At 54.1% G+C, this 142557-nt stretch overlaps 1 protein-coding gene across 1 annotated transcript; it reads left to right on the top strand.

Moving 5' to 3' along the window:
- Nucleotides 1-31184: 31184 nt before the first annotated feature.
- WNT7A (Wnt family member 7A) lies at nt 31185-97681 on the top strand. The gene is made up of 4 exons (XM_043443451.1): nt 31185-31552; nt 36784-37010; nt 53645-53916; nt 95382-97681. The coding sequence occupies exons 1-4, from the start codon at nt 31482-31484 to the stop codon at nt 95859-95861; spliced, it is 1050 nt and encodes a 349-aa protein (XP_043299386.1). The 5' UTR covers nt 31185-31481; the 3' UTR covers nt 95862-97681.
- The last annotated feature ends 44876 nt before the right edge of the window (nt 97682-142557 follow it).

The raw sequence follows: 142557 nt of genomic DNA, 5'->3' as shown, positions 1-142557 counted from the left end.
CCGACACAGGGATAGAACCCGGGTCTCCCGCATCGCAGGCAGACTCTTTACCATCTGTAGGTACATAGTAATTTTTTTCCTGAGCATTTTAATTTTCTTTTTTAACTTCTTTGAATGGGCAGAAACTGGTCTTTTTTTCTGGTTCCCTTCCTAATGAATTTAATTGAAAAAGAAAAGCTGAGAGTCACTCAGGATCCAATTGTGTGGAATTTTTGCTTTTACAAACTGTGTCACTGAATTTTGAGGTACTTCTACTGCCAGAAAATGTACTGACAGCTCCACACTGGACGATAACAATATAGTTCTCAGTTGTTGCTCCAGAAGAATCAGAAGCTGGGTTTCTCAGTGCCTCGGTCACAGAATGCAAAGGGTTCCCAGATCTTTTCAGAATGTGTATTCCATCTCAGAAAGGGCCATTAACATACAGGGGATGGGTCTTTACATCACACTTTGGGGCTAATTTAGGAAATCGTGGAAAATGAAAAGAAATTGGCTCCAAAGGGTTTCTGCTGCCTTCACCTATGGCCATAGGGATCCTTTAAATCTTATTTAATCTGAAACTAGGCTTCCCTGGTGGTTCAGCTGGTAAAGAATTCGCCTGCAATGCGGGAGACCCAAGTTTGATCCTTGGATTGGGAAGATCTCCTGGAGAAGGAAACAACTACTCACTCCATATTCTTGCCTGAAGAATTCCATGGACAGAGGAGCCTGATGGACTACAGTTCATGGGGTCACAAAAGTCAGACACAACTTAGCAACTAACCCAGTATGAAATTGATAGAATAGGAATCATGGAATAAAAGGACAATAACACCCAGAAACCATGTGCCCTCCTGAGAATCAACCCCAGGAAGAGGGTGCCCATCAGACGTTGTGGGGACAGCACACACAAAGCCACCGTGAACTCATGTGAGGCTTCCCCCGGAGAGTGACATTACAAAGTCTGGAGTGAGATAACACTAATTTGATCTCAGGATGAAAATGAGAGAACTTGGTACTGTGACCTTTCGCCCCTCCATGCAGATGTGGCAAGGGAATGGGTGGAAAAGTTTTGAGCTCAAATCTTCCCAGCTTGTTATTTTCCAAGAGAGAATCAAGTCAAGGGACAAGTAAAACATTCCACTGGGGACACGATGGTTCTGTTGTCCCCAGCCAGATCTTGTCACATTTCTACAGACACTAAAATTACAGGCCTGCAGAGAGATGAGGTAATGACATCCTTGCCTTAAAACTGTGCGGGTCCTTCTCACATACACAGATCACCCCACACGCATCTGGGTAAGTGCCTCTTTATTCCACACACTTAGAATCGGTGCGTGGGTAGGATCTAGACAGGGCATGGAAGGAGGAAATCAGGTCTACAGGGAGGCTTTTTGGTAGCCTCAGATTAGGCATCCAGCTAGCCATCTACCACAGCTCAGAGGACTGCTTTGTCTACAAGGCAATATGAACATTCTAAATATACTTATTATTTAATTTGATGACTCATAAAAATTACTTGATTCTCAAATGAGTAGTCAATTAATTTTAGGTACCCATTCAATTTTTCTGAATAAAATTACTTTCACTTATTAACTGTATCAGTTCTCAAGTTACATATGATTATATTATCTACTCATTTTAGGCTGAAATTTTACTAATTCATATTTATACTCATCATGAAAGGGTAAATTTTAGCTCTGGTTTTTAATTAAACATACTCAGTTTAATTCTCTTCTAGAAGCAACTAAAACTATTATATTTATTGTGTCTTCTGTAGTTGGTATTTTTAAAATTTAAATTTTTAAAATTTAGATTCCTTATGAGGAAAGTAGGTTCTTTGTTCAAAAAATTGTTTCGTAAAGAGACTTTAACCATGCATAACTATAAAATATTTACAGTATTTTTTCATGAAAACTTTTTTTGTCTTGGTTTTAATACCACAAATGTCAATGGTGTCAGCACTTAAACCTATGTTTTAGCAGCTAGAAAACTTCAAATCACGAACAGTGAAAGTGAGGCTGCAATTATGTTAAAAATTAAGAAGATAAAGTGATGATGATGATAGAGATTTCCTATGCTCATCTAAGGATATTATCTCCCAGAAATTTGTGAGGAGAAAGACTATTTGGATCCATTTGTTTATCTTTAATCCATATATTATTTCATATTCATTAAAAGATTTCCATTGGTAATGGATATGCCAGAACAAATTTCATTAGGAAGAAAATTATAACCCTTATCTCTATGCTTGGGTTTTACATTTTCTTTTTCTTTCCTTTGTGATTTTTCAATTGAGGCATAATTGACACACATTATATTAGTAATTTATATTTGTATATGTTGTAAAATGATCACCACAGTAAGTCTAGTTAACATGCATCACTGTAAATATTTACAGAAATATTTTTTTACCTGTGGTGGGAACTACATTTTACTTTTCAAACTGTTATCTTATCATGCATTTATAATAAACAGATAAATGTGAACCAATCTCCCTTCTACTAAATCTCCTTCCCTACTAAAATACCAAGATTGTGATGATAAGTGAAAGTGAAAGCAGTTTAGCAAGAAAGACTTTCTGCTCTTATTTTGCCATTGGTTGATTAGGGAAACCAAGTCTTACACAGGACTCTTTGTATTCCTGAGGTTTGACAACTTAATATTTGTGACACGTAGTGCCTCTGGAGTTTTAATGTTCCTTTAATTGGAAAAATAATTACTCTTCTCATAATAGATAAAAAATATTTACACTATAAATACTGTGGTTCAAGTGAACACTTGAGATTGCACTTCACAATCCTTTCACTTAGGAAAATCAATAGATCATTCTCACCCATGTTTTCTGAGAAATAGCTGCCATCCATCAACTCACATACTCCCCAGGTTTTTCTTCCTCATTCTGGGGTTTATAAATGTCACAGATGCTCTGCACACCGCACTGACGTCTAGCTGATGATTGGGCTTTCCTGAGAGTGCTAACTGGTTCTCTACAGTTCTCTTTGCAATTTTCCAGCAACAATTGGAATATTCTCAAGGTAGAGAATATACCCAATATGCCCGCAGCCCCAAACCCACTAGAATGGTACGTGATCAACTGCATCTTATAAATGCCTTTGGACCATTTTAGCTTGATTTGTGGATGACAAATGTAATAAGAAAGATGAAGCTGACCTATAAAATAATGATAAACCAAAATATACACGCTCTTTCACATGTCTCAGGCAAATTCCTAAGTGCTGACATTAAACATATTATTTACACACCATCTCCACCCTAATAAGTGTGCATTATGATGATCCTGTTGCAGATGAAAAAGTGCATGTCCTTTCTTCTCTTCTTTTAACCTGTGTCTATGAAATATTCAAATCCTCCAGGATGTTTTCTAACAAAAACACTATGTTAGCACAGAAATGGCTACATATCTTCATAATGCAGCCAGTCCTCTGTATGTGTGGGTTTCATATCCACAGATTCAACCAACCAGGGTGGCAAATACTTTTTGTAACTCCAGAAAATTCCAAAAAGCAACACTTGAATTTGCCACATGCTGGCAACTAGTTACATAGCATTTACATTGTTTTAAGTATTATAAGTAACCTAGAGATAATTTGGGGCTTCCCTGGTAGCTCAACTGGTAAAGAATTTGCCTGGCATGCAGGAGACTCCAGTTCAATACCTGGGTCGGCAAGATCCCCAGGGTAAGGGACAGGCTACCCACTCCAGTATTCATGAGCTTCCCTGGTGGCTCAGCTGGTAAAAAATCTGCCTGCAACATGGGATACCTGGGTTTGATCCCTGGGTCAGGAAGATGCCCTGGAGAAGGGAATAACAATGCACTCCAGTGCTCTTGCCTGGAGAGTCCCACGGACGCTGGAGCCTGGTGGAGAACAGTCCACAGAGTCGCAAAGAGCTGGACACGACTGAGTGACTAAGCACAGCGCAGCACGTCCAGAGCAAGTAAACATCAGAGAGCTTCTTGCTAAGTACCTGTGAAAATATTACAGCCCTATACTCTTGATTTACAGGTAACAGATCTGTGAAAATGTCTAAAGCCATTTTATGATGCTATGTACCTCATATTTATAAGGCTTGACTTAAATACTTACATCGCACAGATAAAATATCCCTGTAGGCTATCACCAAATTCTTGAGTATAAACTGTATGCTTGGTCCTCCTGACTAGCGAGATAGCACTGCTTGCTTGAAGGACACCTGCATGCTTGAACTCCTGTATTGAAGCCCTATGAAAGAAACCTCCTTCAGGGTGGGATAAACACCAGATTTCTAATTAAAATCTGCAAAGAAAACAATCCAGAATCTATTTAAACTGTTATATTTTACTCACCCTGGTACCACAAGTCAAAGGATGGAGAGAAAAGAAATCTGTTCCTACTAATGACTGACAACTCAAAGAGTCATAAAGTAGTGTTTTCAGGCTAGATAATGAAATATATGTAGGATGTGAAGTTATCTTTGAGGATTCCAAGAAAAGAGCAACACTCCATCAGGGCCTTATGAACAGATATTTTTTAAATGGTCCACATTTTGGTAGTGATTCCCCCTCTCCCCTGAGGCAGGAGCAGAGCTTAGGAGTTATTAAGAGAACCGTGCCAACTCTCCCAAGTCACATGTATGAGGAACTACATAATACTAAAAACAGTATCTAACATTTCTATAGAGACTCTTACACACCACACACTCTTCCCCACTTGGCATGCTTCATCTGTTTATTCCCATAGTATCTCTAGCATAGAGGTAATGTGGTTTGCCATGTTCTACACAAGAGATAAATAATCGAGGCTCAGACGTAAAGTGGCTGCTTGGAGTCACACTTGTGCTCAGTGTCCAATCATACATTTTATTTCAAGCTGCCTCTTCAGGGACCATGCCTCTCAACATTTAGTCTTTGTATATTTGGTCTGACAATCAATAAACTAGAGGAAAGATAGAACCGAGATAAAACAACTCTGTGCATGGTGATCTAGTTGACACCCTTTCTTTAAGAGGACCTGATGTCCACCTGTAGGCATTTCTCCTCACTCTAATTCAACAAAAATGATAGAGCTCTTTTTATATATGTAGCATTATATCACGTTTCTGCAGATAAAAGGCAAACCATTTTTTACTATAGAGGAAATCTCAGGTACTATGCAAGTACAGCAATGAGATACACAAGCCGTGAAGCCTGGGAAGTAGTGAGACTAGAGAAATATTGGGGATGGTATTTGGGCAGAGGGTAAGTAACGCAGTCTTGTGCACTGAATAGTGGTAAAGTATAAATTGGGATCGACCCACCTACTTATTTTTAATATTCATTCATTTATGTAGCTGCACCTGGTCTTGGTTATGGCATGCAAACTCTTAATTATGGCATGTGGGGTCTAGTTCCCTGACCAGGGATGGAACCTGGGCCCTCTGCACTGGGCGCTCAGAGTCTCAGCCAGTGGACCACCAGGGGAGTCCAACCCACCTATTCAGATGGGGGCAAGAGTGCCAGCTGAGGTTGTTGATACTGCTCATATTTGTGAAAAAGAATTTTTCTTGAGTTTCTCCACAGGTATTGACTACATGCGTATTTTCCTCCACAAAGATGAATAAAAATAGACTTTCCAGTTTCATTGACATAAGAAATGCCTTTTTCTCTGAAGTTGCCATTGGGATCTTGGCCAACACCATCCTTCTTCTCTTCCATGCCCACAACTTCCTTCTTGAGCACAGACCCAAGTCCACTGACCTGACCATTGGTCACTTGGCCCTAATCCACATAGTCATGCTACTAACCGTGGCAGTTATGGCTACGGACACCTTTGGGTCTCAGAAAACTTGGGATGACATCAAATGTAAATTGGTTGTCTACCTGTACAGTTTGATGAGGGGCCTCTCCATTTGTACCACCTGCCTGCTGAGTGTCCTCCAGGCCATCACCCTCAGCCCCAGAAACTCCTGTTTGGCAAAGTTCAAACTTCAATCATCCCATCACAACCTGTATTGCATTCTCTTCCTGTGGGTCTTCAACATGTTCATTAGTGGTTACTTCTTAGTGTCCACTGTTGCCACCCCCAATATGACCTCAGCCCATCTTCTACATGTCACTGAATCCTGCTCACTTCGCCCCATGATTCACTTCCTTAGGTACGCGCAGTTTGTACTGAGGACCTTACAAGACGTCTGCTTGTTGGGGCTCATGGCCCTCTCAAGTGGATACATGGTGACTCTCCTGTACAGGCATAAGAGGCAGACCCAGCATCTTCACAGCACCAAGCTTTCTCCAAAAGCCTCCCCCGAGGAAAGGGCCACCCAGACCATTCTGTTGCTCATGAGTTTCTTTGTGGTCATGTACTTTTTGGACATAACTGTCTCTTGGTTCTCAAGAATGTTGTGGAATATCGACTCTGTGCGTATGTGTGTCCAGATGCTTGTGGGAAATGGCTATGCCAGCATCAGTCCTTTGGTGCTAATCGGTACTGAAAAACGAATAATTGAGGTCTTAAAATACATACGGGTGAAATGACATTAAATATGTAATTATTCTGCAATGAAAGTGAAAGTTGCTAGGTCATGTCCAACTCTTTGCGACCCCATGGACTGTAGCCCACCAGACTCCTCTGTCCATGGGATTCTCCAGACAAGAATACTGGAGTGGGTAGCCATTTCCTTCTCCAGAGGATCTTCCCAACCAAGGGATCGGACATGGATCTCCTACATTGAAGGCAAATTCTTTACCATTGGTGCCACCCGGGAAGCCCATTCTGCAATGAATGAACCATTTAAAGGATGATTTAAGGTACTGACTTCAAAATTATTTTTTTTAATGCACCACATCCTCTTTATTTTTATTTATTTATTTTTGGAGGCTAGTTACTTTACAATATTGCATTGGTTTTGCCATACATTGACATGAGTCTGCCACAGGTGTGCATGTGTCCCCATCCCCTCCCTCTGGGTCATCCCAGTGCACCAGCCCCGAGCACCCTGTCTCATGCGTTGAACCTGGACTGGCGATTCGTTTCACATGTGATAAAATACATGTTTCAGTGCCATTCTCCCCAACCATCCCACCCTCGCCCTCTCTTAGAGTCCAAAAGACTGTTCTATACATCTTGTCTCTTTTGCTATTTCACATACAGGGTTATCGTTACCATCTTTCTAAATTCCATATATATGCGTTAGTATACTCTATTGGTGTTTTTCTTTCCGGCTTACTTCACTCTGTATAATAGGCTCCAGTTTCATCCACCTCATTAGAACTGATTCAAATGTATTCTTTTTAATGGCCGAGTAATATTCCATTGTGTATATGTACCACAGCTTTCTTATCCATTCGTCTGCTGATGGGCATCTAGGTTGCTTCCATGTCCTGGCTATTATAAATAGTGCTGCGGTGAACATTGGGGTGCACGTGTCTCTTTCAGATCTGGGTTCCTCAGTGTGCATGCCCAGCAGTGGGATTGCTAGGTCATATGGCAGTTCTATTTCCAGTTTTTTAAGGAATCTCCACACTGTTCTCCATAGTGGCTGTACTAGTTTGCATTCCCACCAGCAGTGTAAGAGGGTTCCCTTTTCTCCACACCCTCTCCAGCATTTATTGCTTGTCGACTTTTGGATAGCAGCCATTCTGACTGGCATGAAATGTACCTCATTGTGGTTTTGATTTGCATTTCTCTAATAATGAGTGATGTCGAGCATCTTTTCTTATGTTTGTTAGCCATCTGTATGTCTTCTTTGGAGAAATGTCTGTTTAGTTCTTTGGCCCATTTTTTGATTGGGTCATTTATTTTTCTGGAATTGAGCTGCAGGAGTTGCTTGTATATTTTTGAGATTAATTCTTTGTCAGTTGCTTCATTTGCTATTATTTTCTCCCATTCCGAAGGCTGTCTTTTCACCTTGCTTATAGTCTCCTTTGTTGTGCAAAAGCTTTTAAGTTTAATTAGGTCCCATTTTTTTATTTTTGCTTTTATTTCCAATATTCTGGGAGGTGGGTCATAGAGGATCCTGCTGTGATTTATGTCAGAGAGTGTTTTGCCTATGTTTTTCTCTAGGAGTTTTATAGTTTCTGGCCTTATGTTTAGATCTTAAATCCATTTTGAGTTTATTTTTGTGTATGGTGTTAGAAAGTGTTCTTGTTTTATTTTTTTACAAGTCGTTGACCAGTTTTCCCAGCACCACTTGTTAAAGAGATTGTCTTTTCTCCATTGTATATTCTTGCCTCCTGACTTCAAAATTATTAACCACAGTGTACAGTCTGTGCTCTCTGGGTTAATTGAAATATGTGGACTTAGGCTTTGTCTGTTTAGTGTCTTCACTTTGATACATGTAGCTCACACATACATGGCAGGTCATTTAACAACATATCTATTTGAGATAATTCATGAGTTTCATTCAAATCCCAGTCTTAAGAACTAAACCCCTTACCCAGTAACAAACTGTAAAGTGATAGAAAGGATATCAATGACTGTCTGGGAATGCATGAGGGGAAGAAGAAAAGCAGAGTAAGATTTTAAAATGGCATGAAGAAAATTTGGGGGATTGTGACAGTTGTTTTACATGTCTAATACACATTGAAAAGAATCCACTGGTATGCTTCAAATTCGTACAGTTTACTATATATCAGATAAATCAAACAAGGTGTTAAAAAACAAAGTTAAAGAAGAACAAAGACCAAAGAGAGGAAAGAAGTCATAAAGATCAGGCAGAAATAGAGCCAGAAAAAAAAAAAGGGCAGGGGCGGGGGGAGGAAAGATTAATGAAACCAAAAGCATTTTTTTCTTAAAGATAAACAAAATTGGTAAGCTTTTCAGTTCAGTACAGTCGCTCAGTCACGTCTGACTCTTTGTGACCCCACAGACTGCAGCACACCAGGCCTCCCTGTCCATCACCAACTCCCGGAGCTTGCTCAAACTCAAGTTCATTGAGTCGGTGATGCCATCCAACCATCTCATCCTCTGTTGTCCCCTTCTCCTCCTGCCTTCAATCTTTTGCAGCATCAGGGTCTTTTCTAATGAGTCAGTTCTTCACATCAGGTCACCAAATATTGGAGTGTCAGCTTCAGCATCAGTCCTTCCAATGAATAATCAGGACTGATTTCCTTTAGGATAGACTAGTTGGATCTCCTTGCAGTCCAAGGGACTCTCAAGAGTCTTCTCCAACACTACAGCATCAATTCTTTGGTACTCAGCTTTCTTTATAGTCAGACTCTCACATCCATACATGACTACTGGAGAAACCATAGCTTTGACTAGATGGACCTTTGTTGGCAAAGTAATGTCTCTGCATTTTTTTTTTTTTTTTTTTTTTTTTAGTGGAGTGCAGTTTATTACGCCGGCGGGCCCAAGGCAGAGTCTCCTCTTTGCCAAGGACCCCGACCAGCATTTGTGAAAATCTTTTATACCCCATGTGTCCAAACCCACTACCCCAATTCCCTTGAGACTTACATAAACAAAGGAAGGGTAAATACAACTACAATAACCCCATCATTCACGTGTTATGTGTTCAAACAGTCAATAATCAATATGTCTAGGTTGGTCATAGCCCTTCTTCCAAAGAGCAAGCATCTGTAAATTGCATGGCTGCAGTCACCATCTGCAGTGATTTTGGAGCCCAAAAAAATAAAGTCTTTCACTGTTTCCATTGTCTCTCCATCTATTTGCCATGGAATGATGAGACCGGATGCCATGATCTTTGTTTTTTGAATGTTGAGTTTTAAGCCAGCTTTTTCACTCTCCTCTTTCACTTTCATCAAGAGGCTCTTTAGTTCCTCTTCACTTTCTGCCAAAGGGTGATGTCATCTGCGTGTCTGAGGTTATTGGTATTTCTCCCAGCAATCTTGATTCCAGCTTGTGCTTCATTCAGCCCAGCATTTTGCATGATGTACTCTGTGTATAAGTTAAACAAGCAGGGTGACATTATACAGCCTTGACGTTCTCCTTTCCCGATTTGGAACCAGTCTGTTGTTCCATGTCCAGTTCTAACTGTTGCTTCTTGGCCTGCATATAGATTTCTCATGAGGCAGGTAAGGTGGTCTGGTATTCCTATCTCTTTAAGAATTTTCCACAGTTTGTTGTGATCTACACAGTCAAAGGCTTTGGCATAATCAATAAAGCAGAAGTAGATGTTTTGCTGGAACTCTCTTGCTTTTTCTATGATCCAACAGATGTTGGCAATTTGATCTCTGGTTCCTCTGTCTTTCCTAAATCCAGCTTGAACATCTGGAAGTTCACGGTTCACATTCTGTTGAAGCCTGGCTTGGAGAATTTTGAGCATTAGTTTACTAGCATATGATATGAGTGCAATTGTGCGGTAGTCTGAACATTCTTTGGCATTGCCATTCTTTGGGATCGGTAAGCTTTTAGGCACCCCCACTTAAAAAAAAGAGGGAGGACCCAAATAAATGGAATAATACATGATAAAGGAAAAGTTATAACTAATATCACAGAAACACAAAGAGTCATAAGAGAACTCTCTAAACAGTCATATGATAATAAATTGGACAACCAAAAAGAAATAGATTCCTAGAAATGGATAATCTTCCAACACTGAATCAGGACAAATAGACAATCTGAAAAGACTGATTACTATTGTATAGTAATTATAGTAATCGAAAAACTCCTAACAGTGTCTGAGACCAGGACGCTTCACAGGGAACTTCCACCAAACTTTTAATGAGGAGCTACTACCTATTCTTTTCAAATGATTCAAAACTATTTGGGAGGAGGGAACACTCCCAAGTTCATTCTATGAGGCCACCATTATTACCTTGTTACCAAAATCAGACAAAGGGATTACAAAAAAAGAAAATTATAGACCAATATCTCTGATAAATATAGATGTAAAAATCCTCAACAAAATATTAGCAAACCAAATTCAACATTACATTTAAAAAAAAAATCATGCACCATGATCAAGGAGGATTATTTTCCCAGGGATGTAAGGACGGTTCGATATTCCAGAAATCAATCAATGTAGGACACCACATTAACAAAAGGACAGGAAAAAAATCACACAATCATCTCAATAGATGCAGAAAAATCATTAGACAAAATTCAACATCCATTCATAATAAACTCTCCTATCAAACTGGGTATAGAGGGAACAAACCTCAATAAAATAAAGGTTATGACAAACCCGTAGTTAGCATACTCAATGGTTAAAAGCTGAAATCTTTTTCTCTAAAATTAGAAACAAGACAAGGATGCCCACACCTGCCACTTGTATTCAACATAGTATTAGAAGTCCTAGCAACAGCAATCAGACAAGAAATAAAAAGCACTCAGATTAGAAGGGAAGAAGTAAAGAAGCCACTGTTTTCTGATGACATGATACTATCTAGAGAACATACTAGAGTTTCCATCAAAAAACTATTAGAACTAACGAATGAATTGGTAAAGTTGCAGGATACAAGATTAACATACAGAAACATGTTATTTTTCTATACACAATAATGAACTATAGGAAGAGAAAGCAAGAAAACAATGCTGTTTAAAATTACATCAAAAAAATAATAAAATACCTAGGAATAAACTTAACCGAGGAGGTGAAAAACCTGTACTTTGGCAACTGTAAAACACGATGAAGGAAACTGAAGATGATACAAAGAAGTGGAAAGATATTCTGTCTTAACAAATTGGAAGAAATAATATTGTTAAAATGTTCATACTACCCAAAATAATCTACAGATTTAATACCATTCTTATCAAAATACTCATGATATTTTTTGCAGAATTAAAACAAGTAAGCCTTTAGGATTTTAATGTATACTGAACCACAAAAGACCCTGAATAGCAAAGCAAACTTGGGGGGAAAAAGAAAGCTGGAGATATGCTCCCTAACTTCAGACTATACTACAAAGCTATAGTAATCAAAACTGCCTGGTACAGGGACAAAAACAGACATACAGACCATAGACAGCTCAGAAATAAACCATACACCTATAGTCAATTAGTCTAGGACAAGGAGGCAAGAATACTCAATGGAGAAAAGACAGTTTCTTCAATAAATGGTGCTGGGGAAACTGGACAGCTACATGTAAAAGAATGAAATTTGAAAATTTTCTCACACCATATACAAAAGTAAATTCAAAATTGATTATAGACTTAAATCACAAAAGACCTGAAATCACAAAACTTCTAGAAGAAAACACAAGCAGCATACTCTTTGATATTGGTCTTAGCAAAAAAAAAAAAAAAAATGTGTATGTCTCCTCAGGTAAGGGAAACTAAAGCAAAAGTAAACAAACAGGGCTATAAACTAAAAATATTCTGTGCAGAAACCAAAAGACAACTTATTGAATAGGAGAAAATATTTGCCAATGCCATATCAGATAAAAGGTTAATATCCAAAATATACAACGAACTCATACAACTCAACATCAAAAAATAAGCAACCCAGTTAAAAAATGGGCAGAGGAACTGAATAGACATTTTCCCAAAGAAGACATACAGATGGCCAACAGGCACAATGAAAGATGCTCAACATCCTCATTGTCAGGCAAAGGCAAATCAAAACCGGAAGATATCATCTCACACCTGGCTATTGTCAAAAACACAAAAAATAACAAGTGTAGGTGACGGTGTGCAGAAAAGGGAACCCTCATGGTGGGAACGTAAATTGTTGCAGCCACTGTGGAAAACAGTATGGAGGTTCCTCAAAAAACTAAAAAGACAACTGCCATAAGACCCAACAATTCCACTCCAAGGTATTTATCCAAAAAATACACAAATACTAAGTAGAAAAGATATATGCACTTTATGTTCACTGCAGCATTATTTTTAGAATAACTAAGATATGGAAGTAACCTAAGTGTCCATGTGGTTTATATATACACAATAGCGTTTTACTCAGCCGTAAAAAAAGAATGAAATCTTGCCATTTACAGGGCATGGTTGTACCAAGACGGTATAGGTGAAATAAATCAGGCAGAGAAAATCAAATACTGTATGATTTTAGTTATATGTGGAACCTAAAAAACAAAACAGATGAACAAACCTAACAAAACAGAAACAGAATCATAGACATGGGAACAAACAGGTGCTTGCCAGAGGGGAACAGGTGGGGGGAAAGAGAGAAATAAGTGAGGGAAATAAGAGGTACAAGCTTGCAGTTACAAAATAAATGAGTCATAGGGATGAAATGTACAGTGTAGAGATTATAGTCAATAATTACATAATATCCTGGTATGTTGACAGATGGTAACTAGATTATTGTGGTGATCATTTTGAAATGTATAGAAATATTAAGTCATTGTGTTGTGCATCTGGAACTAACATAGTGCTGCAGGCCAACTGTACTTCAAAACTGAACAAACTCATGAAACAAGAGATGAGATCTGTGGTTACCAGAGGTGAACGGGAGGAGAGGAAGTGTGAATGGGGTGAAGGTACTTAAAAGGTATAAAATTTCAATTATAAGATAGGTAAGTACTTGAGATGTAATGTACAACATGATAATATAATTAATGCTGCTGTATGTTACATAGGAAAGTTGTTCAGAGAGTAAGAAGAGTTCCCATCACAAGGGAAACATTTTTTCAATTTCTTTAACTTTGTACTGTATGAAATGATGGATGTTCACTAAACTTACTGTGGTCATCATTTCATGATGTATGTAACTGAAATCATTTGCTGTATACCTTAAATTTTTACAGTGCTGTGTGTCAATTATATCACAATAAAACTTGAAGAAAAGAAAGGATGTTGGAAAACTTCCAAAATGTAAAGAGTAAACATAATAAATAACTTACTCTTACTATATTTCTAAAAATAAATAGACGATCATCATAAAACTACCCAAATGTGAGTACAAACATGGAATTTCATCAAACTTCAAACAGGAAAAATTAAAAGAAAACCATCCCTGGGCAGATCATGATTAAACTAAAGATAAAAAATACTTATTGGGAAACAATGATTCAAATGACCATAGACTTCTCCTCAGCAATAACAGACATCAAAAGACAGTGGAAGGTATTTTTAAGAGCCACAAGGGAAAAAAAGAAGACGAGAAACCCGGTTTTATACCCAGAAACAATGTATTTCAGGAAAAACAGTAAAATCAATTAATTAAAATACAACTGAGAGGATTTGCCAACCAATCAGCTCCCGGAGGAATGCTGAAGAGCTTCAGGCCGAAGGGAAACATGGTACCTCAGAAACTAAAAGAGAGCACACAAGTGGTAAACACCTGGGTGCCTAGGAAAGACTACTTTTATCTCTTCTCAGATTTTCATTCTGAGAACAGTTTAAAGCAAAATGTGTAACACGGACTAGTGGGAGTTTCACTATATGTAATAGATGTAACAGCAATGGTGCTATGATAAACCTACAGGGTATTGAGGTTCTGAGAAATTACATGAAGTGCTACTATGTTAATTCTAAACTGATTGGAAAAATTAAATATGTATATTGTAATACCCTGGGCTACAGCAAATAAAAATGTTCAAAGACATATTGCCAAAATGTCATTTGTTATCAGAATATTAATATTATTCAAATAGGGACTTCCCCGGCGATCCAGTGGTTAAGACTCTGTGCTTTCAACGCAGGGGGCAGAGGTTTGGTTCCTGGTCAGGGAACTAAAACGCCACATGCACATGGGGCAGCCAAAAAATTTAAAATTAAAAGCATATATTATTCAAATAATTCAAAAGAAAGCAAAGGGAGAGAAAAATAAACAGAGGAGAAAAATAGAAAACACATAAAAAATGATAGATCCCAAAATGTTAAAATCTAAAGCATCCAAATAAATGCAAAGATGGAGAATGATTTTTGGAAGTCCATATTATCTGCATTCTAAGATAGGAACACTTTAATACAGAGTGAGACAGACAGCACACATATAGAGTGAGCAGGAGAAGTTTCTTTTTAATGTCAAGTAAAATAAACATAGGGTCATTGCATTTCCTTTTTAAAAACTGGGATAAAATACACAAAGCAAAAAATGTAACATGTTCACCGTGTTTAAATGTATAGTATAGAGGAATTACAGAGAAGGCAATGGCACCCCACTCCAGTACTCTTGCCTGGAAAATCCCATGGACGGAGGAGCCTGGTAGGCTGCAGTCCATGGGGTCGCTAAGAGTCAGACACCACTGAGCGACTTCACTTTGATTTTTCACTTTCATGCATTGGAGAGGGAAATGGCAACCCACTCCAGTATTCTTGCCTGGAGAATCCCAGGGATGGGGGAGCCTGGTGGGCTGCCGTCTGTGGGGTCGCACAGAGTCGGACACGACGGAAGTGACTTAGCAGCAGCAGCAGCAGCAGCAGCAGCACAGAGGCATTAAGAACAGACACACTGCTCTGCAAGCATACACACCACCCATCTAAAGAACTCTTTGCACTTTGAGTAACTGAAGCTCTGTCCCCATTAAACACAACTTCCCATCCACTTCCCCAACCCCTGGCACCCACCATCCTATCCGTGCTTTCTATCTCTATGACACTCACTACTCTAGGTCCTCACGTAAGTGGAATCATTCAGTATTTGTCCTTTTGTGTCTGGCTTATGTCACTCAGCACAATGTCCTCAAGGCTCATACTCACTGTAGAAGGAATCAGAATTTCCCTCCGACTTTCAGAGGCCCCTCCTCCTGTTTGCTCTTTGTCAGAACAACATGGTTTCTGTTATCATTTCACAAGAGAAAAGAAATGGGAAACTCACCCTCATGCAGTGTGCATCTCCAAAGCACTCCCTCCATAACTGGCCCACTTTTGTTTACTTTTCAGAGTTCTTCAGAGTTGTCTTTTATACTTTGTCCAAAGATTTTCTCTGCAATTAGCAAGAGCAATGGGTTTCACCATAGCACAATTGAAAGTTTTCCACCACATTTTCACTTCAGTTTTTTAACTTTTCATTTAATTTCTAGAATTATCATATGGATCTGGTAGTGATGAAAGTTTTCCTTTATGTTAGTTGTGACTTCAGATTAACAAATGTATGTGATAAAGAATATATATTCTCTAGTTGTTAGTCCTCCAGAGCAAGAAAGAAGCAAATAACAATTCAATCATAAAACATTCTCCAGAGGAAGATGAACTATATATGAGGGAAAAAAACTAAATTTTCAGTACACTGAAAAATCAAATATCTATTGAAATTAATGAGGAAAGAACAATGAATCTCTAAAAGTACATATCCTGTAATGATCACGTATGTAACATAAGCATAAAAAACATTAAAGAAGTAAGTAAGGGAATTAAAAAACATGAGCAGAGGTCAAAAGACTTTAAAAATACATAAAAATAAGTAAGGTTCCTATTTCTTCTCTCTCATGGGTCTTTTCTCACCCATGAATTGGCCTGGAAGTGGTAATAGGAACCATATCCATCTGGCCGGAGGATACAGAAAAGATGCTTTTGAGGGCCAGAGAGTGTGGGAGGGAATTCCAGAGGGGAGAACCTACAGAGGGGTCCTAATTCCGTGTGTGTGCCTGCAGGTGTCTCAGCCTAATCCCGAACATACACAGCTTACAGCCACAACAAGAGCTAGTGGATCCAACACACAGAAGCTGAACTAGGCACACAGGTTGAACCACACCAGGCTAATTGCCTTCTACAGCAAAACATCTCAAGAGGGACAGAACAGGACTGAAAACATAATACAACATTCAAAATGTCTAAATATAATTTAAAGCTATTCACTATACAAAGAATCAGGATAATGTGACCAATTTTAAGGGATAAACATGATCAATGGATGCCAAACCTTCACCATACAGATGCTGAAAATGTTAGACATTTGTTATATCAGAAGATCAGACTTCAAAAATGGATTTAATGAAAAGCACAAAATTACAGAAAGAAGTCAAATTCATATTTCAGCACTATTTCAGATTTTTGGTAGAATGAGAAAGACTTCATTTTGTGAATTAGGGCTCAAATTCAATGCTTTTTCTCTATATACATAAGGAAACATTATGGAATTGCCATGTAGATGAGCAACTCTATGACTCACTTATGACCCACATCTCAACATCTCTGAATCATGTTGGATCTTATAATCATTGAACTGACACAGCTTAAATGGGAATTTTTTTTAAAAAGTCTTGTTGATACATAAAATCATGTTACTTCTTAAAATATGTAGCAATTCTAGTTTGATAATATGCAGTACATGACCCTCATAAAAATACATCTTTTTAAATTTGCTATTTAAAAGTGAAGTAAGATACTGAAAGTTATAATTTCCAGTTATAACTGAAACATATAACTGAAGTTATATCCTATTATATTCCTACTCCATTAGAATATATGGAATTTTTACTCTGTTACCTGAATTATTTAACATGGAAAAAATTATAAACTTTATCCTGAAGGCTCATGGTCTTATAAGTTTTTATATTTAGTTTGGTATCAAACAATATCAACTTTTGAATATGTTTATATGAGTTTCACATTTTCCCCAAATTAATAAAATAATTAGGTTTGTACACAACAGACATTTAGTGATGCACAAAGAGGTTTCATTTCCAGATGATTTTCCCAGACTGGTTTTTCCACCTACATGTATCTCACCTATTTTTTATTCACATGCATGAGTTCTTGCATGGTAAGGAACTTAGGTGCTTGCACACATTCTGATGACTTTAGTACATTAGTAAGGGTAGTGTGGCTTCCCAGGTGGCTCAAGTGGTAAAAAATGCAGCCATTATGGAAAACAGTAAGGAGGTTCCTCAAAAAATTAAAATAGAACTACCATATGATCCAGCAATTCCACTTCTGGGTATTCACTCCAAGAAAACAAAAACACTAATTTGAAAAGATATCTGTACCTCCATGTCCACTGCTACATTATTTACAATAGCCAAGATATGGGGGGAAACCATGTATCCATCTATAGAAGAATAGATTTTAAAAATGTGATATATATATGAAATATATATAATGAAATATTATCCAGTCATAATAAGGAATGAAATCTTGTCTTTGTGACATAGATGGACCTTGATGGCATTATGCTAAGTAAAATAAGTCAGACAGAGAAGGACTGTACAAATACTATGTAGTTTCACTTATTATGTGGAATCTAAGAAAAAAAAAAAAAAAACGAAAGAAACAAAAAAAACCCCAACACCTCAGCTCTCTATAGAGAACAGACGTGATTACCAGAAGTGAGGGTTGGGGGGCAAAATGGGTTAAGGGGATCAAAGGGCATAAACTTCCAGTTATAAAATAAATAAGTCCTAGGGATATAATGTAGACCATGGTGACTACAGTTAACAATGCTATATTGCAATCTGACTGCTGTTAAGAGAGTAAATCTTAAAAGTCCTTATCACAAGAAAACAAAGCATTTGTAACTATGTATGGTAACAGATGTTACCTAAACTTATTTTGCAATATATACTGATAACAGATCATTATGTTGTTCACCTGAAAGTAATATAATGTTATATGCCAACTTTACCTCAGTATAAACATAAAAATATATTACTAAGTATGAAATCTTTGAGGTAAATGAGCTCCACTTTCCAGCTAAGGTTTTGTTGACATTATACTCTTGGGATTTCTGTCCAGTGTGCATTCTCTGTGGTTAATGAGGCATCTGAAAGCTTTTAAACATTGATTACATTCAGAAGATTTATATACATTATGAATTTTTCTTATTGAATAAGAGAGAAGTTATTTTGAAAAGTTTTCCCCCATTAATTGCAGTCATAGATGACTTTGCTCCAGGATGAATTCTCTGATTCCTAAAGAGGATCATTTAGAGTTGAAGACTTTCCTACCCTGTCTGCACCCAACAGAGTTCTTACAACTGCTGAAAAAGAGTTGAGCTATAGCTGAAGGATTTCCCACATTTACTACATTCGTAGAGTTTAATGGATTGAATGGTGTCTCCTTCAAATTTAGAGGTTTTATAATTGGTTAAACAGTAACCTCCAAAATTCACCCAGAACTTCAGAAGGTTACCCTGTTTGGAAATGAAGTCTTTGAAGATATAACTATTTAAGATAAAGTTGTACTACACCAGGGTGGGTCCTAACTCCACTGACTGGTTTCCTTATAACAAGCGAGAGGACACACAGACACATAAGGAAGAACAGCACCAAGGAAGGATGCTGAAGGTTACCGGTGATTCGGAAGGCTGGGAAAGAGGCGTGGGACAGACCCCTCAGAGTCTTCACGAGGAACTAACCTGAACTACACCTGTTTTTCAGCTTCAGGTTTATTGGCTGAGCTGTGAGAGAATAAACTAATATGTGTTCAAGCCTGGGTGTGCATGCATGCTACGTCCATTCATTCGTGTCTGACTCATTATGACTTCATGGACTGTAGCCCTCCAGGCTCCTCTGTCCATGCGATTCTCCAAGCAAGAATACTGGAGTAGGTTGCCATTTCCTCCTCCAGGGGATCTTCCAGACCCAGGAATCGAACCCGCATCTCTTAAGTCTTCTGCATTGGCAGGCAGGTTCTTTACCACCAGCGCCACCTGGGAAGCCCATTTATGTTCATATCTGGAAAATTAATTAGATACATAAAATTCATTGAGAGGTGTGCTAAAAAGATACAAGCTGCTAATAAAACAAGTTTTAAGTTGTCTTTCTAAAAAGCCCAACATGTTCAGCGGGCGCTAGAGAAAGCCTTGCGCACCGTTCTGGCGCCATCTCGTGTCAACACCGAGTCGACCACTTCTAAATATTTTAAACGAGGGCGGGGGGGGGCGGGGGGGGGGCGGCGGGAAGCAAAGAGCAGAGGGATGTAGCCAAGCGTTCCTGAAAATCCGGGGAGGGAAAGGAGATGCGCCTGGAAACGCAGACTGGGCCAGCTCTGAGGGAGGCCTTAATCTCATTGGCGCTGAAGGGCTCTTAGCACCTGTGACACGATCAAATGTGTGTTTTAGAACAAACCATCCTAGGAATACAGGCAGGGGCTGTGAGAAGGGATCAGATGGCCACGTGGACAGCTGGTCCAAGCTGTGCTTCTGCCTGAATTTTGGGGCCAGATCACAGGAATAGCTGCCTCCTACCAGAATACAAGCAGGGTTATATGTTCTGGGCTATATGTTCACGTCTATGCGCGCCCCCCACCCCGCCCCCAGCTTAAACAGTGCCTGGCACATAACACTTTTTATTAGGAATTAAAAGGGGTGACATCTTACCACATAAAGACCACAGGATAATACTGCCGAAGTCCTTACCCCAAGCATCTCCTAAGTCCCTTTCTGAACATTCCGAGAGGCGGGCGTGTCCCCCCATCTCACAGGTGACAACCAGGCTCAGTGAGGTCGCCCCTCGCCTGGGCCAAGGCCGTCCTCCGACTCCGGACTCCTTCACCGCCCGGAGCCCAAGAAGCGCCTCCCGCCTCAGGTCCAAACGCCGGCGCAGCCCAGGCTCGGCTGGGGTCGTCTGTCCGTCCCTCCCCCGCTCCGGACCGGGGACACATCCGCCAGACGACGAGGCGGGTACGCGCTTCTCCGAACAACCTGGCGGGCAATTTCAGCCCAGGAGACCTGTCCCCCGGAACCCCCCCCAGGCTAACCGGGCCCGAGGGCCCCAACCCAGAGAGGTGACACCCAGTCCCAGCAGACAGGGCACAAGGTCTCCACCATCCACAGCCGGGATGGTGCAACCGGGAAATCGAAGCCGCCACAGGAAAAGACTCCTCTGACGTTACCTCACGGACCTGGCAAACGAAGCGCCCCGCTTCCCCTGTTTAGACTGAAAAGGCGGTGTCTAGACGCGAAGGACCACAAGACTTCCAAAGCAGCTTCACTCCTACCAAGTCCCGCCACCGCCTCCACTAGGCAGGACCCGCTCAGTCACCCTGCGGTCACCCGCTCCGCTCCCGGGGACTAGCTCGGCCCCGCTCGGCTCTACCCGACAGCTCTGTCCACCTGCTCGGCTCCGCTCGACTCTCCTCAGCCCCGCTCGGCTCCGCTCGGCCCCGCTCGGCTCCGCTCGGCCGCGCTCGGCTCTACCCGACAGGCTCTGTCCGCCTGCTCCGCTCCTCTCGGCTCTCCTCAGCCCCGCCCGGCCCCGCTCGGCCCCGCCCGGCCCCGCTCGGCCCCGCTCGGCCCCGCTCGGCCCCGCTCGGCCCCGCTCGGCCCCGCTCGGCTCCGCTCGGCCCCGCTCGGCTCTACCCGACGGGCTCTGTCCACCTGCTCGGCTCCGCTCGACTCTCCTCAGCCCCGCTCGGCTCCGCTCGGCCGCGCTCGGCTCTACCCGACAGGCTCTGTCCGCCTGCTCCGCTCCACTCGGCTCTCCTCAGCCCCGCCCGGCCCCGCTCGGCCCGCTCGGCCCCGCTCGGCCCGCTCGGCCCCCTCGGCTCCGCTCGGCCCCGCTCGGCTCTACCCGACGGGCTCTGTCCACCTGCTCGGCTCCGCTCGGCTCTCCTCAGCCCCGCTCGGCTCCGCTCGGCCGCGCTCGGCTCTACCCGACAGGCTCTGTCCGCCTGCTCCGCTCCACTCGGCTCTCCTCAGCCCCGCCCGGCCCCGCTCGGCTCCGCTCGGCTCTACCCGACGGGCTCTGTCCACCTGCTCGGCTCCGCTCGGCTCTCCTCAGCCCCGCTCGGCCCCGCTCGGCCCCGCTCGGCTCTACCCGACGGGCTCTGTCCGCCTTCTCCGCTCCGCTCGGCTCTCCCCAGCCCCGTTCGGCTCCGTTCGGCTCCGCTCGGCTCCGCTCGGCCCACCTGCTCTGCCGCTATCGACCCGTGGAACAATCTGGATTCGCGCGCTTCCTTGGCTGGGCGCTACGGTCCTTGCCGGGTTCGGCTCGGCCCTATTCGGCCCCCCTTCGGCTTGTGTCCCGCACAGCCGTCTCCACCCGCAACCTCGTCGACTTCTCCGGTCACCCAAGGAGTCCCCTGCCCCTGCCCACCCGTCAGCGGCGGGGCCGCTCTGAGGGAGCCGCTCGTACACCACCCCGCAGGGGTCCTCCCGGCGTTCCCGCGTCGCACAGGCCACGCGGGCTGAGGGGCAGCCCCTAGGTTTCGGACCGTCGCGGCCTCGGCTCGCGTCCAGGCCCCCACATCGCAACCGGGGGACCTTGGGACCGACCCCTCCCCGCCGAGTCTCGGTCTCTGCCTCTGCGGACTGGAGCTGCTGATAACCCCGTGGTCCCGGGGCTCGCGGCGTGGCTGAGGAGCCGGGGAGCGCGTGTCGCTCTGTGAGCAAGACCGAGGGTGGACGCGGGGGAGAGCCAGGGACAGGACAGCCAGAGCCCGGGCCCTGAGTGCGGAGACGTGCACGGAGACCCGGCCCGCTGCCTGTCCGTCCAGAGCTGTGTGTCTTCCAGCAAGCCGCCCAGTTTCCTCTCAGTAAAGGACCAGTTCCTTTACAAGCAAGAACTCTCTGTGGGCGCCCCTGCCCGGGACCTGGAAGAATGAGGTTGCACAGGTGTCCCATTGCACGTCCTTCAGAAGGTTGGGTTGAGGGAAGGATAGTCCGTGGCCTCCACTGAGATCGATCCACAGACCTTTCCTAGCCTGGAACTCAAAAGCTGGGGAGGCAGGGCAACAGGTGGGTACTTGAATTGCAAGCTGCAGAAACTGGATTTAGGAATTTAAATGAAAACAATTGTTTGAAAGGATATACTGAAAGGTTGGGGAATTAAGGGAGGCCTGAAGGAAAAAAAAAAAAACCACAGTAGAAGTCAGTAAAACAGGAGCTGGGCTGCCCCAGGTGGCCTCAGTACCCAAGACCTCTGAACAGTCACCCCGGACTCTGAGCTGTCACTACCTGGACTGTGTCAAGACTAGACGATCTGATTAATGGGACATTCGTGTCAGGAAATTCTTCACATTGGAGTCGGTTTTGGAGGATGAATAGAAGTTTGCCAAAGGGAGAAGAATGGGGCTTCCATATAGGAGGAGCAGGGACAGGACACGCTATGACAGGGCAGGGATCTGGGGGCCACACTATGCCGGGTCCTTTCCTGGTCATCTTATTCAGTGCTCACAAACCCTACCAACTAAGTGCTGTTAGTTTGGGGGGGAAATGATTTTATCTTCTTCATAAAATTGCTAAATGCCTTTCTAAAGAATTCAAGCTAGATAGCAAAATGCTGCAAAAATTGGGGGGTGGGGCTAGGGATAATCATAGCAAATTCTAGTACCCCAAATGTCCAAGATTAATATTAGCAACATCATCACAGTTATCTTTGTAGGCCTATATATGGCAGGAGGCAAGAAGGAGAAAAGACTGGAGGGAGATTGAATGGAAGGGAGGGAGGGCAAAAGGAATCAAAGAATTCTGTGAAGGGGGATCACACTATTTGCTAAATTTTAAAATAAATATATGAAGCTTATTATACTTGAATTTAACAAAATAAAAAGAATTTAAATGAAATAAAAGCAGTTTCTAATTTGATTTATTGTTTGCTACCATGACAGATATTTCCTACAAGACTCCCCCTCTCCCAAGATTATGAAGAACATTGAGAAGTTGGGGGTCATTGTTTCTCTTTAAGTTACACGTTTTGCTCTTGGCTCAATTTTTCCCTACTATGAAAGTGAAGTTGCTCAGTAGTGTACAGCTCTTTGTGATCCCATTGACTGTACTCTACCAGGCTCCTCCGTCCATGGCATTGTCCAGGCAAAAGTACTGGAGTGGGTTGCCATTTACTTCTCCAGGGGATCTTCCCAAACCCAGGGATTGAACTCAGTTCTCTTGCATTGCAGGCAGATGCTTTACCCTCTGAGCCACCAGGGAAGCCCTTTGCCCTACTATGGAGGAAGGAAGGTAAGTTCCTCACACTTTCTTCATGCCCACACCCAACATTCTGCTGTTGGGCTATTGTTCTCATAATGCCAAGGTCTTCAATATTACATTTACTCTGCCACCTCCCTTCCCTTGGATATTTAGTGCTAGTTCTGGGTTTATTTGGGAGCATTACTCACCTATGGCCCTATTACCTTGACTTTTCTCCCTCTGAGTTCCATATTTAGTTTTATCTCTTGATGGGCATAGCCTCAACTGATGAATGTGAACCTCAAGCTTTGTTCAAAGACACGTTGCCTATGGCAGATCAGTGGAGGAGTCAAGATTCTGAGTTAGATTTTCCTGACTCCAAAGACTACCCAGGAAACAGGAGCTTTTGGTACGAGGTTGGCATCTGGGGAAGGGGAGAGTCACTCTCCTTGAACCTTCTGGGGAGGTCGGAGGGGGCTGTCAAGACACACGGCTAATTCTGCCCCAGGGCTCAGTTTCAGGGCTGGGCAGATGCCCTGTGGTGCCTCTAATCCAGGCCCAGAGGTCTGAGGAGGGAATGAGTGACACAGGCTGCTAGTCTTGTCCTAGGTTTACCTGGAGGCTGAGAGCTGTGGACAGAAAGTAGGACAATGAGGAAGTTCAAAGCATTTCCTTTGCTATTGTAGAAACAAAAATTCCCAACCAGGGGTTTAAACAATGACAAGTTTCTTTCACTTGGGGGAAAATAATAAAGCCCAGAGTTGGGCAGCCTGAGCTGCAATGGCAGCTCGACCATATCCCCCGATCCTTCTTGTTTCCAGTCTGCCGTCCTTCTCAAGATGGTGGCCAGAGGTCAGCAAAGAAGAGGGAACCCAAGGAACTAGGAGCCCGAAGACTTGCTCCTGAGTCTCCCTGGCCAGAACGGAGTTCTGCGGATGATGCCGGGAAATGCAGTTTTTTAAGTCAAAAGACGGAAGCTTCATCTTCAATGGTAACTTGTGTTTCTTCATCACTTTTTAATCTATAGTCACAACAGCCTCATCATTCACTCACAGATGTTTGAAGTGTCAGCTGTGGGTCAGGCACAGACTTGTTGGATTTTTAGTGGTGACTAGATAAGGGTCCATCCTCACAGGATCACTTGAGTGCTCCCTAAGTGCCAAGCAGCTGGTAGCAATCACTCCCTTTAATTCCCCTACCAGCACTGGGAAGTGAGTACTATTTTCCCATCTGATGGACAAGTCAACGGAGGCTCTGAGAGGCTAATGATCTATTCAAGGTGCTGTCATTATATAACAGAGCCAAAATTCAAACCCATGTTGGTCTGCTTTAAAGCTTTGGCTATTCACCATTTTTCCCATCCTTCACTGTGCTCAGTGCCTGGGACCTACCCTTCAGAAATGCTGACTTACTGGTTGGAGGTAGAACCTGGGCATCTGTGTACTTGTATTACCTTCTTTAGTCTCACAGCAACTGGAGATGGTATTTTCTATTTAAAATTGGGGAAGTTAAGATCCAGAGAGGTAGACTCTCTTGCCCAAAGTCATAGAGCAAGTTCTCAGTGGAGCTGGGAGGTGTGTGCTCATCTCCTGACCTTCTCCAAAGAGCTGTCCTTGGCTCCAGAAAAAGATCGCTTCCACAAACTTGGGGGGAAGCTTCCACAGTGGCCAGGCCCTCTGTCCCAGCCAGGCCGGAAGCCTCCCTGGAGATGTGTGTCCGAGGGGTAGGGCACCACGTGGCAGCCGGGTGATAAAGGGCCGGGCTGGGCCAGGATGTGCGGCGGAAGCCCAGCCCGTTGAAGGCAGAGGCGCGGCTGGACCAGGGTGGGGGCCGGACATAGGAATGCACATTTTCCCCAGCACAACACGCTGTGGGTTTCCTCCGCCCCAACTGAGCCCTGCCTGATATGTCAGGCCCAAAATGGGTCCGCAGCCAGGGACTGGAGGACTGGCCGGCGGGCAGGGGCCCACGGCCAGGCCCCGGAGGAAGTCACATGGCGGGGGGGTCACAGGCCTGACCCAGGAATGGTGGAGGGAGGGAGATATTTCAGGCCCGAGAGGAAGGACCCAGCCCACGAGATGAATCACCAGGGACAGATTATCCTGAGGAAGACCTTGGGGGCAGAGTTGTGATAAGCACCTTCCTCCCAAGGTGACCAGAAGCTCACGTGAGCTGCCAGCAGTCCATGAGGTCTGTGTGGCTGGAGCACTCAGAGGTGTGTAAGAATAGCTCCAGGTGCTTTCCAGAAGGGGCTTCTCAGGGACCTTACGGCAGAAGGATGAGCACCTATGGCAGGAAGAGGAGAGAATAGCCTTGGGGACGAGTCGCCCGTTCAAGGTCACGGGGGCAGAAATGCTCTGAAGGGGGACTTGGCCTCTTCATCTGTTGCCACCACCCCCTCCTGCTCCTGGTGCTCTGGCCTGGACGTGAAGCCTTGCCAATAAAACCACTGGCTGCAGACTCCTCACGTCAAACCAGGCGTCAGGTCTCACACGTGCCTCTGGAAGATGCACTAGACTTGCCCAAACTGCGCAGCGTACAGACGGGAAGGATGGAGTCCAAAGAGGATTCCGGTACCACCAAGCTCCAAGCTCCCCATCGCCTCCCACATGCTATAGTTAGTGTACAATGGCCTTGTAATGACTTTAACCGCAAGGTCAGTGGAAAATCCCATGTGAGGATCCACCTATGGGCTCACAAACCATGAGAGTCCTCGGAAGCAAACGTGGAGAGTGTTTCTTGAGCTTGAGAAGGCTGTCTATGTGCTCCTCCTCTGCACCAAATGTCCATTTGACCAATTTTTGTTACAGGCATACCTCACTGTAGTGTGGCTCAAAGATTTTTTTTTTAATTTGAATTTTTTACAAATTGAAGGTTTGTGGCAACCCTGTGTTCAGTAAATCTATCAACGTCTATTTTCCAATGGCATTTGCTTGCTTTGGGTCTCTGTGCCATATTCTGGTAATTCTCAAAATATTTCAACTTTTTCAACATTATTATATTTGTTAAGGTGATCTCTGATGGGTGGGCATTACGTTACTGTTGGAAAAAGGCCACAGCTCACTGAAGGGTCAGATGATGGTGAGCATTTTTAGCAACAGAGTATTTTTAAAGTGTGTACTTTTTTTGGACATAAAGCTATTTCACATGTAACAGACTACCGTACAGTACAGTATAAACATAGCTTTATATGCACTGGGAAACCAAAAAATTCTTGTGACTTGCTTTATTGAGATATTTGCATTACTGTCTGGATCATTGGTGGTCTGGAACCAAACCCACGATAACTCAGAGGTCTGCCTGTATTACATTGTTTAGTATATACTATCATAAAACTAAGTATAGGCTCTTCTAAAGTCAGCAAGTTACAGATTAAATATAGTCAATGGCAGTCAACACAGAGGTAAACTCAAGCAGCGCAGTCAGCGGAGGGTGGCCTTCACTCAGAAAGCTGTCATCCCCAATCATCCAAGATCCGTGGATGTTCTAGTCACATTGCACTGAAATAAGACAATTTTAAAATCCTCACTCTTGGACCCTTGAGCTTGTCTCTGGAAAACTAAGGGTCTTCAGAAGTTCCTTTGGGGGAGATGCAGACATAGGGCAGCCCTGTCTGAGCTGGAGGCATCAAGGCCCAAAACAGTGGAGACCTGCTCTTCCCACACCTGAATCGAAGTGAGCTGCCTCCTGGTAAAAGCTCTGGGCACAGTGGCCACCACTCAGCCAGGACAGGTCCAAAGGGGGATGGGCTCTGCGTGAGGCCTGGGCTCCAATGAAGCCAGACTTGGCTGGTACCTTGGGAGCTGGTTATAATCAGAAGCGATGCCCACCTCCACCAGGAAATCCAGGAGAGGACCTGGGCACTAGTTTTTGGTTTTGTTTTTTTTTCTTTTTGTAACCAAGTCATTCTGTTGCACCTGGAAGTTTGAAAAACACTGATCTAGATGACCTTTAAGATTCCTGAAGATCCTAAAGGGCTGGATCCCAATATACAATATTATCACTGAAATCATCTTCATCAGCATCAAACAGCTATCACATGCTGAGTGCATGATACCTACCAGATGCTCTGCTAAATGCTCACATACATGACTGCATATATTTTGTGAGGGGGCGTTATCATCCTCACCCCAGTTTACAGAGGAGGTGACAGGCAGTGACTCCCTCGGAGCCACGCAAAGTAGTGAGCAAGGAGAACGTCACTCTCCTGGCTCCCACATGAGCGCCCTGCCCCACACCCCACGGCTCTGCGCTCCTTGTGCTGGAAAGGGCCCAACTTCCCCCACAGGCTGCCCCAGGCAGCAGGTCACTGGGAGCCTGGCTCTTGGGAATCTCCACGCCCTCCAAATACTTTAGTGATGAAAGCTAATACTTTAGTGATGAAAGCTTCACCTCTGGTTTGCGTTGCTGACATTTTTCTCGTAAGCACAAATGAAGAGAGAGACCGTCTTACACACAATGTCCTTTCCTGCTTAGCGGTGTCACCGAGTGGCATCTGTGGCCAGCCCCATTGATTTAACATCCCAAACGTGTCCACGGCCCTTATGGTGCTCCAGGCTACCTTCTGAGCACTTTATGTGAGCGTCTCAAACCTCACGATGCTCGGAGGTAGAACCTGTAACCACCCCCGGTTTACAGACGCACCAAGGAAAGATGTGAAGACCTGCCCCAAGGTCACAGAGACAAATGTGGAGCCAGGCTTTGACCCCCTCTAAGAGCCCACACTTAAGAGTTGATCTGGCAACCACCCCACCAGGTGTTTTAGGACGGATTACTGCAAGCCTTGGGAACCAAGCAGCCTCTCTCGGACTCCAGCAGGGGGCGCCAAAGCCCCCAGCCCCGCTCCAGGCCTGCCGGAGGTGGCTCAAGAGAGGGTCTCTAAATGCCAAATGCCCTCACCTCCCTTACAGGGTCTGACCCTGCAAGCTTCTTGCTCCTTCCCGGCTCTCTCAGTGACTTCCAAGTCGCTCCTGCTGCTCCCGCCCTAGCTCGTCCTTTCCATCATACTCAGCCTCTCTTTGGGGGCTTCCTCTGTGGCTCAGACGGTAAAGAATCTGCCTACAACGCAGGAGATCCGAGTTCAATCCCTGGGTCGGGACCCTGGAGCAGGGAATGGCAACCCACTCTAGTGTTCTTGCCTGGAGAATCCCATGGACAGAGGAGCCTGTGAAGGCTACAGTCCACCAGATGGCAAAGAGTCGGACTAACACTTTCACTTTCACACTTTCAGCCTCTCTGCCTCCCAAGGCAGCGTCCCATCCCTGCCTTGGCTTAACCGACTGCTGGCTGCGGAGACCTCAGTCACCCTTGGAAGCCCACACCCTCTCTCCTGGCACACACGTTCACTTGTCTGATCAGTGGCCTACAGGCACATCAAACTTGGTACCTCCAAGACCAAGTTCACGGGCCTCAGACCAGCTTCTCCTGCCAGGCTCTGGGTTGTCCTCATCAACCACCCTGCCTCCCAGGGCAGAAGCCCGTCCTGGGGCCTCTTCACCCCGTATCCCCTGCCTTCAGACTGTCTGCATCCACTGGTCTCCTTGAGCCTTGTCCAACCTGAGACCTCTCTCCCCCCAGTAACCTCCCACCTCATGTCCTGCCTCCCTCTATTGGTCCCATAACAGCCGCCACCTGCCTTCTGAAGCACAAATCGGAGGCTGTCACACCCCTGCTTCTCTTTCGGAGAAGGCCCATACTTAATTCACTTTCCTTGTTGTTCAGTCGCTGAGCTGTTCTGACTCTTTGAAACCCCACGGACTGCAGCAGACCAGGCTTCCCTGTCCCTCACCATCTCCCGGAGCTTGTACCCTGAATTTATCCCCAGACCCCATCTTGGGCCTCATCTCTGCAGCCCTCCCCACCCCATCCCCTCCAACACTCCATTCATATTAGCAAGAAGAACACCAATCTCATAGTATCGTAAGAGGACTAAATGAGTTAATATGCTGACGTTCTTGATGTCAGCACCTGGCATGCAGTACGTGCTACCTATGTAATGATTAAACTGGTCCTCAGACTACTTGCCTCTGGAGGGCAGGCACTGAATTATTTATTTGATCCACCTGCCCCAAGGTCCTGGTTGTGAACCAGTCCCTGGTTCTGAATGTCCCCTAACATTTGTGACCTGAGTGTGTCTTTGGTCTAAGAATGATGGTGCGTGTAGAGAAGAAAGAGCATGTTTGAGTGATCTTCTGGAGGCAGGCTGCTCAGGGCTGAGAGAAACACAGGAGGAGGATGGCTGCTCGTCTGCCAACGGAGCTCGATGGGGTCCACACGCCATCTCCCCCCTCCTGCCTCGCTGACCTTCCTTCTCTGGGGCACAGCCCTCATCTCCTCCTGGGGCTCCAGCCCACTGGAGAGCCTCTGTCCTGCCTTCCTGCTTCCTGCCCTGCTGGACCCTCTTCTCCCTGCCCTTCAGGTCTCACGTCTAAAATCAACCCTCCAGCCCTAGGGCTGTCTCTCCCCATCCCTCTGTCTTATCATCTGCACCTGCCACTCTGACGTCTTCAATTATGCCACTTGTTTACTTCGGGTCTGCCTCCCCCACCGTCTCGGAGAGAAGGATGCTGTACTTATTCCTTAAAATATCCGCGGAGCCCAGCCTGGGGCGTGGCACAGACACCTGTGCAACGGGAATGGACGCTAGAATAGGGGTTTTCATTGACCTTGTGTGATTTAGAAAAGCCATTCAGAAGTAATAGCCCTGGGGAGCCGGGAGCTGTTCACTAGAGTCACGCACGCCTTGTTTGCAATCTGGCTCGGCCACTCCTCCAGCTGGTGTCTTTGGGAAAACACCTTAGCTGCCCTGAGCTTCGGTCTCTTCCGTTGCAGTCTGAGTCCCAGAGTCCCTAGCTGACTGTATCACGGGAAGGGGTCAGCCCCTCTAGTAAGCTCGGACGCTGTCCCCGCGAGCGAGCCAGGCCGATCTGCACTGCCCGGCAGGTGTCGCCGCGAGCGCGCGCTGAGCCGCCGGCTGCGCCCGGAGCCCTCGGGCGGCTCGAGCGCCCCGCGTCTGGGTTGCGAGCGGGGCGTCCAGGCCTCCGCCCGACTCCGACTGTCCTCCAGGAGCGGGATCCGAGCGGAGGCTGTCTCACCTGGGTACCCACCTGCCTCCCCGCCTCGAATAGACTGGGGTGAGGATGAATACGCTGAGCCAAGTCATCCTCCTCCGCCACTAGCCCTGCGAAAGGGGGCGCCCTCCCCCGAAGCTGTGGAGGGGGGATTGGGGTGAGCTCCCCACGACCCCCCCAGCTCCGAGCACTCGGCGGGACGGGGATGCGGGCCCGGGAGCGAGCGAGGGTTCTAGGCCGAGCCCCGATTTCCCCCCCCAAACCCGAGAGCCGTCCCTGCGCGTCCGTTCGCCCCGGAGTTGGCTAGTTGGCGCCGGAGGGGCGGCTCGTGCGGACTCCGGTTGCCCTCCACAAGGCTGGGCGCCCGGGAGCCGGGAGGGGGCGCCGCGGGAGCGCGTGGGGCAAGCGTGAGCGCGCTCGGAGCAGGCGGCCCTGTCCCGCGGGCGCGGGGGCGCGGGGCGGGCGCTCCGGGGAGGCGGGCGGGGAGGGGGCGGGGGACGGTGGGAGGGGCGGGGGCGGGCGGCTGCAGCGCCCCCGCACGCCCCGCGCCTCGCACACTCGCCCCGGCCGCTCGCGCGCAGCCCGGCGTCGCCCCGCGCCGCGCTCGCTCCTCCCTCCTCCCCGGGGCTCGGTGGCTCCCGCGCTCCCGGCGAGGCTCCGGCGCCGAGCGCGCGGACGGGCGCACGACAGACGGCCTCGGGAAGCCTCGGCCCGCTCCTCCAGGGCGGGCTATGTGGATTGCCCCGCCAGGGCCGGCCCGCGGGATCAGCCCGGCCCGGCCCGCGGCCCCGGCGGCCAGCGGGGACTATGAACCGGAAAGCGCGGCGCTGCCTGGGCCACCTCTTTCTCAGCCTGGGCATGGTCTACCTCCGGATCGGGTAAGGGCCGCTCGCACCCCCTGCGCGCGCGTCCCGGCAAAGTTGGCGTGTCCGGGGAGGGGTTGAGCCGCCCGCAAGCCGCCGCCGGCCGCCAACTTCCTTGGCTCCGCAGAGAGGCCGAGGGGGTGAAGTGCGGGAGCGGTGGGCGCACAAAGGGCCCCCGCAGGCGCGAGCCCCAGGGGCGCGCACAGCTCCAGAGACACGGGCAGGGGGACCGGCCGTCCTGGGAATGCCCGAGGGAGGAAGCCCCCCACCTCAAGCCAAGGACAACCGGCAGGGACTATCCAGCGCGGGGAACTCTGAAGAGGGTCCCCCGCTGCAAAGGGTCAGCGCCTCCCAGGGACGCTCAGACCAGGGCATGGGACCGCCAGCCAGGACCACAGCCGCTCCCAGGGAGCTCAGCCCCCAGAGCCCGAGAGAAAGTGTCCAGAGAGGGGCGGGCACAGCCGCTCCTAGTGCAGGGCAGTCCCCGGGTGGCAGGCGGGGCGGGTCTGCGAGCAAGGAACAGGTACCCGGAGGGAGGGACGTTCGCTGGGCCAAAGCACAGAAGCCTGGGCACCACGCGTTTCCAGGGACCCTCAGGCCCCCGGGCCGAGGGGACAGCGCCAGCCACCCGAGCAGACGCACACAAGGGTAGAGCTGGAGATGGCTCGAGACGCCCAGGGACGCAAGCTCGCGAGCCAGCGCCGGCGAGCGGCGGGACAGCCCGCCCCCTAACGCTGGGCACCCGCGGCGGCCGGCGCGTCCGCCGAGCGGCCCTCCCCGCCTCACCCCGGCGTTTCTAGGAGGTGGGCCGGGGGCGGCGCTCGGGCTGGAAGGTGGGAGGGGGCGGCGGGACGCGTCTTGGAGCTGCGTTTGCAGGGCCAGTCACCCTTTGTACTTCGGAGATAGCGCGCGTGAAGCGTGGGGGCGGGGGCTCCAGGGATGGATGGGGGTTCCGACGCGCCGGGGCCACCTTGGCAGGTTTCGCACGAACGGCGCCCCCAGCTCCGCTTGGGGAGGGGGCGAACTGCAGGGTCTGCGGCGGGGTGTGTGAGTGTGTGTGTGTGTGAGTGTGAGTGTGATGGATCCTTTGTGTTTTGTCACTCGCTTCCCCCGCCTCCCCGCCCCGGCGGCTCCGGCGTTCTCGCAAGTTGACCGGCCGAGGCGGCCAGCAGGTGCGCAAGAAGCGGACCAGGCGGCTGCCAGCCGTGACCGCGGGCCGGGAGGCGGCTGCGGGGCTCGCGCGCTGCCTGCCTGCGGCTGTTTTAAGTGTTATTGATTTCGCCCGCGTCTGGGTGGCTTTGCTTTTCTTTTTTTTTCCCCCTGCTTTAATCTTCATCTTGGCCCGCGCCCCGCGCGCATCCAGGAAGCCGGTGGGGCTGATTGGCGCTGGCCGCGTGCGGCTTTATCTCCTTTTTTAATTAGAAACGGGGCGGAGGGACCCGGGAGGGGAGAGAGAAAGGGAAAACAACAGAAAATAACCTCCCCTGGCCGCCCCACCCGCCCGACCTCCCGCCGCCGGCGCCGAGACCTCAGCGTCCCCGCAGGGATCTAGCTGCCCGGAGGGACAGAGGGAGGGAGCCCTGGAGCCACGGAGGGCGCCCGCCTTCCGTCCCGCGGCCGCCCTTTGGGGTGGGGGCAGAGGGCCAGGTCACGCGGGGAGTGGCAGGGTGGTTTGGGGCCAGGCCCTCCTGCTCTCTGCACCTCGGCTTATCAACATCTGTAAAATGGGCAAGAAGGGAGAAGTTTCATGGCCCTCGCGACAGGCCCTCCTGTTCGATGGATGGCAAGGCACCTGTGTATTCTTATTTGGATAGTTCCTCTGACTCAGGCCCAAGCCTTTTGGAACAATCAGACCCAATAACTACTACAGCGGCTCATTTACTGAGTACTCACCGTGTGCGGGACACCTTTGGAGCACTTCCCGTGTTTAATTTTTCAGCCACCCTTTGAGATGAGGTCTAGTTAATACCCTCATTTTAGCAATGGGGAAACCGAAGCCCAGAGAGGAGATGTAACTTGCCCAAGGTCACACAGTCTAGGTGATGGAAGCTTCGGTAGCACCCTAGGCCTGAACGCTTAGCTTTGAGACTATTTGTGCCTGTGATTTTTTTTTTTGCCCGAATATGTAATTTCACTCTCTGCCGGTGGAGGGGGTTTCCTGGTGGTCAGCTAGGTGTTCAGAGGTTTCTCCCGTCTTGTGGCCAGAGCATCTCCGCTTGACTTAATCTTTTTATGCTGCCTCTTCCTCCAATAGTGCAAACCTTCTAGCTCTGTGTTTTAGTGGCTGAGACGAATGACTGAGAGCACTTGCCGGTTTCCGGGTCTCACCGTCTGTGAGCCTCAGCTGTCAGCTGCAGAGTGGACATGTGAGATGAACGTGACAGGCCCTGTCCAGGAGGGCTGTTCAGAAAGACCTCGTCGTCTGGTGTGTGTGGCGGCACGGCCGCGCTGCCTTTGCGTGTTGTAGGCGTCCTGCAAAGCTCACGGATGCGTCCAAGGCATAGCTGGGGGTGCCTCTGCGTGGCAGGCACGCAGCCTGAGTGACGTTTCTGAGGCTCACGATTGGTATGGAAAGTTAGGAGGGATGGAGTGGGGAGGCAGGTTCCCTTAGGTGGGATGGTCAGGGAGGGGACCCTCGTGGTCACATGCACGTGAAGCTCAGGGGGCGAGAGCTTCCCGGGAGAGGGACCAGCGAGGATCAAGGACCCGAGGCGGGAGGAGGAGGGCTGGTGTGTGACAGGGGTGGCGGCAAAGAGGGCAAGGGTGGTCTGTTATGCGCTTGTAGAGCGGCGGGGGCCCCTCCCCTTGGCGAATCCCAATCCCAGAACGACTTCCCACAGCCAAGGCTGGGCAGGAAGGATGAGGCGCTTAGCTCTGCGGGGGCACTGACCTTGGCCGTGTCAACCAGAGCTTGATACTATAACCCGAGTGAGATCTTCTTGTTCAGAGGCTGCTTGATGGCCTTTCAAGGATTACACACAACGGGAGCTCCAGAGAAGCGGGCCATCTTTGTGTAAGCAGAGGGCTGGCTCCACGCTCAGGGCTGCCGTTGGAGCCTCTCTGGGGTTACCTTGACGCTAGGAAGCGGCCCCATGCTCAGGCCAGACGCCCGTGGCTCACGGTTGCCCGTCTTTCCTTGCGCCCTTGCCCGAGCCCTCTGGCAACGCTGGGCCACCCCGCACCTCTGCCACCAAGGCCAAGCCACCGCCACCTCTGGCCTGCCCACGCTCCCTGCCCTCGTCCTGGAGTCCCGCAGTGCTCTCCTGCCCGGGGGTGGAGGTGGGCGTACCCTGCCAGTGACCGGCTTCCAGCCCTCCCGTGTCCCGCGATGCACGGATAACATTCCCACTGCCAGCCGTCCCCTCTCTCCAGGCTTTCCCCTTCCCTGAGCCCTGGTTCCCAGCTGGCTTCCGTGACTTCTTTCTGTTCCTTGGCGATCCCAAGCTTGTCCCCATCCTGGGACTTTGCATCTTCTTTTCCACCCCGGCCTGGAATACTCTGCCACAGACCCTCCCACGGCTGTCTCCCAACCCTTCAGGGCTCCGCGGCACTGTCACCTCCTCAGGGAGGCCCTCCTTGACCACTCCAGCTGAAGCCGCCCCTCCCCTCCCCTCCCCTCCGCTACTTGCTGTCACAGCGTCTTCACTTATTTTCTCAGTAGCATGCATCACTGAATGGCCTGTTGTGTTCATCTGGTGCGTGCGTTGTGGCCTTTGGTGGCCCCTTGAGGATAGGGCCTTGCCCGTCCAAGCCTGGTGCCCTGATAGGTGTCTGGTATGGACCTGTGCAGCGAGTGAGTGGGCAAGACAGGAACCTCCCTGCCCTGGTCGTGAGCATGCTCTAGGCCACTCGTGCCTGGAGTGGGATCCACATACTCCATGGGCCTGCAGGAAGGAAAGACTGCAACTTTTATTAACACTTGCTTTTTATTTTTTTCTCTTTTTCCTATTTTTCTTTTTTTCCCATTAAAAAAATTCTTTTCTGTTTTTTTTCTTATTTGTTTCTTTTTTGTTTTCTCTTTAGAGTTGCTTTTTAAAGATGTGTTTATAATGAAACGCATACATCCACAATACATATATAACACATCTAAATGTTTTATTTCATTAATGAATATCTGTGTACCCGCTGCCCTATTAGAGGCAACTGCTTTGTGAAACTGAGGGGTTACCTTTGCAGTTTCATCACACAGTTCAGTTCAGTTGCTCAGTCATGTCCAACTCTTTGCGACCCCATGAACCGCAGCACGCCAGGCCTCCCTGTCCATCACCAACTCCCAGAGTTTACTCAAACTCATGTCCATCGAGTCAGTGATGCCATCCAGCCATCTCATCCTCTGTCATCCCCTTCTCCTCCTGCCCCCAATCCCTCCCAGCATCAGGGTCTTTTCTAATAAGAGTCAGCTCTTCGTATCAGGTGGCCAAAGTACTGGAGTTTCAGCTTCAGCATCAGTCCTTCCAATGAACACCCAGGACTGATCTTTAGGATGGACTGGTTGGATCTCCTTGCAGTCCAAGGGACTCTCAAGAGTCTCCTTCAACACCACAGTTCAAAAGCATCAATTCTTCAGTGCTCAGCCTTCTTTATAGTTCAACTCTCACATCCATACATGACCACTGGAAAAACCATAGTCTTGACTAGATGGACCTTTGTTGGCAAAGTAATGTCTCTGCTTTTTAATATGCTGTCTACGTTGGTCATAACTTTCCTTCCAAGGAGCAAGCATCTTTTAATTTCATGGCTGCATTCACCATCTGCAGTGATTTTGGAGCCCAGAAAAATAGCCACTTTTTCCCCATCTATTTGCCATGAAGAAATGGGACCGGAGGCCATGATCTTAGTTTTCTGAATGTTGAGCATTAAGCCAACTTTTTCACTCCATCACACAGAGATGATCCCTAAATGATTATCAGTTCCATTTTGCATGATTCTAAACTTCGTCTCGATCAAATCTTCCCAAAGATGCAAAGGCAACTGGCTGAGTTGGTGTGGCAGTATGTTTGTGACCAGTGTCATCTTTCTTTGTGTCTAAAAAGGAAATTATGCCTAATAATGAATATACACAAGTGCTGATGGGGATGATAAATATGCGAACGTGGGCTGGGTGTGCAGTGTCAGAAGCTGAGAGACCCGTGATGGGAGCGGTGGGGAGGAGGCAGGGCTGGACACCCAGGCAGGGTCTGCAGGCTGTGCCCCGCCCCTCCACCTTGCCGGCCTAACGCTCCGTCTCTCTGTGTCCCCTGCTCCAGCGGCTTCTCCTCGGTGGTAGCTCTGGGCGCAAGCATCATCTGTAACAAGATCCCAGGCCTGGCTCCCAGACAGCGGGCGATCTGCCAGAGCCGGCCCGACGCCATCATCGTCATAGGAGAAGGCTCGCAAATGGGCCTGGACGAGTGTCAGTTTCAATTCCGCAATGGCCGCTGGAACTGCTCGGCGCTGGGGGAGCGCACCGTCTTCGGCAAGGAGCTCAAAGTGGGTATGTGCTACCCGGGCGCCCCGAGCAGGGTCTGACAGGCCGTGGGGAGACCAGAAGGCCTCGGGACTGCTCCGGGACCCCCTTCCCCTGCCTCAGGGTGGAACGCCCCAGCTATGAGATCCCACAGGTGCGGCATTCAGGTCCGGTGATGGGGGGGCGGTCAGCTCTCTGGTTTGAATCCACGCCACCATCTGTTCATGGCAGAGCTGCAGACCAGGGGCCCACAGGCGAACTGGCTGATTCAGCACTGATACTGGTCTGCAAGTTGACGCCCAAATTTTAAAGTTATCCATTTCACCTAAAAACGTGAACTTGTGGCTGCTTTTGCAAAACTCGGAAGAGCTACTGATAGCTTCTACCTGTGTCCACTGAGCTAATGACGGGCTGCAGCTGAGAACGCAGCACCCTGTCGATGGAGCCTGGGCAGCCCAGTCACTGCCGCAGGGCCCGTCCCTACGCATGTCCACCCGCTGCCCTGATACAAGCTGCCTGGCCTCTGTGGGCATTCGGATCTCCAGCCCCTGTCTTATGGGACTGGTGCCTTGTGCAGTTAAACACACACAGACACGCGTACAGTGCCGGGCCACACATCCGGTCTCCACGGCGATAGTGAGGGAAGCCTGGTGGAAAGGGCATTGGAGTGATGGTGGCTGGGAGGCCCGCGCTGGGTGGGGAAGGCCATTGTGTGTCTTCTTGCTGTGTGCATCTGGACCTGGGGGGCCGGGAACCCTGCAAGCCCACTGCTGAGCCGAGAAGCGGGACGCTTCTCTGGAAGTGAGGTCAGCTTGGGGTCCCTGGGCTGCATTGGTTCACCCCAGCCCGCTTGACTGCTCCAGGGACACCCCTGGGTTCTCCACCTCCTGCGGCCCTGACAGCAGCAAATCGAGTTCATGTCGGAAGGATCCAACCAGCTCTGCCCACTGCTCCGTGTCCTCACCCCAACCTATGGGAGCACCTCAGGGCTCCCCAGGCACCCCCAGCCCCCCACCTGCCCCCGGCCACCCTGAAAACCTCCCGCGGGCAGGACTGTCCCTTGTAAATGGAAACCGGACTCTGTCGTCTCTGGCTTAACCTCCTGGGGAGGCTCTCCCGGCCTCAGGAGGAAATCCCACCTGCTTGTTGGTCTCCCGCAGCCCCTGGTCCTCGTCTGTCCCCACCTTCTCATCCTTCCACCCGCCCAGCCTCACCCTGCTCCCCGAGCACGCGACTCCAAGGTACCACGCATCCCTTGCCCCTTGTCTCCTCTCCCGCCGTCTTCTGAGCCCTCGCTCGTGGCCCCTCGTGCTTTTCTCGCCTTCTCCTGTCCAAGCCCCTACCCCCTGTTTCTGGGACCCAGGCCTGGGCTCTGGCATTTTAGCTGGATCTTTGTTAACAAGTGAGGTGTTACGTATGGGGAAACTGAGGCTCAGGGGGACTTGCCCAAGGTCAGCAACAGTGAGTGGCATGGTCCTGGGGCTGGGCTGATCCCGGTCTCACTGGCAGTCTTGGAATAGCTAGCCCGTTGGTGGCATTGTGCTAGTGCCAGGCATGGTGCAATAGTGGGGCTCCAGCGTAGGGAGCCCCAGGACGAAGGAGGCCCTGCTGGCCAGCAGCTCCCCAGCTGCCTAGAGCTGTGGAATTGAGGGGTCTGTTGCAGGCTGAGGCGGGGGGCGGGGGATGCCACCAGTCTGCACGTCTCCTTTATACTACCAGTATATTCCCAGCAGGAGCGGAGGCCTGGGGCAAGGAGCATTCCTGCAGAGGAGGCTCCAGTAGGAGAGGTGGCCTCGGGGGTGGCTCCAGGAAAACCCCTGGGATTGCAGTTGTAGAGGACAGGCCTGCGAGCGACCTAGGGCTCACTCTGATCGAATCTGGGGCCTGGCTCGGGAGCGTCTGTCCATCCCGAACCATCACAGGGACCATGGGCAACAGGGCTGATGTTGTGCGGGCCTGGGAGCCGCACGCCGACCATCTTCCAGGGAGCGGGGCGGCTCGGGCGGCCGTGCGAGGGCCGCAGGCTGGGCAGCTTCCACGCACAGTCCTGGGGATGGGGTCTGCGATCGGGGCCCCGGCAGGCTGTTTCCTCCGGGGCCCCAGGGCTTGGTGTGTAGATGGTCACTGTCTTCCTGCGTGCCCACTCGGTCTTTGCAGGTGCCCCGATGTCTCTGCCCTAATCTCTCCTAAGGACACCGGTTGGGAGACACAGGTTGGGAGACGGCTCAGCCTAGTGGCCTCATTGTAACTTAACCCCCTCTTTACAGGCCATGCTTCTAAATACAGACATGTTCTGAGGTCCTGGGGGTTCAGGCTGAGCATATGACATTTGGGGGACACAGCTGAGCCCTTAACAAGCAACCAGACAGCAGGATGGTCTGCACTTTAGGGGAAAGCATACGAGGAATGCCGGGTGCTCAGAGGTGAGACTCCAGGTGGAAAGAGCAGCCTGGACAGTGGAGATGGCCTTGCTCTGGGTCCTGAAGGGTGGGAGGGATCTCATTGGCCAGCGAATGGGATCCCAGGTGGAGGGAACCGCGGGGAAAAGACATGGGCGTGTGATTGCTCAGGGGAGGGGCAGCGGGGGTCTGCGGCCTCAGGAGGCAGGGGTCAGGAGCCTCAGGTGAGACCACAGGCCAGCCATCAAGGGCCTTACACACCAGGCATTCTATGACCCCTCATCAGGTTTATCAACAGTGTGGCCTCGGGGGACCCAGGAAGGCATTCAGCCCCCACTCCAGGCCTTTCCTCTGCTTAAATAAAGCGATGACCTCCCCCTCGAATCCACCAAGATGACGAGGAGAGCACGTTCAGTTTATACCCCCTGTGAGCATTTCTCAGGCGACTTCTGTCTCCGCCTCCCAAGTCACACTTTGTCTCTCCTGAATCTTGATGTCTGATTTATCCTACTGATAGATTCCCCGGAAGCACATTGTTTTGAGTTGTGTTTAATTTTACAGAGGAAAGGCATCACATAGTATGCGGTCTTTCGGAATTTACTTTTTTTTTTCTCCATTGCCACTAACAAAGCTCGTATGTGTCGTTCCTTGTAGCTATTTTTTTAAAAACATATTTTTTATTTGGCTGCGTCGGGTCTTAGTTGCGGCACGTGGGGTTTGTGTGTGGCATCGGGATCTCTCGTTGCCGTATGTGACCTTCTGCTTGTTGTGGGCGGGCTGCAGAGTGCTAGGGCTCAGTAGCTGTGGTGTGCAGGCTTGGCTGCTCCATGGCATGTGGGATCTTAGATCCCCCCACCAGGGTTTGAACCTGCGTCCCCTGCATTGCAAGGCGGATTCTTAACCGCTGGGCCGCCGGGGAGGTCCCCTTGTGGCCATGGTTGATTCGTGTCAGCCGTGGTGAACAGACCCCAGCTGTGCGCCCACACACCGGCCGAGGGGTGTCTGGGTTGTTACTAACAGGGCCCCTGCAGGCCTCCCTGTGCGCATGTCCCGGGGCCCCCGTGTGTCTCTGGCGTCTATAGTGAGCCGCGGGATTGCTGGTGGCAGCGGGCGAGGACAGACCTGCTTTCCCCAGTGACTGCGCACGTGCTGCTCCCCCAGCCCGCAGCGTTGACCTGCGGCCTCTCCAGCACCAGGGATCGCCCAGAGGTCTTCCTTGTTGCCTGCGGGGCGATGTGAAATGCTTTCTCACCGTCATCCTGATTTGCATGTCCTTGAAGTCACCGGGTTGCAATCTCTTCCTGCATTTGCTGCCTGAGCAGATTCAGTCTTGGGTGAGTTGCCCACTCATTCCTGTCACCCGTTTTCCATCAGGTTGCACGCGGTCGTGTCGTGTCGCGGGTAGGGGGTGAGGGCTGCATCCCAGTTCCTGGGCAGGACCCCGAGGAGGGTGGGCCGCCTGGGGCCTCACCCCCGCCTTTCACCTTCTCACTGAGCATTGACGGGGGGCGGGCAGAGTCCAGGCAGCCCTTCCTCACCCATCACCTCACTGGCTTCTCACACCTGCGTCCCACTCAGCCCCAGGTGGAGGCTGACCATGTCACGTGGCGGCTTTGTGGCAAGACTGAGACGGGCGGCGCGTCTCCCGTAGCTGCAGAGGTTCTTGTTTGTGTGGTCCTAACAGACTGTAGGACTCTCGAGGCCGCCGAGGATCCAAGGCTGGTTGTGCCAGTGGGCTGTGGGGTGTCCAAGCGAGTGCTGGTGTCCACGTCCCGCGGCCCCCCTCGCCAGGGGGCAGGCAGCAGCACTTCCTGGACGTAAGGCCCTGGCGCTCGGAGGGTCTGGGCCATCGGGGGTGTCCCTTCACCCTCCCAGGAGGCCCCCGTGCCTCTCTGCTATGAAGACAAACTCAAGGAACTGGGGGCGCTCTGGAGTTTATTCCTGGTTAACCCAGGACAAGAAGATGTGGAATAGACAGGGGAGAGGCTGTCGCTCCCGTTTCTAACCTGAGCTTGTCATTTTGATTCTACGAAGCACATTGCCCAGTCTGTCCACTTCTTCCCACCTCCACCATCACCTCCTGGTTTGAATCTCCATCTTCAGAGCACTGTCATCCAACTCCATCAGCCCCTAATACACTGCCACCCACCCCCAACCACACAGCCCCCCGCAAAGCCTCTCCTCTAGGTTGCTTGGACCACGGCGTCTCCCTTTGTAAAACTCTTCCTGTTGCTCTGAGAACAAGATGCTGACCCTCCCCTGGTGCTTTGCTGACCTCTGTGACCTGCATCCTGACCCTGTCTCCCCCACGACCCTCACGCGTGACAAGTCCTTCCCACCTCGAAGCCTTTGCCCCGGCTGGTCCCCAAGCTGGACGCCCTCTGCTCCTTCCACCCTCGGCTCGCGTGCCCGCCACTCACCAGGACCTGCTGTGTAGTGTAGACTGCCGTCCCTAGTTGCCCCTGCCTTCCGTGGTTTTCTTTGCATCACTTGCTATTCCAGGGCAACTCAGTGGAGGTGGGGGCCCCCCGGGGTACCGGCGCAGACCCCTGCCCCAGTTCCTTCTGGAACAGGGGTCAGAGCAGAAGGGCGACAGGGCCAAGCTGCTGAGTGGTGGTGGGGACCTTGCATAGCCCAGCGTTGTGCAGGCCTCCACCCAGATGCCACCTCCTCCAGGAGGCCTTCTTTGACCACCTGGCCGTGACAGCCTCCCCCGCAGGTCACTCCGTGCTGTTGTCTTGACAGCACTTACCACTTTCAGAAGTGACTGTGTGCTTTGGGAAGGCTGCGTGTGTCTGACATCAGTCCCCGGCCGTGTGGAAGTCCATGGACCATGGACCTGTCAACCATCTTCTCTGTGTGACCCCAGGGCCTGGCACCCAGTAGGTGCTCGGGAAACACTTGGAGACATGCTTGCTTCCCAGGCAGACCCGCTCCACTCCACCCTCCACATCCAGCCGCTCTGAGCCCTCGAGGGTCTTGCTCGTCTTCAGGCCCCAGGTCTGGGTGCACCGCACACGGGGGACGTACCCTGTCCTCTTGGAGCGAATGCTTTCCGTTTCTGAGCCGAAACGCAGCCCTGATGGTTCAGTCCTGCCTGTGGTCGTTCTGACCTGTCTCAGCCCAGCTTTCTGTTAGCTCTGTCCCCACGTCTGCACTGCTTCAGGTGGAAGGAGTGTTGTCTAGGTCCCTGCCTCGGGGAGGCCGCCCCCCACCACGGCGAGACTCAGGAGGACCTGTTACTCCGTTTCTTCTGGAGAACATAGGTCTCCAGCCCTCCCCACCCCCACCCGCCGCTCGGGGGTCAAAAGGAAGGCCCCCTGGATGATCAGTTTGGGAACTCAGCATGCTGTACTCCCTGCATTTAGAGGCTCTGAGAAGTCCTGCAGACAGGAGAGCACCCTGAGCAGGCTTCCCTGGGGGTCCCCTCTCCCCAGACCTTGGGCTCACTGACAGTCTGCTGGAACCGCTCTTCCAAGGCACCCACCCCAGGGAACAGTGCTCTGGGGACCCTCACGGATGGGCCATGCTCATCCCAGGGCTTTCGGACTAACCAGGAGTCCACCGGAACTGTATTCACCCGCCCCCACGTCCAGCATCCTTCCCCGAGGGCACAGCAGGGTGTGTCTGATATGGACGTGGACGGTGAGATCCATTCCATCCAGCGCCGTTCTCCAAAGTCCCTTAAATCAGCCACAACATTCAGAATACCTGGTTCTCTATACAAGGACAGGAAAACATTCCTGTGCGCGTGTAACACATGTACCCCAGATAGAATGAAGATTCGCTGTATGCAGAGTATTCACACAGTATTTTTTTCAAGATTCCACATATAAGTGAGATCATATAGTGTTTGTCTTTCTCTGCCCTTGTGGTCTGTCCAGGATGTTGCAGATGGCAGGATTTTCTTCTTTTTTTGTGGCTGAATGATATTCTGCTGTATGCATACACATGTGTGTGTATATATATATTTATATATGTATATGTGTGGGCTTCCTTGGTGGCTCAGATAGTAAGGAATCTGCCTGCAGTGCAGGAGACTTGGGTTCGATCCCTGGGTTGGAAGATCCCATAAAGAAGAGAACGGCAACCCACTCCAGTATTGTCTCCTGAATTCCATGGACAGAGGAGCCTGGTGGGCTAGGTCCATGGGGTCACAAAAGAGTCAGACATGACTAAGTGACTAACACCTTCACTTCTTTTCATGTACACACACACACACACACACACCCCTATATGTATGTATGTATTACTTTTTTATTCGTCTGTCAATAGATTCTCAGGGTATTTGCATGTTTTGGCTATTGTAAATAATGCTGTGATGAACTTGAGGGTGCAAATATTTTTGAGTTAGCACTTGCATTTTCTTTGGCTGCATACCCAGAAGTACAATTGCTATATGCTGGTTCTATTTTTAATTTTTTAGAAGCATATTTATCTCTTTATTTGGCCGTGCCTGGTCTTGGTTGCGGCATGATGCAGGGTCTCTAGTTGTGGCGTGTGAACGCTTAGTTGTGTCACATGGATCTGGTTCCCTGACCAGGGATGGAACCCAGGTCCTCTGTCTTGGGAGCACTGTGTCTTAGCCGCTGGACCACCAGGAAGTCCCTATTTTTAGTTTTCCGAGGACTCTCCACACTCTTTTTCCATAGCGGCTGCACCAGGCTACCGTCCCACCCGTACAGTATGTTAACCTTACTTCTGCTTTAGGTGCATTTGGTTGAATTCATGTGAGTTAAGTGCTCGTGGGTCTCCCCCGCCTTCGTGTCCACCCACTCATTCATTCATTGGCCCCACAGATATTTACTGGAATCTTGTGTGTGATAAGCGGCTGATGAACTGGCCACCGGGCCTGCCCTCCGGGTGCCCACCGTCTGCTGGGAACAGACAGCGAAGTCGGGGCTGAACTGTGCCCTGGGAGTCTGCTAGAAGAGGGCTGGGCACCAGGCGGATGGCACTGGGCTGCTGCATGGAAGGCTGCCCGCTGGGTCACCTAAAATGGGCCTCCGCAACCCGGGAGAGGAAGGGCGTGATGGGGAGGGGCAGTCACAGGAGGCCTGCAGGTGTGACCCTGGCCAGAGTGGAGCGGGTGGGGGGCGGGCAGAGTGACCTGGGCACCGGCTGGATGCTGGGGGGCGGGCGGGGGACAGAAAGGGGCTGGAGACAGGGGTGGGGAAGGATTCTTCCCACAGGGTCTGCCAGGGGATGGGGGTGGGGAGAGCTCTCCGAAGCCCCTCTCTCTCCCCTGCGTCCGGGGAAGAGACAGGATGTGGGAATGATCAGATTCTTAGCACATATAGAAATCTGCTAGAGTCCAGCATTATCATCAACAGAGAAACGGTGATTTCCTGACATGCGCTCCTGGGGACGGCTGCATTCTTTTTCAAATACTCACGACCTCCTGTTTGGTACGCCCCTGCGGAATTTTTCCAGGGAAGGGCACTGGTGACCTAGGACTCAGGCGCTGGGGGCCACCCTCCTCTGCCTACCAGCCGGGCAACGTGGATGCGTTTCTGGGCTTCTGCTCCCGACCCGCTTCACTGCGTCTCCTCCCGAGTGATCTAGAGCAGCTTGCCCCTCTCCCCCGGGTGACCTGCTGGGCCCAGGGTCCCAGTCTGGAAATGCGCATGCCTTGCACAATGGCTCCGTCTTGTCTTTCCCCCCATCTGGGCGGGTGGATGGAGCCCATGTCTGGTGAGCGGATGACCGCTTGGAGGGGTGATTTGAAGGCCTTTCCAGAGTGACACAGAAGCAAGGGGTGGGCCAGCTCCACTTTCTCTCTGCCATTTCTTAACAATACGCCATCTTGCGGGAGCAAAAGACCTATTCTTTCCCTATTCTTGTTTAGAACGCAGCTAACAAAGGACTTTTTGTCTCGTGTGCATTTTTTTTTTTTTTTGCAAGCCTCAGTTCATCCTGGGTTTTAGCTCTCCTGACACTATTCTTTGAGATGACTCTTTTGTTAAAATGTTCTCTTGCCAGCTTTCCTCTGGTCGACAGACACACTCACACTCTCGCACGCCTTTACACGCATGTTCATTCATTCACCTGCCGAGGCGTCGCAGATGAGTAATCTGGGTCCTCTCTGTTGAACTCATCTTTGAATTCAACCCAGAATAAGGATGGTGAAGGTGCCGAGCCAAAGCCATGGAGGGGATGTCAGGAAGGCCCCTCAGAGGGGACCCCGAGCTGCGCCTTGAGGGAGATGGTAACCACTAACCCTCCTAGGAAGAGCCACTGCTTACCCACCCCTTCCAGGCATGCTCTTGGCTTGGTGGCTGGTGCCTTGGCTTGTTTCATCTTCCTAACACCCTTAGGAGCCAGGTGCTTTATTATTCCCATTTCACAGAGGAGGAAACTGAGGCCTTGAGAGGTCAGACAACTCACCCCAGGCCCCACCCCTGGGAAGTGGAGCTGGGATGTCAACCCAGCTGGATCGGCACTCCTCTGCCCCAGACCCTGCTCTGAGACCACTGGGCGACAAGGCCTGTCACCAGCTCGGTGGGAGAGGAAGGGTATTTGCAGGCTGAAGGCAGAAAGGCTTGGAGGAAGGAAGGAATGCCGTGAGCATTTCTTTTTTTTTTGTAAATGTATTTACAGTTAAATCACAGGAAAATACAGTACGCGTGTGTGTGTTAACTGCTCTGTCGTATCCGACTCTGTGCGACCCCATAGCCCGCCAGGCTCCTCTATCCATGGGATTCTCCAGGCAAGAATACTGGAGTGGGTTGTCAATTCCTTCTCCAGGGGATCTTCCCGACCCAGGAATTCCTACAATGCAGGTAGATTCTTTACCATCTGAGCCAGTATCAATCAATCGTATGGCTATTTTGAATTAGATTCTGATATACCTATGGGCCAAATTACTGCAGTGAACAAGTATTAAAAAAAAAAAAAAAAACCAACTCAGGTGTTTGAATAATCTTCTGCAGGTTTGTTGTTGACCCTTGATGAGCGGCAGCAGTGCTCTCCAGCCTTGCTCACTGGGAGGAGATGCTTGGTTGCAGTGGAGGCAGCAGAGAAGGGCAGCGGCCAGGGGCCAGAGATCAGCTCTGAGGGCCCGTCCCGTCAGCCGGGTTCAGCCAAGACACGTGTCCCTGAAGCCCCCACTCTTCCATTCATCCAGAGGCCCCCCAGTTCCTCGGCTCGGAGACAGCCAGGTGTGGCCTTCTGAGCCCACAGAGGGCTGTGAGTGCCATGCCACGGGCTGGCAGAGGCCACCTTTTTCCATCTGTTTTTCCAAATCATCATATATTTCGGCCGGTGTCCCTGCAGATTGCTCACTCTCTGACCCATCGGCTTTAAATAGCAAAAGAGAAAAAAAAAAAATACAGTGCACTTTGTGGTTTCCAGTAAGATACCGTAAATACACCCAGATAATATTCCGGTGCAAACCATTTGCAGCGGCTGCACAGGGCGGTGGAATGGAATCTTTCGGGCAGGCTTGGACACCAGTTCATTTCCTCTGTCCCCGCCGGGATCATTACGGAGCTGGAATGCAGGGAGGGCGTCAGCTGGGCTCCCCGGGTTCATCTCCCTGATAACTCCAGTCTTTACGAAGAAACTCCCAGGGAACTGGGCCTCTCTGAACAGAGAGTTTTCGTTTCATCTTCAGGGCAGCTGGGTCGTGTCCTCTGGGCGGTTCCCACTTCCCAGGTGGGGAGGCTGAGGCTGGGGAGCTGGAGTCCCTGCTTAGGGTCACCCCACTGAGTAGGGAGCAGCTAGGAGGGACGAAGACGCTCCATCATGGCCAAGTTTGGAGCTGAGGCCACCTGGGCTTCTGGCTGGAAAATTACCTGGAGATGCAGGTGGCCTAGTGGAGGAGCCAGAGGCGGAGGTGAGGGCGGGATTCCTGCTCGTAGCCAGGAGACCCTGGCTCTAACCCTCAGGTCTCGCTGAGTCACTGGTGACCTGGGCAAGTCTCCCAGCCTCTGTGAAGCTCTGGGTCCAGGAGGAACCCTGGGCTTTATGTCTGTGGCACGGGGTACTTTTCTCTGGTTCTGAAGACAGACAGCCCTCTGCCCAGGCCGGGCGGTGGGGCTGGCAGGACCTCCTCCCCTGCCTGCTCCCACCGCTGCCCATGCCAGGGCAGGGCCACCTGACCCTGGTGGCCGGGAGCCCTCTCTCCCTGGGCAGAAGCCCTGCCCCAGAGCTCCCTGCCCCTGTCACCTTCCTGTCCTGCACTTTGCAGGGTCCTGGCCTGCCACTGAGTGATGCGATCTTGCTGTCTGTCCCCCAGAAGGCAAGGCCAGGCCTGGATCCCTCCTCTCAGGGTCCTCAGCCACTGCATAGTGACGCCCACCCAGGAGGTGCTGAGGAAATAGCTGTGGAGTGAAGGAGCAGGGCCCTTGGCTTGGTTGGGGGCAGAGGAGAGGCAGGGCAGATGGAGGCTCTTCCTCTGCTCAGGGACCAGAGGGAGAGGGGGTGGTCGAGGTGAGAGGGGGCCGAGTCTGCCCCTGGTGGGGATGGTCAGCGATGGCCAAGCCCACTGGCCCCACGAGGAAGAATCTGGAAGGAGCCTGGCTGGGGGCCGGTAGGACTGGAGTGGGTGTCCTGACCTTAAGGCAGGAGAGAGGGTCAGACTCTGGGGCCAGGCTGACCAGGTTTGGGTCCTCGTCAGAGCACACCACCTCTCTGGGCCTCAGTGTTCACATCTGTAAAATGGACATAACAACACTGCACACCTCATGCAGTTCTTGCCAGAATGAGGCGAGTTGATCTGTATTGAGTGTTTAGGAAAGAGCCTGGTGGACAGTTAGCATTTCATGACTTTGCTTTTCTTCTTATGAAGTGGGTGCCATTGGGTCACCACCCCATCCTGTTTCTGCAGCAGTAAAGCAGACCCCCAAGGACCCCTCACAGACGTCCAGTGAGACACACCTACGCAGCTTCGGGAAACCGCCCCACCGGAGGGCCTTCCCCAGGCTCAGAGAGGGGTGATCCTGGGAGTACGCACGTGGTTGGGGTCGGGGGAGTCCTTCGAGGCTGTCTGTGACCTCCAGGTTGGCATCCTGGCTGCCCCTGGGCAAGTCCGCTCCCCGAGCCCCAGTTACCCACAGACACAATAAGGAACTGCTGTTCGCCTGGGGTGGGCGGAGGGCGTGTGGGCAGGAGGCATTTAAGGTGGCCTCTTACGTAGAGAGTCTGAGGTTTTAAGATTTGGGGATCCTTGTCTACCTTCTTTCTGCCGTCAACCCTGTTCTCAGCATCCTGTCCCGTTTGAATGGGTCTTGTCAGTGACTTATTGATGTTTTAACCGATAACCACTGAATGGCAGAAATAAAGGCATTTTGATCGGGGTCGATGCCTTATGCCAAAGGAATCTCTCTCAACCGTGGGCTTTCCCACGCGGTGAGGAGCCAGAAAGGGAGGTGGGGGCCGGGGCTGGGGGAGGACCCTGCTGACCGGCCGGGGCCCGGAATCGCAGTCCAGGCTGGTTTGCTTCTCAGAGCCTCGGTCTCCTCCTCCTCGGTAACGTTGTGAAGAATGGTGGCCGCCCGCAGGGCCGTTGGGGAACAGCCTCAAGTGTGGGTCTGGAGCAGAGCAGGTGCTTCACCAAGGTCCCTTTCCTTCTAGCCTCTCCCTGCATCCTCAAAAGCCCCCAAACCCCAGGCCTCGGGCAGACTCTGTTCCGATGCCCTGAGTGGGGCGATGGGGAGGTTGTGCCAAACAGGTGCGGCCCATCCCTGCTCTGCATCTGCCGGGTCAGAGCTTCTCTGGACCCCGGTCAACTGGGTTCCCCACCCACAGCTGAGCAGAGCTGTTCCCCAAAGCGCCAAGCCGGTAAAAAGCACTAAATGAAGCTTCCTCAGCTTTTGGCCACTGTTGGGAGCCTGCCTTCATTCATTCATTGAACAGATAACATACTGAGCACCCATTCCACGGCAGCCCCTCGGGATACGACACGGCGCTGCCTTGCAGGGGGTGACACTCAGAGACAGCAGGAGTGGTCGGTGCAGTGTGAGCAACAGCCAGCAGACAAATCTAACACGGCAGGAGGGCGATGGAGAATGCCAAGGCGGGGAAGTTTCTCTCCCTTCCTCCCGGGAGGCCTGGGATTCCATCTGTTACAATTATCATAATACTCACCCCCGCTTATTCACACGCTGGCCACGGGCCAGGTGGGTGAGACTCACAGATAACGGACAGAGAGGTTCAGAGAGGCTCAGTGACTTGCCCAGGGTCACCCAGCTTCTGGCAGGGTGGAGTTGCTCGTTCATTCATCCCTCCCTCACACGCTGTCATGGGGGCTGTCAACAGTGGGAGCCAGACAGGCAGGTAACCCTGAGCCTGGCCGGGCAGCCGGATGCTGGGTCATTCCCACACACTGGCCTCCACATGGGGCAGCCGTGTCCTTCAGCCCCGGTGGTCCAGTGGCTAAGACTCTGCCTTCCCAGTGCAGGAGGCCCAGGTTCTATCCCTGGTCGGAGAACTAAGAGCCCACAGCAACTAAGAGCTCACAAGACACAGGTAAAGTTTCCGCGTGCTTCAGCTGAAGCCCAGCACAGTCCAATACGTATATTCTTTTAAGAAAGATCTTTAATAACAGTCACAGTGGCAGTGTCAACTGTTTCCGGAACAGTCACCCCATGCCGGGCGCAGTGAGTCAGCCCTGCGCCAGCCCATGACTCATAGATGCTGTTACACCCATTTCAGAGAGGGAGCAATAGAGGCCTCGACAGGTTGCAGGCTTGACAGGAGTTACATGCCAGCCCCCTGCCCAGGGCAGCTTCCCTGGTGGTCAGTGAGGAGGGGGAAGTACGGGGACTGGGCAGTCCTAGCCTCACACTGGTGGGCAAGGTCTAGGTCAAGGTCAATGGCAGGAATCAGCAGTGGCCCTTCCACATCTGGACTTGAGCAGCCAGTACCTGGGTCCTGAGAGCTTGGAAGCTAAGAGTAATGGTCCCTTTGTTTCCTGGGGGCCATGGGTGCAGAGGTGAGGCCCAGCTTGGGGGCGGGGAGTGGGGGGAAGGCCATGGCCCGTGATAGACTTCACCTTGGTCAGAGTGTGACCTTGAACTCAGGGGAGCTGTGTGTGTGCAGGGGTAGTTGCCCTTCTCCCACCCATCTGGGATATGCTGGGGGGATCCCGGTGGGAACGGAAGCCATCCGCATCGCTGCTGCGTTTGGGTAGGTGTCCTCCCTGAGCTTCTGGGTTGCCACGTGTTGCAGAGGAGCCTCAGAGGCCCGGGGACCCCGAGTGGGAGAGCCCTGCCCCCAGTCCCCGGCCCCGCCCACTGAGTGGGAGAGCCCCGCCCACGGAGTGGGACAACCCCGCCCCCCGTCTCCGGCCCCGCCCACTGAGTGGGACAACCCCGCCCCCTGTCCCCGCCCCCGCCCACTGAGTGGTACAGCCCCGCCCCCTGTCCCCAGCCCCGCCCCACCCCAGGGAGGAACCTGGGGGGCAGGGCAAGTCTCAAGCGGCAGGCCAGCACCCCCCCCAACCCGCCCCCTCAATTTGCTGCTCTGCTCTGGGGCTGATAAAGGAGACACAGTGTCCGTTCACCTGCCGAGGCCGCCAGCCGGGTCTCTGCCCTTTGCGGTCATTGGATCACTGGGGACAGGTCCCGGTCTGCACAGCTCAGCGCTGCCACCCCACCAGTTGAGTGGCCTGAGCAAGCCAGACTTTTCTCTCGGCCCCGGTTTCTTCAACAACTGAAGACTCCTCCTCCTTACCTCACAGCTTTCTCCTAAGGGACTGTGAACTACTATCATCAGTAGGAATTGTAATCAATCTGATACCCGGGGTCACTTTCTCACGCGGGGCTTCCCTGGTGTCTCAGATGGTAAAGGGTCGGCCTGCAATGCAGGAGAGCTGGGTTTGATCCCTGGGTTGGGACGATCCCCTGGAGAAGGAAATGGCAACCCACTGCAGTATTCTTGCCTGGAGAATCCCATGGACAGAGGAGTCTGGCGGGCTACAGTCCATGGGGTCGCAAAGAGTCAAATGCAACTAACACACTCCTTCTCACGCCAGGCTCTTTGCTAAATTCTTTGTTAATTCTAGCAAGTCCGCTCAACCTCCCTGACAAAGTGGGTGGTCCTTCTCCTGTTTTGTAGCTGAGGCACTGGAGCACAGAGCAGTTAGGTGACCCGGCTGAGGTCACACAGCTCGAAAGTGGCGGAACGGGGCTTTCCTCCCCGTCTTACTCTCTGTGTTTCCTCCACCTGGTGATTCTCTGCTGTCTGTGCGGCTCTGACCTCACTGTTGTCTGTCTGCTCCCATGTGCTGTTTCCTTCTGGGTCTGATGCTTGGTAGTGTGAGCTGGAGCTTGAGCCTCAGGATGAGGAGGAGCTTGTTCGCATTGCGGGCACTCCGTGGCCAAGCTGGGGTTTGGACTCGGGCGTTCGGGCTCTGAGCCCCTGTGTGAGCAGGGCTGTCGTGGAATGCCAGGGTCCGGCCATGGCACGGTGAAGCAGTGGGTCTGGCAGGTGGACAGGCCTGCGTATCTTCAGGGTTGGGGAAGCGGGGGCCGGCGGGGGAAGGTGGCTGGAGGGCAGGGTGCTCATGTCCTGGCAGCCTGGGTGGGGGGCATGAGAAAAGGTCTCCCAGAGTCAGGTGACAGTGACCTGGAGCTTGAAGCATCTTGGGGGTCGCTGCTTCCTCCACCTCCCCGGCCCCTGCTTCAGCCACCATCATCCCCACCCCGGTTCCTAAAATGCTTCTCTGCTCCGAGGGCCTCTTCCTCCAGGGGGCTCCCCTGACCCCCACCCACCCTGGCTCTGAGCGCCTACACCACACGGGGGCCTGGGTTCCTCTTCTTCCCGGGCAGTTGGTGCTGCTCTCAGATCCAGAGGGGCCGGGAGGCTGGGTCCCCAGCCCGAGTGCTCCCCCACTGGGTTCTGTCTCCTGCCCCCAGCCACGCAGGACCCTCGTGCCCCGCTGACCACCCCAGTGCCCTCCTGCTGGGCCCACGTACCTCCTTCCACGGGGCCTCCAGCTGCCCTCCCGGCCAGGCCCCGTCTCCACGTAGCTGGGAAAGCATGTGGGGAAGTGGCCCCTCAGCGCTGGGTCTCGGCCTCCCCCCTGTAAGGTGGGGACCCCGTCACAGTGCCTTCCTTGTGGGGACCCCAGGGAATAAGAGGTCAGAGTTTAGACCAGTGTCTGATGGTGGAGCACACCTGCTCCGAGATTGATTCAAGCCTGTGAAAGTGAACGGAGAGTGAGGACTTGATGCCACTGTGAGTGGGGTCCCCAGGACCCCGCTTCCCGAGGCCGGCCTGTCCTCCCGTCCCTGCGGGTGGTCCCTCTCCACTACCCCAGCCCTGATGGCCACGTCAGACAGAGGCTGAGGACTCAGGTCCTAGCCTTGTCTGCACGTGCTCACAGTCTCGTGGGCCGGACCTCTGGACCACAGGTGACCCGGGCGCAGCGGGAGCAAGACTCAGGAGCGCTGCGGGCAGGTGGGTGCCCAGAGCTGCAGACAGACGCTAATCTCTCTCTTTCTCTCTCTTTTTTGAATCCTTAGATTACTTACTTATTGACTGAAGAGTTGCTTTTATTATATTTGGTAGAGTTCTACTTAGATATTATTGTTCAAAAAATAACAATAAAATATGTATTAAAGTGTAAGTATAAATTTGCACACCACGTTTTACAGAAGGTCCTTTCATCAGTTACCTGAAGGCTCCGTGTGGCGTCGAGTCCTCACTCTCCATTCACTTTCACAGGCTTGAATCAATCTCGTAGCAGGTGTTTTCCACCACCAGACACTGGTAATAAACCCTGATCTCTTATTCCCTGGGGTCGTCACGAGAAAGGCACTGTGGCTGGGTCCCCACTTTACGGTGGGGAGGCCGAGACCCAGGGAAGGGGTGGCGGCGGCTGAAAGTAACCGAGCAGAGACTGATGTTCTGGGGTTTCGGCCCAAGCCTGTGGCTCCAGAGCCTCTGCGCACTGCGGGTGCTCAAAGTGCTGCCTGACGGTCACCAGGTCCTCTGTGTGTGTGCATGCGTGTGCGTGAGTGCACGCCGTGCACGCAGCCACGTCAGCGTGGAGAGTGGGTGGTAATCGGTATGGTGGGGGTCCCTCCTCTAATGTCACAGGGGCCAGGCAAGCAGGTGCCCCCCTCCTCCGCTGCCCCCGCCCGCTCCCGAGGGCGTTCAGTGACTGGGGATTGAATGGGGGTGCACGTGACGGGGGGCCCTGGGGGCGAGTGCCAGGCGCTGTGTCGGTCTTGGCGGACCCCAGCAGAGCTCAGCCTCCCTCCTCGCCCCGGACGCCCAGACCCGAGCCCAGTGTTTCCGCTCTTGTCCCCGCAGGGAGCCGGGAGGCCGCCTTCACCTACGCCATCATCGCCGCGGGCGTGGCCCACGCCATCACGGCGGCCTGCACCCAGGGCAACCTGAGCGACTGCGGCTGCGACAAGGAGAAGCAGGGCCAGTACCACCGGGACGAGGGCTGGAAGTGGGGCGGCTGCTCTGCCGACATCCGCTACGGCATCGGCTTCGCCAAGGTCTTTGTGGATGCCCGGGAGATCAAGCAGAATGCCCGGACTCTCATGAACTTACACAATAACGAGGCAGGCCGAAAGGTAGGCAGCCGGGGAGGGGAGCCGGGCGGCTCTGGCTTCTTCGTTAACGTCTGGGGCTGGGGGTCGGGCGGTGGGCCGCGGGGCTCTGCCCTCAGCCTCGTTCAGCTGGAGTCCACGGCTGATCTGCTGCCGGTCGGGGGTTCTGTGTGGTATGACGCTTATCAGTGAACGGCAAGGCTGAGTAATTGTGTCCCTGTTAGAACACTGTAACTCAGCAAGATGGGACGAGGGGCGGATGTGAACTCTCATCCTGGGATCCACAAAATCAGCTGTAAAAACAGATTGTGGGGTGGGGGCGGTTCGGGAGTCAAGGTGAGTTCAGTAGAAGTCATTCCCATGGGGTAGTTGCCGGGGCCGGTAACGAATCCTTGGTCCGCTTAACTAAGATCTGGAGCTCACAATGATGGAAGTGACCACTCCCTCTTCACTGCCTCCTCATGTCCTCCAAGAGTCTGGGCTCAGCTTGGAAGACAGTCTGTAGTGTCCCAGGGTAGCGACCTCCTCTGGTTTTAGACTCAGATTTTCATGCACAAGCACTTCATTTTTTCCCTGTTGGTTTTTAAAACTGGTCGTTACCAATGACTCTTGAAAAATGTGCAAGAGGGCAAAGAGAAAGAAGGTTACTCCAGGGACTCAATCACATGTCCTGGCGAGGGGGCCTGGCGCTGCCCGTTTGGCTTGCCTTGGTTTGCTCGGGCGTGTCTAGGGGCAAGCAGTCTTCTCCCTCCCTCCTCACGGCGTCCCTGTGAACGGCAGCGCTGTTACCCCATTTTGCAGATGAGGAGATTGAGGCACACAGGGGTTGACTGACGGGCTCTTCAGGGTCAAAGCCAGAATGTGAAGCCTGGGGTCTGGCTGGTAGGCTGGCGTCCTCCGCACAGCGTGGGCTGGCAGTGGGCCCCTGGGTTCTGATCATGGCCCTTGCCGCTCTCTTCCTCCCGGGAAGGAAGCAGAGCTGGCGGGAGTGTCCTCGGTCCAGGGCGAGGAGGGGCGGGGAGGGGGCAGGGGAGCCTTTCCCAGGCCCTGGCAACGCGGCTGGCCCTCAGCACAGGGTGGGTGTGACCGCAGATGGTGCGTACGTGTGGCGTAGGAGGGATCTGTCTGGTACCGACGTTGGGGGTGGCCCGCCCGTCTCAGAGGGGAGCCGGGCTCCCTGCAGGCGGATAAGGAAGAGGTACCAGCGGCCCGCTGTCCCTCCCGCTGCAGTCTTCGGCCACGTCCGCTGTGTCCGAGCCTCCCGGCTGGCCATGGTGAGTCACAGGGGCAGGCGCTCGGCTGGTCTGTCCCTGGTGATGCTGGTGAGGTGGGGGGTTAGGCTGAAGGCCCTGCCCGTCCAGCCCTGTGCCGGGAGCGCCTGCCCAGGGCAGTCTGTCCCTCCCGCTTGCTGCGGTTGGAGCACTTCTTAGGACTGAGGTCGCAGGTCACGGGCTCCCTCCTAACCTTGAAGCTCTCATCCCTAGGGGGGTGGACAGGAGAAGGCAAAGTGGCTTCCCTCCACCCCCGTTTCCTCCCACGTGGCTACCTGGTCTGGCCAGGGTGAGGGCGAAAGGAGACAGCGCCTTGCCTGGTGGAAGGCAGGGGGAGACGGTTCCCTGAGCCTCCAGCTCCAGCAGGCCAGACGGCCGTGCGTGCTCTTCAGAGCGGCTCTGGGGTGAGGCAGCGGACGGGAGCTGTCCGACATCGTGAGAGCAACCTCAGGGGGCTCCCTGGAGTAGGTGGACCCCAGGAAGCGAGTGAGGTTGGACTCAGCCTAGAAGAGAGATGGAAGCAAGCCAGGTCTCGTGTGGAGAGGTCATGGTCAGAGGCCCAGAGGAGGGGGCTTGGGTCCCACTCAGGGGCCCAGTCTGGCTAGTCAGTGGGTCCCTGAGGGGGTAATGGCGGCTGGGAGGGTGCGTGGTCGCCTTGCAGGCTGGGGAGGTGAGAGCGGTGGGTTTCCTCCCGGAGCTGCTCCGCCCTTGCTGGCCAGCTCCGCTGTGCCCCCTTTCAGCCTGTTCCCAGCCGTTCCCCACGCGGTGCCTTGTCCCGGGGCCTCCTCCCCTCCCAGGTCCCAGGCTCGACGAGGACAGAGACCTCGCGTGTCACATTCGCAGCTGCACCCCAGGGCCTGGTGGACAGGGGCGCTCTGTGTCCCTGTGGCCTGAAGGGGTGGGTCCCCGACGGCCCCTGGGGAGCCCCTGACGGTTATGGAGCAGGGGAGGGTGGAATCCCAGAGACAAGGCCTTGGCTGGGGTCAGGAGTGGGATCTGGGCGTCTCGGCAGAGTGCGGGTTGGGCCTAACTTGAATGCTTCTGAGCAGGAATGGTTGTCCCAGCTCAGGGGTGCCCCCTGCAGCCCCACATTCCCCCCCCCGCCACCACCCAGCTCCACTCTGGTTTGAGGGGCCACTTGAGGGTGGCTTCCTGGATGGCCATTCAGCCAGACGCTGTATTTCCCAGAGCCAAGAGGTAGAATCTGGGACTCCCCAGGGTACCCTGATTAACCCCCAGTGCAGCCGCTTTATGGTTCAGGGGTGCAAGCAGAGGCCCGGAGCGGGTCCTGACTGGCCTTCAGCTACCTGGGGCAGTGGCCAGGCCCCTCGGTCAGAGCACGGCAGGCTGGGGGTCTCCCTGCCCGCACCTCACCCCAGAACCGAGGCACCCCAAGCGCCTGGACCCAGATCCCAGCGGCCAGGAGCAGGGCCTCACCCCGGGCAGCCGAGACTCAGTATGTATCAGCCTGGAGTCCACCCCTCTGGGGGCCTCGCTTTCCTCATCTGTCCAGTGGCACAATGAGCCTCCGTTTGTTCTGGGGCCTGGCAGGGGCACAGTTGGGGGACCCCCCAGGACCCTGCAGATGTGGCACCCCGTGCCAGAAACTGTGCCCACCCAAGACTTCCGTGGGCCCCAGGTGCAGTGGAGCTGGAGGTCTTGGTGAGCTGGAAGTCCTGCTGAGTGTCTTGGAAGGAAGCACAGATGTGTTTATCACCAGCTCCCTCCCCCTGCTGAGAGGAGACAAGACTCAACCTGACCATGGGGCTCTGGGCTTGCTGGCAGCCGGTGCGAGAGAAAAGGGGGGAGAGGGACGGGGTGTGCGTCCCGGGGGCCAGGGCGGTGGCAGACCCCACGAGGGGTGGCGCGGGGGGCTGCAGGGGCACCCCTGACCCAGCTGACTGATGAGGAAGAACGCGCGGGGAGCACCCTGTCCCCAGCTTGGTCCGGGGGGCGCTGAGCCAGGCTTCCACCTGCAGATGTGTCCGAGGGGCTGCGGGGGCGGGGGTGGGTGGCGGCACCTCTGCACCCGTGTCCCGCTGTCTCGCGTAATCGTGTGGTCAGCAGTGTCGAATCAGAGGGGCCAGGTTAGAAGACAGAGCCAGCAGATCCTCTGGAGATGTGATGTTCCGATCAGAGTTACTATTGGGATTTTGTTGTTGTTCAGTTCCCAAGTCGTGTCCGAATCTCTGCGACCCCACAGACCGCAGCTCGCCAGGCCTCCCTGTCCTTCACCATCTCCTGGAGTTTACTCAAACTCATGTCCATCAAATCGGTGATGCCATCCAACTGTCTCATCCTCTGTTGTCCCCTGCTCCTCCTGCCTTCAATCTTTCCCAGCACCAGGTCACCATATTTTGGAATTTTAGGGTCACCGTATTTTGGGATTGAAATCACAGACTTGGGGTTGGGGCTGTAGAATGTTAATGTTTACACCCTCACACTTTGGGTTTGAAATCAAGGTCTTTGGGAGGGAGAGGGGCATCCGAAGCAGTGGGTTGGAATCTCTGGATGGTGTTGGGATCTTTGTGGCTTTGCGTCGTCTCTTTCCCACCTTTTGGGCAGTGAGGGGATGAGCTCAGCATTCTTTTTGCCCTCAAGGTGCCCAGTCTAGTGAGAGAGGCGGGCAGAGGAGCAAAAAGGATGGTTCGGGACGGAACGGTCAGGAGACGCGGCTGCTCAGGGGGCTCATGAGGGCTCAGAGGCGGGAGCAGCTTCTTCTCGGAGAAGTCCGGACACCCCTGGGGCAAAGAGGAGGGACCCTGGAGCAGGGCTTTAAAGGGTACGGAGGAGTCCTCCGCGTGGACAAGGCAGGCGGGGGGGAGGGAGTTGAGGGAGGAGTCACGGCCTCTGGAAAAGCATGGTGTTGGTTGCCCGGTCGTGTCCAACTCCGCAGCCCCGCGGACTGTAACCTCCCAGGCTCCTCTGTCCATGGGCTTCTCCAGGCAAGAATACGGGAGTGGGTTGCCGTGCCCTTCTCCAGGGGATCTCCCCGACCCAGGGATTGAACCCGGGTCTCCTGAGTTGCAGGCAGATTCTTTACTGTCCGAGCCGCCAGGAAAGCTCTACAGGGGCAGGAAGTCCTCCAAAAGCATGGGCCCATGGGGGCAGACTGCATACACATGGGGAGAGGGGCCCGTGGGTGACGGGGCTGCAGAGGGGGCTGGGGTCAAGTGCAGGCCCAGGAGAAAGCGTCCCCCTTGGGCTGGCGGTTCTTACAGAGGCTTTGCAGGAGGGGTGCCAGGGCAGGTCTCTGGGACCAGGTAGGAAACAGTGCAGGGGGCGAGGTGGCAGCCGGTGCCCCAGCCCCGCAGGGCCCACAGGGGGGCAGGAGGAACTGCCGTTTAGGGGGCCAGAATGGGCGGGAACCCACCACGGGTTGCATCTGGGGTGGATGGGTGGGAGCCCACCTCCCTAGGGTCAGGCAGTGTGCCAGGGGGAGACTGGATGTGAGGGGTGATGGTTATGAGGGTGCTCTTGGGCTTGGGAGTGGGGGACCCCATGAGCAGCAGGTGGGGAAGCCCTGGGACCACGGGTGCCTGGAGGGAGGTCTTAGTTGGAGCCATTTCTGGGAGCCACCTACGGGAGGTGAGAGTCGACGCCCTGGGGTTTTAGCAGAACAGGCTAGTGTGAAGACTGTCCTGGGAAGGCCCAGAGCCGGGCTCAGCCCTGGGGAAACGGGCAATGGGGCAGGAGAACATATGGGGAGGTGGGCCTTGTGGATGGTCCCTGATTGCTGTGCATGGAGCTGGCTTTCTCCTGGGGGTCTAGGGGTCAGTCTCTGCCCCTCCGTGATGCTCCTGCACCGGGCTGAGCGTGCCTTTGAGGCCTTGCTGGACCCTAAGGGCCACGTGTGCAGAGGAGCTCTGGGGGCCCTTCCTGGGTGTGCGGTGCCTGAGTCCCGTGGAGGCAGCCCTGGGGATGGGGGCCCAGCCGGGACGGGGCTGGCCCCGCTGGAATGTGCCGCTTGCTCCAAGGGAGGTGAGCTCAGGGAGATGGAATTCCACCCGAACGGGAGTCACCTCCCAGCCCCTGCCCAGCCCCTGCCCGCCGAGGGTGCCGGTCTTGTCCCTTCCTGCCCTGCCCGGTCTGGTCTGGGTGCTCCCGGGAGCAGGCTTCCCACCCTGCCCTGAGGACGGCAGGGCGCTGGCCTTGGGTGGCTGGGGCGGGGCCCAGATAAGGCTGCTCAGCTATGCTCCCCTCCGCTGTCCTGAGGGCCACTTGCATATTTGATCGGATGGAGTGGTCAGGTGGCACGCCGAGGGCCTGAGCCCAGCCAGGTCCCTCCTGTCTTGGAGCCGGCTGGCCGCCCAGGCTGGGCTCTGGGGAGGCCTCCAAGAGCCTCCATGTCCTTCCCAGCTCCGGGTCTGGTGCCCATGTGGGTTCTTCCCTTTCCAGATGCGACAGCTTCCAGCTGGAACTTGAGGGACATGGACCAAGGGTGGCTATGGGCAAACCCCGACCCTCCAGGGCCTCCATGTCCTCCGTGGCGGGACTTTGAGTGTCAGGAGGGTCTTCTAGTTCTGATGTGAGGGGGTGGGGGGAGTACAAGGTGCTGAGGACTGACTGGACACCGGCCGTGTCCCCGGCCGTAGCTCCAGGAGTCCGCCAAGCTCGTGTTCCTGCCTCGGGGCCTTTGCACGTGCTGTTTCCCTCGTCTGGAATGCCCTTTCCCTCAGACGTCTGCGCAGCTAATTCCTGCTGCTCTCTGCTCAGAGGTCCCCTTCCCGGGGAATCCCTCCCTGACTCTCCACCTGTCTGTCCGCCTCACCTCTGTACGCTGTCCTGCTTTATTTTCTTCGTCACACTTAGCGCCGTGTGAAACCATCTTATTTACACGGCTGTTTACGTCTCTGTTCAGGGCTTTCCTGAATGGCTCAGTGGGTAAAGAATCTGCCTGCAACGCAGGGGACACAGGAGACATGGGTCTGATCCCCTGGGTCGGGAAGATCCCCTGGAGGAGGAAATGGCAGCCCATGCCAGTATTCTTGCCTGAGAAATGCCATGGACAGAGGAGCCTGGCGGGCTGTGGTCCAGAGGTGTGCAGAGTCGGACACGGCTGACTGACTAAGCACACATTTAATGCCTCTGTTCACTGTCTCTTCCCACGAGAACATCAGCACCACAAGGGGTGGGATGGCCTGCATTTGCAGCTGCATCCTCTGTGCCTAGCACGGGGCCTGGCGCATCGTAAGTGCTCACACAAGATGTGTGGCCTGGTGAGTGACGTGCCAGCTGTCTCCTCTCACCTGCGGGAATTTCCCAGGCCTGGGGATGCCAGATAAAGAACAGGCCTCCTGGTCCAATTCGAGATAACGAACGGTTTTTTAGTACAAATATGTCTCCAATGTTGTGTGGGGCACACTTAGAGCAAACATGTATTTGTTGCGTATCTCACATTAAAACGTCAATGGATTTCTTGCATTTTTACATTAAAATGTTTATGTTGAGATGTCAACCCACGTGCAGTTCTAAGAATTCAGAAGGCTCCTGCGTGTCCTTGGCTCGTTGTTCCCCGGCAGCTCGTAAAGTTATCTAACACAGCATCCCAGCCGGGTGTGGGTGAGCACAGTCAGGACACGGATGGTTCCATGGCGAGGATTCCTGTGCTTCCCTTTGGCAGCCAGATCTGCTTCCGTCCCTCCTTATACCCTCCTCAGCCCTTGTTGTTCAGTCACGTCCCTGTCTTTGCCACAGACAGAGTGGACTGCAGCACACCAGCCTTCCCTGTCCTCCTCTGTCTTCCAGAGTTTGCTCAAGCTCATGTCCGTAAAGTCGATGACACCATCCAACCATCTCATCCTCTGCCGTCACCTTCTTCTCCTGCCTTCAGTCTTTTCCCGGCATCAGGGTCTTTTCCAGTGAGTCAGCTCTTCACATCAGGTGGCCAGAGGACTGGAGCTTCAGCATCAGTCCTTCCAATGAATATTCAGGGTTTATCTCCTTTAGGATGGACTGGTTGGATCTCCTTGCAGTCCAAGGGACTCTTAAGAGTCTTCTCCAGCACCACAGTTCTAAAGCATCAGTTCTTCGGTGCTCAGCCTTCTTTATGGTCTTCCTAGCCCCTGGCAGCCACTAATCTCTTGTCCATTTCCACATTTTATGATTTCAAGGTTGTTATATAAATGGAATTGCACAGTAGGTAACCAGTTGAGATTGGCTTTTTTCGCTCAGCATAATCATGTCATGAGTCATTCAACTTGTTGCGTCGATGGAGAGTTGGTTCCTTTTTATGACGGAGTGTGGTTTCACGGTATGGAACCCTTCCCCCGTTAAAGGCTGTCTGGGTGGTTTCCGGGTGGGGGCTCTGACACACGAGGCGGCTGTGAACATTGGTGGGCAGGTTTTGGTGTGAACGCAGGGTTCCAGGTCTCTGGGGTCAGTGCCGGGGTTGTGTGCTGAGCTTTGTGAGAAGGGGCTACCCTTCCGCAGAACGGCTGTGTCGTCGTAGGTGCCCGCCAGCGGTGCGCCAGGGAACCTGTCTGCATCCTCCCCCGCGCTGGGAGTTGTCACTGCCGTTCGCTTTTGCCGTTCTGAGAGGTGTGCACAGTTCCTCACTGTGGTTTTAACGACTGTCTCCTCGTAGCTAGTGACGTGGACCACCTTTCCACGTGTGTATTTGCCAAACGTATAGCCTCTTCCAGGGAATGTCTCTTGTGCCTTATGCCCATTTTCTGCTTTGATCAGGCTTTTTACTGCTGAGTTCTGAGAATTCCTTGTATGTCCTGGATGCTCGCCTCCTGTCAGACACACGGTTTGCAGACCCCCCGCTCTAGTTTATGCCTTGTCCTTCCGCCTTTTCATAGGTTATTTTGCAGAGCAAAAATTTTTAATTTGAATAAGGTCCAATTTATCAGTTCTCCGTTTTACGAATAGTGCTTTTGTGCTGAGATCTCTCTTCTGAGCCCTCGGTCCCAAAAATTTTACCCTGTGTTTTTTTTCTCTAAAAGCTTTGCAGTTTTACATTTGAATCTGCCTTTGGGGTGCCTTCCCTGGTGGGCAGAGATGGTGAAGAATCTACCTGCAATGCAGCAGACTGGGGTTCGATCCCTGGGTGGGGAAGACCCCCCTGGAGAAGGGAGTGACAACCCACTCCAGGTTTCTAGCCTGGGAAATTCCATGGACAGAGGAGCCTGGCGGGCTTCAGTCCACGGCGTCGCAAAGAGTTGGACACACCTGAGTGACTTAACGTACACGCATGGTTTTAAATATTTTTATAACGTATCTGTTACAAAGTAAAACTCAAAAACCGAAGCCCCTACTCTGGTCCCCAGTCCCTACTGCCCTGGTCTCCAGACGGCGCTGAGAACTGTGTCCATTTAGTAGACGGGAGGCGGTTCCCATCACAGAGACCCGGCCGCGGCCAGACGCAGCGGGGGTGGGGCAGGATGAGCGCCCAGCCCCAGCGCCCAGCTCAGACCCCCCTTGCTCTGTGCCCCCCAGCCCCCCGTGGCCGGCCGAGGCAGGGGGTGGGCTGGACGGGATGCTGCCGTGGGGCTGGGAGGCCCCGGGGACAGCCTGCTGGGATGGCCAGGCGGGTGTGCAGGCCCAGAGGAAGGAGTCAGGCAGGTCCGGAGCGGAAGCCGCGAGGAGGGGCTGGAGCCGAGCCCGCGGGGCCTGGGGGAGGATGCCCGCGAGGCCTGAGTGCTTTTTTCCAGTTCTCCGGGTGACACAGTGAGGGCAGGGCGCAGCCAGGTCCGGTGGGTGATGCTGCGGCGGTGATAGCAATGGGAGGGGTGGGGAGGCAATGCGGGGTGGAGGCAGCCCCAGCCCTTCCCCGGAGAAGGCAGACATCTCCGGGGCCCCAGCTCCGCGGGGCCTTGTCCTGGGGCTTAGCCCCAGGTTGCTGAGACCCCCTCCCAGCCCAGTCCGGGTGGGCACAGGCAGGCCCAGAGGTCTTGGGAGGAGCTTAGGACCTGAGCCTGAGGCAGGTGACCTCGGAGAGGCTGTCACTGTCCCCCGGTCAGCGAGGGGCCTGGGGCGGGGGTGTGGGGAGGCAGCCAGGAGGACCACTGGGCAGAGGAGGCTGGGAAGAGGCTGCCGGTCGCAGCTCTGATGATGGGATGAGCCGGAGGGCAGGTGCCTGGTTGCTGGGAGAAGGTGGGGGCTGGGTTCTGCCTTCTCGCCGACTTCATCCCCACAGGTCCCGGGAGGCTGCTGTTCTCCATTGTCGTCTCCATCTTACAAATGCGGAAACAGAGGCCCAGAGAGGGCAAGACGTGACCCAGGCCACACAGCAGGCAGGAGCTGCCTTGGCCCTGGATCCGAGCGGTCTGGCTCCGGACCCGGCTCTTAACCTCTGACAGCTTCTCCCGCTCCAGGACCTCTTGGACCCAGACATGTTTCTCCCCACGTCTTACATCTCATGATTCCAAGACGTTGTCCTGAGATTCTCCAGTCCCCTGTTTGGGGCACCTCGGAGGCTCTGGAGTCCCCCATCTCCCCAGAAGGCCCCAGTGTCTGAGGTTCTGGGATCGTAGGTTATTCGTACACCCCCTGTCCTGTCCTGGCCACTGCAGCGCTGGGGCAGCCCTGCCTTCGTCCTGGGAGACGACTCTCCTGGGTCAGGAGGGAGCAGGGCCATGTGGAGAGGAAGCTGTGCCCGTTGTCCATCGCCAGCAGGAGAGGGACCTGGGCCATCCCGGGGGTGCAGGAGCTGGACAAGGAGGTGCCCAGGGGTACCCAGGCCCGTGCTGGGACTCGGCACACCTCCTGCCATCGTGGGGCCTCTGGGCTGGCTCAGCCTAGGGAAGCTGGCCAGGGACCCCCATCCTGTCCCCCTGCGGACTTCTCTCGTCCCTCTAGGCGGGCGTGAGAGCCACCTCAGCACCTCCCGGAGCCCACCCTGGAGGCCGGCGCCCAGTGGGTGCGCTCAGCGAGGTGGGGCAACCTCAGTGCGAGACCCGCTGTCCAGAAGGGGTCCTGGGGGGCTCGGGGGCTGCAGGAGCCTGTCCCCTGCCTTCCTGTGCCAGCCGTGTGGCGGAGGGGCTGGGCCGAGGCTGGCTTGTCCTGGTGTGGGGGGCGGGCTCTGGGCTCTGGAGACGGTTCCCAGCTTTCCTGTTTCCAGGCTGTGTGACCTTGGGCGTCTTAACATGCCTCTGTGTGCCCCAGTGTCTCCCTCTGCAGAATGGTGACGATCACTTCCTATTATGAGGGTTGGAAGAGGAAAGGAGTTGAATGTGCTTCTAGCCCTGCTGTCCTGCGTGGTCGCCACAGGCTCCGTGTGGCTGCTGAAGTTTGAATTCATTGCTAGGGAGTAAGACGAAGCATGCCCCTCAGTCCGCTTTTCCAGGGATAGGGGGCCACGTGGCTTGTGACTCGGGCAGGAAGGCCCGGTGGATGGGCTGGTTGGGGGTGGTGGGCATGGGCTCACACCCCCATGTCACTTCTCGGGGGACCCGGAAAGGTCTGGCAGCGAGGGGCACAATCCTGCCGCCTCCCTGGGCCCCGGCCAGCCCAGGGCAGGGCCTCACAAGGGGCCGTGGGTGGTGGTTCTCTTGGAAGGCGTCCCCAGCGTGGCTGCGGGCCCTCTGGGGGCGGTCAGGGGGGGACACGCATTTGAAACCAGCCAAGGTGTGGGTGTGGGGGCGGCCTGGCGAGGCCCCGTGAGGCCTCCCAGGTGGGGCACAGAAGAGGGGGCTTGGTTTCAGCGCGGCGAGACCAAGTCAAAAGGCGCCCACCGGGGACAATCGCCACCTTTGTGCTCCGCGGGGGGAGCGGGACTCCGGGTGTTATCAAATCTGCCCAGGCCGGGACGGGGAGCGGAGCGGTGGGGGGTGGAGGACTGGGCACCCGGGCAGCAGTGTCGCTTACCCTGATCCTGACACTTGGGTGTCCCTTGAGGAGCAATCAAGGTGCTGTCCTGTCCCCCAAAAAGGACCCCTGGCCTGACAAAGGGCTTCTTCAAGTCCTCACCCTGCAGCGTGCCTTCGAGACGCGAGTCCTGTGGTCTGTCGACATGAGGGCGTCCGTTTCACCAGCCTGACCACCTTGGGGGGGTTTCCTCATGAGCTCCATGTCGCAGACGGGCAGCCGAGGCCCAGACTCCAGGGCTGCTGCAGGCCGGGGGCTCACCTGACCTCAGGGCCACCCCGGGACATTGTGGGGAGGGGGTGGGCCAGGACCAGCTGGGGGTGGACAGGGCCAGCCCAGCCTCCGCTGCTCAGCGCGCCTCTTCCAAGGTCTGTGGCATCACGTGTTGCCCTGGTGCTTCTGGTCTCCATAAGTGAGCCCCCGCCCCCACCCCCCGGGAAGGCGGTATTGGTCCCATTCTACAGATGGGGAGAATGGAGGCACAGGCGGTTAAGGGGTAGACTGAGGTTGCCCAGGCAGAAAACATGGAAGCAAGCTTCCTTCTCAGCCACCTGTCTCTGCAGCCCACGCTCTGCCCGTCCTCTCTGGGTCTCTTCTTAGCCCGGGAGAGAGAGAGAGAGAGAGTGTGTGTGTGTGTGTGTGTGTGTGTGTGTGTGTGTATTTTAGACCTGGAAGGATTGGTAGTATTTTGAAATAATAATGATTCTAACAACATTTGTAAAACACTTTAAAATTTGCAAAGCCACCTGGTGGCTCAGGCAGTAAAGAATCTGCCTGCAGTGCAGGAGACCCAGGTTCGACCCCTGGTTTGGGTAGATCCCCTGGAGAAGGAAATGGCAATCCACTCCCGTATTTTTGCCTGGAGAATCCCATGGACAGAGAAGCCTGGCGGGCTGCAGTCTGTGGGGTCGCAAAGAGTTGGACACGACTGAGCGACTGACACTTTCTAACACTCTGTTCTGCCAGTTTTCCTCCAAGCAAGCGGGGTAATTGTGCCCATTTTGCAGGCGACCTACTTAAGGCTCTGGCCTGCGGGCTGGGCGGTTCTGCAGGGCGTCAAGTCCTGGGTCAGGGGCAGGTCAGAGGCTCCTCACCACACCGAGCTCTTGACCCAAGAGGGGATGCTGGGCTTCTGTTCTGCACTGGGAGGTGGGAATCACAGGCTGGGGAAGGAGGTCAGAAGAATCCCGACTTTGCGGTTTGCCATGTGACCTTGGGTGGTCTTCCCGCCTCAGCCTTGATTTCCTCCCTGGGAGAGAGGCAGTGATCACCTGCACCCCGGAGCCGTTGTGCGGAGTGAAGATGAGGCCCCGGAAATAGAGGCCCGTGCTCTCCTGTGACGGGCGCTCGGAAGACAGTGGCTGCTGTCATGAGCATTGTTTTTCCCGTGATCAGTGGTGGTAGCTGCCATGGTCATTTTAAAGCCCCACTTGGGTTTTAATTCCTATGTTCGAAATTCCTTAGGCTCTTTCTTAGCTCTGAAGCTCCATGTTTCCCATGGACCATTTGCGTGGCCCACTGGGGACTTGGGGAGGAGGTGTGCGGGAATTCGTGGAGATTGGTCGGTCACTTCACTGGACAGAGGAGAGGGGGTCACTAGGGGCAGAGGGCCCTGCATGGGCCCTCCCTGCTCCGTGACAGGTGAGGTCCACCTGGGTCTCTCGGGGGTGTCAGAGCAGCGCCCCCAGGAAACAGCTCTGCCCAGGCCCTTCCCAGCCCGCCCAGAGGTACCCAGGCACCGCCACATTCTGGGACCTGCAGAGCTGTCCGTGGGCTCCAGTCTCCTGCCCAGATGTCCGTCCAGACTCGAGCCTCGGCTGCCTCCTGCCCGCTCCAGGGGGTCTGCTGGCCCAGAGCCCACCTGCCCCAACCCTCACTGCAGCTCCTTCTCCCACAGACGCGCCCCGGCCTCCATCCACCCGCCAGCTCGGGGCGGGGAGCAGCCCCATCCTCCCCACCGTCCACGCCCCAGACGCGGGCTTCGTCCTGACCCCTGTCACTCCCTACGTCCGGCACGTTGGGTTCTGCCTACGTGCGTGGCATTCACTGTCCACACCCCATCACCTCCTCCCTGGCGCGGTACGGCAGCCTCCTAACGCGTCTTTCTGCTGTCGCCATGCCCCGGCAGCCTCTTTAAATGGGATATTTTTTAAAAATATTTGTTGATTTATTTGGGGCTGTGCTGGGTCTTCCTTGCTGTGCGTGGCCTTCCTCTAGTTGCAGGGAGCGGGGGCCGCTCTCCAGTTGGGGTGCGCAGGCTTCTCACTGCGGTGGCTTCTCTTGCTACAGAGCACGGCTCCAGCGCACACGGGCCCCCGTCCCTGGGGCTCACGGGCTCCGGAGGGAGCACTCAGCAGTCGTGACACGCGGGTTCAGTCGCTGCGTGGCATGTGCGGTCTTCTCAGACTAGGGATCAAACCAGTGTCCCTGGCATTGCAAGGCGCACTCTTAAACCCCTGGACCCCCAGGGAAGCCCTTCAGATGTAAGGTACCTTATCCACTCTCCACTCCCAACCTTATATCAGCCCCCAGCTCGCTCAGAGGAGAAGCTGAAGTCTTCACAAAGGCCGGACCCCGGGGACCCTCTGACCTCATCTGCTCCTTCCCTTTGCTCACTCTGTTCTGCCTGTGTGAGTGTTTGTGTGTGCTAAGTCACTTGAGTCGTGCCCGCCTCTTTGCGACCCTGTGGACTGTAGCCCGCCAGGCTCCCCTGTCCATGGGAGTCTCCGGGCAAGGATCCTGGAGGAGGTTGCCAAGCCCTCCTCCAGGGGATCTTCCCGGCCCAGGGATCAAACCATCTCCTGCATCTCTGCATTGGCAGGCGGGTTCTTTACCACTAGCACCACATGGGAAGCCCACCCTTATCTTACTCCAGGCTCTGTTCTAAGTACTTGATGTATATTAAGTCATAAAAATCTCATAAGAGCCTAGTGAAGCACTATTTTAAAAAATACTGTAGTTGATTTACAATGTTGTGTTAATTTCTGCTGCATAGCAGAGTCATTAACTTGTATGTACACATAGTCTTTTTCGTATTCTTTTCCACTATGGTTTATCACAGGGCATTGGGCATAGTTCCCTGGGTTATACAGTAGGGCCTTTTTTGTCTCTCCATCCTGCATCTAACAATCTGTGTCTGTTAATCCCAAACTCCCAACCCTTCCCTCCCCCGACCCTTGGCAGCCACGGCTGGTCTCTGTCTGCAAGTCCGTCTCTGTTTCGTAGATGGGTTCACGTGTGTCCTATTTTAGATCGCACGTATAGGTGATGTCATGCGGTGTTTCTCTTTCTCCTTCTGACTTAGGAAGGAAGTCCTGTGATCTCCCTTTTACAAATGAGGACACTGAGACACAGAGAGGTTCATTAACTCACCCAAGGTCATACCACTAAAAAAAAAAAACAAAAAAAAACAAGAGAGCCAGGATGTGCCTCCAGGCAGTATGGCTCCAGAATCTCTACTCTTGCCATAGTTCTTCTCTCGTGTGCATGCATTGACTCATTCATTCATACGGATAACACACCTTCTTTGCATCAGGTGTGAGATTTTACAGAGCAGCAGATGACTCGAAAATGGTCTCGGCCATCAGGGCGCTCACAGTCTAGTAAGAAGTGCAAAACAAATAAATACGGGGAAAAGAAAAATATGCTCATCCAGCAAACATTTGCTGACGTCTCCTCCATGCCAGCCGTCTGCTAGGCACTGGAGATCAGAGAGAAGACACAGTTTGCGCTTCTGAGGTGCTGACATTCTAACAGCAGAGGGAAAGCGTGGATTACCGCGTGGAATCACGGCAGCACGGGCTGAACTCAGTGAAGGAGGGTGGGAGACTGTGGGACCTGGCAGGAGGCGGTCCCAGCATCTGGGGGCTGGTTTGGGTGGGCGGGTGGCTGAGTAGTTGGGCAGGTGGATATGTGGATCAGTTCAGGTCAGTCAGTGGCTCAGTCGTGTCCGACTCTTTGAGACCCCGTGGACTGCAGCACGCCAGGCCTCCCCGTCCATCACCAACTCCCGGAGTTTACCCAAACTCATGTTCATCGAGTCGGTGATGCCATCCAACCATCTCATCCTCTGCCGTCCCATTCTCCTCCTGCCTTCAATCTTCCTCAGCATCAGGGTCTTTTCCAATGAGTTGACTCTTTGCTTCAGGTGGCCAAAGTGTTGGAGTTTCAACATTAGTCCTTCCAATGAATATTCAGGACTGCTTTCTTTTAGGATGGACTGGTTTGATCTCCTTTCAGTCCAAGGGACTCTCAAGAGTCTTCTCCAACACAGCAGTTCAAAAGCATCAATTCTATATGTGGATAGTTGGATGGATAAATAGATGATAGGTTGTATTTGGAAGGATGGTCAGATTAATGGTTATGTGGATGGACGGATGTGTGATTAGATGGACAGATATTAAAAGACGGTTAGGTAGATGGTTGAATGGTTGGTTGGATGGATGAATGATATAGGCACGGCATGGATATAGACATGGATGAATAATAACCACGGCACCTCAGCGTGATTCACTTGCTCCCCAGTTCTATACTTATGACTAGATGGATAGACATTAGAAAATGGTTAGGTGAATGGATATGTGGATGGACAGATAGATGTTTGGAAGGGTAGGTGGTGGTGGTTGTTTAGTCACTCAGTCATGTCTGACTCTGCCACCCCATGTAGCCCACCAGGCCCCTCTCTCCCTGGGATTCTCCAGGCAAGAATACTGGAGTAGGTTGCCATTTCCTTCTCCAGGGGATCTTCCCGACCCAGGGATCGAACCTGCATCTCCTGCATTGCAGGTGGATGCTTTACCACTGAGCCACCAGGGAAGGAAAGATAGATAGGAAGTATTTGGATGTTTGGATGAACAGTTATATGGATAGACAGTTGGATGGATGGATGGATAGATATTTGGAAGGAGGTTGTGTTGAATGGACGGGTGAAAAGCTGAGCTCACGGCTGGCAAGTTGGACATTATCTCAGTGAGATCATGAGACCAGCTGAAAGAAAAGGATGGAAATCCATGCATTCACTCTTTCAACAAATGTTTATCAAGCGCCTATTTCTGTGTCTGGTACTGTTTTAAGCTCTGGGATTAAATGGTACTTGCCTTTATGGAGCTGACATTCCAGATGGAAAGCAGGAGACAAACAAATAATCACATATATATGGACTCTACTGTCAGAGTGTAATCAGTGCTGTGATGAGACGGGAAAGCAGGGTGAGAGGGCAGAGAGGACCGCAGATGGGGGTAGCACTTTCTATCAGGGAGTTGGAAGAGGCCTCTGCTGAACGGGAGGTCAGGAAGCCAGACGCGTGGGGAACAGCATCCCAGACAGAGGGAACAGCAAGTGTAAAAGCTTGAGGCCAAGAGGCCAGTGTCGCTCACTGACCGAGGGAGACAGGAGATGAGGTCCCAGACGGTGTGTTTGGGGTCTGGGGTGGGGGCGATGGGCAGATCACCTCCTGGACCCTGGAAGGAGTGTGTGTGGCACGGCTTATATCTGGGAAAACCAAGGGCAGATTCTGAACCTGGTCTGCTCTGCGTATAGAGAGGCCCCACCCCGCCCACTTCCCTGGCAGGTCCCAGCCCGGCTCCCCACACCCCCGCCCCGGCCTGTTCACCATCGGGAGGCCTGTCGGCATTTTGATTCCAGCGCCCAGCTCTCAGCATTTGCAGCTCGACCGTGAGACAGCCCTGGGCCCTGGCACCTCGAGTGATTCACTGGCTCACCAATTCTATATTTAGTGCTGTTGAACACCTCGGGGCCAAGTTTTCAGAGAGAAAAAGGAGGAGGAATTTAGGGAGAGTTGTTACGTGTTTTTTTGTTTTTTTTTTAACATGCAGATCCATTTTTCAGTTATTTTCTGAGATTATTTCCCAGCCTTTACCAAGTTACAGGGCTTCCTTGATATAGCTCAGTTGGTAAAGAATCCACCTGCAATGCAGGAGACCTGAGTTCAATCCCTGGGTTGGGAAGATCCTCTGGAGAAGGGAAAGGCTACCCACTCCAGTATCCTGGCCTGGAGAATTCCATGGACTGTATAGTCCATGGGGTCCAAAGAGTTGGACATGACTGAGCGACTTTTTCACCAAGTTACAGGAGGCCAGCGAATGGTGGATTTGGGACATGGTTCGTTTCGAGGAGAGCCCAGTCCCCGCTAAACTACCCCCTTCTCTTGAAAGTTTGTGTGTTCTTGGTGAGAGCCCACTGGCAGAAAGGGCACTGCCGACCAAGCGTGTGGCTCGGGGGCCGAGGTGTTGATTATCTAACATTCCATGGACACGGCTGGGCTTCAGGCTGTTTGCTCCCACTGCCTCTAAGCCAAGTCCCCCAGCCCCTGGGTCAGGGCACCTGCAGGGCGTCTCAGATTTTCATTCACACACACATCACCTGAGGGGGTGTGTCAGGGTACAGCTCAGGGATTCTGTCCAAGAGAAACTAATACGAGCCACATATGTAATTTCAATTTTCTAGTAGCCCCATCAAAAAGGGCGAGGGGATGACATTAAACCTAATAATATCTTTAATATGTCCAAAATACTGTCATTTATTTAATATGCAATCAATATGAAAGTGGGCTTCCCAGGTGGTGCTAGGGGTAAAGAACTCGCCTGCCGATGAATGCGGGAGACATAAGAGACGACGCAGGTTTGATCCCTGGGTCAGGAAGATGCCCTGGAAGAGGAAATGGCAACCCACTCCAGTATCCTTGCCTGGAGAATGCCATGGACAGAGGAGCCTGGCGGGTCCAGTTCAGAGGGTCGCACAGTCAGACATGACTGAAGTGACTGAGCAGGCATGCAATATGAAAACATGGGAGGGTTTACCCACCTTTTCTTCCCTGCCCCCCACCCATAATGAGTCTTGGGAATCTGGCCATCACTTTACACTTACAGCACGTCTCTGTTCAGACTAGCCCCAGTTCAGATGCTCATGTGGCACGTGGCTCCCCTCTTGGATGGCACAGATCTCAGTCTGGCTTGAATACCTCTGGTGACAGGGCACTCACTCCCTCCTGGATGTTCACTCCATCCCCACAGGCTCTTAGTTGGGAGTTATCCCCAGGCCAGCCGGGAAGAACCCAGCATCCCCCCCTGCATCCCGAGGCTCGTTGGCATCCTCTGCAGGGAATAAACAGTCCTGCAAACGTGCGGAGGTCCCCTCCTCCAGCTCCCCCCTGTGGGCGGGCCCCTCGGTGCCCTACCCCAGCTGTGGTCTCTGCTGTTGTTCCTTCTAGTTGAACCAGGCTTGGGGATTTTAAGTGTCCCCCGATCACCCGGCCAGGATGTGGCAGAGCCTGGACTCCAAGTCGGGACGTGGACGCCTCTCCTCTCTGCCGTGAGAGCGCCCGGTCCTTGGTGTGACACGGTTTCAGTGGCTCTCTGGGTCCTCCCGAGCTCCTGCGCTGACAGCCCTCCCAGACACCGGCACAAGGGGAGCTTCTGCTCTGGGGCGGGGGCGTGCGGGGGGCCTCAGTTGTGCCTGGTCACCCGGCGCCGCAGAGCAGTAAGGAGCCGGCTCTCCCCGCACCACGCCCGCCCCCTGCCCCGGGGAGAGCCCCCCACCGCTGCTGGAAACTGCCCTGGGACAGAGATAACCCGGGGTGTTTTTCCCTCTTGTCAGCCTGGAAAAAACCTGCTTCCAGCGGGGACAGGAAAGAGGCTATCTCAGGGGAGGTGTCCCCACTCCATGTCCCCTGGGCGGGCTGCCGGGCAGCAGGGGCTGAGGCCGGGCCCGCCCGCCTGCCTGGACGCCGACACAGAGGGCGCTTCTGCTGCGGGATGGGGGCGTTCACAGGGCTTCAGCCGTGCCTGGTCACCCAGGCAGGACCTCACAGGGGTCCAGGCAATTCATCTGGGGGTGACCAAGGGCACAGAGGGTGTCCAGGCAGCAGGACCTGGGCCCTGTCTCAGTACTCTGGGGAATCCGCTCCTCTGTCCTCTGTCCCAAAGCCGCTCCCTGGGGCTTCAGCTTGGTCTTCTGTGGACTAAGTCAGGGGCCTAGCAGACCCCACCATGAAGGAAAAGGCCATCGGGCTCCCGAGCCAGGGTGCCTTCATTCATTCATTCATTCATTCATTCACTCACTCACTCTTGCATTAATTCATTCACTCACTCATTCATTCACACACTCATTCACTCATTTCTTCATTCACTCATTTATGAATTCATTCATTTATTCATTCATTCACTCATTCATTCACTCACACATTCATTTATTCATTCACTCACTCATGCACTCATTCACTCATTCATTCACTCACTCATGTGCTCATTCATTCATTCATTCACTCACTCATTCATTCACACACTCATTTATTCATTCACTCTGCAAAGGCTTACTGAACACCTCCGCCCCTCTGAATGCCTCCTGAACAGGACAGACAAGAAGCCGGAGGAAGGGTCTTGCAGGCAGAGGGAACCGCAGGTGCCGAAGCCCCGAGGGTTGGAGTGGTTCAGAGCAGCCTGGCATGAAGTGTGCACAGCAGGCTTTCTGGAGCCGTGCAGCCATCATCACAGTCCATTCTAGAACTTTTTACCGCCGCGAAAGGAACCCCCGTGCCTGTCCGTGGTGACTCCCTGCTCCCCATCCCCCAGCCAACTAGCAATCTGCTTCCTGTCTCTATGGATTCACCTGTTCAGGACCTTTTGTGCAGATGGAATCGCTATAATATATGACCTTAGGGGTCTGGCTTCTGTCACCGAGCATCACGTTGTCAAGGTCCATCCATGTTGTAGCAGGTGTCGGCACTTTACCCCTTTAAAAAAACTGTTCTTAAATTCTTTTGGCTGCACCGGGTCTTAGAGGTGGCACGCGGCTCTTCGATCTTCACTGTGGCATGCGGGATCCTTTTAGCTGCAGCCTGTGGAATCTAGTTCCCTGAGCGGGGATCGAACCCAGGCCTCCTGCATTGGGAGTGTGGAGTCTCAGCCACTGGACCACCAGGGCGGTCTCCACTCCATCCCTTTCTAGGGCTGAGTGATACTGCCCTGTAGTCTAGACCACGTCTCGTTTATCTGTTCATCCGATGCTGGCCGTTTGGGTTGTTTTACCCTCTGGCTCCTGTGGACACGCGTGGACGGGTTTTGCGAGGACACGTGTTTCTGGTCTGAGTGTTGCGTTGTCCTTGTGCTTAGGCCCCACACATCCTTGAAGTCCATCCTCTTCGGGGCCGTCCCTGAAAGAGCCCAGGTCTGTGGGTCAAGAGAGAAGGAGGGTCTGGGCGGATGCGGGCAGGACCTGTGCCCCGGGTGCTCTGGTCCTGCCTCTCTGCGGGGCTGGCCAGGGCCACGCAGCCGGATAGGTGCCGTGGACGCAGGCTGGGTCCGTGGGGGGAGGCGAGCGGTTCTCTAGCATCTCTGCTTCCCGGCTTCCCTCTGCAGTTGCCCCTGGCTGAGCCGCGTCCTCCTCCTCCCCGTGTCTGCTCGGGTCTGTCCTCCCCGTGGTGGCCTCAGGGAGCCACTGCGATGCCAAGTCCCCGGCCCACGGGAGGCAGGCGGCCCTGCAGCTAGACCACCGGCTTCCTCCCCACTTCGGGGCTCCCCGGCTCCCCTCCATGCAGGCCTTTGCCCATGCTGTTCCCTCCGCCCGGCCTGCCCTTTCCTCCTCTGCGCCCAGCCTGGCCCTTCTCATCCCGTGTCAGCTCGGGGGTCATTTCCTCACCCCCCGCCCCAACTCTGGCCGGGCCTGCTCTCAGCCATTCACTCAGTTACTGAGCACCAGGCCTGCTCTGGAGGCCAGTCTGGGCGCCGGGGCCGTGGCAGGAGTGGACAGACTGAGTCCCTGCCCTTGGGCAGGTGGCGTTCCCATGGTAAACAAGAGAAGCCAAGGACAGCAATGTGTGCTATGTCAGATATCGATGCCCGCGGGGAGCAAGACGAACCAGGGCAGGGGTCAGGGAGAGTCCTGGCAGAGGCCCCCAAGAAGTGAGGGCGGGAACCATGGAGAGAGCGGGCCGTGCAAAGGCCCTGAGGCAGGAGCGTGCCGGGGGTGTGGGAGGAGCCGCAAGGAACCTGGGCGATCAGGGCAAACAGAGGAGGTGCAGGATAGCCAAAGAGGCGGCAGGGACCGCGAGGGTGGAGGAGGGGGACGGGGACCCACGGAGCCAGCACTTGGCCAGCAGCCACCGTCGCTCCAGGGTCCCCCCCAGGCGCCCCCAAACCTGGAGCCGCCGGAATAGTCCCTCCATGCCGCGTGCCCCCTCCCCGACTCAGCTGCTCCCGTTGTCTTGGAAGCACTTTCCAGTCGGGCTGTGGGGGGCCGGGGGCCACTGCTGGGGGTCCGTGAGCACGGGAGGGGCCAGCAGGCACTCTTCTTCAGAGCTGCCAGCGGGAGAGGCCAGCGTCAGCCTCGTGCCCGTGCGACAGTCGGGTGCAGGCCGCCTCCCTGCCCAGGTCGTCAGCTTCTGGTGAGAGGGGCCTGGCCTCTTTCTGCCACCCAGTCACCGACCTCAGGCCTGCCTGGGACAGCGATTCAATGAACACGTGGTAGAAAGTTGAAATTAGCGAGTGAGTGAGCGAGTGGATGGGCGTCCCCAGTGGCTCAGCGGTAAAGAATCCGCCTGCAATGCAGGAGACGCGGGTTCCATCCCTGGGTGGGGAAGATCCCCTGGAGGAGGAAATGGCAACCTGCTCCAGCCTCTTGCCTGGAAAATCCCACGGACAGAGGAGCCTGGCGGGGTGCAGTCCATGGAGTTGCAAAGAGTTGGACAACAACTCAGCGACTGAACAATGGGTGAATGAATGAATGAATGAATGAATGCCAAGGCCAATCCAGTGATGTGTCAGAAGTCGGGAGGAACGTGTTTCTGTGGCTCCACTCACTCCCATCAGCCTCCTTGCCCCTCACCCTATAGTTGGGGGCACCTGGCTGCCTCACTTGGGGCTACAGTCCACGCCCCAGGGCACTAAGCTTGCGCGGGAGGTGGTGACATGTGTGCTCTGAGTGTGCGAGAGTCAGGTCAAGAAAGAGACGAGTCTGGGGTGAGGGCCGTCTGTCCCCGAGAAGCAGTTCCTCCCAGGCCCCACCATGGGCAGAGGCTGGCAGGCCCCAGACCCTGGGCTTCAAGCCCTGGATGACAGGGAGCCAGGGATGGAGTCTGAGCCACCGTCACCCAGCCCACGCTCACTTCGGCAGGTCCCAGTCCAGACCTGGGAGCGTCTCCCTCGGGGACAGGGCTGACGCTGCTCGTTCCAGAGGCCCCAGCCGGAGTCTGCACCCCTCCCCGGGCCAACCCGGCCACATTCCAGCAGCCTTGCTCTGTGGAACGCGGCCTCCCCGGCCATCCCCACCGGAGGCAGGCAGGAATCCTTGCTTGGAGTCAGTGCATCCAGAGTGACTCAAAGAATGTGACCAAGGAGAAAATACTCCACGTGTTTACCAAAAAAAAAAAAAAAAAAGCTGTCTTTCCCCCTCTTTCATCTGAGTCGCCCAGAGGAACACAGCTGCAGCTGAGTGAAGTGAAGTTTTCTGCTCATGATGGATCGACGTGCGGGCAGGAGGGGCGACGGAGAAAGGTGTGGGAGTTGGGGGGCGGGGGGGCAGGGGATGGGGGGCCCGCAGCCCCCTCCCAGCGTGGCGCTCACACCTGTGGCACCTCCCGTGTCTCGGGGGCGGCGTTCTGCCCACGGGGTTCCACGGTGCCCTAGACCAGGGTCCTCGGAAAGGGTCCCCGACGTGGACACTCACCCGCCGCGCATTTCCCGGGAAGTGGGAGAGAAGCCAGGCAGGGATGCCGAGGCTGCAGAGGCTCCGGTGGGTCCTGGGAGCGGCTCCGGGCTCCAGACGTCCCTTTAGCGTCGTCCCCAGGGGGAGGCAGGGGACCCCCCCCGGGACCCAGCATCAACCAGGCACTGGCCGTGGCCGCCCTGCCGAGGAGCTGTGAGCTCGGGTACGGGGGCTCCTATGCGTGCTGCGTCCCATCAGTCGTGTCAGACCCTTCGCGACCGCATGGACCATAGCCCACCAGGCTCCTCTGTCCAGGGGATTCTCCAGGCATGAATACTGGAGTGGGTGGCCATGCCCTCCACCAGGGGATCTTCCTGGAGGAGGATTCCAGGAGGCCGACACCCTGGGCAGCTGGTTGGTGAGTGCTCAGTCCTGGAAGAGGGCCTGGGTGGGCGCCGTGGCGTCCACTGCACCGTCCAGCCTTGTGACCGTGGCCTGGGGGGACAAGGCCAACCCGGCATGCGTGCCTGCCTTCTGTTCAGCTGTGTCCCACAGCCCGACTGCCTGGGTTCACACCAGCCCAGCGCTGCCCACCTGTGAGGCCCTGGCGCCTCTGCTTCCTGCTCTGGAAAGTGGGGCTGACGAGGATGAACGTGCCTGATGGGGTCACCAGGCGGCTTCAGTGAGTCGCTGCCTGTTGAGCGCTCGGGATGCCAGCCGATGCTGTCGGCGGCTCGGACTGGAGTCGGGCTCGGTGGTGCCTGCTCTCGGGGGGTGGGGGGCGCTCACAGTCCGGCAGGAGGGAGAGGTGCGCAGATGGGAAGTTGTGACCCTGGGCAGCTTGGCGTGGAATGGGCGCGGGGCCCTGATGGGCAGTCGTCCCTACGCTCACCCTCGGGTGATGACCGGCAACACGGCTGCCCTTCCGAGGGCTCCTTGGACCCGGCACCTCGCCGTGGGTCACCGGTCCTGATGCAGCCACCACGGGCTATGTCCCCTCGAACATGGAGACAGAACCGAAGCCTGTGGTGGGGGCAGCTCACCCCGGGTCCCAGTCGGGGGGGGGGCTGGTGGATGGCACAGTTGGGGTAACACAGGGGAGTTTAACGAAGGGGTTACTTACAGGCGCGGGTGGCATCAAGGCGCTTCAGCACCCAGGCTGGAGACTGGGGTTCCCCTGATTGGGCCTGGCCAGAGGCTGAGCATGGGGCATCTGTGGGTGCAGCAGACACAGGCTGACCTCGGGGGCAGAGAAGGGGGCACAGAGGTGCCCGGCACACCCAGGCCCTCGGCCTTGACTCCAGTGGGGCCCCCACCTTGTCGGCTCCTTAGGAAGTAGGCACGGGGTGCCCGGCACAGGCCGTGGCCCTAGTGCACAGTGAGGGGCACCTTGGATCACATGCAGAGGTGGAGGGCCCCGTGCGGGCCTTCCTGCAGCAGGCTGTGTGGGCCACGTGCTGCCTGGAGACGGGCAGCCGGGGCCCGGGGACCATCCCCCTGCCCACGTCCCCTCCCTTGGTCCAGCCCGGCCCTGGGAGAGGAGGCCTCCACGCCCAGCAGCTCTGCCCCCTGCTCTCTGCTCCCCCCAGCTGGTGCGGCCTCTCCCAGGTGGTCGGACACCTTGGGGGGACTTGAAGAAGGTTCCGGAGCCAGGTCTCCTGCTGGGAGGGAGTGGCTGGAGTCTGGGCATGGGAGGAGGCACAGTGTCCCCACGGATGATGGGCAGGGATGTGGCAGGGGCCAGGGCAGCGTCCACACGGACGGGCAGGGATGCGGCAGGGGCCAGGGCAGCGTCCACATGGACGGGCAGGGATGCAGCGGGGGCCAGGGCAGACAGCATGTGGGAAGGAGGCGGTGATTGTGCGGTGCACCCGGGCAGGCAGCAGGAGCTGGGTGTGGGGTTCCGACAGGAGAGGTGTCCAGGTGTGGGCGGAGGCTGGAGGGAGGCAGACAGGCTGCAGTGGGTGCTCCCAGTGCCCCCCACTCCGGGGGAATGGTCACTCCCTCACTTCTGTCTCTGCTCCTGCCCCAGCGATACCTGGGAGAACGTGCCCGTCTCGTCCCTCTGTGTCCCTATCTTCTCTCTCGGGAAGTCCCCTCTGGGGCCTTCGTCCTAGAGGCAGAGGAGACCGGGGCCCAGAGAAGGAAGGGGACTTGCCAGCAGCCACACAGCAACGTAGGCGCAGAACCAGGATTTGGGCCTGCCTGCTTCCTCCACCCCACGACCCTGCCCCCCACCCCGCCTGCCCCGTGCTGGCTCACCCCAGCATTCGTTGTGCAGAGCAAGGAAAACTCGAAGAGGTCTTTTAAAAAAATATTTATTTGGCTGCACTTGGGGTCTCTGATCTTCCCTGTGGCAGGAGATATCTGTGCTTGGGGCATGTGAACTCTTGGTTGCCGCCTGTGGGATGTGCTTCCCCCACCAGGGATCGAACCCGGGGCTCTCTGCATTGGGAGCTCAGCGTCTTAGCCAGTGGGCCACCAGGGAAGCCCCGCCCTTCTCTCCTCAATCTCCACGCTTTCCTCTGAGGAAAGAGTTGCTCCTGCTTGACGACAAGGAGCAGATCTCTGAAGGTGCAAGGTGCCAAGTACCAGAATACCTCATGAGGTGTGGCTTCGATGATAGGAGTTGGCTTTTTCCTGCAAAATGAAAGTCTGGATGCAGTTTCTTTCAGAGGCTCTGCAGACTCTGCGAGGCCCAAGCCGTTTCCATCCTTCCGTTGCCCTCGTCACCTTGTTGGCCTCTGGTTCTCTTGCCTTTGGGTCACAAGGCGGCTGCCTAAGCTCCCGCAGTCACGCTTTCACACCACAGCATCCAAAGATGGAAAACGGAAGTTGCCTTCTCGGGTCTCTCTTTATCAGGCAGGGTCCAGTGTTTTCCCTGCTGTGGTCAGAGGCAGCCAGCTGTGGTCAGGTCGTGGGGGGCGGGCGGGCAGGCAGTGGGCCCTGTTTCCTGTGGCCATTTCTGCCACCACCAGCATGTGGTGATTGAGTCTGGTTGCCTGGACCGAAGCTGGAGATGCCCAGCAAGCCGGAGGCTCTTAGCTCTGCTTCCTGCTGTGACTTCACACCCACCAATTAGGGACTGGCTTTGGGGTTTACATGAAGCATTGCGCTGCAGACAAAAGGACCTCTCGGCCAGGTACAACATTTTAATCCACGAGGACAGAAACCCGACTCAAGCCAGCCTAAAAACTAAAAGGGAATTCATTAGTTCACGGAAGCAACTGGTCCCGGGGTAGTGGATTCAGGGCCAGCTTGATCCAGGGCACAAATGATACTCCCAGGAGCCACGTCCACACACCCCTCCCCCTCTCTCTGTTCCTCAGCTCTGCCTTCCTGGTCAGACCACGTGGCTGCGAGATGCCCATCCGTGGCTCTGTCCTCTGTAGCCCCTCCTGCTCCTCTGGTGGGAAATTGTGGTTCTTGTTCTGAAAGTCACACGGCCAGGCCGTCTCCTCCTGTGTTATGAACCTTAGACCACTGTTAATACGGCTTCAGACGGTTGCCTTTTTAGCAGCCTCTTAGTTCACAGTGAGCTGGTGGTCGTCTAAAGCGTTCCATCTCGCTCCTTCTCTCGCCGAACCCCGAGGACTCCCTCTGATTGGTCCCGACCTGCCTGAGTCACCAGCCCGGACTTAGCGGTGACCAGTGGGAACTGGAGAGATGACTGGTGGCAAGCGGCAGTGAGGACTGGGCTGGGGCCACTTTAGTTTCCGTGGCTGGAGAACGCCTCATCGGGCCGTCCACATTTGCAGAGCTTGGAGGCCACGCAGTTTGGCGGTAAACAGGGGCACAAAGAGAAGGGTGTCGGGCGTGGGAGAGGTCCGTGCTGGAGGAGTCCTCCTGGGCTGGGTGGGGCAGGGGCAGGGCGCTCCGAGGAGGAGGAGGTGGCATTTGCAGAGGCCCCAGGAGGGCTGGGCTGGGCCGGGCCATGCGGGGATGAATGGAGGAGGGCCGGTCACCGCGAGGTGGGGAAATCGTCCTGGGCCGGGGGTTCCCCGGGTGGGGGCTGCATTGTGGAGGGGCGCAGTGGAGCTCAACACTGGCCAACAGCTTTTGGCTTCCGAACTCAGGCCCTCGGTCACTGCCTGACCTCCCTCCCCGGAGGACCCCTTCCTCCTCCAGGAAGTCCACCCCCAGATCATCCAGGCAGCCCCAAAGTCTGGGGTGGCCCAGGAGGCCAACCTCGATAGTATCTGTTGGGTGTCATGAATCAGGAATTTTTGCTGGAGCCGAGTTTCTCCCGAGGCCCCTCCCAGGCCTGGGAGCCCCGCCCTGGTAATTCCGGGCTCTGGGCAGCACCTGGTACATTGTTGGCACTTCCCGGGGGACCTGTCAGGGAGAGATTGATTTTTCTCCCTCCAGCGGTGCAGAAAATCCTTCCTATTACTCCAGACAGGTTTGGTTGCCGGGCTGGGGGACAGAGGAGCAGGTTAAGAGCAGCCCCGCCCCACCCAGTTCAGGAATGGCCCCTGCAGACCCCCCAGCTGCCGCCCCCCACACCTCCCAGGACAGGAGGTCCCCACCTCCCGCGGCCCCTCCAGTGCCGGCCAGCGTGGCGGGGTCTCCTGGCTTCGCACGGAGCTGGGATCTGCTGCAGGGATCCCCTGCAGCGGGGGTCCCGGTTCTGACCTCTGGACACACAGCCCCTCCCATTTACCCCGCCCCAGGACAGGCCAGCAGGGTGTAGGGGGTGGTGCGCAGGGCCCCAGAATCTGCCTTCTCTAGGGGGGCAGTTCCAGCTCCATCAGCCTGGGCTCTCCAGCCCCTTTGGTAAGCGTGCTCTCTGGTTCTGTCCATCCGTGGGGGCATAGCCCAGTTCTGAAGGTCACACAGCCAGACTGTCTGCTCCTGCGTTATGAACGTTAGGCCTCTGTTAATGCGGCTTCAGATGGCTGCCTTTTTAGCAGCCTCTTAATTCGTAGTTAGCTGGCGGCCATCTTTTCTCATTCTCTCATTTCTTGTGCTTCTGTAATCTTTTTTTTAATACCCAGAATGATGGAGGTGGGTGTCCTACTTCTGGCTGTTTTCATCCACGTTTTATCAAGGCTTTTAGAAGTGACTGGATCCTGACCGGGATCGTCCACTGTGGTCGCTTAAGCTGACCAGGGCCAGATTTCAGATTTCTGCTCCCCTAGAAGCCCCTCTTCCCGACCGCTCACCAAGCCTGAAATGTCGCCATCACGCCCTCGACACCTGCCCTTCCCCGAGCCTGGCTCCCGGCCTGGTCCCTGGCGGCCTCTGTGTCCTGCAGAGGCCCGTGAGTCACCCGGGGCCCCGCACTCCACCCCACCGGGTATCACCGCCCCTGCCCCCCACTGCCGCCGCCTCCATCGGGGCCTCTAGCGTCTCCGGCCTGGGTGATGGGGACGGCCTACCCCGCCCTCTACTCTGCCTCTCTGATCTCATTTCCCCCCTCTCTGGAGTCGGCTCTCAGGGGGTCAGCCAGACCTGATCCCTTCCTGCAGAAAGGCCCCTTCCTGGAACCCCTGGGCCCGCAGCTCATCAGGAGCGCCCTTGCCCTGAGCGTCCAGCCCCGCCGCCCCCACACGCGGCCCCAGCCCCGTCTCCTCCCGCTCCTCCTGGGGGGCTGGTCCGCATGCCGCCCACCTCCGGGCCTTGGCACGTGCTGTTCCTCCATCTCCCCTGAGTTCAACTTTTTAAAAACTTTTTATTGAAGTATTGTTGTTTCACAGAGTTGTGTTAGTTTCAGGGATATAGCAGAATGACCCACCTAAACATACAGACGTTTCTATGTTTCAAATTCTTTTCCCATTTAAGTTATTACAGAATATTGAGCGGAGTTCCCTGCTCTGTACAGGAGGTCCTTGATGGTTTTATTTCTTTAATGTCAGGGCTTTTCACGTGACTCTGGTGGTAAAGAAAGACTCCACCTGCCATGGGGGGTGACCTGGGTTCCATCCCTGGGTCGGGAAGATCCCCTGGAGGTGGGCATGGCAACCCACTCCAGTATTCTGGCCTGGAGAACCCCATGGACAGAGGAGCCTGGCGGGCTACAGTCCATGGGGTCACAAAGAGTCGGTATGTCTGAGTGACTACCAGACACGTATATTTAGAGAAGATTTTGGTTTCTTTTCCTTTACGTATTTACATTTCTTTGCTTCTCTCAGGTTCCACAGAAACTTTTTAATATTATTCCAAGCTTGAATTTTCTTTAAAAAGTTTTTTCATTTTATATTGGAGCACAGCTGACTAACGACGTTGCTGTTACCTTCAGGCGTACCGCGGAGGGATTCAGTTATACACACATCCATTCTCTCTTTAGATTCTTTCCTCACGTAGGTTATTACAGAATGTTGAGCAGAGTTCCCTGGGCTATAGCATCGGTCCTTGTTGGTTATCTATTTTAGATAGAGCAGCGTGTACACGTCCATCCCAAACTCCCCATCTGTCGCTCCCCCATCCTTCCCTGTCGGTATCAGTTCATTCTGTTTCTGTTTTGTAAGCTTATTTGTGTCATGTTTTAGATTCCACCTGTAAGCCGTATCCCACGGCATCTGTGTCCTCTGACTGACTCCACGTGGTCTGATCATCTCCAGGCCCGTGCATGTTGCCGCAGATGCATTATTCCATCCTTTATGGCCGAGTCACATCCCGCTGTGTGTATGAGCCGCCTCTTGTTTACCCGTCCGTCTGCCGTGCACGTCTGGGCCGCTTCCATGTCCTGGCTGGTGTTAAGTAGTTGAACACTGGGGTGCGCGTGCCTTTTGGAATTACAGTTTTCTGCAGATATACGCCCCGTAGTGCCACGCTGCGTCATAGGGTGGCTCTGCTTTTAGCTTCCCAAGGAAGCTCCACACTTTTCCATGCTGGAGGTACCAACACGCATTCCCACCGACAGTGTGGGACGGCTCCCTTCTCTCCACACCCCCTCCAGCGTGTATCGTCCGTACACTTGTTGATGATGGCCATTCTGACTGGTGTGAGCTGATACCACATTGTAGTTTTGATTGGCATTTCTCTTCCTAATCATCTGCGTTGAGCGTCTTTCCCAGCGCCTCTTGGCCATCTGTGTTTTCCTTGGAGAAATGCCCATTTAGGTTTCTCTGCCCAGTGTTGGATAGGATCGGTGCTTGTTTTATTTCATATTGAACCCCGTGAGCTGTTTGTAAATTCTGGACATGGATCCCTTGTCAGTTGCATTGTTTGCAAATATTTGCTTTCATTCTGCGACTTGTCAGGTTTTGTTTTGTTTTTATTGGAGTATAGTTGCTTTCTGGTGCTGTTAGTTTCTCGTCTACACCACGGTGAGTCAGTTACATGTACACACATGCCCTTTCTGCTCTGGACTTCCTCCCCGTTTAGGTCACTACAGAGCCCTGAGCAGAGACCCCTGTGCTGGACGCAGGTTCTTATGAGTCGTCTACGTCACACACGGTGGTGTGTGTTCGTCAAGTCATCCCTCCCCCAACCCGCCTGCTCTCACCTGTTCTCTACATCTGTGTCTTTCTCTCTGCTTTGCAAATAAGTTCACGTGACCCATTTTTCTACATCCCACCTATAGGTGACACTATACGGTGTTTTTCTTCACTCTGCACGACCGTCCCTAGGTCCATCCATGTCTTTGCAAACAGAATAATTTTGTTCCTTTTTATGGCTGAGTAGTATTCCACCGTAGGTACGTGCCACATCTCCTTCATCCATTCCTTTGTCGATGGACATCTAGGTCGCTTCCATGTCCTGCCTGTTGCAAGTAGTGCTGCAGTGAAGATTGGGGTGCACGTGTCTCTTGGGTTGATGGTTTTCTCTGGGCATATGGCCAGCAGTGGGATTGCTGGGTCATATGGTAAGTTCTACTTTTAGCTTGTCAAGGAACCTCCATACTGTTCTCCATAGTGGACATACCCACTTACATTCCTACCAACAGTGTGGGAGGCTTCTCTCTTCTCCACACCTTGACCAGCATTTCCTGTAGATTTTTGCGATGATGGCCATTCTGACCCATGTGAGGTAATACCTCCTTGTAGTTTTAATTTGCATTCCTCTGCGCCTTTTCATTTTGTTCATGATTTCCTTTCCTGTGCAAGAGCTTTTGAGTTTAAATAGGTCCCATTTGTTTTATTTCTGTTACTCTAGGAGATAGATCCAAAAAGATACGGCTGCAATTTATGTCAAAGAGTGTTCTACTTACGCTTTCCTCTAAGGCTTTTACAGTATCCAGTCTGTCATTTAGATCTTTCATCCATTGCATGGTGTTAAAGGGTGTTCTGTGTCCATTTCTCTTCATGTTGCCGCCCTCCCGGAACCTTTTACTGAGGGGACTGTCTTTCCTCCTGTGTGTCGTCTTGAGTTTGGCAGATTCTCACGTGTCCTGCTTGGCTTCTGGTCCTTGCTACACACGGGGCAGCTCCTCCCGGGTCGAGTGTTGTTTGCTCCCTGTCTCGCTCCGTCACAGCACTGTCCGACTTTGATCTGGGGCAGTATTAATTCCAGGGCTGCTCGTCTGGGTCCGCAGGCTCGGGAAAGGCAGGACGGCCCGTGTCTGTCTCACGGACCCCTGGGGCCCCCGCAGCAGAGGTGAGCAGGTGCTCCGTGCAGACGGGGGAGGACTGAAGGAATGCGCACGGGTGCAGATGAACAGCGGGTCCCCTCTCCCCTCTCGGCTGGCCGGCACCTCCTCCGCGCCAGGCTCCTGCCCGAGGCTGGGGGTGGGGGGAGTGTCACCGCTGGTGGGGGGTGATCTCCTCATTCTCTCTGCCCCAGGAGCAGAGGCTGAGATGGAGTTCCGTCCAAGCTGCTCATGAGGAATCAGTGAAGGGGGTTCCCAGGTGGCTCAGTGGTAAAGAATCTGCCTGCCAATGCAGGAGACGCTGGTTCGATCCCTGGGTCAGGAAGATCCTTTGGAGGAGGAGATGGCAACCCACTCCAGTATTCTTGCCTGCAGAATCCTATGGACAGAGGAGCCTGGCGGGCTACAGTCCATGGGGGTCATGAAAAGTCAGACACAACTGAGCGTGCCACGCGAAGTGGGTGGAGAGGAACAGGGCGGGGGCAGAAGTGTCCCTGCAGCATGGGGCCCGGCAGAGCCTCGGCGGGAGCTCCAGAGCGGGCACTGCCCGTCAGAGCAGCCGGACCTTGGGACCCCTGCCTTTCTCGGTCCCCGGCTGCAGGGAAGGCGGCAGGTATGTGGGGCTGGGACGGACCCTGCAGGATCTGACAGCTGGAGGCTGCCCGGTCCCATGGTGTCCTGGAGCTGGCTCCTAGCACTCACAAGACCCCGTGTTAAATATTGGAGATGTGCAAGCTGATGGTTAAACCACTGGTAGCTTAAAACTGGCCGTGGTGGGAGCATTTATCCCACACTGGGCTCTTTCCTCTCTTGGGAGCCGGTTTACCAGCACACCACCTCAGGCGGGGGGCTAGGTGGCAGGGCTCCATGTCCACTGCAGGGAGCTGCTGGGCTGACGCCAGAGGCTATTAATAACTGACATACGGTCACCAGAGAGACAAAGTGAAAACTACCCAACAGCCCAGGACAGGGATGGAAACCATGGGGGAGTCCGTGACCGCCCTGGCAATCCGGGAAGGCTCTGTGGAGGAGGTGATGTTTTTCCGACCTGGTAGTATATTCAGATGGCAGCAAGAACAATCCTACGACAAGGAAGGTGCCAGCTGCCCTCTCCAGAGGCAGCTGCTCCTCCCAGCGTCTCCCTGCTCCTCCGGGCATGTGCTCTGTGCTCTCAAGAACACACACACAGGCCTTTCTCTCGCACGAACAGCTCGTGCTCCGCATACTTTGCGCACCTCTGTTCTCTCCACCGTTGCGTCTCACTGGAAAGCACAGGGCCGCCTCGTCCTCTCCGGCAGCTCGGGACATTCCAGCCCATCGGTGCCCTGTGATTCACAGAACCGGTCCCTCAGTGGATCCCGAGAGCCTTTCGGCCTTTTGATATTGCCGATAACACCTCTCAGAGGCTGTCATTTTACACATGCACGCACCCAGCCCGGAGGGTACATATTCTGCGGTGGAACTGCTGGGTCGAGCCTCCGTAATGGCAGTAAAGATTGGCCTTCCAGATAAGGGCCGGCAGGTGCAGGGCCCAGAGCTGGAGGGAGGGGAGAGCGCGCGGGCTGGGAGTCGAGGGGCGGCTCGTACCTGGGCCTGCCGCGAGGAACCAGGGGGTAGCACCGGGCGGCCGACACGCTCCAACCAGGAAGTCCAGAACCATTTTAACCAGAGAGCCTGCAGGCCAATAGCTGGTGACTGGGTGGATAGAGCGCCGCACGGCCAACCAGGGAATATTATTCAGCCGTGAAAAGGAGCGGGGTGCTGAGAGCTGCTGCACCGTGGGTGAGCTTTGAAAGCATTATGCTGAGTGCGGGGAACTGGACACAAAAGGCCGCACGCTCTGTGGGTCCGTTTATACGAAATGTCCGGAATAGGCAGAAAAATCTATAGAGAGAGCAGAAGAGCAGCTGCCAGGGCCCGAGAGGAGGGAGAACTGGAGTGGCTACTGCTGGGCAGCGTGGGCTTTCTCGCGGGTGACGAAGCGCTCTGCCCTTGGCCCTGACGGCTGCACACGCTGCATATACTGAAGCCACTGACGCGCACACGTTTAGGAGGGCGGATTGTGTGGCTGTGCGTCACCCCGCAGGAACGCTGTTTTATCAGAGACGGGGCTAACAGAGGACACAGGTGAGGGAATCCAGAGGGAGGGTACACCCCCTGGGGCTGGCAGCAGGGCGCCCATTACTCCTCGGGCCGGATGGGCCAGGGGGTCGGGCTGCTGGACCCCCGTGGACGCACAGAGCATGTGGGAGCAGGAGCCGTGACCTGTGAACTTGGCAAGGGGGACGCGGCCGCCCCGTGGGGCTGGCAGGGAGGAACCAGTACGAGGACTTGGCCCTGCCCCCGGGGCTCTCTCCGGGGCCTTCCACTGGCCAGACCCTCCTGCATTCACACCATCCCGAGGCAGGTGTGCTCGGGGCCAGACCACTCACCCCTAGGAACGAGAGCCAGCTCAGGGGTGCAGCCTTCCGGGCCAGTCTCCTGGGAAGGGGCGGGAGGCGGAGGGTGGGGAGTGCTCCGGACAGACGTATGGAGGAGATGCGGCCTGCGCTGCTGTCTTGAGTCCCTTTCCTTCTCTGAGCCTCAGTTTCCTCACCTGTGAAATGGGATGGAAGTGCCCATCTCTCAGCAGGTGTCAGACCCCGAAAACACTTTGCGTTGAAGAGCCGTGTCACTATGAGGTCAGGGTTCTTAGAGTCAGAAGCAGCCTTGGGAATCATTTAGTTAACCCAGGTCCAGGGAGGCGCCCCCAGCCTGTCAGCAGCAGAATCAACCAAGTCTGGACTCCAGGGACTCTCCCTGCGTACAGCCTCTCGCTTGGGAGTTTTTAAAGACTATGTTTCAGACACATTTTAGGTTCGCAGTGAAATTGAGCAGAAGGTGCAGAACTTTCCCAAATACCCCTGGACTCTCACACACACAGTCTCCCGGCACCAGAGTGAGTGGCGCCTTTGTTTCAGCCAATGAGAGGACTTTTAAAAATCATAAATCCTGCTCCTGGCCGCCACTGGCTGTCCTGTCCTCACACAATAAAACCCCATCTCCCGGCCCAGGGAGACAGGCGGACTGAATGCCTTGGGTGACCTGGATGGGCTCCTGGAACAGGAAGGGGACAGGAGGTACCAACCCAGGGGTCCGAAGGAAGTGTGGACTTCACTTAACAAGCGACGGTTATAAGAAGAAAGTGGCTCAGTCATGTCCGGCTCTTTGTGAACCCACGGACCCTACAGTCCATGGAACTCTCCAGGCCAGAACACTGGAGTGAGTGGCCTTTCCCTTCTCCAGGGGATCTTCCCGACCCAGGGATGGAACCCAGGTCTCCCGCGTTGCAGGGAAGCCCTTAGCTCATTCATTAATGCACCGTGCTAATAAGCTGACGTTGTACTGAGGTGAGATGTTAGTCACGGGCAAAAGGGGGTAAAGGGTGTACTGGGACCCTCGGTACTGTTTTGACATTTCCTCAGTAAATCTGGAACTCTGAGCTTCCCTCCCTCCCTGCCATCCACCCCGCACCCCAGCCCTCTAGCTCATCACAGGGCCCCGCGCTGAGCCCCCCGTGCTGGACGGCAGTTCCCCGCGAGGCACCTGTTTGCACGCGGTAGTCTGTACACGTCAGCGCTACTTGTAGTTCGTCCCACCCCGTCTCTGCCCCACTGTGTCCACAAGTCCGTTCTTCCAGCTGCGTCTCTATTCCTGCCCTGCCGCAGGGCTTCATCAGCACCGTTTTCCTAGACTCCACATCTGTGCGTAAACGTGTTTGTTTTTCTGACTGACCTCACTCTGTATGACAGGCTGTAGGTTCACGCACATCGCTTCGTACGTGTGGCTGATGGACGATGCTATACACCAGGAACTCATATTCCACTAAGAACAGAAAAACCAAGCCCCAGCTCCTTAGCGTGGTCAGCAGAGCCTGTGGGATGCCCCCCTCCTGGGCACCGCACGGCCCTGACCCTGTTCAGCGGAAGCCTCGGGCCCTCTGGCCACTGGCCGCAGTGTCTGTCCTTCAAGGGAGAACAAAAGGAGGGAGCAGGCTTGTGCCACCCCACCCCGGCCTGCCCCGGGCCTCTGCTTCTGCTGGAGCATCCCCTCCTTCAGAGAGGATGTCCCCGCCCGGCGGGGTCACGTGGCCGCCTGCCTCCCACCCCCACGCTCCGCACCCCTGACCCAGCTCCACCGTCTTTGTCTCGCTATTCTCTTATTTGAAGTGGGTGCCTGCGCCCTGCTTCCCCACGTGCTCTTGGCAAGGGCACAGCTTCAGTGGCTCCGGGTGAGTCCCCGGTCGTCACCCAGAGCCGCTTCCATGAAGGCCAGTCCGTGCCCTGCCTGACCGGCGGTGACAGGTGGGGTGAGGGGCAGGAGGAGAACTCGGAGGGCCTCGTGATCTGCTCTCTCGGTGGCCTTTCCTTTCGTCCCAAGAGGTCTCTGCATCAAGGATGCTAATGTGGCATCGCCTGGGCAGTCTCAGGGGCCCAGCCGTTAAGCCAGGAAGGACCCAGAAGTGCAGCCAGGGGCAGAAACTACTGACAGAGGTCTGTTCGGGTGGCTCTAGGCCCCCCACTGCCCCTCCCCAGGGCCCCTGACCTCCCCTCCATCTGGCAATGCAGGGCCCCCAGGACCCCAGACGCTCGGGCTGGGTGCTCAAGCCCGGGGTACCAGCCATGCCAGGGTGTGAAGGCACCTGTTGCTGACTTCTCTCTGGCCATCTCCTGAGCGCACCAGCCGTGGGCCAGGCCAGGCCATGGGGAAGGTGCAGACCCGTGACTGCCTGACCCAGAACTGCAGCCCAGGCCCAAAGTGAGAGGGGCCCCGGAAGGCCCCCCGCCCCGGGCGGCTCAGACGCTGGCAGCCAGCCTGGCCTCGGGGGTGGGAGCCGAGCCTGGCTTTGTCCCACACGCGTTTCCTCTGCTCGCGCCCCCTTGCCTGGGGCAGAGGGCTCGGTGCCCGTCCGAGTGACCAGTCCTGGCCAGCGCGGCTGTGATTCCACCCAGCTTAATGCGGACTTAATGTGATCACCGAGCTCTCAAAATGCAGAGTCTGCAGGGTTAATTAACGGGCTGTGTGTCATGCGATCAGGGGCCCATCCAAATGCTGCCAGAGCCTCAGGCCACAGTGGCCCCAGATGAGGAGGGAGGCAGTGAGCTGGAGGCGGTCTCCCGGGAGTCTGGCCCTGGCGCTGGGGCTCGCTGCCCAGGGGGTCACCACCAAGGACACACAGTGTCACCCAGTGCTTCCTCACAAGCGACCAAGAACTTTTCTTTTTTTAAAGCCAACTTAGTTACAGTCTACTGCGTACACCATGGTGTGGCCCTCACTCAAAGGGTACAGTTCCACACTGTTTGATATCTTCCCATGTATGCACAGCCATCCCCACTGTCAGCTTACCTCCAGAAGAGCGCTGCACCCTTCAGGACTCACCCCCCACTGCTCTGGTCTGCCTTCTGTCTGCATAGCGCCAGACGTTCCCAGACGTCGCCGGTAAACGCGATCAGACCGGACCTGGTCCCGTGGGGCTGGCTTCGGTCACTGAGCAGCATGTGTCCAGGGTCCACCTGTGGTGCAGCAGGGGTCAGCACCTCTTCCCTTTCTATGGATGTTATTCTGCTGTGTGGATGGACCGCATTTTATCTCTTCACCCGTCGGTGGCCATTGGTGTTGTTTGCACTTTGGGGTTATTGTAAAGGATGCTGATGTAAACATTGCTTTAATCAGTCTTTTAATGTGGATGTGTGTGTGGGGGCTTCCCTTCTGTTGGGTGTATTGACTTGCTGGGGCTACCTTCCCTTGGAGGCCGAGCATCTGGGGTCAAGAGAACCCTGGACATGGGCATATCCCTGGAGATGGGGATCTGACCTGGTCATCTCTGTGTCCCCAGCACCCACAGAGGCCCAGCCCAGAGACAGAACTAACGGCGACTTTTGGAATATCTGTTCTCTCCCAGCACCACCCCTGCCAACTTTTGCCACAAAAGATCAAATTGCCTTCAGTCCATGTTTAGTGAAGGCACCTGAGACTCAGGGGGCGGGGGGACAACCCCAAAGTCACACAGCAAATAAGCAGCCAGCAACCACTCCACTCGCACCCCTTGGCAATAAGACCCTGGCCTCCGAACACTGCACAGACCTGCTCTAGGAGTTAGCTGACCCTTAGACCCCTGTTAAGTGGAATCGTGGAGTTAGTAAGATGCCACATATAAAGGCATGGACCCAGGTGTGCCCAGGTGATGAACAGATGTCTCGTTATCCTTGCCCTAACATCTTACGGAAAAACTGAAATGAACTCTGTGGCCAATCCAACACCCAGAGGGAGAATTGCTGGGTATCTCGGGCTGCCCGAGCAGCTCCCGCAGTGTGCCCCAGACTGGGCGGCACGTGAACAAAACAACAGAAATGTGCTTCTCCCAGTTCTGGGAGTGGGGAGCCCGAGGTGCGGCTTGTGCCCTGGTGAGGACCCACTTCCTGGCTCACGGCCGGGACCTTCTCTCTGTCCTCCTGGGTTGGAAGGGGCTCTCTGGAGCTTTGTTCATGAGGCACCAATAGCATTCATGAGGGCTTCACTTGTGACTGAAGACCCTCCCTTTGGGGGCTAGGGTTTCAGCCTGCGAGATGAGGGGTGAGGACGGGAGACCAGATGCCGGAAGCACGGTCCCCAGTCATTTGGAGGCGCTGCCAGGCTGTTTCTGGGGCCGCGCCTGCTCACATCGCCCCTAGCAGCACACGGGGTTCCCACTGCCTCACGTCGTCCTAGAACAGCAGTCTCCCTGCTTCCTTCGTGGCATCCAGGTGGGCGGCACGCGCGGCTCACCGCGGTGCCGATTCGTTTTCCCGGAGCTACTGACATGCACTCTCTCTCCATGTGCTTACGGGCTCCTGCGCCCGTTGCATTTTTATAAATCGCAAGCACAGCTCATGTACAAAAAAAGCTCTCAGATCATCCACAAGGATTTAAAGGAATAAAGATAAAGTGCCCATATCAAGGAACAGAAAGCTGCCAGGACCCCCCCAGGTGACCCTAGCCAACCCCAGTCCCTCAGTTCCTACCCCAGGGACAACCACTTTCTCTACAGTCCAGTTTAGCCGCCTTTGAGCTTGATACACACGCAGTCATTCTGTGCAGAGCTCCCACGACCGCCCCCTTCCCTCCCCACGGTGTTCCGAGGTTGACCTCTGCCGCTGTGGCTGTTCAAGGTCCCTGTCCTCGAGGGCCCCATTGAGCCCACTCTCCTCCGTTCATCCATCTTACCATGGACGGACATCAGATTGTGCCCACAAAGCCGTCCATGAACGCTGCTGGCAGGAACATCCCTGAACCTGGTTGTGAGCACGCGGTTTCCAGGGCAAACACCTTGGAAGGGACACTTCCGAGCCAGAGTTCCGTGTGTCCGCGTCCTCAACCCCCCTCAGTGTCAGCACCTGTTCTGAATGCCCCTCACCCCAGGCATCCATGGGGGAGGCTCTGATGCTCTGAGATCCACCGGCCAGGGTATCGGGCCCCAGAAACGCCTGCTGAGCTCTGCCCTCAACACACACAACGCCTCTGCTTTTTAGGCCAACATGGAGAGGTGACACTTGGGGGCTGTCTGCTCACTGATGGGGACATCTGTGTGACTTGGGGGGCTGCTCCCCACCACCGGCTGCAGCACGTGAGGGTCACACAACAGTACGTGCTCTGTCCCACCAGGTGTCCTGAAAGCAGGCGTTCAGCTGAGTCCCAGAACACTCTGGTGTGTTTGAGTGCCGACGCTGTGGGCTTCTCTTCTGTTGAGTATCGTGGCCAATCACCTCCTGGACTTGGAGCATCTAGGGCCGAGAGGACCCTGGACACAGGCCTGTCCTTGGAGACAGGGATCTGACCTGGTCACCTCTGTGTCCCCAGCACCCACACAGGCCCAGCCCAGAGGCAGAACTAACGGCTACTTTTGGAACATCAGATTCTATTCCAGCCCCCTTAACTTTTGTCAGAGAAGATGGAATTGCCATCACTGCATGTTCACTGAAGGCAGCTGAGGCTCAGAGAGGGGAAGTGACAATCCCAAGGTCACACAGCAAGTATTTGGCCACCAAGCTCTTGACTCGCACCCCTCGGCAGTAAGACCCTGGCCTCCGAACACCGCACAGACCCGCTCTGGGAGTTAGCCGAGCCTTGGTTTTTGCCTCGTTAAATAGAATCCTGCTAACCCCACAGAGTTAAATAAGACGCCAGTGCATGAGCTTTCCTGGGGGCTCAGTGGCAAAGAACCCGCCTGCCAGTGCAGGAGACGCAGGTTTGATCCCTGGGTCGGGAAGATCCGCTGGAGAAGGGAATGGCAGCCCACTCCAGTCTTCTTGCCTGGAGAATCCCATGGACGGAGGAGCCTGGTGGGCTGCAGTCTGTGGGGTCCCAAAGAGTCGGACACAAAACTTAGCAACAAAACAGCAACAACATAAACGCGTGGACCCAGAGTGTGCCCAGGTCGCTTACTCCCCCGTTCACTTAGTCTGTAACTGGAACAGGCAGAGGCAGCAGGACAGTGTGGACGAAGGACCACAGACACGCTCACACGCGATGACCCAGAAACGACGTTCACCAGCACACGCCCATCCCAGTGCCTGGCACACAGCAACAAGAGTCTGTTAGGATGACATCATGCTAAAGATGACCGGAAGTAGAAGACAGTTTAGCTCCAAAGATGCCTCTTCACGCAGAGTTTACACCAATGAACAACAGAAAGGAGGGAGGGAAGGAGACAAAAACTGGAAAGAAAAAAAAACCTAGATAGCAATATAAATATCCTGTCCTGTGGGGGATTTGGTAAACGTTGTCTTCTTTAATTGTTGGGATATTCCAAGAGCCGCCTCATTGGAAGAGGCCCCGATGCTGGGAAAGATTGAGGGCAGGAGGGGAAGGAGGTGACGGAGGATGAGATGGTGGGATGGCCTCACTGACTTGATGGACATGAGTTTGAACAAACTCCGGGAGATGGTGAAGGACAGGGAAGCCTGGCGTGCTGCAGTCCATGGGGTTGCAGAGAGTCGCTCAGTCATGTCTGCAGCAGGGGCAGCAAAATCCAGGCCATGGGCCATCTCAGCCTGTAGCTGAGAATAAAGATGCCGTGGACCCCAGTCGTTAGCTTTGCCTTTCCTGGAACTTCCTGTCACTGCCGTCACATACTAGATTCGCTTTTGCACCCAGCTTCTTCCATGCCAAAGTGTGTCTTAGACAGCTGAGCTTCCTGTGCGTCTCAGAAGTCCACCCTCTCTCCTTTCTGACCAGTGTCTCACTGGAGGGTTATAATGAAGCAAACCATCACCCTGCTTCTGCACATGGGGAAACAGCAAGCTGCCTGAGGGTGCTCAGCAGGTTCATGTTAGATCTGGGACTTAAACCAGTCCTTTCGGCCCCAGGAAACAGTAAGGACTGGGGCGAGCTGAGGGCTGCCGGCCCTAGGGGGAGGCGGAGGCTGCTGCAGGTCTGGGGATCACTGCCTGGGTGGCCGAGCTGGCTGAGGTGAGCCGGACGCCGCTGGACCACCGTGCTGGCCTCTGTGGCCAGCTCCCACACCAGCAGGTCAGCGCCCAGCTGCTCTGGTTATGAAATAATTTTGAGCATCACTCCAGAGTTGCCGGGTACTTGTTCTGTCAGCCTGGCAGAACACCCGGAAGCCTGTCTTTGAAAGTCTCCTCCTGGCTTTCAAACGTTGGTTCCCAAGTGATTTTAAGCCTGCGCAGCCCCGAGAGAACCCACGTGTGGTCGAGACCGGCCTGCACGGATCTAAGCAGCGGCGTGAGGCTCCCTCGGGGTCGGGAGCAGGGAGGGCAGGCGAGTCCCAGGGAGGCTTTGCATCCAGGTCTGAGCTGCCGGCACCAGAAAGACAGCGAGTGAAAGTGAAAGTCGCTCAATCGTGTCCGCCTCTTTGAGACCCCATGGACTATACAGTCCATGGAGTTCTCTAGGCCCAGAATACTGGAGTGGGGTAGCCTTGCCCTTCTCCAGCGGATCTTCCCAACCCCGGGATCGAACCCAGGTCTCCCACATTGCGGACGGATTCTTCACCAGCTGAGCCACCAGGGAAGACCCCCAGAAAGAAAAGCGAAGGGCAAACCCAGCCTGGCGGGGCAGAGGGGGCGGGGCAGCGGGGGGCGGGGCCGGTGGGTGGTCCCAGGGTTGCCTGCCCAGCCTTGCAGTGACCCGCTGTGCTCTCCCCGCCCCCCACCCCCCCCCCCCGCCCCCCGCAGATCCTGGAGGAGAACATGAAGCTGGAGTGTAAGTGCCACGGCGTGTCGGGCTCCTGCACCACCAAGACCTGCTGGACCACGCTGCCGCAGTTCCGCGAGCTGGGCTACGTGCTCAAGGACAAGTACAACGAGGCGGTCCACGTGGAGCCCGTGCGCGCCAGCCGCAACAAGCGGCCCACCTTCCTCAAGATCAAGAAGCCGCTGTCCTACCGCAAGCCCATGGACACCGACCTGGTGTACATCGAGAAGTCGCCCAACTACTGCGAGGAGGATCCGGTGACGGGCAGCGTGGGCACGCAGGGCCGCGCCTGCAACAAGACGGCGCCCCAGGCCAGCGGCTGCGACCTCATGTGCTGCGGCCGCGGCTACAACACGCACCAGTACGCTCGCGTGTGGCAGTGCAACTGCAAATTCCACTGGTGCTGCTACGTGAAGTGCAACACGTGCAGTGAGCGCACCGAGGTCTACACGTGCAAGTGAGCGGGCGCCCGGCCTCCGCGCCGCTGCTGAGCTGGTCTTGTCTGCTGTGGGGGGGGGTTGCCCCTGCCGGTGGAGGGGGGGGCGGGGGACCCCTCCCGGGCCCCGAGTCGCCATCCATGCCGCACCCAGACGCCGCCCTCGGCCGGAGCAGAGCCAGAAGCACCGGACCCCGGGGGCCTCGACAGTAATAGCAATATTTAACAATTTATTCTGATATAAAAAAATAATATTAATTTATTTAATTAAACAAGAACCCTTCCACCTCGTCGGGATCCATTTTCTGCAATCAACGTGGACCACTGGCTTTCCCTGTGGGATGATGGTTCTGCCGCTAGAACAAGGAGTGGAATAGAACTGTACATAGTGATTCTTCAGGCAGATCTTTTTCCTAGCTGATTTCGCGAGGACCCCCTTGCCGCACTAGATGTTCAAGGGCAAGGGCAGACATCCTTTCTGTGTGTATATAGATACACACACACACATATATTTTTTGCTGTTTGCTGCTAATTCTCCAGAGATTTAAGCTGGCCTGGAACTGGGAGACGTTTTCTAGAATACGGTTCCCAGCCTATAGTCCTCCCCAGCTCAAACCTCCCCATTAGAAAAGTCCAGTTTGGAACAGAGAGAGAGAGAGAGAGAGGAAAGGTAATGCTCAAACCCCCAGCTGTTCCCACCTTCTGGAAAGTGAGCCACTGGATAAGAGAGAATATTTTGTTAGAGACTATTTTTATATGAATATTTTATTTATATTGAGTCTGCCTGTATCATTCCACGACCTGTGCTCCTTCTTAATCCCGGTACTCCCTTTGGGGTAAGGAGGGGCCAGGCCTGGGTGTGGGGTCAGGCCCCACGGAGACCCTGACTCACACAGCTGGGCTCTCCAGCCCTGCTGGCCAAGTGGGCAGGAGCGGCCCCAGACGCCTGGGCCGTGCAGTCAGCGGTTTCCCCGAGGAGGAGGCAGGGCCCTGGCCCTGGCTCGTTGAGCTCCGGCCTTTTGAGCAGGGCCCCCTAGTTGTGACCTCGAGAGGAGCCATGTGGAGGGTAGGCTCGTGTCCTGGGCCCCACGTGGCTGTCACAGAGACACGTCATGACCGCCTGGCAGAAGCCAGCTAAGGGAGCCCGCTCCTCCTCAGGACACCCTGCCACTGCTGGGCGTCCTCTGTTACGGGGCAGCAGAGCTGGGTGAGGGGCTCCCTCGAGCAGCAGGGCTTCCTGGATGGCACAGCCCCAGGGCTCAGAGAGGTGTGGATGAGGCCTCTTCACTGGGTCCACCGATGTCCGGTGCCTCTGAACCTGGAAGTCTCTCCTCCAGGAGGGTGTGGGTGTTCTAATGCATGTCTGTTTGCATTTCCCTGTGTGTGTGTGTGTGTGAGAGAGAGAGAGAGACACTTTAGGGATCCTCAGCACTATCGTGTGACCGCCCCCTCGAGCCCCTTCTGGGTGCTGACGTGTACGTCTAGTGCGCTCCTGCATGTACATGGCTATCTGTGCATCTCTCTCCACGTGCCTGGGAGATTCAGGGTGCTGTGTGCCTGTTGATCTGCTGTGGTCCCAGGGGTGTCTGCTTATGGGTGAGGGCTTGTGGTGTGAAGCAGGTTGCTGGGACCTTTGGCAATTGTGATGAGCCACCAAGAAGAGATGGCATCTCTGAACTCTGTGCCCGCAGACACTGGTGAAACTCAGATACCTCTGAGACAACAGTCCCCTGGCCCCACACACTGGGAGCCCCTCAGTGTCTCCAGGCAGTGTCAGACTCCCCAGTGTTAGCACCGGGCCTGGGTCACAGCATGGACAAATAAAATGACTGGACAGTGGCTTGACTTCTTCCCTTGGACCTTTTTTGTCTTCTTTACATGGGTGTCTGGATGTGTAGGCACATAAAGGAATGAGTGGATGGACGGATGAATCAGTGAGCGGATGGGTGGCTAGAAAGACGGATGGATGATGGATGAGTGGGTAAGTGGATGGGTAGATGGATAACTAGATGGATGGATGAGTGGATGGATAGACAGATGGATAATGGATGGGTAGGGAGGTGGGTGGTCAGTGGACAGGTGGATGGATCATGAATGAATTGATGGATGAATGAATAGGTAGATGGTTGGATGGATGGGTAAGTGAAAGGATAAATGGATGGATAATAGATGGGTGAGTGGGTGGATGAATAAGTGGATGGTAATGGATGGGTGGGTAAGTGGGTGGGTGGTGGATGAGTGAGTGGATAGGTGGATGTATAGATGGGTGAATAATGGGTAGGTGGGTGAGTGGTTCACTAGATGGATAGGTGGATGGATGGATGAGTGAGTGTATGGAGGATGGGTAAGTGGATGGATAATGGATGGATAGGTAAGTGGGTAGGCAGATGAATAGATAGATGGGTGAGTGAGTAGATGGATAAAAGGTGGGTGGGTAGGTGGATGGTACATAGATTAGTGAGTGGGTAGGTAGATGGATGGATGGATAATGAATAGGTGGGTACATGGGTGGGTCACTGGATGGGGAGAGGGATGGGTGGATGGATAGGTGGATGAATGGATAGGTAGATGGAGAGATGAATGAGTGGGTGGAAGATGGGTAAGTGGATGAATAATGAATGAATAGATAAGTGGGTGGGTAGATGGATGGGTGGATTTAGTGGCTAAGTGGATGGACAGATGGATGGATGATGGGTGGATAGGTGAGTGGGTTGGTGGATGGGTAGATGGATGGATAGATGAGTGAGTAGATGGGTGGATGGATAAGTGGATAAATAGTAGACAGGTGGGTATGTGGGTGGATGGGTAGATAGAAGGATAGATGGGTAAGTGGATAGGTGGATGGATAGATGGATGCTAATGGATGGGGGGTATGTAGTGGGTCCCTGAATGGGTACATGGATGGGTGAAGGGATAGGTGGGTGGATGGAGGGATGAGTGAGTAGATGGAGGATGGGTAAGTGGATAGATAATGGATGGATAGGTAAGTGAGTGGGTAGATAGATGGATGTATTATTGGCTAGTAGGATGGATAAGTGGATGGATGGATGGATGGATAAAGGGTGGGTAAGTGAGTGGGTTGGTGGATGGGTAAATGGATGAATGGATGGATGAGTGAGTAGATGGGTGACTGGATAGATGGATAAATAATAAGTGGGTGGGTGGATGGGAGATGGGTGAGTGAGTAGATAGATGGATGGATAATGGATAGGTACACGGGTAGGTCACTGGATGGGTAGATGGATGGGTGGATGGATGGTTGGATGAAGGGATAGGTAGATGGATATATGGATGGATGAGTGAGTGGATGGAAGACAGGTAAGTGGATGGACAGATAGATGGATAATGGGTGGGTAAGGGGTGGATGGGTGGATGAGTGAGTTGATGAGTGGATGGATAAGTGGATGGGTGGATGCTGCTGCTATTTAGTCACTAAGTCATGTCTGACTCTGTGACTCCATGGACTGAGGCCTGTCAGACTCCTCTGTGCATGGAATTTTCCAGGCAAGAATACTGGAGTGGGTTGCCATTCCCTTCTCCAGGGGATCTTCCAGACCCGGGGACTGAACCTGCATCTCCTACTTGGCAGGTAGATTCTTTACTACTGAGCCACCTGGGAAGCCCAACTGGATGGATAGATGGATGTTAATGGATGGGTGGATAGGTGGATGGATGGATGGATGAGTGGGTGGATGGGTGGATGGATAAATGGACAGTTAGATCATTGGATAAGACAGATGGGTAAGTAGGTGGGTTCGTGGATGGGTAGTACGATGGATGGATGAGTGAGTGAATGGGTAGATGAGTGAGCTGATGGGTGGGGATGGGTAAGTGGGTGGATGGATAAGTGGGTGGATGGATAAAGGATAGGTGGGTAGGTGGATGGGTAGATGGATAGCTGGATGGATGGATGAGCAGATTGATGGATGGATAAATGATGAGTGGGTAGGTGGGTGAGTCAGTGGATGGCAAGATGGGTGGATGAGTGGGTGGATGAATAGGTGGATGGATAATGGGTGGGTGAGTGAATGGGTTGGTGGGCAGATGGATAAGGGGATGGGTGGATGTGTAGATGGATGGATGAATGAGTAAACTGGATTGGTGGATGGATAATGGATGGGTGGGTCAGTGAATGGGTAGATGGATGGGTGGATAGGTAGGTGGATGGACGAGTGAGTGAATGGGTGAATAGATAGATGGCTAATGGATGGGCAGATAAAGGGGTCAGTAGATGGGGGGATGGATAAGTAAATAGCTTCTGCTGCTGCTAGTCACTAAGTCAGTCCAACTTTGTGACTCCATGGACTGTAGCCCACCAGGCTCCATTGTGCATGGAATTTTCCAGCCAATAATCCTGGAGTGGGTTGCAATTTCCTTCTCCAGGGGATCTTCTGGACCCAGGATTGAACCCATGCCTCCTGCTTGGCAGGTGGATTCTTTACCACTGAGCCACCTGGGAAGCCCAATTGGATGGACAGACGGATGTTAATGGATGGGTGGGTAAGTGGGTGGGTGATATATGGGTAGATGGATGGGTGGGTAAGTGGACAGATAGATGGTTGGATAACGGATGGAGGGGTAAGAGGCTGGGTGGGTAGATGGATGGATGGATGGATGGGTAGATGGTTGGGTGAATGAGTATGGGTGGATGAATGAGCTGATGGGTGGCAGGGTAAGTGGACAGATGGATGAATGGGTGGATAGGTGGGTGGATAGATGGGATTAGGGAGAGCAAACACACGGAAGTTTCTGGCACCCCACCCCAGGTCCCAGGTTTATCTCTACCTTGGAAAATCTACAGCATCTACCCTGAGTAGAGGCTCCCCAATCCTGCGGTTCTTCTGCTCCTGGTCTCATAGCACCTGAGAAAGGGGAAGGTTCTGACCAGACTCCCCAGACTATTTAATGTTAATCACATAACATGATATCAGAAGTCACCCCATGACTTCCCTTCTCTCTGGGTAAGGAATGGGCCTGGCATGAGGGCAACCAGGCCTTTGAGAAGAATGCCAGCCTTCATGTGGCACCTTCAGTTCAGTCGCTCAGTCGTATCCGACTCTTTGCGACCCCATGGACCGCAGCACGCCAGGCTTCCCTGTCCATCACCAACTCCTGGAGCCTACCCAAACTCATGTCCATTGAGTTGGTGATGCCATCCAGCCATCTCATCCTCTGTCGTCCCCTTCTCCTCCTGCCCTCAATCCCTCCCAGCATCAGGGTCTTTTCCAATGAGTCAGCCCTTCGCATGAGGTGGCCAAAGTACTGGAGTTTCAGCTTCAGCATCAGTCCCCTCAATGGACACCCAGGACTGAGCTCCTTTAGGATGGACTGGTTGGGTCTCCTTGTAGTCCAAGGGACTCTCAAGGGGCTTCTCCAGCACCACACTTGTGGCACCTTAGAATAATGTTAATTCCCAAGCCTGGGGCCTGCTTTCTCTCCAAGATGCCCAGCTCAGCTGTGCTCTGAGCCCCAGCTTCTTCACTTGAAAAGTGGGGAATAATCCCTACTTCACAGGGCTATTGTGAAGGGCCTCCCTCCCAGTAACAACTGCATGGCCCTTTCAGTGGCAGAGCAATGGATCAATGCTAAATATTAGTATTATTAATTATTACTATTGCTGTCATTACTATCCTCCCCATAAGGGTGAGATTCTTCAAATACTGTGTAGAGTAATAAATATCTGGTTCTGCACTGGGCAAAGGTATTTTTTCCCTCTTGAGTTTATTTCTAAAGTGGCTTTTCAATAAAACTGACTCTAAAAAGGCCAAAATCATAAGCAGCTGAATCAAAACTTAGAAAATCCAGGACTGTGGTGCTGAATACTCAGATGCCGGGGCCCAGGTGTAACAAAGCCAAGGGAAGGCAGTCGCTCAGCACAGGCCCACTGCAGTCACCCAAGTGCCCGAGGCACAGAGTCCCACACAGGGCAAACCCAGGGAGAAACTCGCCAAGACACATGTGAGTCAAACTAACAAAAATCAAGTTCAAAGCAAAAAATATTAAGAGCAGCAAGGGAAAAGCAACAAATTGCATACAGGGAATCCCCAAAAGGTTATCAGCTGATTTCTTCAGCAGAAACTCTGCAGGCCAGAAGGGAGTGGCCAAATATATTTAAAGTGAAGAAAGGGAAAACCCTACAAACCAAGATTACTCTAGCCAGCAACGATATCATTCAGATCTGATGGAGAAATCAAAAGCTTTACAGACAAGCAAAAGCTAAAAAAAATTCAGCATCACCAAACTAGTTTTACAATAAATGCTAAAGGAACTTCTCTAAGTAGGAAACACAAGTGAAGAAAAAGGCCTGCAAAAACAAACCCAAAACAATCAAGAAAATGGTAATAGGAACATACATATCAATCATTACCTTAAATGTAAACAGATTAAATGCTCCAACCAAAATACATGGGCTGGCTGAATGGATACAAAAATAAGATCCATACAAGACACCCACTTCAGACCTAGGGACACACAGAGACTGAAAGTGAGGGACTGAAAAAGATATTCCGTGCAGATGGAAGTCAAAAGAAACCTGGAGGAGCAATCCTCAGTCCAGTTCAGTTCAGTCGCTCAGTCGTGTCCGACTCCTCGCAGCCCCATGGACTGTAGTACACCAGGCCTCCCTGTCCATCACCAACTCCTGAAGACTACCCAAATTCATGTCCATTGAGTCAGTGATGCCATCCAACCATCTCATCCTCTGTCATCCCCTTCTCCTGCCTTCAGTCTTTCCCAGTGTCAGGGTCTTTTCAAATGAGTCAGCTCTTCGCATCAGGTGGCCAAAGTATTGGAATTTCAGCTTCAACATCAGTCTTTCCAATGAATATTCAAGACTGATTTCCCTTAGGATGGACTGCAGTCCAAGGGACTCTCAAGAGTCTTCTCCAACACCACAGTTCAAAAGCATCAATTCTTCAGCACCAGCTTTCTTTATAGTCCAACTCTCACATCCATACATGACTACTGGGAAAACCATAGCCTTGACAAGACAGACCTTTGTTGGTAAAGTAATGTGTCTGCTTTTTAATATGCTGTCTAGGTTGGTCATAACTTTCCTTCCAAGGAGCAAGTGTCTTTTAATTTCATGGCTGCAGTCACCATCTGCATTGATTTTGGAGTCCCCAAAATAAAATCTCTCACTGTTTCCCCCTCTATTTGCCATGAAGTGATGGGACCAGATGCCATGATCTTGGTTTTCTGAATGTTGAGCTTTAAGCCAACTTTTTCACTCTCCTCTTTCACTTTCATCAAAAGGCTCTTTAGATCTTCTTCACTTTCTGCCATAAGAGTGGTGTCATCTGTGTATCTGAGATTATTGATATTTCTCCCGGCAATCTTGATTCCAGCTTGCGCTTCCTCCGGCCCAGCGTTTCTCATGATGTACTCTGCATATAAGTTAAATAAGCAGGGTGACAATATACAGCCTTGAGGTACTCCTTTTCCTACTTGGAACCAGTCTGTTGTTCCGTGTCCAGTTCTAACTGTTGCGTTCTGACCTGCATACAGGTTTCTCAAGAGGCAGGTGAGGTGGTCTGGTATTCCCATCTCCTTCAATACTCATATCAGACAAAATAGACTTTAAAGACTGTTACAAGAGACAAGGAAGGACACTACATAATGATCAAGGGGTCAATCCAAGAAAAAGATACAACAATGATAAGTATATATCCAACATCCAACATAGGAGTACCTCAATACCTGAGGCAAATGCTAACATCCATAAAAGGGAAAATCAATGGTAATACAATAACAGTGGGGAACTTTAAATATTTATTATTTGACTGCATCGGGTTTTTGTTGCATCATGCAGAATCTTTTCTTTGCAGCTCACGGAATCTAGCTACAGAGCACAGACTCACTGGTTACAGAGCATGAGCTTAGCTTCTGCACAACACATGGAATCTTATTTCCCCAACCAGGGATTGAGCCCACGTCCCATGCATTACAAGGTAGACTCTTAACCACTGGACCACCAAGGAAGTTCCTAGTGGGGGACTTTAACACCCCTCTTATACCAATGGACACATCATTTGGAGAGAAAGTTAATAAAGAAACACAAGCTTCAAATGACACATTAGACTAGACAGATGTAACTGATATTTATAAGACATTCCATCCAGAATCAGAAGAATACACTTTCTTCTCAAGTGCACGTGGAACATTCTCCAGGACAGATCACATCTTGGGTTATAAATCAAGCCCTGGTAAATTCAGTAAGAAAGCTGAAATTGTATCAGGCATCTTTTCTGACTACAACACTATGAGATGAGAAATCAGTGACAGAGGAAAAAACTGTACAAATCACTAACACATGGAGGCTAAGAAATATGCTACTAAATAACCAAGAGATCACCAGGAAATCAGAGAGAAAATAAAAGGATATGTAGAAACAATCCACATTGGGAACATGATGACCCAAAACCCATGGGAGGCCGCAAAGCAGTTCTAAAAGGGCAGCTTTATAGCAATATAATCCTACCTCAAGAAAAAAGAAACATCTCAAACAACCTAACCTTACACCTAAGGCAACTAGAGAAAGAAGAAAAAATGCAGAGTTAGTAGAAAGAAAGAAATTATAAAGATCAGAACAGAAATAAATAAAATAGAGAAAAAGGAAAAAAAGGCAAAAATCAATGACACTAGAAGCTGGTTCTTTGAGAAGATAAACAAAATTGATTATATCACTGATGATACAGCCATAGGGTCACAAAGAGTTGGACACAACTTAGTGACTGAACAACAACAAAATCACTGATGATCATTGATGCAAAATTCCTCAACAAAATACTAGCAACAGAATAAAAAAAAAACATTTTTATAGGATCATACATCATGAACTAGAGGGATTTTTCCCAGGGATGCAAGGATTCTTTAGTAAATGCAAATCAATCAATGTGATACACTATATTAACAAATTGAAAAAAAAAAATACGACCATCTCAATAGATGCCGAAAAAGCTTTTGACAAAATTCAACATCCATTTATAGGAAAAACTCTCCAGAGAGTGGGCACAGAGGTAACCTACTTCAACATTAGTTCAGTTCAGTCACTCAGTTGTGTCTGACTCTTCACAACCCCATGGACCACAGCATGCCAGGCCTCCCTGTCCACCACCAACTCCCAGAGTCTACTCAAACTCATCTCCATTGAGTCGGTGACGCCATCCAACCATCTCGTCCTCTGTCGTCCCCTTCTCCTCCTGCCCTCAATCTTTCCCAGCATCAGGGTCCTTTCAAATGAGTCAGCTCTGTGCATCAGGTGGCCAAAGTATTGGAGTTTCAGCTTCAACACCAGCCCTTCCAATGAATATTGAGGACTGATTTCCCTTAGGATGGACTGGTTGGATCTCCTTGCAGTCCAAGGGACTCTCAAGAGTCTTCTCCAACACCACAGTTCAAAAGCATCAATTCTTTGGCGCTCAGCTTTCTTTATAGTCCAACTCTCACATCCATACATGACTATTGGAAAAACCATAGCTTCGACGAGACGGACATTTGTTGGTAAAGTAATGTGTCTGCTTTTTGATATGCTGTCTAGGTTGGTCATAACTTTCCTTCCACGGAGTAAGCTTCTTTTAATTTCATGGCTTCAAACACCATCTGCAGTGATTTTGGAGCCCAGAAAAATAAAGTCTGACACTGTTTCCACTGCTTCCCCATCTATTTGTCATGAAGTGATGGGACCGGATGCCATGATCTTAGTTTTCTGAATGTTGAGCTTTAAGCCAACTTTTTCACTCTCCTCTTTCACTTTCATCAAGAGGCTCTTTAGTTCTTCTTCACTTTCTGCCATAAGGGTGGTGTCATCTGCATATCTGAGGTTATTGATATTTCTCCCAGCAATCTTGATTCCAGCTTGTGCTTCATCCAGCCCAGCATTTCTCATGATGTGCTCTGCATCTAAATTAAATAAGCAGGGTGACAATATACAGCCTTGATGTACTCCTTTTCCTATTTGGAACAAGTCTGTTGTTCCATGTCCAGTTCTAACTGTTGCTTCTTGACCTGCATACAGGTTTCTCAAGAGACAGGTCAGATGGTCTGATATTCCCATCTCTTCAGAATTTTCCACAGTTTATTGTGATCCACACAGTCAAAGGCTTTGGCATAGTCAATAAAGCAGAAATAGATGTTTTTTTGGAACTCTCTTGATTTTTCGATGATCCAGCGGATGTTGGCAATTTGATCTCTGGTTCCTCTGCCTTTTCTAAAACCAGCTTGAACATCTGGAAGTTCACAGTTCACATATTGCTGAAGCCTGGCTTGGAGAATTTTGAGTGTTACTTTACTAGTGTGTGAGATGAGTGCAATTGTGCGGTAGTTTGAGCATTCTTTGGGATTGCCTTTCTATGGGATTGAATGAAAACTGACCTTTTCCAGTCCTGTGGCCACGGCTGAGTTTTCCAAATTTGCTGGCATATGGAGTGCAGCACTTTCACAGCATCATCTTTTAGGATTTGAAATAGCTCAACTGGAATGCCATCACCTCCACTAGCTTTGTTCATAGTAATGCTTTCTAAGGCCCACTTGACTTCACATTCCAGAATGTCTGGCTCTAGGTGAGTGATCAACCATCGTGATTATCTGGGTCGTGAAAATCTTCTTTGTACAGTTCTTCTGTGTAGTCTTGCCACCTCTTCTTATTATCTTCTGCTTCTGTTAGGTCCATACCATTTCTTTCCTTTATTGAACCCATCTTTGCATGAAATGTTCCCTTGGTATCTCTAATTTTCTTGAAGAGATCTCTAGTCTTTCCCATTCTATTATTTTCCTCTATTTCTTTGCACTGATAAGAAAGGAAGACTTTCTTATCTCTCCTTGTTATTCTTTGGAACTCTGCATTCAAATGGGAATATCTCTCCTTTTCTCCTTTGCTTTCACTTCTCCTCTTTTCACAGCTATTTGTAAGGCCTCCTCAGACAGCCATTTTGCTTTTTTGCATTTCTTTTTCTTGGGGATGGTCTTGATCCCTGTCTCCCAGACCTCAACATAATAAAGTCCAAATACAACAAACCCACAGCAAACAACATTCTCAATGGTGAAAAACTGAAAGCATTTCCTCTAAGATCAGGAATAAGACAAGGATGTCCACTCTCACCATTGCAATTCACTATCACTTTGGAAGTTCAGCCATGGCAATCATGAGAAGAAAAAGAAATAAAGGAAATCCAAATTGGAAAAGAAAACTGTCACTGTTTGCAGATGACATGATACTTTACATAGAAAATCCTAAAGATGCTACCAGAAAACTACTGGTGCTAATCAATGAATCTGGTGCAGTTGCAGGATACAGAATTAATGCACAAAAAACTCTTGCTTTCCTACACACTAACAATGAAAGATCAGAAAGAGAAATTAAGGAAATAATTCCATTTACCATTGCAAAAAAAATACCTAGGAATAAACCTACCTAAGGAGGCATAAGATCTGTACTCGGAAAAGTATAAGATACTGATGAAGACACAAACAGATGGCAAGAAATACCATGTTTCTGGATTGGAAGAATCAATATTGTGAAAATGACTATACTACCCAAAGCAATCTACAGATTCAATGTAATACCTATCAAATTACTAAAGGCATTTTTCACAGAATTAGATTAAAAGATTTGACATTTTGTATGGAAACACAAAAGATACCAAATAGTCAAAGCAATCTTGAGAAAGAAAGACAGAGCTGGAGGAACCAGGCTCCCGGACTTCAGACACTACTGCAAAGCTACAGTCATCAAAACTGTCTGGTACCGATGCAAAAACAGACACACAGATCAATGCAATAGGATAGAAAGCCCAGAGATAAACCCACACACCTCTAATCACCTCATCTGACAAATGACGCTAGAATACACAATGGACAAAAGACAGCCTCTTCAGTAAGTGGTGCTGGGAAAATTGGACAGCTACATGTAAAAGACTGAAATAAGAACACCTCCTAACACCATAAACGAAAATAAACTGAAAATGGATTAAAGACCTAAATGTAAGACTGTACGCTATAAAATACTCTTAGAGGAAAACATAGGCAGAACACTTTTTGACTTAAATCACAGCAAAATCTTCCTGACCTACTTCCCAGAGTAATGAAAATAAAAACAAAATAAACAAATTGGACTTAAAAGCTTTTTCACAGCAAAAAAGCTTTTTCACCATAAAGATGAAAGATCATATTCTTCTCTGAATAGGAGAAAATATTTGCAAACGAAGCAACAGACAGGAATTCATCTCCAAAATATACAAACAGTTCATGCAGCTCAATATCAAAAACAAAACCGACAACCCAATGAAAAAACGAGTGGAAGACCTAAATTTCTTCTCTAAAGAAGACATACAGATGGCCATATGAAAAGATGCTCAACATCCCTAATTATTAGAGAAACACAAATCAAAGCTACAATGAGGTATATCACCTCACACTGGTCAGAATGGCCATCATCCGAAAATCTACAAACAATAAATGCTGGAGAGGATTTTTTGGAGAAAAAGAGCACCCTCTTTCACTGATGGTAGAGATGTAAACTGATACAAGCCCTACAGAGAACAGTATGGAGGTTCCTAAAAAAACTAAAAATCACCACATGAGCCAGCAATCCCACTCCTAGGCACATACCCCAAGGAAACCAAAATTGAGAAAGACACGTGTATGACAAGGTTCACAGCAGCAGTAATTACAATAGCCAGGACATGGAAGCAACCTGGATGTCCATCGACAGATGAACGGATAAAGAAGATGTGGTACGTACACACAGTGGAATATTACGCAGCCATAAAAGGCACAAAACTGGGTCGTGTGCAGTCATCGCGGAGCTCTGAGGTGGACTGCCTGCGCTGACCGCAGTTTCTCACTAGCTGTCTGTGTACACGCTAGTGTATGCATGTGAGTGCTAGTCTCTCAACTCACGCCACTCTCTCCTTCCCCGCTGTGTCCCCGAGTCCATCCTCCACATCTGTGTCTCTGTTCCTGCCCTGTGGATAGGTTCATCAGCCCACCGTTCTTCCAGGTTCCACTCACTGGTGGTGGTGGTTTGGTCGCTCAGTCGTGTCCGACTCTTGCGACCCCATGGACTGTAGCCCGCCAGGCTCCTCTGTCCATGGAATTCTCCAGGCAAGAGTACTGGAGTGGGTTGCCATTTCCTTCTCCAGTTCCATACACTACCACGTGTAAAACAGGTAGCCAGTGGAACTGCTGGACAACACAGGGAGCTCATCTCGGTGCTCTATGATGACCTAGAGGGGTGAGATGAGGGGGTGGCAGGGAGGCTCATGAGGGCGGGGGCAGATGTATTCATGTAGCTGGTCCACAACGTTGTATAGCAGAAATGAACACAACATTGTAAATGGCAACAGGCCTTCCTGGTGGTCCAGTGGTTTAAGAGTCTGCCTTGCGATGCAGCAGACACCAGCTCAACCCCTGGTCTGGGAAGATCCCACATGTCACAGAGCAACTAAGGCCATGTGCCACAGCGACTGAGCCCGCGCTCCAGAGCCTGTGAGCAGCAACTAGTGAAGCCTGTGCGCCCGAGAGCCGTGCTCCACAGAAGCAGCGCAACGAGAAGTCCACGCATCACCACTAGAGACGAGCTCCTGCTCGCCGCAACTAGAAAAGGCCCACGTGCAGCGATGAAGGCCCAGCACAGCCAAAAGTAACGAAATGAAATTATTTTTTAAAAGACAATAGACAGTCAATATATTTTATATTAAAAAAGAGATGAAAAGACAACTATCAGAATGGGAGAAAATATTTTCAAATGAAGCAACTGATGGGGATTAATTTCCAAAATGTACGAACAGCTCACGCAACTCAATATAAAAAACAACAACAACAACAAACAACACAATCAAAATTGGGCAGAAGACCTAAACAGACATTTCTCTAAAGAAAACACAGAGATGGCCAACAAATACATGGAAAGATGCTCAACATTGCTCATTATTAGAGACGTGCAAATCAAAACTACAACAAGGTACCACTTCACACCAGTCAGAACGGCCATCATCCAAAAATTTACAAACAATAAATACTGGAGACGATTTACTGGAGAAAAAGGGAACCGTCATTCACTGCTGGTGGACATGTAAATTGATACAGTCACTATGGAGAAGAGTGTGGAGGTTCCAGAAAAAATTAAAAATAAAACTACCATTGACTCAGCAATCCCACTACTGGATGGTTATACCCTGAGAAAACTGTAATTCAAAAAGACACATGTAGCCCATTATTCACTGCAGCACTCTTTACGATAGCCGGGACGTGGAAGGAACCTAAATGTCTATCAGCAGATGAATGGATAAAGACAATATGGTACATAATGCAATGGGATATCACTCAGCCATAAAAAGGAACTAAACTGGTTAATTTGCAGAGACATGAATGGACCTAGAGACTGTCATAAAGTGAAGTAAGTCAGAAAGAAAAACAAATACCATATATTAACACACACACACACATATATGGCATCTACAGAAGTGGTACAGATGAACATACATGCAAAGCAGAAATCGAGACACAGAGTCAGAGAACAAACCCATGGACACCACGGGAGGAGGCGGGAGGCGGGCTGGATTGGAGAGGAGGGTTAGCACACACACACCACTACATATAAAGCAGGTAACCGGTGAGAACCGGCTGCGTGGCTCAGAGAATACTCAGGCCCTGTGGGCCCTAAACGGGAAGGAAGTCCAAAAAGGGGTACACGGACACGCACGGCCGATTCACACTGCTGTACGCAGAAAGCGACACATCGTGAGGCACCCACACTCCAGGGAAACAAAAAACAGAACACTACTACACTGTTGCCACTATTCCCCCCGCAGGGACGAGATTCCTCAAACAGGGCACACGGTAATAAGTACTTGGCTCTGTGTTGGGCAAAGGTATTCCCCACCCACCTTTGATTTACTTCTAAAGTGGCTTTTCAACAAAACAGACTTTAAATAGGTGCAAATCCTAAGAGGCCAAATCAAGAATGAGGAAGCCCAGGACTTTGGTGTTGAAGGCCCACGTGTAACAAAACTGTAGGAGGTGAGCATCTCAGCGCGGGCCCGCTGAGGCCGCGTGGGAACGAGGGCCACCCTGTGGCCAGACCTGTGGTTTTTCCAGAGGGGCTGAGTATTCAGGTTTTCAGAGTGAAACCTCCTTTTTCTGTATGTTGACAAACACCACGAGGAAGGAGCAAGCATGACTGCAAGCTGAACATGGCATTTGTGCAAGCGGCACACAGCCTGGGACGTGCACCAAATCTCTTGTTTTAAGACAGAGAAACTGGGGCCCAGAGAGGCGCAGGCTTCTACCCCAGACCGCACAGCAGAGGGGCCACCAAGGCCAGGAGTCGCGCCCTCCTTTCCGGATACAGGGCACCCCAGAGGCGGCAGAGTCATCCGCACGCGGGTTGGGAGGATAAACTTCCCATGTGTTGTTCAGACGTACATATGTGAGCACATGTCTGTGTGCACGCACTCACAGGTCCTCTGCAGTTAAGTTTAAAACCAGCTCAAGTTTCCCCAGGGCAGGAACTGGGCCTTCCCAAGGCCTCACAGGGATGGGCTACGCCCCGCAGAAGGCCCAGGGACCCCAATCCTCGCAGACTCCCTGCCCCTCCACTCAAGGGACTCCCTCAGTGAGACCCAGGTCAGGGGAGTCCCGGGGAGATGTTTTTCTCCACCTGAGTTGCAGCCGAGCCCTCCAGCTTCAGAAGAGACATGTTCCCTGAGCCCCTAGGAGGTCGCTCATCCCCAGGTTCAGGGGAGGACAGTCTCGGGGATGAGAACGGACAGCTTCAAGGCCCCCCCACCAGGAGGAGAGAGGACGAGGGCTCTGGTTCAGGCTGTCCCACGTCAGCCCATAGCTGGGGTCCTGGGCCTCCACCAGCTCCAAGGAGGCTCAAGGAAGACAGAGTGGATTCAGGCCGGGGCGCCCACGCCAGGCACCGAGTGCCGTCAACTTCCCCCAGCCACCTTAGCAGGTGCCTCCAACAGCTCACCCAGCTCTGGCCCTGCTTCCCTGGGTGCCCCCCATCTGCCCACCCTCTTCACTGACCTGCCGTTGGCTCTCCCCCGAGGAAGTCACAGCCTCCTCCCAGGCCTCTCTGCCTCCACCCAGGCTCCATCAAGCCAGCCTCCCAGCTACAGCCAGGCGAATCCATTCCCAGCACGCCGTGTTCTGCTCTGCCTCTGGGCCTTTGCACATGCTCGTCCCTCTGACTTCTGCATGGCTGGCTCTTTCTGGTTCATAAGACTCAGTTCCAATGCCAACACTTCAAGGACACAGCGCCTACCACCCTGGCTTCCAGCACCCCTCACCCTCCATTGCTGTCTCTTTATGGCGTGTACCACTATCTGAAATGCTACTTCTCACTTCCTAGAGGCTGTGCAGTATAGTGGTGGTTAAAAGCATGGACTCTGGAGCCAGATGCCCCGTGTTCAAGCCTGCCTCTGCTATTTATGGCTGTGTGGTTTAGGGCAAGCAACATAACCTCTCTGTGCCTGCCTGTCTCTATTTACAAAATGGGAGCGGTGATAGAATTATCACAGCGATTGAATGAACCAACACACGTCAGTTGCAAAACACAGGGCCTAATGCACTGCAAGGACTGAGGAAGCATGAGGTTTAATTTACATGCTATTAAATTTCCTTAAGGCAGGACTTCCTGTCTTTGTGGCCACTGGGTCTCCAAGGCCCAGCTTGTTAACTAAGAACGAATGATGATAAAACAGACAACCTAGGGGAAATGGACAAATTCCTAAAAATGTACAATCTCCCAAGACTGAGTCAGGAAGAAATAGAAAATATAAACATACAAATTACCAGCAATGAAATTGAATCAGTAATTTTAAAACTCCCAAGAAACAAAAGTCCAGGACTAGATGGCTGCAGAGGTGAATTCTACCAAACATTTAGAGAAGAGTGAACACCTATCCTTCTCAAACTATTTTAAAAAAATCACAGAGGAACACTTCCAAACTTATTCTAGGAGGCCAGCATTACCCTGATACCCAAACCAGACAAAGATCTCGCAAAAAGAAAATTAGAGGTCAATGTCACTGACGAACATAGATGCAAAAATCCTCAACAAAATAATGGCAAACCAAATCCAACAATAAAGGGTCAGACACCACGATCAAGTAGGATTTATCCCAGGGATGCAAGGCTTTTTCAGGATCCATAAATCACATCAACACATCACACTGACAAATTGAAGAATTAAAATCACGTGATCATCTTACTAGATGCAGAAAAAGCTTATGACAAAGTTCAACATCCATTTATGATTTTTAAAAAAACTCTTCAGAAAGCGGGTATAGAGGGAACATACCTCAACATAATAAAGACCATATATGACAAACCCACAGCAAACAGCATTCTCTGTGTTGAAAAGCCGAAGGCCTCTCCTCTAAGATCAGAGACAAGACAAGCATGTCCATCCACTCTCACCACTTTTATTCAGCACAGTTTTGGAGGTCCTAGCCCTGGCATTCAGAGAAGAAAAATAAAAGAAATTCAAGTTGGAAAAGAAGTAAAGTGTTCACTGTTTGCAGATGACGTGATACTATACATAGAAAAATCCTAAAGACGCCACCAGAAGACCTAGTAGTCTTCTGGCTAATCAATGAATTCAGTAAAGCTGCAGGATACAAAATTAATATACAGGAATCTGTTGCATTTCTATACACTAGCAACCAACTACAGGAAGAATTTAAGGAAACAATCCCATTTACCACTGCATAATAAAGGTTAAAGCACCTGGCAATAAACCTACCTAAGGAGGCAAAAGACCTGTACTCAGAAAACTATAAGAGTCTGATGAAAGAAACCGAAGATGACGCAGATGGAAAGACAGAACACGCTGGACTGGAAGAGTTAATACTGTTAAAGTGTCATATGATGTCACTCATAAGTGGAATATAATTTTTAAAAAAGAGATACCAACGAACATGTTTACAAAACAGAAACAGACTTAAAGACACAGAAGACAAACTGATGGTCCTCAAAGGGGAGACACGCTGGGGAGGGATAAATCAGCGCTTGGGACACACACACACACACCACTACATACAAGAGAGAACACCAACCAGGAACGCGCCTCGATGTTCTGTGACAACCGAGATGTGAAGAGAATCTTAAAGATAATGAATATATGCTGAGTTGCTCAGTTGAGTCCGACTCTGCGACTCCATGGACTGTAGCCCACCAGGCTCTCTGGGGTTCTCCAGGCTGAGACCACTGGAGTGGGTTGCCAGTCTCTTCTCCAGGGGATCTTTCCCACCCAGGGGTCGAGCCTGCATCTCCTGCAAGTCTCCTGCATTGCAGGCAGCTTCTTTGGACTGCTCAGCCACCAAGGAAGCCTGAATAGATGTTTATGTGGGACAGAATCACTTTGCTGTGCCCTTGAAACTAACACAACATTGTAAATCAACTCTACTCCAATAAAATTACTTAAAATATACATATACTGTTAAAGTGACCATACTACTCAAGGCAATCTACAGATTCAAGGCAATCCCTATCAAAACACCAAGGGCATTTTTCACAGAATTAGGACAAGTAATTTTAATATTTGTATGGAAACACAGAAGACCCCAAGTAGCCAAAACAATTTGAGAAAGAAGACCAGAACTGGAGGAATCATGCTTCTTGACTTCAGACTATACTACAAAGCTACAGTAATCAAAACTGTCTGGTACTGGCACAAAAACAGATGCATAGATCAACACGACAGAATACACAGCCCAGAAATAAACCCACACATTCATGGCCAATTATTCTACAACAAAGGAGGCAAGAATACACAACGGAGGAAAGACAGTCTCTTCAATCAGTGGTGCTGGGAAAACTGGACAGCTACATGTAAAAGAAACAAATGAGGACATTTTTTCACACCATATACAAAAATAAACTCAATGGATTAAAAGGTTTAAATATAAGACCAAAACCCATAAAACTCCTAGAAGAAAACATAGGTAGAACACTGTTTGATATAAACGGTAGCAAAATTTTTTATGGATCTGTCTCCTAAAGCAAAAAACAAACAAATGGGACCTAATTAAACGTAAAAACTTTTGTACAGCAAAGAAAACCATCAGCAACATGAAAATTCTATCTACTGAATGGGAGAAAATATTTGCAAATATGACTGATAAGAGGTTAATATCCAAAGAATATAAACAGCTTATACTGGAAACAGACAGACAAAAAAAAAAAAAAAAACTGATCTAATTAAAAAAAAAATAGGCAGAAGACCTGAATAGACATTTTTCCAAAGAAAATATACAGATGGCCATCAGGCACATGAAAAGATGCTCAACATCATTAATCACCAGAGAAACACAAATTAAAACCATAATGAGCTATCACCTCATATCTGTCAGAATGGCTATCATCAAAAAGACTGCAAATAACAAATGTTGGTGAGGATGCAGGAAAATGGGGCCCTTGTATCCTCTTGGTGGGAATTTAAATTGGTGCAGACACTGAAAAATAATACGGTGGTTCCTCAAAAAACTGAAAACAGAACTACCTTATGACCTAGCAATTCCATGTCTGGTATACATCTAAAAAAATGAAAACAGTAATTGAAAAAAACACATGCACCCCAATGTTCATAGCAACACTATTTACAATTGCCAAGACATGGAACAACCTAAGTGTCCAAGAATAGATGAATGGATAAAGAAGACATGGTACATATATGTGTGTACACACACACACACACACACACACGCACACTCACACACAGGAATACTACTCAGCCATAAAAAGGAATGACGTTTTGCCATTTGGAGCAACATGGATGGACTTGGAGGGCATTACCCTAAGTGAAATGAGTCAGACAGAGACAAGTGGTGTACACTATCACTTATACGTGGAATCTAAAATATACAACTAGTGAATATAAGGAAAAGGAAACAGACTCACACATACAGAGAACAAGCGAGTGGCTATGCATGGGGAGAGGGACGTGGGGAAGGGCACGGCAGGGGCTGTGGATTAAGAGGGGCTGCCTGCTGCGTATAAAACAAATGAGCCGCAGAGACGCCGTGTGCGGCACGGGGAATATCGCCAGTATTTTATGACAACTGTGAGCGGAGTGTAACCTGTAAAAACTGTGAACCATTATGTCGTACACGTGAAACTTACATAATATTGTATACCAACTCTGTCTCAAAGAAAACCATTTTTAATAAAAATAAAAACAGTGATAAAAAAGAATAAATGAAGATGCGCATCCACTCCCAGACGTGCCAGGCCCCTACCCGGGCCCAGGCTGGGGGACAGTGGGCTGAGGTGGGCTTCTAGGGCCCAGGCCTGGGGGACAAGAGGCCTGGGGGCTGCTCAGGGGGTGGCAGGGACAGCGGGAGCCCCCGGACGTGGTCACAGGCCCATCTGCTCCATTGACAAGGTGGCCACTGGTTGCCACGACGACGCTCCTGGCCCCAGAAGAATGTGCTGGAGACAAGGGGAGAGCGCGCAGTCACCCCCGGCTCAGCCCCCAGGACGGCAGCCCGCCTCTGACGCAAAGGAAGTGCCGCACACGTGCTCATGGGCGGGCACGCACAAACCCGCGGCCACACGCGGGACGCGCCAGACACCCAGAGGGGCCTGCACGCGCCGCAGAGCTCCCGCCAAGGCAGAGACCAGAGGCCCACATGGCGAGGGCAGACCGGACCCCAGACAGACCCCACGAGAGGCCCCCGCCCCCAGGGCTGCTCACGAGACGCACGCCCACCCAGAGGCCAGACGGGCCAGGCAACCAGCATCACCTGGGAGGCCACATCCGACCTCGTTCACCTGCGGCCCCAGGAACCCGCGCTGCGCAGGCCCCAGCGAGTGTGTGCATGGTGTGTGCGTGTGTGTCTGTGTGTGTGTAAAGAGAGACCACCTCCGAGGCCCGAGCCCTGCCCCCCACAGGGCAGTGACCACCCCCTCCCCACCCCCACCAAGCCCCGGCTCTCAGCCCAGGACGCAGGCCTCCAACCACAGCTCGCCCCTCTTACCTGGAGAGACGTGGGGACGGATGCAGGTACCGGCGGGACACCCCGTTGCCTTCAGCGCCGACAGCAGCTGGGAAGGCCCGCCACGGAGCGGGCATCGCCCGGACCACCACCTCGACACCCAGGCCTGGGGCAGCCCCACCACCATCGCGGCCGGGTGAGGCTCAGGGGTTGGCGGCACGGGGGGCGTCTTCCCCAGAGTCCCAGACAGTGATTCTCAAAGCAACGTCCTGGAACCTCTCAGGGGATCCAGAGATCAAACGGTCAAAACTGCTTTCTTGACGATAGCAAGAGATTTGCATTTTTCACTCCCACCTTCTCGCAGGGAGGCGTTCCACGGAGTTTTCCAGAGGCTATGTGAGGCCTGATCTTGCGAGAGGCCCAAAGCCGTGGCAGGTGTGAGAACCCAGCTGGCCTTGTGTTAACCTCGCGTTCAACAGACCTGCAAAGTAAAACACAAGGCCGCTCTTTGGGCTGCTTTGCTGGTTTTAAAACAGAGCTATTTTTCATTAAAAAAAAGTGCATTATTTCTGTAAGCACAGTGGGTTCGTTGTCATTTAAAAACAAACGCATGAAGACCTCTATTTCTTCCCAGCTTTAATTTCCATCACTGTAAATATTGATACACACATTTGCAACAGTCGGTCTGCAATGACTTTTTTAAACGCTAACGGGTCCTGAGACCCCCAGTGTTTGAGACCTGCTGCCTTAGACACATGGCTAATGATTGATTACAGTTCTTCTGCGCACCCAAACTCAGTGAATAACACACACAGGGAGCACGTGTTGAGTTCCTTCTGCACCCAGGCCCCAACTGAAGGCTTTAGGTCATCTCAGGGAATCCTCACACCAGCCTTATGCAGGCGGTAATGTCAAGGCCGAGGAGGAAACCTCAGGCTGAGCCTCAAGTAACCCAACAGGGTTGTAGGACCAGTGAGGGGCAGTCAGGACTGAAACGCAGGCCTTCTGGCCTGAGAGACCCCAGGCTGAAACCCCACCATCTCCCACCCCTCCCTGTCCCAAATAAGATACGAGGTGCCCAGGTAACTCTGGATTTCAGATAAGCAAAACATTTAGTACAAGCATGTACTCAGCATTACATGGAACACACTTACACTAATTCATTGTTTGTCTGAAGTCCAGATTTAACTGGTGTCCTACATGCTTATTTGCTAAATCTGGTGACTCTGGCTGTACCGGGCCTGCTCTGGGTGTGCAGGGTCTCGGCCTGCTGGACCTCCGTCCCGGGCAGCGTGGCCTGGCCTCTTTCTGGCTGTGCACCCTGAGGGCAGTCCCTCCCCGTCTCTGGTCTGCCTTATGGTTCCCCTCCCCAGGGCCGAGATGGAGGGGTGGTGGGAGCAGAGTTGTAATGATCACGGGCGTTTTTCATTCTAGTAACCTTTCCCCTAAAGTCCGGTGTCCACAGCATCCTGTCACCCACCCCACACACCCGCCCTGGCCCCCCCTCTAAAGCCGGTCAGGGCTACTTGGAGGGGTCGTCCCAGAGCTGTTGCAAAATGCACGCCCCTGCCCCCACCCTGGGTGTCCCGGAAGGACTGTGGGTTCTGCAGCCTCACCATGACCCTCTCTGACCTCCCACGGGGCGTGGCTGGGGAGGGGCCACCCAGCAACAGGTTCCTGAAAGGCCACAGGTCCTGGAGCTTCCTCATCAGAGAGGTACCCATTTTACAGACAAGGAAACTGAGGCTCAGCTCTTAGGGCCTGTGATTTAGTGCTCGATTAGGTGCCAGGCCACTGGATCCTGAAATGCCAGGCCCTCTCTCCAGGGGAAGGTCTTCTGCCTGGAGCGGCCTTCAGCCCACCTGCCTCCGGCCCCTGCCCGCCAGCACACCTGGATGGCGGCAGAGGCGACCGCTGGTGGACATGCTGACGCATCTCTTGCCGATGGAAGGCAGCCAGCGCTGCACATCCGGCAGGGACTTGGCGATGCTGAATCACTGAACACACCGGTGGACTTTTTCCACTTAATACATAATTACTTCCTTGAGTAACAGCCTTCCTCTGTCAGCCCGGCCCCCTTCTCTGCTGTTTCGCCATTTCCCTTGACCTCTGAAAGGATGATCGATTGGTGTGGTTGAGCCCCAGCTATGGGCAAAGAAGGCCCAGGGTGGCAGGAACCCAGCAAAGCGCCCTCGGGAGGGGATTTAAACTGGAGCTCAGCAGGGTCACCAAGAGATCAGGCACCCAGGAGCTGTGTGATCCAGGGCAAGTTGCTTAACCTCCCTGGGCCTCAGCTGCCTCATCGGTGATGGAGTGAGGCCCTCTTCTAAGCACTTTGCACATCTTCTCTGATGTACTCCTCTCTATATGAGACAGGACTCTTCTCAGCCTTGGTATGAGCACCACAGGCTCGGTGGCTTAAACAGCAGAGATTTATCGCCTCTCAGTTCTGGAGGCTGGAAATCCCAAATCAGGGCATCAGCAGGCAGGTTCCTTCTGCGGCTGTGACAGACTGTCTGCTCAGGCCTCTCTCCTCGGCTTGTATATGACCCTATCCACACTGCCTGCCCTCAGCGCATGTCTGTGTCCAAACTTCCCCTTTTTATAAGGACTCCAGCCATGCTGCCAACAAAGGTCCGTCTAGTCAAAGCCATGGTTTTCCCAGTGGTCATGTATGGATGTGAGAGTTGAACCATAAAGAAACCTGAGCACCAAAGAACTGAGGCTTTTGAACTGTGGTGTTGGAGAAGACTCTTGAGAGTCCCTTGGACTGCGAGGAGATCCAACCAGACCATCCTAAAGCAGATCAGTCCTGGGTGTTCATTGGAAGGACTGCTGTTGAAGCTGAAGCTCCAGTACTTTGGCCACCTCATGCGAAGAGTTGACTCATTGGAAAAGACCCTGATGCTGGGAAAGATTGAGGGCAGGAGAAGGGGACGACAGAGGATGAGATGGTTGGATGGCATCACCGGCTCAATGGACGTGAGTTTGAACAAGCTCCGGGAGACAGGGAAGGACAGAGGAGCCTAGCGTGCTGCAGTCCCTGGGTCACAGAGTCGGACGTGACTGAGCGGCTGAACGACAATAATAGAGGAGGCCTGGTGGGCAGGCACTGGCACTGCTCACACATAAGCTGCCTCTCCACTCCTCAGGCGCGCCCAGGGCCACGCTCCTGCCTCGCGGCTGGCCGTGTGACCCGCACTGGCCAGTTTGCAGGGGAAGTCATGCGTCTCGTGTCCAGGCAGACACCCTGGGAGCCGGCAGCAGCCCCTGCTTCGTTCTCTCTGCCGCAGAGACTGGCAGCGTTCCCGACGCCGGCTGCCCCGTCAGCCTGACTCGACTGCACACAGCAAAGCCACAGTTGGCCCATTTGGGGCGTGCTGAATGGGTGAAAAGGAAACTTTTGTTGCAGTAAAGCCGCTGGGGATTTGGGGCCTTTGTTACCGCAGCAAAACTTGGGCTCTCCTGACTTGACGGTCCTGATGAATGGGATTCCACGGCCCACACACTGCCCGGAGGAGCTGCAGAACAACAATGCCAGGGGCTTATCCGCGTTGTGTGTCTAATGCCCCGACCGGCTCGCCGCACGGTCGCAGCACCCCGGTGGCCCTGCTGATGACGGGACACTTGTCTGGGGAGCCCCAGGAGGTAGGCAGGCTGTGAGCTGGCCCCCCAGTTCCTGTCCCTGCCTCTGAGGGCCGGAAGGTGCCAGCCGCCGCAGCCTAGAGGCCAGCTTGGCCCCGAGGAAGGCTGGCAGCTCAGTGCCTGGCCTCTCTGCTTGGTTTGGGCCCAGGCCGAGAGAGGGTGCCAGGTTCAAGGGTCTTTGCTCAGGCAGTTACGTGGGGTGCGGCTCTGCTGCCCAGAAAAGGGCTGGGGCCCCTGGCTGCTGTGAACCCCTCAACACGCCCCCACGTCCGGGTGCAGGTTTGCCCACACCGCCCTGGGGAGTCTGCCTCTCCCCCACCTCTGCTCTTCCATCCAGAGCACGCAGGGCTCCTGGCCCCTGGCAGGCAGCGTTGCTCGGGTGGAGAGAGTCTGCGGCCCTGCTGGACTGTCTGCCTAACAGGAGGGATGGAGGCCGGAGTGAAGGCCTGGATTCTGCTTCTGCAAAACCTGTTTCCCCTCCCCTCTGAGAAGCCTTCCTTACTGAATTTTGGGGTGGTGATGGGAGAGTTCCCCCGTGTGCCTGGGGAGTAGGGAGAAGGAGAAGGAAGAGTTGTGTCAGGAGTTGGCCCAGGAAACCTCACTAAGGCTTCTGAGGTGGGTGGCCTGTGCCCATCTCACAGACGGGAAGGTGGAGGATGCCGAGCAAAGGGGCGACCGGTCTGACGTTTTACGGCTGCTGAAGGGCAGAGCCAGGACTCACGCTGGGATCCCGTTCCATCGCTCAGTCATGGCCGACGCTTCGTGACTCCGTGGACTGCAGCACGCCAGGCTTCCCTGTCCATCACCAACTCCTGGAGCTTGCTCAAACTCATGTCCATTGCGTCGGTGATGCCTTCCAACCATCTCAACCTCTGCAGTCCCCTTCTCCTGACGACGGCCAGGGTGCAGCCCGCATGCCCCTCCTGCACACTTCTCCGCCACCGTCCATGCAGAAGCTGCCCCCGTGATGGGAACCGGGTCAGGAGCTGAAGACACACGACAGCTGCCTCAGGGTCACACCTCAGCTCCTGACACTCGGTGCCTCAGGCACCGGGGCTCCGACCTGCTGAGCCTCAGTCTTCTGGGCAGTACAATGGGCACAACAAGAGAGATTCCTTCTGCAGTGGAGTCATAAGGTCAAGTGAGGGTGCCAGGTCAAGTGAGGGTGCCGACCTGCTGAGCCTCAGTCTTCTGGGCAGTACAATGGGCACAACAAGAGAGATTCCTTCTGCAGTGGAGCCATGAGGTCAACTGCACGTGCCTGTGAGTCACGGGCACCCAGGTGCCTGTAAGCTCACTGCCCCAGAGAGCACTGCAGGACGGGGGGCTTCATAGGAACCTGTGAGCAAGTCTGCGGACCAGCTCCAGGAGCAGAATTGCTGAGTCCCGGGGAGGGGGTGCCTCATGTGCATGAGCCCCGGAGGTGGCCCCACCAGCTACTGTTCCCACGCAGGGCACCAGGGGGCCTTCACGCCCATGCCCGCACCTGGCATTGCCCAGCCCCACCTGCCCAGGTCTAGTGGATGCAGATGAGACCTGGGCTTCCCTGATCACCGGTGAGTTTGCCCATCTGGGCCTTTTCCGTCTCTGCTGTGAATGGCCTGCTTACACCCATGGCTGTATTTCTACCATGGCTACTACCTGAGAAAACCCTCCCGAGCCGCTGGCCTGGCCAACCTCCCTGCTCCGAGGCATCATCTCCTTAGGAAGCGGGCAGGGGTCCCACGTCCCGGGGCGCCTGGACCCAGGTGGTTGGCTGTGCTCGGCTCTCCCTGCTGGGACGGGCAGTACTGCCTTCTCACAACCGCCTGCTCCTCTGCCTCCTTCATGCAGCCACTGTGACAGTCTGTCATCAAACTGGAATAAAGTCAAACTCCTTACCATGGCCAGAGGGGCCCCAGGACAGGGCTCCTGCTGCAGCCCACCTCTCCTGACCGGCCTGCAGCCTGCCTAAGCAGGGGCTTCCAGGCTGGTTTGACCTGCCACGCTCATCCCCGCCCTGGGGACTCGGCCTGTCGCTCCCTCTGGGCCGGTTCCTATCCACAGAGGCTGCCCTGGCCTGTCTCACCATGAGCCTTCTGCAGACTCAGGAAAAGCAAGGAGCCGGCCTTGGTTGCACGAAGCAGGGGGCAGCCTCTGTGAAGAGAAGAGATCTTGCAGTCCAAGGGACTCTCTAGAGTCTTCTCCAGCACCAGAGTTCCAAAGCATCCATTCTTCGGCGCTCAGCCTTCTTTACGGTCCAACCCTCACATTCCAGCACGTGACTACTGGAAAAACCACAGCTTTGACTAGATGGAACTTTGCCGGCAAAGTGATGTCTCTGCTTTTCTAATACACTGTCTAAGTTCGTCATAGCTTTTCTGCCTCCTAAATGTGGGGGTTCTGGGTCAAACGGTGGTGGCTTTTACATTCTGTTGGGACCGCCACAAGTGGGGTGGTCTTCCCCCAGGATGACTCTGGCTCAGCCCTGGAGAGCCCCTGAGGGAGTGAGCTTCTCTTTGTTGGAGGAATTCAAGGGGTTTTTAAGCCACCACGCCCACCCCCCCCCCGCAGGGTGAGACCTGCATGAGTTCCCTTCACAGCCACGGTGTGAAGGTGGGGAGGAGGCCATCTGCTGAGGGAACGAGAGCCGCCTCAGCCTGGGGTTGATGCTCCTCCGCCCTCCTCGCCCTCCTCCGGGACGGCCCTGTGAAATCCACAGGAGAACCGCAACGCCTTGCAGTGCCTGATCAGTGCCACTGTTTGTCACCAGATGCTCTGAGGCAGGGGTGCTAATTTATGCAGGCAAGTGGGAAGGGGGCTTCGAGGAGGATGCGCGGGCTAGGGAGGCGAGAGAGCCCCATGCTGGGGCCAGGCAAGGAAAAGTGTCTGTTGCAGTTCAGTCGCTCAGTCGTGTCTGACTCTGCGACCCCATGGGCTGCAGCACGCTGGGCTTCCCTGTCCATCACCAACTCCCGGAGCTTGCTCAAACTCATGTCTGTGGCGTTGGTGATGCCATCCAACCATCTCAGCCTGTGCCGCCCCCTTCTCCATTTGCCTTCCGTCTTTCCCAGCCTCCTAGGAAGGACTGAACTGGGGGGGACCCCATGACGTTCAGAGGCTCCCCGGCAGTGAGACGTAAGGAGCCTGACAGTAAGGACCTCTGATTTCCCTCTGAGATCTCGGAGTGCTATTGAGAATGTCTGTCTTCGGTTTCCTTATCCAGCTCTGCTTTAAAATGCTCTATCACGTGATTTTGAGCCCCTGATTCCATGTGACAGCTTCAGAGGGGGCCACACAGAGAAGGTGGCTTTGGGCTGAGGTTCCTGGAGATCAGATCTAACCCCCAGGAGTGGTGAGACCTTGGGGCTCTACCTGGTGGCTCTGTGCCTCGGTTTCCTGGCTGGTCGATGGGGAGAGAAGGTACGAGCTCAAAGTGTCCCAGGGAAAGTTTGAGGAACCGACCTCCGTGGGCCGCGGCGAAGGGGGCCAGGCACACGGTGGGTGCTCGGCGACGCTGGCGGCGGCCGCTCCTTAATGACTCTCGACGGCCAGGAGGACAAGAGCCGAGTCTGGGAGATGAGGTCGGGGACTGAGCTCCTGGGCCCGGGTCCGCCGGGCGGCCAGCCCTCCACAGCCAACAGCTGCCGGGAAGCTGAGCAAACTCGCAGAGGGCGGGGAGCTCCCGGGGGCTGCGAGGGAGCAGACAAGGGCCGCTTCCTCCAGCCGCGTGCTGTGGACACTGGCCTTCCCCAGGGCTGCTGCTTGGGGGTCCTCCTGGGGCGCCCGGCCTGTGTATGGACAGCTTGAGGGGCGCAGGGGCAGAGCAAGTGGAGATGCAGAGGGCCAGGCCTGGTCAGCCAGCGTGGCCCCACCCAGCCGGCCCCCCAGGCTGGGCACCGTGGGCAGTCTTCCTGGCTACACGCTCAGCCGGGCCTGCGGGGCTCCCAGGATGGGGGCGCTGGGGCTGGGTATCCAATGACATCAATAATAATAATTACTATTTCCTTCTCCATTTCCTTCTCCGGGGGATCATCCTGACCCAGGAATCGAGCCTGAGTCTCCTGTATTGCAGGCAGATTCTATACCAACTGAGCTACAATAGAGGCCCATAATAATTAGCATTGCTTAAATGCTTACCACTGAACACCTTCTGACCTGGGCTTGGCGGGGGTTTCATCTTCCAGTGTCATATCTTTTTGCCTTTTCCTACTGTTCATGGGTTTCTCCAGGCAAGGATACTGGAGTGGGTTGTCACTTCCTCCGGCAGAGGACCACGTTGTGTCAGGACTCCTCACTCTGACCTGTCCATCTTGGGTGGCCCTGCACGGCATGGCTCACAGCTTCATTGAGTTACACTGGCCCCTTCACAACGACAAGGCTGTGATCCATGAAGGGGATCGTTTCACCTACTCAATGGACGTGAATTTGAGCGAACTCCGGGAGATGGTGGAAGACAGGGGAGTCTGGTGTGCTGCAGTCCATGGGGTTGCAAAGAGTCGGACATGCTTGGAGAATGAACAACAGAATGCCTACCAGGGGCTGGGCACTGTGCTCAGTGAGGTATGCAGAGTATTTTGTTTAACCGTCACGGTATCCCATCAACTACTGTGATTTTACGGATAAACACACTGAGGCAGATGGAGTACTTCTACAGCCCAGATGGTCCTGTTCTGGATACCACACCGTCACAGACCACGCACTGCCTTTCAAGGGATTCTGACAGTGATGCCAACAGGGGGCATTTTCTGAATAGCCTGCTTGCACTGAACCCTATTAGGTGGGCATCATTAGGAGACCCATTTTCCAGCTAAAGTAAACTGAGGCACAGAGAAACAGAGCCACTTGCCCAAGATTACGCACTTAGAAGAGGTAGCAGCTGGGACTGAAACCTATTTCCATCTTTGCCGAAACCCGTGATGCTGACCACGATGCTAGTGTATTAGACCCCTCTCGCTGCTGTGACAAATGACCACAAACTGAACGGCTTAAAATAACAAAGACTTACCTTCTTCAAGCTCTGGAGGTCAGAAGTCTGGAGTCACTTTCCCTGGGGTGGAGGCAGGTGCCAGCTGGTTGGTCCCTTCTGGGGCCTCTGAGAGGAGGACCCAGGCCTTTGCCTTTTTCAGCTTCTGGTGGCCACCTGCACTCCTTGGCTCCTGGCCCCTTCCTCCTGCCTTCCTCATGAAGTCATGATGATGACATCAGGGCCACCTGTGCAACTGAGGCTCATCCCCCATCTCAAGACCCTAGATTTATCCGCATATTCAAAGCCCTTCTGCCGCTCGAGGTTAACACACTCAGGCTCCAGGTTCTAGGACACCTGTGATTTGGAGGGCCGTTTTCCTGCCTGCCACAGCCATGAACAGGTTGGGCTGCGTCTTGCTAGAGAGGAGATAGTGACCTCCCTGTCCCTGGATGCATGGAGCACATTTCGGGTCCACGCAGAACCCTGGCGTTGGGAGTCGTGGGTGCTCACCTCAGACCTGAAACTTCGGCACTCACTCTCAGCCCAGACTGCACATTTTGGGGCAGAGAAATGGAAGCATCCCTTGCCCCAGTTGTGGGCAGAGGGGACTCCTCCGCACCAGCTCCCAGCACCCGGCCTGCACCTCTCTCGGGGGTCATCACCCCCAGGGCTGTGTTACCCCACGTGCCTCTGCCGTGTGCTGTGAGCTTGGCCGGGGCCCTGCTCTCTCTGCTGCCAGCCGTGTGCACGCCCCACACACGCACGTGGGGAGAGCAAGCAGTGGGGCTCAGAGGGCGCCTCTGACCCGCCGGTTCGCAGACAGCCGGGGCGGGACCTGGCACACGGGCAGGTGCCCAGCAGGTGTGTGTTAGTCCACTGCCCCCAGGCTCGACAGCCGCGCCATTCCAGAGAGTGTTCCACGTGGAACAGTGTGGCAACTGCGGCCATGCCCGGCCAGGAGCACGTGAAGCGCGGCAGGTGTGACGGAGCCAACACTATTTCATCTTTCTCAAGTGTGACTCGCCGCACGGGGCAAGTGGCTACTGCAAGGACAGTCCGGCTCACCCAGCACCCGGCCCGCCCAGACCCACAGCCTGTGTTTTGGGGGTGACAGACCACTGCGTGGGCTGAATTCCCTCAAGAACCCCAAGTTCTGAGAGTTGCCTGGTGGCTCAGTGGCCAAGATTCCATGCTCCCCACACAGTGGGGTCCCCAGTTCAATCCCCACTCAGGGAACTAGATTCTGCATACCACAACTAAGACTTCGCATGCCGCAACTTAAAAGACAACGCAACCAAGATTCAAGACCTCACGTGCCTCAGTGAAGACCCGGTGCAGACAAACAAATACTAAAAAAAACAAAGAACCCCGAGGCTCGGCTTGCAGCTCGGCATCTTCAGGGTGCTTCCCCACGCCCCGAAAGGTGTGGCTGGAAAGGCCTCAGGGGAGCCTGGCCTCTGCGTGTCCCCGTGGGGACCCTGTCATGAATCCCAGCCTCCCGTGCCCCACGGCAGAGAAACTTCTAGAGCAAAGGAGCCGGCATCCAGGGGGCAGGAAAGAGACAAAATCAAGGCCCCCTGAGGCGACAGCAGCCTCGCCCCCTCGCCCAGTGGTACCCCCCACCCTGACCCCGCCTGCCTCCGGGCCTGGTGCCCCAGCCCGCCAGCCGGGGCCCGAGGGCCCTTGGGGGGCAGTGGGCTCCGTGGGCAGAGGCGGGGCAGCCCCTCGCCCAGCCGGGCCCAGTTTCATCCAGGCCCGGGAACAAAGGGCTTTCACGGGGTGTAACCCAGGCCCGGGTGCGGGGGGGCAGGTTCACACGGAGGGGAAGAGGCAGCCGCGCGGCCTGGCTGGCACGGGGGGCCGGTTCCGGCCGCTCCCCGGGCGCTGGCAGCCGCTGAAGGCCCTGTTTGTGCGCCCTGTTGGCAGGGGAGGGCCACCTCTCCGAGGGGTGAGATCGTGTGGCCCGATAGCTGGCCGGGGCCTCTCCCTGGGCGGGGGGCCGGGCCCCCCATGGGGACTGTCAGCCATTGTTAGCCACCCTCGTGTGAAGGGAAACGAGACCCAGGCGGTGAGCTGATACCTGTGCGATCCGGCCCGGGCCCGGCTCCCGGGGCTGCGACTCTGGTTACACGGCCCCGGTGGGGTGGGGGGCGCCCGCCCGGGAGGGGCCGTGAGGCTGCTGGCCCGGCGTGAGGCCCCGCGTGTCCCCAAGGGCGGATGGAGTGACCCCCACATATCCCAGAAAGAAGGGCGCGTACCCTGATGCCACAGAGCCCCCGGACCCAACACACCACCGTCGGAGAAGAGAGGACCCACACGCAGCCTCCGGGAGCGCTGGGCCACGTCTGCCCACCAGCCACGTGGCAGAGGAAGTCGAGGTGGGTGGCCGGACAGGCGGACGAGGCCCCGCGTGCAGGGGGTGGGGGGCGCCTGCTGCTCCCCGCGGACCACGGGCGCTCAGCCTCTCCCCCGCACACGTGGGCATCCGTGGCCACTCGGGAAGGGCAGGGACAGCCCGGCTGGTGCGCGTGCAGAGTCCTCATGTGCGAGGTGCTCTAGTAACTGCCACTCCCAACTTACAGGCGAGGCTCAGAGAGGCTGAGTCCCTGGCCCAAGGTCACACAGCTGCCACACGGCCGAGACGCGACTGGGAACTCCAGACCGTGCGGCTCCAGAATCCAAGCTGTTGACTGCGGCGGAGCCCCCCCGGCCCGCCCCCCGCAGCCTCGTTAAACAAGAGCCGTCTGCCGGGTGCGGGCGATGGGCTGGCCACGCCGCTGGGGCGAGTTCTCTCCCTTAACCTGTTCGGCAGGGTGTGGCGCCTGTGAGCACTCCCATTTCACAGAAACCGAGGCTCAACTATGCAAGGGGACTTGCCTGGTGTGTTGGACGGGGTCCTGGTGGGGAACAGGCAGCCCCGTGGGTGGGTGATTCACACGGTTTCAGAGGCGCGGGCCAGAGAAGCCAGGAGGATATGGGGGTGGGGCGGGGGGGCCGGCAGAGGTGGGGAGACGTTCCCTCTGGGGCCTGAGGCTCGGAAAAGCTGGAACCAGTGGCCAGCAGCGGGCGGCCAGGCAGGAGCCACGGGCCCTGGTGGACACCGTGCCCCCTGCCCCGCTGCCAGCCTGCAGGAGGGGCAGGGAGCCCCACTCACCCTCCGCCCAGCGGCTGGGAGGCTATGGGAGCCACCCCAAGGTCAGCCCCCAGGGCCTGGAGCAGGACTGCAAGGTGGTCTGCAGGGGCCGACGTGGAAGGGCCAGCCCAGCCATCTCCACAAAGCGGGCGATGGCCAAGCCAGGGCTCCAAGGGCCCACGACCTGCCCGCAAACACGCGCCTATCTCGTCGGTCCCCAGCATGCCGCGCTGCCAGGAGCCGGGCCCAGCGCTCAGGCCTGGCACTGGCCACAGAGATGATGCAGAGTCCTGGGTGCAGGGCTCCTGTCTCGCAAGAGTGTTCTTCCGTTTATGAAATGTGTCTTCCTGCCCCAGGGGCTGTGGGCACCGTGCTAGACGCCTGCTGGGCACAGAGTGACCCACGTAAGCCCCGGAGGCTACAGAAAGTGCTCCCCCCTCTGTCCACGTCAAGCCGCCTCACCCGGGCATCCAACTGGCAGCTTCTAACAGTTTCTACAAACTGAAGATGCCCCAACCACACCAGTTTATATACATAGCTGTGTACATGTGTATACGTATCTATATGCTTGCTATGTGAATGCATACAGATGTGTGTGTAAACACTTGCATACGTGTGTATATGTATCTATATGCCTGCTATGTGAATGCATACAGATGTGTGTATACACGTGCATACATACGTATATGTTATCTATATGCCTACTATGTGGATGCATACAGATGTGTGTGTAAACACGTGCATGTGGTGTCTGTGTGATTATATGTAGGTGCGTGTACATGTATGTGCACACACTGGATATATGTAAGTGTGTGTGTGACTATGACTGGCTCAGGGGTAAAGAATCCGCCTGCCGATGCAGAAGCTACAGCATATGTGGGTTCAATCCCTGGGTCAGGAAGAGTCCCTGGAGGAGGAAATGGCAACCCACTCCAGTATTCTGGCCTGGGAAATCCCACTGAGCTACCTGGGAAGCCACACACACACACACACACACACACACACACATCCATGGACAGAGGAGCCTGCTGGGCTGGGGTCCACGGGTATGTGTGCACTATTCACAGAAGGTCACAGATGAGGGAGGCACGGGGGCCGCTGTGAGGCCGCACACGTGTGGGCTCGGGACACAGCAGCAGGTGGGACCTGGGTGTTAGCCCCACTCGGACAAGGTGGTGATGCCAGAGCTCTGGGGCGATGAGGCGGGCGAGGGGCCCCGGGCTCGGGGAGGACTGTTTCAGCACGTGCCACGCCCTGACACCCCAGACGCGGGGCGGCCACCTGAACACCCTGAAGTTGCTGCCGACCTGAACACCCTGAAGCCCCCGCTCAGCCCCGCTGGGCTCCGAAGCCACTCGCTCTCTGCCTTCAAGCCCTGCATCCGTGGGGCACATGCCACTCCCCATGCCCCACGCCCACCAAGACGGGGTCCTAGAACAACCACCCAACAGGGTGCCGTCGGCCAGCAACTTCCTCCTCCGGGCCTCCTTCTCCCCGGTGGTCAGACCGACAATGTGGACATGACTTCAGGGGGTTCCGTCGGGTGAAACGAGCCCCACCTCCGTCCACAGCAGTTGCCACCGCGGCTGCTGCCCCGTGGTCACACCTGTTAATGCCGTTTGCAGCAGAAATACAATGCAGACCACCTGTGGCTTAAACTTCTCTAAAACTGAAAAGAAACTGGTGCAAGCCACTCTAATAATTTATGTTGTTTAACCCAATATAGCCCCAATACCGTCTTAAAACACAGTACCGGCCACAGGTTAAGGACTCAGTAGCCACACGTGGGCTGGTGGCTACTGCATAGAACAGCACAGGTTAAAGAACCCGCAGGTGAACGTGAATGAATCAAGGAGGGTTTTGCTGCAGCCTGGACCCCTCCGGAGACTTCCTGCACTGGCCCTGGAATTGCAGGGTGAGTTGATATGACCCTGTGAGGATGGGGTAGGCATCACCCAGGCACGTGCCGTTCCCATTCTACAGATGTAGAAACTGAGGCCCAGGGAACCTGAGAACAAGAAGCCCTGAACTGCAGGGATGAGGCACAATATGTGAAGGTGAGCGGGGAACAGGTGTGACCCCTCATGTGAGTGCGGGGTTGGTGGGAGGGAGGCAGAGGGGGAGGGAGGGAGGGAGGAGACAGTGTTAATGAAACCGGGAGGTGCAAGGGGAAGGGAGGGTGAAAGGTGGAGAAAGGATGTGTGGAGCCCTGAAGGGAAACCATCTACGGCTTTAAAAGATCCGCTGCATCCCGCTGCTGCTTAAGATGCTCAGCCTGCTGTCGCCCTGGTAACGGGAGAAAAATCACAGAGCAATTTGTAGTCAGCGGTGGTTCCCGCTGCTCCCTGGGAACACTATTCCCCGCTGGAGGCCCGCATCTCTGAGCAGGAGGGGCCCTGTGGACCCGGAGGCCCGCCCCCACTCAACACCAGGGCCCACTTTTGCATCCCTCAGCGTCCACGTGAGGCTCCGCTTCCCCCTTTGTCCATCAGCCCGCCCCATCCTGCCGAGCCTGCCTGGGAGGACACACGCCCTCACACCCAGCTGGAGCCCGACTCTGCTCTGCCCACTGGAGCCCCTCCTGGCCCTCTGGGCGCAGGGCCCCACCTCCTCCCCTACCCGGGGCAGCCGGCAGAGACTCAGACGGAGCTGGGCATCTCCCCAGCCTCACTCACTGAATGGTGTGTGTGGTCGCCTCCCAAACCTGGTTGGCGCCTCTCACCCAGCTCCAGGCACAGGACCCAAGAGGGGCTGGGCCTCCCAAGCACAACTTCACCTCCCTTCTCCTAGGTATAGACCTTGATTAATGGGACCTGGGTTCAAGTCGGCCCAGCTCTGAGCCCATCCTCCTGCTCTCTGCATGTCTGTGTCCAGGTGATCTCACCCATCCCGGTGAGATCAGGCCTCCCAATGCCTGCGTGTCCGGTCCTTGAAGGTCTCCCTGGACGAGGCCAGCGTGGAACCCCTCACTGTCCCCCAGGTCTCCCCGCTCAGGCCCGGACCTAGGGCGCCCAGGGTCGAGGGTCAGACCAGCGTGTCCTGAAGGGCTGAGGCTCTAACGCTGTTCCTCACATGGTCCCCAACTGCTCTGTACTGGTTTAGTTGCTCAGTCAGGTCCAGCTCTTGCAACTCCATGGACTGTAGCCCGCCAGGCTCCTCTGTCCGTTGAATTTCCCAGGCAAGAATACTGGAGTGGGGGTTGCCATTTCCTTCTCCAGAAGCCAGCTGTAAAATTCACTCTCTATGCTACAGATGAAGAAACAGACTCAGTGGGAAGCATCATGGAGCACATAAAGGTGAAGCAACATGCCCTCCTCCTTCGGCAGGCAGAGCAAATCCAAGGCCAGGAAGAGGGCAGACTTGGGAGCCTCGAGGCTGGACCTCCCAAGCGCTGGGGCAGGTGGGCGACAGCGTGTGGCTCAGGCTGCTAGGAGGGTCCCCAGGCAGCTCCGGACCAGGAGAAAGGGCCCCGGACTCTAGAGGTCACTTATTCTCTGACCCTGGACAAGCCCCTTCCCTCCTCCAGGCCTCAGTCTCCAACTCCGCATAATAGAGCTGCTTGGCCCATCTGGGTGGTGGTGGATGGGGGCGGGAGGGCGGCTCAGAGGCTGGGGCATTGGGGAGAAGAGGGGCAGGGAGGCGGAGGGCGGGGGCACCCCACCCCTGCGTGTCCCGGCCCCCATCACCTCCCCCGGGCCAGCCTGGCGGCTGCATAACTCAATCTGCGGTCCGTTACCAGCCGTCCCCGCTCTGGCCCTGGAAGGTGTCCAGTCGCAAATGCACTGGCTGAGCAGGCGAGCCTGCGGTTCTGAGGATGGGAGCCTCCTGTGATCAATGGGGTCTGGTGAGGGTGGTGGGGGGCAAGGAGAGGAGCGCTGTGTCCACACCTACCCCCTCTGCCCTCCCAGCCCCGGCCTGGGGACCGCCCTTCAAAGCTTGCAAATGTGTCTGCCTTCTCGCCGCGGGTGCAGAGACCCTGGACGTGCCCGCCGGAAACTGCGTGAGGAGGGCAGTGACTTCCCTGCAGCTGCTCAGCACACGCGTACCAGAGGCCGCCCCGCCCAGCTGCCCCTCATCCCAGCTTCCCCACCCCGCCCGGGGCGGTAGTAGCCCTTTCTCTTTGTACGTGAAGGAGCTTCACAGATCTTTGAACAGACTGGAGTGGGGAGGACTCTCCTAGCTGAATGTCGACGAGGGGCAGCTCAGAGAGTGGCTCAGCTCCACCCTCCCTCCACGTATCTGTGCGAACGGGCCTCTGTTTCCACATCTGCAAAATGGGTGCAGCGAGGGCAGGTCCAGCAGAGGGACTGCTGCCTGGCTTGGGAGATCCCCATCTAGTCCAGCCCGACATGCACCACCCCGGCGCCCCCACCCAGCCCTCCAGAGGGGCGGGACAGGAGCTGCGGGGTCTCTGCTGCTGCCTGAAGAGAGGAGGGGCTGCCCCGGCCAGGGTCTGGGGGGGAGGCCCTGGGGTGGGTGGAGGCTGCAGAACAATCAGGGGGTGGGGGGTTGCACAGGGAAGCCCTACTAGGGTGCCTACCCCTGAGGAGCCACCACCAGGGCCCTGGGGATCGCCTTGCTCCTCTCCATCACCAGGCTGTAAAGGGCTCTCCAGGGGGGAACCAACCTCCAGAGAGGTGGAGCAGCGGCCCAGGGTCACGGGGGAGGGTGGGTGTGCCCGCTGGCCCCTGCAGACCTGAGCCACCCAGCACGACAGCCACCAGCCACGTGTGGACCCTCAGCAGATACAAGAGGACTGAGATGTGCGGGGGGCGGGGGTCTGGCATCCACCAGATTTCAAAGGCCCGGTGTGTCTCATAAATGCAGTGTCTCGTTAACAGTATTTCCAATAGAGGTTACGTGCTGAACTGAGATTTCGGGCAAGTCCCATGAACTGTACTCCTGAAATTCATTTCACCTGTTTCCCTTCCCTTTCTTTTACTGGAACTGTGTGGAAGTCACACACATCATGAGACGTCTGGCTTGCACCCCGTTTCTGCCGAACAGCGCTGCCCTCCTCGCCCCCTGCAGCCCTCCGCCACGCCTCCTGGGCCCCCCGAGGCCTGGTGACTTGGCCCGCGGTGTGACCATCGCAAGCTGGAGGCGGTGCCGGGTCCAGCCCAGGCCACCGTGGGGCTCAGAGCAGGCCCGCCTGGCAGGCGCTCCCGGCGAACACTCAGAAATGCTCCTGCTGGGGGCGGGTGTTGTCACCGAGCCCCAGAGGGGAGCGCCCGCCCTGGCGTCCAGCAGCGGCCGTGGCCTCTCCAGGGCGGTGGTCGGGGAGCCCCTCTACCCACACCCGCACGTCCGCGCCTCGTGTCAGGAGGAGGGCGGGAGGGGGGAGCAGCTGGGGGGCCGTCTGAATTGTTCAGGTCCAAGCTCCTGACACAATGGAAGCACTGACCGGACCAGGCCGGTGGCCCCTGTCTGCTTAGCATACCAGGCGGGGCTGCGGGCGCAGCCGTAATGTCCCGGCTGTCGGACAATGCCATGATGGAGGGCCTGTCACATTTTTGTCCCGGTTACTGGGGTCCCCATTCACGGCCACTGTCACCGAGCTCAGAACAAGCCGGGCCTGGCAGCCTCCTTTGCATTAAAATGGGACGAGAAATAAGCCTTCTCCGCTGTTCAGCTGGGCAGAAAACGGGATTAGGCCGAGGGACGGGGCTCCAGGCCCCTGATGGGCTCCCCGGAGAAAGGGAGTGTCAACTGCTGCCCCCAGACGTTCCCCCCACACCCCGCTCCAGGCAGAGCCTCGCCCTCCAAGCCCCTCTGCTGGGACCTCAGGGTCCCTGGATCTAGAACAAGGAGAAGGGCCTTCAAATGTGGTTCTCAGCTGAGAAACTCCACACCCACAGGAAAAGAAAGCCATCTAAAACTAGACAGCGCGGCGTTGCCCCAGCTGGCTGGCGCCGATCGGGGTGGAAGGGGCAGGGACCATCCCGTCTGTCCCTCTTCTCACCCTCGACGGCGTTTCCCATCAGAGCCCTGAACCGGGGCGGGAGCCACGGGATAGGTAAGGCTTCTCTCTGTAAAGCAGGGCAGGACAACCGCTTGAAGAGCTGCAGAAAGAGCGAAGGATTGAAAGCAATGGGGAGGCCCAGCACTGCGGGGCAGGCCCGGCCGGTTGGGGGACCTCCCCACTGCAGCAGACACGCATGCCGGGGGGTCGCACAGACACGCCCGTGCAGCCTGGCCCGGGGGAGCGAAAACCAGAAACTGCCCATCGTCAGAACATGCGGGTCAGGGGGGCAGCTAAATAAATCATGAGGCACCCGGACGGTGGAACACCACGCACCCCAAAAACCAGCGGGGTGGTCTGTGAACTCTGCAGTGGCAGGACGGTCAGCAAACACTAGCAAATGAACAGAGGAGACACAGACAAGTGTGTCTCGAGGGTCCATTTGTAGAGAGAAATATATATTGTGTGCAGAAGCACAGAAAAGGTGTGCAGTGAAGAGTTCACTACAGTGGCCGCCTCTAGAGGATTCAAGAGGTTGACAAGGAAAATGTTACTTTTACTCGATGTAATTATTTATTGCTTTATATAATATATATTTCCCCTTATGAATGTTTCCTTTTTTAAACAAAAAACTCAAAAGCATCTACCTAGGCACGGAGTCCCCCAAGTCCCCCCTCTCCTCGTTCGCTAATCCAATCAGATCAGTTCAATCAACATTTAGGAAGTTCTTCTGAGCAGCTGCGCCCATTGCAGTTACGATGCCAGCCACCAACGTGCCCCCAAACACTCCCACTCGGAGACAGAAATGAGCCAGCGGCCTCGTGAATGTGATGCCACCAGAAGAGGCAGCACTCGGTGGATGATGCCCCTGAGGGGGAGGAGAGTAGCCAACACTGGCCCAAAGACGGGGAAAGCAGCTGGGTTTTGAAGGATGAATAAGAGTTCGCCAGGCAGATCGGCAAGGGAAAGTTATCCAGGAGAGGAAGGGCAGATGTGTGCACCCGTGCAGGAACCCGGGCTAGCCTGTCCTCCCCTTTACCCACAGCTCTCTCCCAGCACACAGTGCAGACTCACAGCTGATATTTCTTTATATTGAAGCCCTTCCTATTCATGAACTCATTCCACGGACTCTCTGAGCTAGGCAGCAGTCCTTACAATCATCCCCATTTTTACAGACAGAGAAACAAGTGTTGTCCAAGGGGAGGCAAGTTTAGGAAGCTCACGGGTGCCGGGCTGGGATGGAAAGCCAGGTGGCTGGCTCCAGAGCCCACACTCTTACCCACGACGCTAGGCCGCCCTTGCAGCTGGAGAACGCGCTGCCTGGGGCTGCAAGCTGAGCACTCTCTGCGTGTGCCTGACCTCACGCCCGAGGCCGCCCAGCTGGCAAGAGGCAGCGGGCAGAGTTCAGTCCTTGGGTGTCCGGCCCCGAAGCCCACCTCCCTTTCAGCAGGGGCGCTGCCTCTGGACGCCTGCAGGCGAGTCAATACCGCCGAGATCCAGGCAGTAAGGGCACAAGTGAGCGTGAGAGGCAGGGCCCTGCGGGGAGACCACCGGGGCCGAGGCGGGATGTGCTTACGAGAGCGTGGGTGCCCGTCCAAGGCGCTCAGCTCTGCCCCTTCAGAGCTCTCCGTGTGCGAAGTCACCTCAGTCGTGTCCGACTCTTTGCGACCCCGTGGACGGCACCCTGCCAGGCTCCTCTGTCCATGGGATTCTCCAGGCAAGAACACTGGAGCAGGTTGCCACGCACTCCTCCAGGGGGTCTTCCCCACCCAGGGACTGAACCCGCGTCTCTTACATCTGCCTGCATTGGCAGGCAGGTTCTTTACTGCTAGCACCACCTGGGAAGCAGCCCAAATAAAACGCACCCACAGGCGTGTCACCTGGTCCTCCCTGCAGGTACGAAGGAGGCCTAAACATTCAAGCCCTTGTCTTGGGGCTCCCACCTGCCGAGACCAGCCAGCAGGCCGACCTTCCCGCTCGCCCTGCGATCTCTGCCGGCTCAGTCTGGGTTTGACCTCAGCCTCTCCTGTTGCAGTCTAAACCGGAGCCTGTGTGCAGAGGGCCCTCTTCACGGCCGGGGGCTGGGGGTGCAGAGAAGCTGGCCTTCGCAGCCCAGCTCCATGCTATTCGCCTCCCTGGCGGGGACATCACAAGCCAGACGGAGGACGTTCCCAGCGCCGTGCCCTGGTCCGCGCCCCGCAGACCCTGGCCGGGGCGCTCCCCGTTAGATTAAACGGCATTTACGGCAGCTGTAAGCACGTTTCGAGTTGATTACCCTATAATTTGTATGCAGTTGCAGGTCATTACCAAAATTACAATTAAACGCCAGCACCCTGTAATTAGATGTTTTCATGAATTAGGTCCTGCGGTATTAATGTCGGATTTCCACGCTGTGCTCCTCCCCCGACTGCTGCCCTGGCCCCTGCCAGCCGGCGGCCCAAGTGACCCCTGGGCCCTTCTGAGCCCTGGGCTGGCTTCAGCCAGAGGCTGTGCCACGTCCCGGCTGGCCGTCCCCGCTGCCTGTGTCTACTGTCCCCCCGAGGACAGACACGGCTTCCCACATCCTTACTCCAAGCTCACGGCACAAGTTCATTCCGTGCATCTTTGTTGAGAACCTTCTGGGGGCATGAGCAGTGGAAGTGAAGGCAGTGAATGTACCAGATAAACAGACAGACAGATCCCCCAAACCCTGTCCTGCTGGAGCAGATAGTCAAACAGCAACCGCAAAACCTAGTAATGTATCTGGGGTGCCTGGTGTGTTGGAGCCACGATGAAGCGGGAGGGGAAGATGAACATGAGCTTCAGACGTGGTACCCAGAGGCGGGCTCCCTGATGCCTGACCTGCAAGCTCTGCGTGTGGGCATCTAGCAGGAGCGTCACCGGCCCGGGACGTCAGGCCACATGGACCTGAAGCTGTCTCCTGCGAACTGGCTTCCCCGCACCCCCGAGGCCCTCCCCCGAGTCCCCGCTGCCCCGCCAGGCAGAGAAAGGGTGCCTCGGGTCTCCCCTACCGCCAGCACAGCTGTGCCCCGACTCCACGGCACAGCCTTCCACATCCCCGAGAGATGGAGCATCTCTGGCAGCCCCACGAGACCGCCCTCCCTTCACTCCAGGCCCAGAACTGGCCTGGCTTCCTGGACGGTAGCCGGCAGGGGCTCAGGGGCAGGGGGGATGAAAGAGACCCCAGTGAGTCCTCGGAGGCCCCAGCCCGCCGCCCCAGTCCCTGAGGCAGCTGCGCTCAAACCTGGCGCAGGTGGGGTCTACGGGGCTGCTGTCTGACGCCCCCGCCCCGGGAAACACCCCGTCTTCTTCTCCCGCCGAACCCTTCACGGTCTGACTGGTCCCTGTCACTGGACTGAGTGGGAAAACGGCCTGGAATCCCTAAAACAGAGGTTTCCTGGGTGCTGACAGCAGAACTTCCAGATGTCCAAGCTGGTTTTAGAAAAGGCAGAGGAACCAGAGATCAAATTGCCAACATCCGCTGGATCATCGAAAAAGCAAGAGAATTCCAGAAAAACATCTATTCCTGCTTTATTGACTACACCAAAGCCTTTGACTGTGTGCATCACAATAAATTGTGGAAAATTCTGAAAGAGATGGGAATACCAGACCACCTGACCTGCCTCTTGAGAAACCTGTATGCAGGTCAAGAAGCAACAGTTAGAACTGGACATGGACCAACAGACTGGTTCCAAATAGGAAAAGGAGTACGTCAAGGCTGTATATTGTCACCCTCCTTATTTAACTTATATGCAGAGTACATCATGAGAAACGCTGGGCTGGAAGAAGCACAAGCTGGAATCAAGATTGCTGGGAGAAATATCAATATCAATAACCTCAGATGACACCACCCTTATGGCAGAGTGAAGAGGAACTAAAAAGCCTCTTGATGAAAGTGAAAGAGGAGAGTGAAAAAGTTGGCTTAAAGCTTAACATTCAGAAAACTAAGATCATGGCATCTGGTCCCATCACCTCATGGGAAATAGATGGGGAGACAGTGGAAACAGTGTCAGACTTTATTTTTGGGGGCTCCAAAATCACTGCAGATGGTGACGGCAGCCATGAAATTAAAAGACGCTTACTCCTTGGAAGGAAAGTTATGACCAACCTAGATAGCATATTAAAAAGCAGAGACATTACTTTGCCAACAAAGGTCCATCTAGTCAAGGCTATGGTTTTTCCAGTGGTCATTATGGATGTGAGAGTTGGACTATAAAGAAAGCTGAGCACTGAAGTATTGATGCTTTTCAACTGTGGTGTTGGAGAAGACTCTTGAGAGTCCCTTGGACAGCAAGGAGATCCAACCAGTCCGTCCTAAAGGAGCTCAGTCCTGGGTGTTCAATGGAAGGACTGATGCTAAAGCTGAAACTCCAATACTTTGGCCACCTCATGCGAAGAGTTGACTCATTGGAAAAGACCCTGATGCTGGGAGGGATTGGGGGCAGGAGGAGAAGGGGACGACAGAGGATGAGATGGCTGGATGGCATCACCGACTCGATGGGCATGAGTCTGAGTAAACTCCAGGAGCTGGTGATGGACAGGAGGCCTGGCGTGCTGCGCTTCATGGGGTCTCAAAGAGTCGGACACGACTGAGCGACTGAACTGAACTGAACTGAACTGGCAGCAGAACCGCAGGGTAGGCGCCTGATGCAGGACACAGCCTTCAGGTACATCTGCGCCCTGCGGTGAACAGGGGACCACCGCAGCCCAGCTGGGGCTTCCCCAGTGGCTCAGAGGTAAAGAAGCCAATGCAGGAGACCTGCATTCGATCCCGAGGTTGGTGAGATTCCCCTGGAGGTCAGTGAGATTCCCCTGGAGGAGGAAAGGGCAACCCACTCCAGTGTTCCTGCCTGGGAGACCCCATGGACAGGAGAGCCGGGCGGGCTACAGTCCACGGGGTCGCAGAGAGTCAGACATGAATGAGCAACTGAACAAGTGCGAAGGCCCTGAGGCAGCACGTGCTTGCGGCTGCAGAGAGTGAGCGAGAGGCTGACGCGACACCTCTGAGGGCCTCGGCGGCTCCTCTGAGCCACGCGGAGAGCGGAACAGACAGCAGGCCTGCCCGCAGGGGTTCCTGCAGAGCGCTGCCCATCGGTGTGTGAGCACAGCTGTGAGTCCTGGCCCTGCCGGGCCCCAGCGGTGTGACCGCGCCCAGTGCCATGAGGCTCACGGCAGCGCCTGGCAGGCAGTGGGCATCCCCTACAAGCCAGCGTCCCCCACTGCTCTGTGGGTCCGAGTCTTCTCCAGATGCCGAGGCTCTGGGTCCTCTGCTGCCCCAGGGAAAGGCAGGGCACCCCCCACCCGGCCCCCTCCCTTCTCCTCTGGCTTCGCATTCTTGGAATTGCCACAGGTGATGAATGGCTCCGAAGCCAGGCTGCCCGCAGTCCTTCTGACTTAGTAGCCTCCGATTCCTCCACGGTGTTGGCTGGGGGGCGGCCAGGGAGCCCCTCCAGTCTCTGGGCCCTGGGCTCTCCCGGCCTGGGCCCGGAGGGACAGCCCGGCCTCCGAGGCTCCAGCCTGGACGGTGGGTGAGGTCCCGGGCTCCCTGGCCGGCACCATCCTCCCGCCTCTTCACACTGCGCTTCTTCCCTTTCATTCGCCAGCAGGAGTGGCCGCCCGTACAGCCATGCTGCAGCCCATGGGGCGCGGGGTGGGGAGCCGACGGGCAGAGGCACTCACCTCTGGGGGGCCGGACCTCTGGGCTGCCGGGGTTACTTAGTGACCCCCCTCATTTTCTGCCCAAGTGGTGCACCAGTACAGAATCGCCTGCCGATTCAGGAGATGCAAGAGACTTGGGTTTGATCCCTGGGTCAGGAAGATCCCCTGGAGAAGGAAATGGCAACCCCCTCCAGTACTCTTGCCTGGGAAACCCCATGGACAGAACCCGATGGGCTACAATCCAAGGGGTTGCAAAGAATCAGACATGACTGAGCACTATCTCCCCCCACACACCCCTCATTTGATGGGGTGCCCAGAGCCCCTGACCCTTCTGACCAGAATCCAGTGAAGACCCTCTTTCTTGCCCACCTTTGCAACTCAATACAGCAGCTTCTTGGGGGTCCACTGTTTTGGAGGACAGGACCCAACGTGAACCCCATGAGGGGGGCTTAGGCTCTACGGGGACTTACTGATTCCCTGGGATAGATCTGAAATAAGAAATGAAATGGTGGGGCTTCCCGCTTTCTGTGGAAGTGGAAGGAAACACTCTGAAACCACACAAAGCCTGTGTATAACAGCACCCACCTCCTGGGGAGGGAGCCAGCTGAGACCTTCCATCGCCTTTGCTTTCCCATTCTCCAGACTTTTATGACCCTTCAGCGTCTACTGGACGGTCACGGTATTGAACCCAGCACATGTCAGCCTCCAGCAGCGCGGTGTCCCCCTGGCAGGACTGGGAACTCCCCAGCTGAGCGGCAGTGGGGGTGTTGGTGACTCGGGAGTCAAGGTGGCCTCGAGCTGGGCGTGGGGAAAGGGGGGAGGGGCTGGGCACAGTGCCAGGGAGCAAGGGGGTCAGGAGGGCCAGGCTGGACAAGGCGTGGCGGGCAGGTGAGTGGGTGGCAGAGGGTGAGGCACACGTAGGCTCAGGGGACCCAGGGCCCTGCATTAGTCCCACAGGCCCTGGGCAGTCGTGGATGGCGTGTGAGCAGAAGGCTGGGTCTGGGAAGGACAGCGGGCATCTCCCAGGTTCCTTTCTCCTGCTTTGCAGCATAGATCCCACGCTTCTGTGCAGTGTGACGATTCCGAGCGCCCGTGCTCTGGACGGCAGCGTGACCTCGGGGTTAGAAGCGGCGGCTGCGGAGCTTGGCCGGCTCAGACCCTCGGGCTCTGCTCTGTGCCTGCGTGGGATGTCCGCAGGCCGTGACCCCACCTCCCTGGGCTTCAGTTCCTCACCCCCAGGTTGAGAACGGCCATAAAACACCAGCCTCCTGGACTGGGCGGGCAGGCCGTCGATGAGTCAGGACACGTGAAGCATTTGAGACAAGGGGCCGGCACATAACGAGCCCTCGAGACACCTGGTCCCTGCCGTCACCCCGTTGCCGGCGTCCTCCCGGACTTCAGTCTCCCTCGACGTTCGCTTTTGAGGGTTCCTCGGGGGGCAAACACGGGCTCAGGGTCTGTTGGCGGGCAGACGCCAGCCAGGCCTGTCCTGCTGCTCACCGTCGGGATGTGGTGTCCCCAGGCTCACTGTCTCCATCCTCAGTGTCCGCACGAGCCGGGTCAGCGCCGGGGAGCCCCCGATTCAGCCGGGCCTCACCTCGTTTATTCTCCTCCGAGACCCTCTCGGGATGCCGGGGCGGGGGCGTTCGTTCTCACCCCCATTTTACAGAAGGGGACACTGAGGCTCAGAGAGGTGAGGGAGCGCAGCCACCAATGGCACCCTCCGATCTGGGGGCCCCGACAGTCCCTGCAGGCCCAGCTGGGACGCCCTTTCCGAGGCTGAGAGGATGCAGCAGGTGGGACAGGGTGAAAAGGAAGCACTTCGGTTTCCCAGCAGGCTCTGGGGTCCCGGGCTCCAGGTGGGGAGCTGGGGAGACGGGGGCACCTCTGGCCTTTCATCTGGAGCCGGAGGTCCCTCCCCGCAGGCCTCCGTGGGGGCCCCCCCAATCACCCACGTGGAGCCATCAACGGGCTGCTTCTGAGGCTCACCTGTTGCCCGGCAGGTACGCCAGGACCCAAGACAGGGAGGGGTCCTCCCCCCGCCCCGAGAAGGAAGCGTTGCCCACCTCGAGCTGCACCCTGCCAAACTTCTGAAGCCCCATAAAAGCTCAGAGAGCTCCCCTCTGCCAAGCCTCACCTGCCTGCCTGGCGGCTACCCCCTCCCCTCACCCAGCTGGGGGCCTGTTAACCAGAGGCCAGACCCCTCTGAGCCTCTGCTCCCAACTCAGGACAGGGCAGAGGGGACATGCCAGGCATCTCGGGGGACCGCTCCGGCCACGCAAGGGTCCACCGCGCTGCCCGCCCGCGGCCCGGCAGGGCCTTTCCAACCAAAGCTGGCATCCTGGCAGCCGCCAGCTGGCTCCGCAGCTCTGAGCTGGAGTCTGCCCCATAGCGGGCCAGCGGGCTGGGTGGTCCCTGGGGAAGCAAGCC

This window comes from Cervus canadensis, chromosome 22 (genome assembly GCF_019320065.1).
Source record: "Cervus canadensis isolate Bull #8, Minnesota chromosome 22, ASM1932006v1, whole genome shotgun sequence".
NCBI lineage: Eukaryota > Metazoa > Chordata > Mammalia > Artiodactyla > Cervidae > Cervus > Cervus canadensis.
The sequence above is the reverse complement of the archived record's forward strand: the minus strand, read 5'-3'. Positions and strand labels throughout refer to the sequence as shown.

What these genes read in the sequence shown, in the direction of transcription:
- WNT7A (XM_043443451.1), top strand. Translation starts at nt 31,482, where the DNA reads ATGAACCGGAAAGCGCGGCGCTGCCTGGGCCACCTCTTTCTCAGCCTG. An exon ending in ATGGTCTACCTCCGGATCGG is followed by an intron (nt 31,553 to 36,783) that starts GTAAGGGCCGCT and finishes CCCCTGCTCCAG; the next exon opens with CGGCTTCTCCTCGGTGGTAG. An exon ending in ATAACGAGGCAGGCCGAAAG is followed by an intron (nt 53,917 to 95,381) that starts GTAGGCAGCCGG and finishes CGCCCCCCGCAG; the next exon opens with ATCCTGGAGGAGAACATGAA.